The sequence below is a fragment of the Oncorhynchus mykiss genome, chromosome 8 (assembly GCF_013265735.2).
Source record: "Oncorhynchus mykiss isolate Arlee chromosome 8, USDA_OmykA_1.1, whole genome shotgun sequence".
Classification (NCBI taxonomy): Eukaryota; Metazoa; Chordata; class Actinopteri; order Salmoniformes; family Salmonidae; genus Oncorhynchus; species Oncorhynchus mykiss.
The window spans coordinates 69134441-69249429 of record NC_048572.1 but is presented as its reverse complement, the minus strand read 5'-3'; the positions used below and the strand labels follow the sequence as shown (position 1 = coordinate 69249429).

The window sequence follows — 114989 nt, the reverse complement described above, 5'->3', positions numbered from 1 at the left end:
TCCAAAAATACCCCTTCCCATTTCCCATTCATTAAGAAGTAATTCCCTTTTCTTCATGGCTTCTCTCTGCTTCATTTCTTTACCAACAATTAAGGGCTAAATTACATCCTCCTTATGTCCACCATATTGAATCTTCTACTGTAATGTTGATTATCATTGATGATGATGATGACTATCATCAGAACCTTTCTCCTACTCTTCTTACCGCTTTATTTCAGTTGAATGTGAATGTTTTCAGTTGTACAACTGACTTGGTATCTCCCTTTCCCTTTCCTTTCCTTTTCTTTCCATTTATTTTGTTCATATTATTTATCTTCTATAAACAGTATGTCTATTGTCAGGTAGATGTGAGGGAAAATGCTATGTGGTTTTTCACATCCTAAAAAGAAGCCATTAAATAGAAGATAAGATTCTCCTTGCTTCAATATAATGTGATACAGTGGTTTTAAAGCCTCAATTGAGCAAGCCTGCTGGAGTGTGAGTGGTTTTATTGGCAGTGACTGGATGCAGGAGAGTGGGATGAGGGAGGACTGAGGGAGGGATGAGATGGTAGATGTGTAGAGGTCCCTGTCTGACCCAGGCAGCTGCAGGTTTATAGAGCCATCATCATTGATATCAGTTCTGCAAGTATCCTTGTGTCTATTTGAATGAAAAGGAAATTGACCAGGAGACAGGGTGTGTGTGTGTGTGTTTGTGTTTGTGTGTGTGTGTGTGTGTGTATGTATGTATGTGTGTGTGTGTGTGTGTGTGTGTGTGTGTGTGTGTGTGTGTGTGTGTGTGTGTGTGTGTGTGTGTGTGTGTGTGTGTGTGTGTGTGTGTGTGTGTGTGTGTGTGTGTGTGTGTAAGCGGGTTTCTCTTTATGCAAACTGATAGGACTGTCAGAGCTATCCAGGTCAGCAAAAACACACCATGAATTTGACCCATTCAAAGAGCATGGTAGCTTAGTGAAGACAGATATTATTTCAATTACCTACAAAACAAGGTGCCACTTTGTGTAAAAAGAAAATCACATTTCAACATTGCTGTGAAATATTCTAACAGACAAGCAGAAGTTGATGTACAGTACCAGTCAAAAGTTTGGACACACCTACTCATTCAAGGGTTTTCCTTTATTTTTTTATATTTTCTACATTGTAGAATAGTAGTGATGACATGAAAACTATGAAATAACACATATGGAGTCATGTAGTAACCATAAAAGCGTTAAACAAATCAAAATATATTTTATGTTTTATATTCTTCAAAGTAGTCACCCTTTGCCTTAATGACATCTTTGCACACTTTTGGCATTCTCTTAACCAGCTTGAGAGAATGCTTTTCCAAAAGTCTTGAAGGAGTTCCCACAAATGCTGAGCACTTGTTGCCTGCTTTTCCTTCACTCTGCGGTCCAACTCATCCCAAACCATCTCAATTGGGTTGAGGTCGGGTGATTGTGAAGGCCAGATCATCTGATGCAGCACCCCATCACCATCCTTCTTGTTCAAATATCCCTTACACAGCCTGGAGGTTTTGGGTCAATGTCCTGTAGAAAAACAAATGATAGTCTCACTTAGTGCAAACCAGATGGGATGGCGTATCGCTGCAGAATGCTGTGGTAGCCATGCTGGTTAAGTGTGCCTTGAATTCTAAATAAATCACTGACAGTGTCACCAGCAAAGTACCCCCACACCATCACACCTCCTCCTCCATGCTTCACAGTGGGATCCACACTTGCAAAGATCATCCGTTCACATACTCTGCTTCTCACAAAGACATGGCGGTTGGAACCAAAAATCTCAAATGTGGACTCATCAGACCAAAGGACAGATTTCCAATGGTCCATTGCTCGTGTTTCTCTGTCCAGGCAATTCTATTATTCTTATTGGTGTCGTTTAGTTGTGTTTCTTTGCAGCAATCGACCATGAAGTCCTGATTCACTCAGTCTCCGTGGGAACAGTTGATGTTGAGATGTGTCTGTTACTTGAACTCTGTAAAGCATTTATTTGGGCTGCAATTTCTGAGGCTGGTAACTCTAATGAATTTAACCTCTGCAGCAGAAGTAATTCTGGATCTTCCTTTTCTGTGGCGGTCCTCATGAGAGCCAGTTTTATCACAGCGCTTGATGGTTTTTGCGACTGCCTTTGAAGAAACTTTACTAGTATGGACTTGGTATTTTACCAAATAGGGCTATCTTCTGTGTACCACCCCTACCTTGTCACAACACAACTGACTGGCTCAAACGCATTAAGAAGAAAATACATTCCACAAATGAACTTTTAACAAGATACACCTGTCAATTGAAATGCATTCCAGGTGGCTACCTCATGAAGCTGATTGAGAGAATGCCAAGAGTGTGCATAGATGTCATCAAGGCAAAGGGTGACTACTTTGAAGAATATAAAACATAAAATACATTTTGACTTGTTTAACACTTTTTTTGGTTACTACATGATTCCATATGTGTTATTTCATAGTTTTGATGTCTTCACTATTATTCTACAATGTAGAAAATAGTTAAAAATAAAGAAAAACCCTGGAATGAGTAGGTGTGTCCAAACTTTTGACTGGCACTGTAGGTACTTTCTATTCATAGTAACCGTCAATCAGCTTCACAACTATGCAGGGGAGGCTGAGGCTGGTCTCTATCTCTTCATCTCTTTCTCTCTCTCTATTTCTCTCTCTCATACACACACAGGTGGGAATAAATAAGGGAATAGAATACCAAGCAAAACCCAACGTTCAGGCTCTTGCTCATTGGACCTCAGGCTAAGTCTGTGTTTATGCTAGCTGTCAACAAGTGATCATCAGTGATTATAGCAGAGTTGCATGCAAGTCCCACTGCCCATTGTCCAGGCGTTAGTGCAAATTATTTTTGTCATCTTAGTGATAGTGAATGGCCCATAAGAACAAAGAGAGAGCACAATATTTCACAATGGCAGAGGATTAAGCAACATGATTCAGAGAGAAACGACAAAGAGCAGTAAAAGCCAGACTCAGAGATTGAAACAGAACTGTCATTATATCAGAGACAGAGTATCAAAATAGCCTATAGCCTAGGAAACTTCAAAAATATTACATTTCCATAATATCTCAAATCAATTGAAACCTAAAAGGAAAACATAAGTCAAATGTGTTGCCAAACCATCATGAATTTACATTTCAGATGCTCCAAACGTGTTTGAAATGTAATATTGAATGAATGAATTTCCTGTCATTAATTAACGGTGTGTGACTGCTAAACAGTGATATCTACAGTATCTGTGATAACACTAATACAATACAACAAACACTTTAAGTGCCATCGGAACAGGGTTACAGTTCACATGTTTTAATTGCAATCCAATATTCAACGCAGTACGATAGAAGTGAGGCTTTTCTTTTGTCAGGCAAGGGATTCGATATGCTTGTGATGACGAGAACAAAATGTCAATGCGGAATTAGAACTAAAGTACAGAATTATAATTAACCAACCCCACATACGGGTGACACAAATCCCAGGCACCAGAGATAAAAGAAGCCTTGTTACTTCAGTAGTATACATCATGAACACAACACAGTTCTCTACTTTAACCCCTTCTAATAGCTTGGCATCTGTTGACTCATCCAGTTCCTCTGTTCAAGCAGTTGACTGACGTATTTTTTTCTATCTTTATTTAACTAGGCAAGTCAGTTAAGAACTAATTCTGATTTTCAATGACAGCCTAGGAACAATGGGTTAACTGCCTGTTCAGGGGTAGAATTTGTACCTGGTCAGCTTGGGGATTTGAACTTGCAACCTTTTGGTTCACTAGTCCAACGCTCTAACCACTAGGCTACCCTGCCGCTCCTAGGGTGGAGACCAATGTGAACTATCTGAGAGTAGTAGTGCTGCTGACCTAGGATCAGTTTTAACTTTAGGATAATATTGAACAAGAGCACATGAACAGGGCGGACCTGATCCTAAATCAGCACTCTTACTCTGAGATGCTTTATAATTATGGTAGTACCAGTCACACTGCCAACTCTAATATCCATAAATCAATTCACATTACAGTGAGTCCATACATCTTTAGTATATGGGCATGCTTGTTTATTTCTATTTCTATTGATTTCTAGATTAATTAGGCTACCAAGCAGGAAATCAGTGTGTAAACAAAGTGACTCGCTAAAAAGCTTAGGCTGCCTAAAAATAGCAGCAGTTTTTCTTTCTAGAGTAATATTTGTTCTTCCTAACAAACTGTGTATTAGTTATTGCCTAGAGGATTTCAGTCCAAAAATCCAATCTGGAGAAACAGCCAGAAACAGAACTGGGATTATTAATCTGGGCCTATTCTACATCAGCGTGTGCATTCCAGACCCCAAAGCAGGAGGCTATTTCCTATTGCTAGAGGATAACATATTATTTTATGGAGTGGGTACTTTACCTGTGAGGACTTGTATGAGGACTTTACCTGTGAGGACTTGTATGAGGACTTTACCTGTGAGGACTTGTATGAGGACTTTACCTGTGAGGACTTGTATGAGGACTTTACCTGTGAGGATTTGTATGAGTACTTTACCTGTGAGGACTTGTATGAGGACTTTACCTGTGAGGACTTGTATGAGGACTTTACCGGTGAGGACTTGTATGAGGACTTTACCTGTGAGGACTTGTATGAGGACTTTACCTGTGAGGACTTGTATGAGGACTTTACCTGTGAGGACTTGTATGAGGACTTTACCTGTGAGGACTTGTATGATGACTTTACCGGTGAGGACTTGTATGAGGACTTTACCTGTGAGGACTTGTATGAGGACTTTACCTGTGAGGACTTGTATGAGGACTTTACCTGTGAGGACTTGTATGAGGACTTTACCTGTGAGGACTTGTATGAGGACTTCTATGCGCTAATGAAGTGCTAATGATCAAAACCCAGTAGACCTAAAAGGCTCCAAAACGAATTCCCTCTGCCATACATTGTGTGTATGTGTGCATGTGTGTGTGTGTGTACTCTAGCTTAGGTTGGATCAATAGACAGGAGAATCCTCTTAATGCTGCTGATAGGTCAAGTAATCTAGGAGAGGCCAGTCACTGTGTGTGTGCTTGCCCATGTGCCCTGTCTCCTCCCTCCAGGGCTTTGCTCCACGTGCCCGATGCTGAACTGAAATACAGTGCAAGGTTGGTCTTACCCTGAACATGGGAGGCCACACACACACCCCCTCGCAGAGTCACACAGAGGCACACATAGAGAAAGAGGGGGAGAGAGAGAGAGAGAGAGAGGAACAGATAGAGGAAGAGGAAAAATGAGGAATAGAAAATACCTATAAATTGGTGTCTGATGGCAATAATAGAGGTAACACCTATGAGTCAGATATGGTTTATTTCTAGTGTAGATATATTGGGGACCTTGACTAGGGAGACCGAGAGAAGATTGTGCAGGAAGTTATGTGATCTAAGTGGATGAGGGTCAATAGTCATAAAGACTGGTTGTCATAGGGTCAGGTAAACAAATGTGACGTTCAGAACAACAACAAAAACAAGACAAATAAGACAACAACAAAAACAAGACACAGGTTTGTCAAGGTATGTGGAAAATGAGAAGAGCAATGTACACTGAACAAAAATATAAACGCAACATGTAAAGTGTTGGTCCCATATTTCATGAGTTGAAATAAAAGATCCCAGAAATCTTCCATACACACAAAAAGCTTATTTCTCTAAAATGTTGTGAACAAATTTATTTATATTCCAGTTATTTAAAAAAATAAAAATGTAAATTAATTTTACCCCCTTTTTCTCCCCAATTTCGTGGTATCCAATTGTTAGTAGCTACTATCTTGTCTCATCGCTACAACTCCCGTACAGGCTCGGGAGAGACGAAGGTCGAAAGTCATGCGTCCTCCGATACACAACCCAACCAAGCCGTACTGCTTCTTAACACAGCGCGCATCCAACCCGGAAGCCAGCCGCACCAATGTGTCGGAGGAAACACCGTGCACCTGGCAACCTTGGTTAGCGCACACTGCGCCCGGACCGCCACAGGAGTCGCTGATGTGCGATGAGACAAGGATATCCCTACCGGCCAAACCCTCCCTAACCCGGATGACGCTAGGCCAATTTTGTGTCGCCCCACTGACCTCCCGGGCGTGGCAGGTTACGACAGAGCCTGGGCACGAACCCAGAGTCTCTGGTCGCCCTTAACCACTGCACCACCCGGGAGGCCCAAGATAAGCCAAGATAATCCATCCACCTGAGAAATGTGGCATATGAAGAAGCTGATTAAACAGCACGATCATTACACAGGTGCACTTTGTGCTGGGGGACAATAAAAGGCCAGCCTAAATTGTGCAGTTTTGTCACACTGCACAATGCTACATATGTCTCAAGTTTTGAATGAGCGTGCAATTAGCATGTTGACATGCTGCATACCTCCAATGTCATTTTAGAGAATTTGGCAGGACATCCAACCGGCCTCACAACCATGCCAGCCCAAGACCTCCACTTCCGGCTTCTTTACATGCGGGATCGTCTGAGACCAGGCACCTGGATGAAACTGAGGTATTTCTGTCTGTAATAAAGCCCTTTTGTGTGGAAAAACTAATTTTGATTGGCTGGGCCTGGCTCCCAACTGGGTGGGCCTACGCCCTCCCAGGTCCACCCATGGCTGCGCCCCTGCCCAGTTGTGTGAAATCCATAGATTAGGGCCTAATTCACTGAATTTGAACTGTAACTCAGTAAAATCGTTGAAATTGTTGCATGTTGTGTCAATATTTTTGTTCAGTATATAAACATAATGTAAAACATTATTATAATGTACGAGATTAACATAATGTAACATATTAACATAATGTAACAAATTAACATGCATTTTTTTGCTTTCAATAAAACCTGGTAGCACTTAATGCATCATGATAATACCTGGATATAATTCCAATGTACAGATTAAAATGGAAGAAAATAGAACAGAGCCTGTTCAAGTCCTATACAACTCATCCATTCTATCAATTGAAGAAGAATGGCGCCGGAGGAGACGCCTGCCGTTTTACGGGCTCCTAACCAATTCTGCTATTTTCTGTGTTTTTTAACGTTGTTTGTAACTTATTTTGTAGATAATGTTTCTGCCACCGTCTCTTATGGGCAAAAATTGCTTCTGGACATCAGAACAGCGATTACTTAGCTCGAACTGTACGAAGATTTTTTCTTTAACGAGCCGTGGCTCTACAGGTTCCTAGTCCTTGGGACCGTCCTTCTGGCTGGTGTCCTGCGGCTGGAGCCGCACGTCAGGGAGGGGGTACTGTCACGTCTACTCCTGCTCCTCATCTCTGGTGCTCGTTGTCGCCAGTTTACTCATCATTACTCACACCTGCCACCGTCGTTACACGCACCTGCGCTTCATGTGACTCACCTGGACTCCATCACCTTCCTGATTACCTCCCCTATATCTGTCACTCCGAATGGTTAATTTCCCAGGCGTTATTGATTCTGTTTCTGTGCTTCATGTCTGTACGCAACTTGTGTTACATTTATTACTAAATTCACTCCCTGTACTTGCTTTCCGACTACCAGCGTACACTAAGCGGGTAACCCGCCTCTACCATCCATCCTAACAGCCATACGCAAACAATAAGGCAGCAATAATCATCCAGAGGCAGCGTTCCTAGTGACCAGGAACTTTAATGCAGTGAAACTTAAATGCATTTTTCTTCATTTCTATCAGCATGTTACATGTGCAACTAGAGGGGAAAAAACTCAAGGCCACCTTTACTCCACACACAGAGACACATACAAAGCTCTCTCTCACCCTCCATTTGGCAAATCTGACCATAATTCTATCAACCTGATTCCTGCTTAGAAGGAAAAACTAAAGCAGGAAATATCAGTGACTCGCTCAATACGGAAGTGGTGAGATGACACAGATGCTAAGCTACAGGACTCTCTTCTCGCACAGACCGGAATATGTTCCGGGACTCGGTCCGATGGCATTGAGGAGTATACCACATCAGTCACCGGCTTCATCAAAAAGTGCATTGATGACGTTGTCCCTACAATGACCGTACGTACATACCCCAACCAGAAGCCTTTGATTACAGGCAACATCCGCACTGAGCTAAAAGGTAGAGCTGCCAATTTCAAGGAGCGGTACTCTAACCCGACGCTTATAAGAAATCCCGCTATGCCCTCAGATGAACCATCAAAGAGGGAAAGCGTAAATACAGGACTAAGACACAACACTGGCTCTGACGTTCGTTGGATGTGGCAGAGCTTGCAAACTATTACAGATGACAAAGGGAAGCCCAGCTGCAAGCTGCCCAGTGACACAAGCCAAACAGACGAGCTAAATGACTTCTATGCGCGCTTAGAGGCAAGCAACAATGAAGCATGCATGAGAGCACAACTAGTTTCGGATGACTGTGTGATCACGCTCCTGGTAACCAATGTGAGTAAGACAGGTCAACATTCACTGGTAACATACAATATCTGCCCCATTGTCTTAAAGGACCCATTAAAGGACTATGCCAGTTCTGGACTTACACATCTAGTTTTTTTGGATCTATGTCAAGTAATATAAGGGGAAAAAATGGCACAGCAGCCATTTTGGGAGGGGGTGTGGATGACCACACACCATAGCAGTCATCTTTGTCAAGTAATATATGTCAAGTAATGCAAGGGGGAAAAAAGGGCACAGCAGCCATTTTGGGAGGGGGTGTGGATGACGGATGACCAGGACTTGTACTCTGACTGGCAAGTCTCTTCTCTGACATTTTCAACCTGTCCCTGTCCCTGAGTCTGTAATACCTGCATGTTTCAAGCAGACCACCATAGTCCCTGTGCCCAAGAATACCAAGGTAACCTGCCTAAATGACTACTGACCAAGAGCACTCACGTCTGTAGCCATGAAGTGCTTTGAAAGGCTGGTCATGGCTCACATCAACATCATCATCCCAGAAACCCTAGATCCACTCCAATTTGCATACCGCCCCAACAGATCCACAGATTATGCAATCTCTGTTGCATTCACTACTGCCCTTTCCCACCTGGACAAAATGAACACCTACGTGAGAATGCTGTTCCTTGACTACAGCTCAGTGTTCAACGCCATAGTGCTCTCAAAGCTCATCACTAAGGTAAGGACCCTGGTACTAAACACCTCCCTCTGCAACTGGATCGTGGACTTCCTGACAGACCTCCCCCAGGTGGTAAGCGTAGGAAACAACACATTTGCCACGCTGATCCTTAGCACAGGGGCCCTTCAGTGGTGCGTGCTCAGTCCCCTCCTGTACTCCTTGTTCACCCATGACTGTGTGGCCAAGCAAGACTCCAACACCCTCATTAAGTTTGCAGACGACAACGGTTGGAGACCTGATCACCGACAACGATGAGACAGCCTATAGGGAGCAGGTCAGAGAACTGGCAGTGTGGTGCCAGGACAACAACCTCCCCCTCAACGTGATCAAGACGAAGAAGTTGATCATGGACTACAGGAAAAGGAGGGCCGAGCACACACCCATTCTCATCGACAGGACTGTAGTGGAGCTAGTTCAGAGCTTCAAGTTCCTTGGTGTCCACATCACCAACAAACTATCATGGTCCAAACACACCAAGACAGTCGTGAAGAGGGCACGACAACACCTATTCCCCCTCAGGGGTCCTCAGATCCTCAAAAAGTTCTACAGCTGCACCATCGAGAGCATCCTGGTTGCGTCACTGCCTGCTATGGCAACTGCTCGGCCTCCGACCGCAAGGCACTACAGAGGGTAGTGCGTACGGCCCAGTACATCACTGGAGCCAAGCTTCCTGCCATCCAGGCCCTCTATACCAGGCAGTGTCAGATGAAGGCCCAAAAAATTGCCTAAGACTCCAGCCACCCTAGTCATAGACTGTTTTCTCTGCTACTGGATGACAAGCGGTACCAGAGTGCAAAGTCTAGGTCCAAGAGACTTCTTAACAGCTTCTATCCACAAATCATTAGACTGCTGGACAGCTAGTCAAATGGCTACCCAGACTATTTGCATTGACCCCCCCCCCTCCTTTTTTCTTATGCCGCTGCTACCCCCTGTATATAGCCTCGTTATTGTTGCTCTTTTATTTATTACTTTAGTTTATTTAGTAAATATTTTTCTTAACTCTTATTTTTTTAAACTACATTGTTGGTTGTAAGGGCTTGTAAGTAAGCATTTCATGGTAAGGACTACACTTGTTGTATTCGGAGCATGTGACAAATAAAATTTGATTTGAATCAATTGACATGTCGGTTTCTTTCATGTCGGTTTCTTTCATGTCCTATGCTCTGCTTTTATCCTGTGAGTGTCCAGACTGGGTTCTGAGGCAGGCCAGGGTTTGTGGCCATGATCAATAATTAGGTGGCCGCTAGCCTTGATCCTAATTATCCTAGCTTTGGAGGAGATTAGCCTGCACCTGAGCCCCATTCTCAGCCTGTCTTAAAAACAACTCCCTCCCAATCAGCCTAGCCTCACTACCCAGAACCTCTAGCCTCTGCCCAATAAAGGGAAATACAGGTGGGTACAAGACACCTTAGTTTATCAGTTTACTCACCAGATCTCTCTCTCTTGCTCTCTTGCTCTGTTTTTCTCTTTCTCACTCCCCCTTCTCTTCCATAGTGACTTTGTGGATTAGTAATGAACCTGTGTTATTGTTGCCCAATAACATAAACAGAGGCAGTTCATAGAAGGGCTAGAGAAGGGAGATGGAGAAGATTACTATGAGCAGCAGCACGTGTGTGTGTGTGTGTGTGTGTGTGTGTGTGTGTGTGTGTGTGTGTGTGTGTGTGTGTGTGTGTGTGTGTGTGTGTGTGTGTGTGTGTGTGTGTGTGTGTGTGTGTGTGTGTGCGTGTGTGCGTGCGTGCGTGCGTGCGTGCGTGCGTGTGTGTGTGTGTGTGTGTGTGGTTGTGTGTGTGTGGTTGTGTGCGTGCGTGTGAGCCTAACCTAGAGTGGGGGATGTTTTTAGAGTGTAACAGGCAGCTCAGACAACCGGTTGTTCTAAAAATAAACATTTCTAAGGAGTTCCTCATGTATGTCTCTATCCAGGGGCCAATCTCAACTGCTTAACTGATACCAGAAGCAGCCATTTAAATCGTCTGTTAACGCACCACAACACAATTAGTTAATTTTCACTGGCATCTGTTTGTTCTCTTCGTCATCATCCATTTTTACATCCATCTATAGAATGCATGGGGATTGAAGTTCAGAGTATTTTTTTAATTTTTATTGAGGTTGAAAATTGAAAATCCATGAAAGCCATTGATGCAATATTCATCATGTGTATACCAGATATTTAAACAGCAGATTAATCAGATACTGTTCATCCAACTTAGACTGTCTGCCTGTCTGTATGTCTGTCTGTCTTCCTGTCCATCTGTCTGTGTCAGTAATAATGAAACTATTACATGAGGATGTACAGTAGCTACTACCGAGCAGCAATATGTTCAAGACATGTAAGACAGAATGTCAGGCTCATAATAATTTGTGGTCTACATCCTGAGTCCCACATCTTTGTACTTCTTTAGGCCAGCGAGGTGTTGAAATGTCACTGATGAAAAGCAGTGCCAAGCCCAAGCCCTTTGGGGAAGGAGCCCAGAGGCTGTCTGAGGTCTGTGCAGTTGACAGATGCACACTCTGGCTCTGTCCCAAATGACACCCTATTCTCTATGTAGTGCACTACTGTTGACCATATCTCTGGTCAAAAGTAGCGTACCATAGGGAATTTGGTGCAATTTGGGGCACATCCTTGGCCTCTCATTGTCATGCTGAGGAGTTGGTGATCCCTAGATGTGAACCAGAAATAGGTCATCATATGGTGTGTGATTGTTGGAATAACGGTTGTGATTTACTGTATACTTGGGTTGGGGTCAATGCCATTTCAGTACAGTCAGTTAAGGAACTGAATTGAAATTCCAATGTTACACAAACCCTAACAAATTTTCTTGTCTCTTTTCTTCCTTCCACCACAACATCAACATCCTGTGCATCGTCTCTCTGTTTGCATGTTATGGCATAATCACTTATTCAGAGTGAGTTTCATCATTCGAAGCCAACGATGCAGACAACTGAAGAGAGTGTCTGTCTGGGTGAAATAGTTGAGTGTTCTGCTTTACATAGGTAGGCCATCTTTGAGCTATTGCACGCCAACCTCCCCCTGGCACAGATGGGTCATGGCGTGTGTGTGTGTGTGTGTGTGTGTGTGTGTGTGTGTGTGTGTGTGTGTGTGTGTGTGTGTGTGTGTGTGTGGCTGTCATTTTGCCTCTGATGGATGACTAATCTTCTCCTGGTAATGACTGAGGAGGAGCTACCTTCTGAATGCCAAGCAGCTGGATAGGAGGAGATGGAGCGAGAGGGGGAGGGGGGGAGAGAGTGACAGTTGGGGAGAGAAGGAGAGGGTGAGTGAGAGGAGAGTAAGAGGGAGAGAAAGAGGGAGAGAGAGAAAGAGTGGAGGGAGATGGAGAGGAGGGAGACAGAGAGTGGCTACAACACCATGAAGCCCCAAAGAATTTTAAAGATGAGACACGTGTTTCTGAATTCCCTAGCTGTGTCTGATTCAGACTGATAGTATCTAGATCTCCTGTGTAATAACCTGTGTACAACATGAGCTTTCGTGTTACATTGCTTTGACCATGAAATACAATAAAACACATACAAGAGTGCAAAATGAAGAGGGGGCTGCTTGAAGGAAATTCTTCTCTTCACTCAGCTAGCTCAATGCAGTAACCGGATATTGTAATCATAATTATATTGTATTCACACCCTCACTAAGACATACATAATATATACAGTACCCATCAAAAGTTTGGACACACCGACTCATTCAAGGGTTTTTCTTTATTTTTACTATTTTCTACATTGTAAAATAATAGTGAAGACATCAAAACTATTAAATTACACATATGGAATCATGTAGTAACCAAAAAAGTGTTATAAAAAACGAGATGTAATATTTTTGATTCTTCAAGGTAGTCACTATTTGCCTTGATGACAGCTTTGCACACTCCTGGCATTCTCTCAACCAAATTTGTGAGGAAGTCACCTGGAATGCATTTCAATTAACAGCTGTGCCTTGTTAAAAGTTAATTTGTGGAATTTCTTTCCTTCTTAATGCATTTGAGCAAATCAGTTGTGTTTTGACAAGGTAGGGGTGGTATACAGAAGATAGCCCTATTTGGTATAAGACCAAGTCCATATTATGACAAGAACAGCTCAAATAAGAAAAGAGAAACGACAGTCCATCATTACTTTAACCTCTCTGCGCACGGAACAACGCAAGCGGGCTGAAATTCCACAACATACGGTGATCGCTACATAAATAGTCATATTAAACATTCATGAAAATACAAGTGTCTCACATGTATCGAATGCCTAGAATCTTACTAATCCAACTGCGCTGTCAGATTTAAAAAAGGATTTACTGCGAAAGAATACGATGCGATTATCTGAGCATAGAGCCCCATAAAAACCAACAATTTTAACCAGCACAGGCGTAACATCACAAACTGCAATAAAATAAATTGTTTATCTTTGACGATCTTCGTCTGTTTGCAATTCCAATGCTCATTGTTACACAATGAATGATCTTTTGTTTGATAAAATCAGTTTTTATAGCCTAACACGAAACATTTTGTGAACCCGCTTGTGTCGTGAATTCCGTCTCATTCCATTTTCGACGACACATTCCAGGTAAACAACCCACACAGAACGTGACTTTTCCAGTCATGTTTGGTTTCACTGCAATCAACTGGTTTGTTTGTAACACAATAAAACATGATGGGCCATTTCGCGGGACATATTGACTGAAAGAAACCGATTTGAAGACAACAAGTCATGACATCATTGTGCACCAATGATTAGCCCGCTGTTTCGTTGATTGACTGTCTTTTAGCCCAATGACCACTGATCGTCTTGAAATCTAGCTGGGTAGATAGCCAATGAGCTGAGCTAAACGGCAATAGGTCATGTTTATGTGTTGCAAGACCAACCCATGTAGTAAGCTCCAGCGTAACGAGAGTCATTCGCTATTGAAGTTTCATACTGGAAGGAGAAACACATATTACGCACTGCATTGTTTGGTAAACGCACAGATTCAGCTGTTTATATATCAATCATTATGGCGACTAAGTCAGGGAAAGGTAAATCTAAGTCTAGATATACAGATGTACACACAATTTTAGAATAAATTGATTGGGAAAGTGAGACAGAGATTGTTGTAGGACGATTCATTTAGCAATTCTGGAGGAATATTTTTGAACCGGAGAGGACATCGTTTTGGACTGGTAAGTTCTTATCATGCTAATGCCCTTGTTTGAAATTAATAATATAAAATATTATTTGTGATTTTTTATTTATTTTAGAAGCAATATATAAACATGTAATGTCATGAAATGTGAGATGCGTGTGTCTGCCGCCCCACCCCAACCCACATGAAATAGCCTATTTGAGGCTGTTGAGGAGAGGGCAGGCCCACAACAATGGCCAAAGTGAAATGGAGACAGTAGATACAGCTGGTCTGTTGTAATATAAGAAAGACAGTAGATCTAGCTGAAATGTCATAATATAAAAGAGACAGTAGATCTAGCAGGTCATAATAATATATTCAACCTTATATTCCCTGTACTCTAACCTCTATCTGTTTATTATACCTGTTGATACAGGGCTCATATGTGAAACTATTCTAACTGATTTTCTAACAAATTTTCTTTCACAGTGACACTGACTCCGAATGGCAGCCCCCTGGGCCAAGGTTTCCATCCCCCACTGAAGCTGGTTCATCCAGCTCCTGCCACAAGTGGTGTTCATCTGCCCAAATGTATTTCTGCAGGCATGGATGTGCCTCAGGGCCAAAAGGGCACAGCATGGAGGCGTCGCTGTGTTCTTTGCAAAATTAAGTCCCCCATCACCTGCGCCACATGCTTGGTGACCCTCTGCTTTACAGCAGAAAGAGACTGCTATGGCACCTGGCATCAACAGCACAATATTGTGTAGAGCTTTGGCAAAGTGGGTGGGGTTATATCCTTTCTGTTTGGCCCTGTCCGGGCGTCTCATCGGATGGGGCCACAGTGTCTCCTGACCCCTCCTGTCTCAGCATCCAGTATTTATGCTGCAGTAGTTTGTGTCGGGGGGCTAGGGTCAGTTTGTTATATCTGGAGTACTTCTTCTGTCTTATCCGGTGTCCTGTGTGAATTTAAGTATGCTCTCTCTAATTCTCTCTTTCTCTCTCTCGGAGGACGAGAGCCCTAGGACCATGCGTCAGGACTACCTGGCATGATGACTCCTTGCTGTCCCCAGTCCACCTGGCCTTGCTACTGTTCCAGTTTCAACTGTTCTGCCTTCGGCTATGGAATCCTAAACTGTTCATTTTTCCTCTTGAGGTGCTGTCCTGTTGCACCCTCTACAACCACTGTGATCTTCACCTGGCACAGCCAGAAGAGGACTGACCACCCCTCATAGCCTGGTTCCTCTCTAGGTTAGGATAATATTGTAGTTTACCAGAGAGAGAAGAGGGGAACTGTGGGTTCGTTCTAAAGTGAGCTCTGCAATACTGGGTCTTTTTTTGTTCAAGACAGGAGAGCGATGAAGACGGAGAATGACAAAGCGATATTTAGGATTTATCCTTCTCTCATGCTTTTTTCTTTTTTTTTGGTGTTCATTCTGCCTCTCCAGATCTCACAAGCTGCTCTCCTACACATGACAACTTCACTTTAAACTTTAAAAAGATGACTTAGACATGAAAAATGCTCTCCTTCCTCCGTTCTTACTCATGCACATAAACAAACGCACGCACGCATGCAGACACACAGAACACACACACAAACACACACACACACGCAATACGCACAAGGATTCACACATCCATGAGTACTGTGATGATTCCTGAAATCTTCCAAACAACTCTCTTCACCTGGCAGAGGTGATATATCTGTCTATATAAAAATACACAGGTGGCCTCCCTTGTGCATTGCTATTTTTACAGCTGCTCACAGATATGCGAATGTGCTACTGTTTCTCTAATTGGGGAATGGGCAAAGTCTATTAATGGATCAAAATGGATATTATTTTATAGTGCAATATATAACAGTTATATAGCAATTATGTTATTTATATGCCTGTTAGCTGATACATGTTATACACAGACATTAATTGTGTTCTGTGCATAGGCCCCGAAGTGCCATACCTGTTTTCATTTGTATATATGAAACCCAGTAGTCTACTTTAGTTTGTGCGAATTAATATTTCTAAGAAATAATCTACATACTTCTCTGACTTAAAACTACAGTAAATAGGCTACAGTACAGTTCACTAAGCCCAGAGAAAGATAGTTATTTGCTCTGTGTGGGGACTGTAGTGCCAGCTACCTCTCAAATCTCAGTTTTGTGTTGGAGATCTGTTGAGTTACTAATACGTGTCTTATCTCCACTTCATAATGCGCAGGCGTGATCCAATCTAAGCCTAGCGAAAAGCTGTCAGATTCAGAACTCGACCGTCGTGTGCTCGAGTCTGTTTCCACACTGTATTCCTCGCAGGAGTGAAACAAAAGCCGCCGAGAGCCTACTTTTTGGAGTCTTCCTGAAGGGGAGAAAATGATTGCACGTTTCCTTGGTGACTGATCTCCACGAACAACAGATTTCAACCTGTGGATACTGCGTGGCGTGCGCCAGTTTCCAGCCATAGGGATTCGGGACGCTCTCCCCTCTAGCCGGCTGCGTGCTTGATTGTTTCCCGGCGTCGGTCTGTGGCGCGCTGTGTGGTCCAGTGTCTCGTTTATGAATGGCCCTGACATGGAGGAAATTCCGTTTCAGAAAGTCAAAACCCGGCGGAAGAAAAGCCACTGTCCACCCGGCGTCCCTCTGACTACCATTGCATGCGAAGACGAGTTCGACTGTAAGGAGCTGGAGTCTCTGTTCCAGAACTACAACCTAAAGCTGGAGCAGACGTCCACTCTCAAAGCCCTGGCGGTGCTCATCATCATGGCATCGACGCTGGCGGTGGTGGAGTTGCTTTCCGGGCCCAATCTGACCATCCCCAAGGGGTCCCATCCTGTCCACTGTATCGTCTTCGTATCCCTCTTCATTGTCACCAACGTCAAATACCTACAGGTTACCCAGCTCCAGCAGATCGTCAACCTGACCTTGCTCTTCGCCTTCACCTTCTCGTTCCTCTGCTGTCCCTTCTCTCTCGGAGCCGTGGGGCTGGAGCCCCCGACCAACCCGGAGCAGGGCATGTGGCAGCTCATGCTGGTTACATTCGTCGCCTACTCACTCTTGCCCGTGCGGACTCTGTTAGCAGTAGTGTTTGGAATAATGATTGCCATCTCTCATGTAATTGTGACAGCGACCTCGGTGACAGTCAAGACGCAGAAATTATGGAGAACGGTAAGTGGGTGCATACTAATTTGTATGTGTGTATACATAGTTAACCACCAGACTGTTCAAGGCATGGGTAACGGCTTTTATGAAGAACCGATTAGGGATAACATCCGCGAGAGGAAGCAATGAGTAGGCCTATGTCAATATGAAGTTCAGCACCGTCAAACTGGACAGCGACCGGCAGTTTTTCATACGTATGCATTTCAGTCATTTAGCAGACACTCTTATCCAGAGCGATTTACAGTAGTGAGTGCATACATTTTCATACTGGTCCCCCGTGGGAGTCGAACACACAACCCTGGCGTTGCCATGCTCTAACAAATGAGCCACACCGTACTACAATGTCTCGCTTGTGGAAGACCTACAAAGTTAAATTCTTAAATTAAATATGTTTTAGGTTTCTATATGTAATGGTTTAGATTTATGTAGAATAGAAACAATTGTGAACTCAAGCCATGCATTTCTTTTTTATAACGAGAGCGTGCTGGATGTAGGCCTACAGTAGGCTGGTAGAAATTGCACGACTCTACAGTAGCTTGTAGAAAGTGCAAGGCTGTGCGAGATGATGAACGGAGAGGTGCTCAGTAGCTCAATCTAAACTCGGACTTCAATGACGTGAGGCGAATTTTGATAACCACTACAGACAGTAGAGCAGAGGGGGTATCTCACGAAGCAGGTTTGAGGAGATAACTTTGGTCAACACTTGAGTTCAGTTCGGGATAAATGGCCATACGAAAGTGTGTCACCTTTTTACAGGTACATTTCTATGGCAAGGAGTCCTTCAAAACTAACCTGCTCCAGGGCAGGCCAACTCATCACTATCTTCACTTATCATGAATGAAATGACAGCCACGAGTTGAGGACCAATGAAATCAGATTCCCTCCCTCTTGCAAAGATTGCGTCATCACCCCCTTCATTTGAGAGATGACTGATTACATCTTTTATTAATTAACGTTTGTTTGTGTGTTAAAAAAAGAGTAATGTTAAAATATATCACATTATGTGGAAAGCCGTTTTAACATATATTTATATATATTTTATATTAATAATTCATATTTTTTTATATAAATAATTAATTTGTTGATATCAATAATCATATAATAATGACCTTCATAGGGGCTGAATTCCATTTGCATGCTCCTACATACAGTCGCTTGTCAAAGTCCACACACCCCTTGCAGTCTTCACATTTTGCTGCTATGAAAATGAATCAAAAAATGGATTACATTTTATTATTTTCCTATAGATCTACACAACGTACTGCTCTTTTTAAAATTGTAGAACCTTTTTTCAAAACAATTTTAAAAAGTAAGAAATGAAAATGTGTTGATTGCATGTATTGATTGAGTGTGTCTTCACACCCCAGAGGTAATACTTGGTGGAAGAACTTTTGGCCGCCATCACAGCTGGGAATCATTTGGAATAAGATTCTACTAACCTTACACAACTCTAAGGGCAAAATATCCATTGTTTTTGCCAAAATTACTCAAGCTCAGTATATTTGTTTGGGAATAATTGCCAGACAACAATATTCAATTCTTGTCTCTGATTTTCAAGCAGATTTAGAGCAGGACTGAGACTACTAGACCATTCAGGAACACTCAGCACATCTTGGAAAGCCGTTCTGCTGTATCTTTCAAATTATAATTTTTTTAATTGTTTCGCTGAAAATAAAACTATGGCAGTGTTAGGTTTTCAGAAGACTATGGCAGATTTTCCTCTTCATGTTTTACCTGCCCTTTGCTCCTTTCAAATTCATTTTGATCCTAACATACAGTACTCCCAGCCCCTGCCGGTAACAAGCATATTCATCTCATTCAAAATCATTCACACCTGTAATAGCTGCCAATGGTGCTTCCACCAAGTTCTCCAATACGCTTCATGCTGTGTAGGGGACTACGCCTGCAGGCATCCCAACAACTACATAGTTCAGTTCTTGGACGACACTGCTGTCCTCAGGCTCTTAAACAAAGTCTTTGACACCACTGGCCACAGGGCAGAGATTGAAGGATTCGTCAGCTGGTGTGATGAACATCACCTACAACTGAATGTGAAAAAAACAGAGGAGATGATCCTTGACCCTAAGTCCATTGGGGACCACAGCCCCATAGTGGTAAACAGAGAGCACATTGAGCAGGTGAACTCATAGTACCTGGGAGTCCACATTGACAGTGGGCTGTGCTGGTGCATCCGTGTGGAGAGTGTTCTCAAGCGTCCAACAGCACTTGCATTTGTCGACACAGGGTCTATTGTGTCAACCAGAAGATCATGCTCCTCTTTTATAGATCCACAATTGAGTCAATCCTACTCTATGGCATTGTTACGTGATTTGGTAACCTGACAGTGCAGCTCAAAGCCCACATTTTGAGACTGACCAAGACAGCAAGGAAGATTGTAGGCATGACACTTCCCTCCTCTCTCCAGGACATTTTTTGATGAGACCATCACCAGACTGGCCAGAAAGGTAATGTGGGACCCCACTTACGCACTGAACACAGTTCCAGCTGATGCCATCGAGGAGGCGTTACAGGGTGCCTGTATGCCGGCTAAACAGATATAAACATTAGTTTGTACCCCTGTCAATAAAACTGCTTAACAGCAGGGCAGACATAGAGACTGTATCCTGACCTGTAGGCATTCATCATGTGTTATCACGCTTGCTAAATAAATGCCGGTGGAAAGTGGAGAGCGAGCCTTCAGCTTTGTGTGTTGTGCCCGGCACGTGTGACCTTTCTGTGAATCTGATTGGTCAAGACACGCACAGAGCCTGCAGCAGCACTCCGATGTGAAGGACAGAGAAATTGTGCACGAGTTGACAAATCATGAGGCAAATCAGTAAGCACTTTGCTACTCTTTTTAACACTTTGCGTCGATAGATTTTATTAAAATGAATCAAAAATGGTGTGCCATAGTTAATACTTGGTGGAAACATCATTAGTGATTCATTTTGAATAAGACTAATATTATAGCATCATGTTATGGGTATGCTTGTTTCCGGCAGGGGCTGGAGAGTATGTTAGCATCAAAATACATTTGACAGATGAAAAGTTAGAGGAAATCCTGCAATAGTCTGCTGAAAACCTAACCTTGCCATAGTTTTATTTTTCAGCAGAACAGTTACACAAATGCTAATGCCAAAGATCAACACAATGGCTTTCTAAGAGGTGTTGAGTGTTCCTGAATGGTTTAGTAGTCTCTCAGTGAATCCCAACCAAATTTACTGAGCTTGAGTCATTTTGACAAAAATAATGGATATGATTCCCTAAGAGTTGTGCAAGGTTAGTATAATCTTATTCCAAATTAATCACAGCTGTAATGGCTGCCAAAGGTGCTTCCACCAAGTATTACCTAATGGGCTGTGAAGACATACTCAATCAATACATTGAAAACATATTTTATCATGAATTTGGAAAATTTTCCAAAAATGTTCTTACAATTTTTAAAAAGAGGAGTAATTTGTGTAGATCTACAGGAAAATGATCAAATGTAATCTCTTTTTAGATATGATTTTAAAAGGCAGCAAAATGTGAAGACAGCAAGGGGTGTGTAGACTTTCACTAGCAACAGTATGTAGGAGCATGCAAATGCAATCCCGCTCTCATGAATGTCATTATCATATAATTATTGATATACATATATAATATAATCATCAATAAAAAAACATGAATTATTGATATCAAGAATTCTAATGATCGATAAAAAAATCTATCAATCAATGAATATATGTCAAAACTGCTTTCCATCGGCACAAATAACAATGTGCCACTGACTCGCCCCCATGGATTGATGTTTCAACATTGTCTCAATGAAGCGTTTGGCGTTCGACTAGCCATGTGCGACATGCATACTCAGTTTCAAGCCTGAGAGTGGTAGCGGCCGGCGAATGAGCAGTATCAACTAGAGCCTATAGAGCTGTGTCTGTCTCACACCATTGACTTCAAAATAGCCTGTGTGACTGATATGACTTGGGTCTATGGTATGAATTTCAATATCACACAAGATGTGGGAATAGGGATCATCTATGAAAACACACTCCCGTTCAAATGTACAATTCCCCATTTATATATTGTAACTGCCTATGTCAAATATGAAAACACAGTGCACATTATCTGAAAATGGAAAGCCTCTTCACTTATTATACTTGTTCTGAAGCACATCCAAGATTTACTGGAATCTCACCTTTGAGATCAAGTGATCAGCCGCCATGTCTGATAGAAAATCAAGCTAATATGAGAGTGTATGTCTAATAATATGACCCAACCTCACATCATCCTACACCGCCAACACAGAGTGAAACAAAACAAACAGGACCACACAGAGAGAGCAGACAGACAGTGTTCAGACAGGGTTCACATATGCCTCTGTTTCATAGGGAATATCTGGTCCACTTAGGCCTCAGAGGATGAGGATAAAACATCCTTGATGCAGAACCAAAGTAGGTCAAGGTTGAGGATCTGAACCAGATACCAGACAACCAGACAGTTAAATAAAGGGCATTGCAAAGCTAGATACGTTATTTCAGAACAGAAATAACTAAAATGTCTTGACAATCTCAACACGTTCTCTCCCTCCCTCTCTACCTCTCTCTCTTTCTCTACCTCTCTTTCTACCTCTCTCTCTACCTCTCTCTCTCTCTCTCTCTCTCTCTCTCTCTCTCTCTCTCTCTCTCTATGGATAGGTTGAGCTCTATCAAATCAGCTCTAGTTCTTCTCCTTACAGGTTAAGGTTGTGTGTGTTTTTTGTTTTTTAGCATGTGGCCTATAATATCTCACGCCTGTAGCCTATACTGTATGTGGGCCAGGAAGACAGTGTGTGAAGGACAGTGCTAGCAGAAGCAGAGTGCAGCCTGGGGAGGGAAAGCTAATCCCTTAATCCTGAAGATGAGCTCAGCGGTGTAACCGTACAGGACCTATAGACCACCTTCTCTTCAGAGCCTCAGCGTGTCTATGTGTGGTGTAAACAAGCCAACAATAGCCATGCCTTGCCTCAGTCAGAGAGAGAAGGACTTGAGCTCGACTCTTTCTTTCCCCTCTCCTGATTAGTCCCTGCAGCCGTTATTTGGCTGACTTCTGTTATAAGAGTCCACCAACACATTCACGGATATTCGAGGGTCGTCGTCTGTATGGCAGTCTTGTGAGACCATGGATTTCTTGTGCCTTGGGGGTCAGGTCAGATCCCTGTTTATAACAGTTGGTAGTCAGGTTGACAGTATCAAGCTTGCCCTCATCAAATACAATCACAAACCCCACAGTACAGTACTGTGTAACTAATTATCCCATTGGCTGCTGTTGCCTGTATTGTGTTTTCTAAATGCTTGTTCTTGCCACCAGTCATCATACTCTGTCAATGACCTATATTACAGTAGACTTTGTAAACACCAGTGGCCAATCCCCAATCAGGGTCTGTGGAATAAATTATTCCATGTTGAGTATTGCTCCAGGTGAGGAAGGCTGGCTGAGGTTATTCTGAGTTTTAATGGACTAGTGTGTGTGTGTGTGTGTATTTGTGTATGTGTGCTTCTGTGTACAGGCCTTGTTTTGTTGTTGTAAAGGTCACACTGTGCCAGGACCAGTCATGCCCAGCCACATGGAAAACACTCACTGTTCCAGCCTCTGTTGTTCTGTTGTTCCGTTGTTCTCTCCTACATGTCCTATGCTCGGCTGGAAGCACAGCTGACACACACACACACACACACACACACACACACACACACACACACACACACAATGACCCATCTGTGCCAAGGAGAGTTTGGCGTGTGATAGCTGGAAGATGGCCTACCTATATGAAGCAGAACACTCAACTATTTCACCCAGACAGACACTCTCTTTAGTTGTCTGCGTCGCTGGCTTCCAATGATGTAACTCATCATACACATACACACACTGATTTATTGATTGTTTCCAAATGAGTAATGACACAAGACAAAGCAAATACGTTATATTTGGCTTCAAAATAATGTTTGTGAATGTACAGTACAGCTGTTCTCTCTTCCTATATCTATACAGTGCATCAGTCTGTCAGCGTGCTATGGGTTTAGGCCAGATGGTTTCTGATACCTCAGCTTCACCTGGCCCTTCATGCGTTAAAGGGGCAATCTGCAGTTCAAACAATAACAAAGCGGACAACCCACCACTGAGGGATAGGACTGGGAAATTGTACCTCTCTACAATTCATTGACAGAGCTATTGATACATTGATACATGGACTGACCATCCATGATAGCTTTAGTCATGTTTTGAGGCTATACAGTGCTTGTTTTCAATTACATGGTTTTCAAACAAAAGAGGTCAAACAAGTTTATATTTGGGGTTCAGATGGGATAAGACAATTTAACAAAAAAAAATTACGTTCTTTAAAAATCTATGGATATACAGTATATGTGAATTTAAAAGTCCAAAAATGGATGTAGCAATCACAGATTTCCCCTTTAAAGATATAACGCAGGTAACTGAATGAACCACCGACATAAAGTGTCTTAATAGGGCGTTTGACCACCACGAGCCGCCAGAACAGCTTCAATGCTCCTTGGCATAGATTCTACAAGTGTCTGGAACTCTATGGGAGGGATGTGACACCATTCTGCCACGAGAAATTCCATCATTTGGTGTTTTGTTGATGGTGGTGGAAAACGTTGTGTCAGGCTTCGCTCCAGAATCTCCCATAAATGTTCAATTGGGTTGAGATCTGGTGACTGAGACTGCTCATGCTCATGCTCATCAAAACGTTCAGTGACCACTCGTGCCCTGTGGATGGGGGAATTGTCATTGTATGGGGGCATAGCCATGTTAGCTAGCTACCTGTCAATGTATGGTTTCCCTTTCACCATACTGTATGTACTTTACACAATTATCAGATAGTCAATACATGTGTTTGCTATTTAAGACAGTCTTGCCTTGAGAATGTAGTCCTGTGTAGTTCAGTTGGTGAGAGCATGGCACTAGCAACTCTAAGGTCACACATTAAATCTCTGCAGGGATCCTATGTCACTTTGGATAAAAGCATATGCTAAGTGGCATAATGTTGTGTTGTTTGTTGTTTGTGCTTGTAGCTGGTGGCCAACACAGTGCTGTTTACCAGTGTGAACCTGTCTGGATTGTTTGTGCGCATCCTGACTGAGCGAGCCCAAAGGAAGGCTTTCCTACAGGCACGCAACTGCATCGAGGAGAGGCTACGCATGGAGGACGAGAATGAGAAACAGGTACAAACATACACACACACATTAACAGAAGGCATAAGGTTAAAATCACATGTATGATGTCTCATTTATGCATGGCTCCTTTCATCCCCCCATTTTCTTTTTTTTATCACACTTGGTGACTCATTCACACACCTTTTCAATTCTGTTTGATACACCACCTTTTTGTCTCTCACTTTTCTTATCTGCACCAACACTCTCTTCTCTCCTATTCTCAAGTCTGATACAGTATAACTCTCTGTCCTTCTTCTCTCTCTCTCTCTCTCTCTCTCTCGCTCTCTCTCTCTCTCTCTCTTGTTCTCTCTCTATCTCTCTCTCTCTCATTCTCTCTCTCTCTCTCTCTCGTTCTCTCTCCCACACACACACACAGGAGCGCCTTCTGATGAGTTTGTTGCCAAGGAACGTGGCAATGGAGATGAAAGAAGATTTCCTGAAGCCTCCTGAAAGGATCTTCCACAAGATCTACATCCAACGCCATGACAACGTCAGGTAGGACACCCACCCAATCTCCAAACTCCCAACCCAGCGTCAGGGTGATAAACTTGGCATTGGTACATTTAAAACAACTCAAAACTCCCCACACATATTGCCTACACCCTCTTTGACTCATTTAGCCATAAATTAACAGACTGAGACATTTTCTCCTCTTAGTCATTTTCAGCTAAAAGCAGAAGCATAAATACTGTCTGGTTGTGTTATAATATTTCCCCAAAAGGAAACCAAACATGCCCTGTGGATGTAGCTAAACTCAGAGATGGAGAGAGAGTAACACAATCTAACATTACGGCAGAGTGCTTTGTCCCAGAAAGACCCTGCATCCAAATCCATCCTTACTGAAGAATTGCGATTGATTGTAATATTCATTCCTTGCTGTGTTTTGTTTATCACTGTGAAATGTACCCACTATCCAACTCAAGGTCACTTGCATAACATTATATTGCGTTTCTAAATAGAGTAGTTCCATCATCCATTCAGTGCCTTGCTTAAGGCTACACTGTCCCTCACAGGATTAGAACCGGCAAGTTTTGGTTCCGTGGGCAAAAATCGAAACAGTTTTTCAACAATAATAAACTAACGACGTGAGTTGTAGTGAACGCTCCCCCAACCTCAACTCACGCCAAGGTCAGGATGCCGCCATGTTTTGGCCAGACCGAGGGCACTATGCCATGGCCCATGGGTGAACATGACAACTTCTGGGAGCGTCACATCTTATTGGGTCCCTGGGGAAGGGAAACATGGCCTGTGGAGTCATAGTTCCTCTAGGTTCCAGTGAAAGGTGGATTAAGCAACGCTCAGTGAGCAGTAGACTCCTCCGGCTCTTAAGCAATATCCTGCCTTGGCCGCCAAACTAAGCCCCCTACTGGCTGAGCTCAAATTCTCACGTTCTGTGTCCTCTACAATAGAGCTTTATTCTCCAGTTATATGTCCATCATATTACCTGCTCACGCTGTCTCCTCTAGATTAGAGCTTTAAACTCCAGTTAAAATAGCCTTATACCACTAGCAATCCACTATACCATTACCAGTGGATTTATAGACACATGTATGAGTTGGGATGCTGTTGCGTTTGCTGGAGGGTTTGCTATTGTAGTGGTTAAGTTGGCATTGAGCAGAGCTTCTTGTGAGCAGACAGAGAGGAATTGTGTCTCAGTCAGTGGTGGGTGTCAGTTTTGCCCAATGGCATTAGCTTGCACAGAATGTTACCGGCCGATACACTGTGGTTTCGCTGGAGGGGGACTAGCGATTTATTTAGTGGGTTCACTGAGTGCTTCTTCATGGACTTCAGTATCTTTTCCACTTCCAGAGTATTTCCCTCCCTCCCTCATCCCTCTGTATTCCCTCCCTCCCTCCCTCCCTCCCTCCCTCCCTCCCTCCCTCCCTCCCTCCCTCCCTCCCTCCCTCCCTCCCTCTGTATTCACTCCCTCCCTCCCTCATCCCTCTGTATTCACTCCCTCCCTCCCTCCCTCTGTATTCACTCCCTCCCTCATCCCGCTGTATTCACTCCCTCCCTCCCTCCCTCATCCCTCTGTATTCCCTCCCTCCCTCCCTCCCTCCCTCCCTCCCTCCCTCCCTCCCTCCCTCCCTCCCTCCCTCCCTCCCTCCCTCCCTCCCTCCCACCCTCCCTCCCTCCCTCCCTCCCTCATCCCTCCTTCCCTCCCTCCCTCCCTCCCTCCCTCCCTCCCTCCCTCCCTCCCTCCCTCCCTCCCTCCCTCCCTCCCTCCCTCCCTCCCCAGTAAACAAACAGCCAGTGATCAATTAGAGGTTTGTGGGTGGATCTGCTTTCATATGATTAACCAGCTTTGATGTCTAAGTAATTTGTTTACACCTTCCCCCCCTGTCCCCGTCCTCTCTCTCCATCTCTCTCTCTATCCCCCCGCCCCCTCTCTCCATCTCACTATCCCCCCACCCCCTCTCTCCATCTCTCTCTCTATCCCCCCGGCCCCTCTCTCCATCTCACTATCCCCCCGCCCCCTCTCTCCATCTCTCTCTCTATCCCCCCGCTCCCTCTCTCCATCTCACTATCCCCCCGCCCCCTCTCTCCATCTCTCTCTCTATCCCCCCGCCCCCTCTCTCCATCTCTCTCTCTATCCCCCCGCCCCCTCTCTCCATCTCTCTATCCCCCCTCCCCCTCTCTCCATCTCACTATCCCCCCGCCCCCTCTCTCCATCTCACTATCCCCCCACCCCCTCTCTCCATCTCTCTATCCCCCCGCCCCCTCTCTCCATCTCTCTCTCCCCTCATCCTCTCTCCATCTCACTCTCCCCCCACCCCGTCTATCCATCTCACTCTCCCGCGCCCCTTCTCTTCATCTCTCTCTTGCTCTCTGCCCATTCTTTCCATCTCTCTCTCCCCCACCCCCTATCTCCATCTCTCTCCCCGAGCCCCCTATCTCCATCTCTCTCCCCGAGCCCCCTCTCTCCATCTCTCTCCCCGAGCCCCCTCTCTCCATCTCTCTCTCCCTGAGCCCCCTCTCTCCATCTCTCTCTCCCTGAGCCCCCTCTCTCCATCTCTCTCCCCGAGACCCTTCTCTCCATCTCTCTCTCCCCGAGCCCCCTCTCTCCCTGAGCCCCCTCTCTCCCCAAGCCCCCTCACTCCATCTCTTTCCCCGAGCCCCCTCTCTCCATGTCTTTCTCCCCGAGCCCCCTCTCTCCATCTCTCTCCCCGAGCCCCCTCTCTCCATCTCTCTCTCTCCTCCCTCTCTCTTCCTTTATGTTGTCAGAGGGGCGTTGGGGCATTGAGGTGTTCGGTGGGAAGTTTGCTTAGCCTCGGCATTAAGCCTCTGCAGTGGAGACTAAACTGTATTGCATAAAACAGTGTGTGTGTGGTGGTTAAGCATGGACACATCTCAATGGAGTGCTTCTGATTGCACTACGCCTCTCACTGCACCAAAGGGCTTTACTGTAGGCCTTATTCACATGCAGTTAGTGCCCACTGACGATCCATTATAAGAGATCCAAGCATATTGCAGGGGGTGGATGATGGGATTTGGGTGGGCAGTAACTGCAAAGTAAACAATATTACAACAGTTTAGTCAATACTTTATTATTATCTTCCACAACAGTGGGCGTTATTTGATTTCAAATAAATCAGATCATTAACCCTCATACTACCAACATATTTTACATACTGTGCATAGATTACCAACGGGGGTCATTTTGACCCCCAAGTAGAAACTTTTGGAAAAACCAACAATCATAGCAAAATATAAACTGAATGATTATAAAAACATCATTAGATATGTAAATAATGTTATCTGATGAAAATAAATCTAAACAGACTGTTATTTTTTCTAAATTACAATTCATTCATATATTCTGTTAAACAGAAATGTAAAGATTTCCTTTAAATAATGTGCTACTTTGTAACGATTCTCTTCTTGTGAAGTAGAGGCGGACCAAAGCGCAGCGTGGTGGTTGTTCATTGTATTTATTGACGACACTATACATGAACAAACTAACGGAAAAAAACAAGAAACGTGAGAACTCAAAACAGCCCTGTCTGGTACAAAAACAGGAACAATCACCCACAAACACACAGTGAAACCCAGGCTACCTAAATATGGTTCCCAATCAGAGACAATGACGAACACCTGCCTCTGATTGAGAACCATATCAGGCCGAACATAGAACTAGACCAAAACATAGAAAAACAAACATAGACTGCCCACCCAACTCACGCCCTGACCATACTAAATAAATACAAAAACAAAGGAAATAGAGGTCAGAACGTGACAGTACCCCCCCCCAAAGGTGCGGACTCCGGCCGCAAAACCTTGACCTATAGGGGAGGGTCTGGGTGGGCGTCTGTCCGCGGTGGCGGCTCTGGCGCGGGACGCGGACCCCACTTCGCCATTGTCTCAGTCCGCCTTATTGTCCGCCTCCGTGGCTTACTCACCATGCCCACCCCTCTCAATGACCCCACTGGACAGAGGGGCTGCTTGGGACAGAGGGGCAGCTTCTCGGGACAGAGGGACAGCTGCTCGGGACAGAGGGACAGCTGCTCGGGACAGAGGGACAGCTGCTCGGGACAGAGGGACAGCTGCTCCGGGCGGAGGGGCTCTAGCGGCCCCTGGCTGACTGGCGGCACTGGCGGCCCCTGGCTGACTGGCGGCCCCTGGCTGACTGGCGGCACTGGCGGCCCCTGGTTGACTGGCGGCGCTGGCGCTGGGCTGACTGGCGGCACTGGCGGCCCCTGGTTGACTGGCGGCACTGGCGGCCCCTGGCTGACTGGCGGCCCCTGGCTGACTGGCGGCACTGGCGGCCCCTGGCTGACGGGCGGCACTGGCGGCTCCTGGCAGACGGGCGGCGCTGGGCAGACGGGCGGCGCTGGGCAGACGGGCGGCGCTGGCGGCGCTGGGCAGACGGGCGGCGCTGGCGGCGCTGGGCAGACGGGCGGCGCTGGCGGCGCTGGGCAGACGGGCGGCGCTGGCGGCGCTGGGCAGACGGGCGGCGCTGGCGGCGCTGGGCAGACGGGCGGCGCTGGCGGCGCTGGGCAGACGGGCGGCGCTGGGCAGACGGGAAGCTCCGATGGCGCCGGGCAGACGCGAAGCTCCGACAGAGGCGCCGGGCAGACGGGAAGCTCCGGCAGAGGCGCCGGACAGGCGGGAGGCTCCGGCAGAGGCGCCGGACAGGCGGGAGGCTCCGGCAGAGGCGCCGGACAGGCGGGAGGCTCCGGCAGAGGCGCCGGACAGGCGGGAGGCTCCGGCAGAGGCGCCGGACAGGCGGGAGGCTCCGGCAGAGGCGCCGGACAGGCGGGAGGCTCCGGCAGAGGCGCCGGACAGGCGGGAGGCTCCGGCAGAGGCGCCGGACAGGCGGGAGGCTCCGGCAGAGGCGCCGGACAGGCGGGAGGCTCCGGCAGAGGCGCCGGACAGGCGGGAGGCTCCGGCAGAGGCGCCGGACAGGCGGGAGGCTCCGGCAGAGGCGCCGGACAGGCGGGAGGCTCCGGCAGAGGCGCCGGACAGGCGGGAGGCTCCGGCAGAGGCGCCGGACAGGCGGGAGGCTCCGGCAGCGCTGGAGAGGAGGAAGGCTCTGGACGGATGGGCCGGAGAGACAGCCTGGTACGGGGAGCTGCCACCGGAGGGCTGGGGTGTGGAGGTGGTGACGGATAGACCGGGCCGTGCAGGCGCACTGGAGCTCTTGAGCACCGAGCCTGCCCAACCTTACCCGGTTGAATGGTCCCGGTCGCCCTGCCAGTGCGGCGAGGTGGAATAGCCCGCACTGGGCTATGCAGGCGAACCGGGGACACCGTGCGCAAGGCTGGTGCCATGTAAGCCGGCCCAAGGAGACGCACTGGAGACCAGATGCGTAGAGCCGGCTTCATGGCACTTGGCTCGATGCCCACTCTAGCCCGGCCGATACGCGGAGCTGGAATGTACCGCACCGGGCTGTGCACCCGCACTGGGGACACCGTGCGCTCCACAGCATAACACGGTGCCTGCCCGGTCTCTCTAGCCCCCCGGTAACCACAGGAAGTTGGCTCAGGTCTCCTACCTGGCGTAGCCATACTCCCTGTTAGCCCCCCCCCAAGAAATTTTTGGGGCTGACTCCCGGGCTTCCATCCACGACGCCGCGCTGCCTCCTCGTACCAGCGCCTCTCCGCTTTCGCCGCCTCCCGTTCTTCCTTGGGGCGGCGATATTCTCCTGGCTGAGCCCAAGGTCCTTTACCGTCTAATTCGTCCTCCCATGTCCATACCTCCTCGCGCTGCTCCTGCTGCTGCTTTCTCCTTTGCCCATTACCACACCGCTTGGTCCTGTTGTGGTGGGTGATTCTGTAACGATTCTCTTCTTGTGAAGTAGAGGCGGACCAAAGCGCAGCGTGGTGGTTGTTCATTGTATTTATTGACGACACTATACATGAACAAACTAACGGAAAAAAACAAGAAACGTGAGAACTCAAAACAGCCCTGTCTGGTACAAAAACAGGAACAATCACCCACAAACACACAGTGAAACCCAGGCTACCTAAATATGGTTCCCAATCAGAGACAATGACGAACACCTGCCTCTGATTGAGAACCATATCAGGCCGAACATAGAACTAGACCAAAACATAGAAAAACAAACATAGACTGCCCACCCAACTCACGCCCTGACCATACTAAATAAATACAAAAACAAAGGAAATAGAGGTCAGAACGTGACATACTTACTATCCACATAAGTACTAAAAAGACGATTTACCATAATTTAATTGTAAAAAATAAATAAAATCTAAATACATATTTTGACAAAATCGACTGCCATTTTAAGGGGCAGTACACCAACATTTAAAATATACTTAATTCTATTGACAAAAAGTGATTCATCCATTGATCCTTAGAGTTTTAATATTTACTTACCTCACAGCCAGCATTAGCATTGCTGCTAGTGAAACAAGTTGCATATATTGAATATTGGATATTTTAGGAACTCTGGTATTTATATAACATTTCCCGTAGAACAACTATTTTTCAAAGAATATACACCAATACAGCACTATGTGTACATTTGGAGGGTGGCTGGTTTCTGTATAACAGTTCTAAGAATGCGTTGCCAAAATTAAAGGCAACTCCGCCACTGTTCAACCTCAAATATGAATTATCTCCAGCACCAAACCAAAGACTACATAATGTGAAAATGGCGCGTTTCTATGATCTGTGGTAAAAACATAAAAAGTGCTTCTCTGTGCCATCACAGGGTAGGATTAAAAGTAAGAAAAACAATCATTTTCAAAACCTGCAATGTGTTTCTATCAAGAGGGAGGGTATCTTCTTTGCTTTAATTACAGTATTTTTTTTCTATAAAACGTAGAAATGTGCCATTTTCACATATGTAAACACTTGCTTGGTGCTGGAGATAATTAATATGAGGTTGAAAAGTGGCAGAGTTGCCCTTTACTAAGTAAAACCACAATATGTTAAAGAACATAACCACACATGAAATGCCAGCCATAGTGTAAGTCTTCTTGATATGGGCATCTGCTTTGTAAACTAGATCATGTAATACTGTACAGTCTAATTTCATAGATGCTTTCAAATGCGATTGTATTTATTCATCTCTCAATTTACAGCACATTAATCTGTGTGTGTCTGTTTCTGTTGCACTGAGGAGAGGGAGAAAATAAGGGAGAGAATTATGCACTGGTGTGTGCAGAATTATACTGGGAAAGAAAGAGAGGAAAGTAGAGATGCAAAGAAAATTAGGAAAGCAATGCATCAGACCTGTTTGCCTGTTTGCGAACTAACAATGTGACAACAGCAAAAAAAATATCTCAGTAGCATTATCCAGTCAGCAAAGAATGCCATCTGCCTCATCCTACCAAAAGAGGCTTGCTTTATCCTTGTAGCCTACAAACCAACCGTCTGTCTCTTTCGTAATTCGCAAGTAGCTGAATGTTTCAACCAGAGAAAGAATCTCAGTAAGCGAAACGGCGCCCCTCTGTTTCAGTATCTGTAGTCCATGTATCTGATCCTGTCTGGCCAACGAAGGAATGACATTTAGTATGAGCCCGTAGCATTAACCCCCTAAAGTAGATGCCCGGGCCCCCGAGGATATCTAGTTAGCATAATACAAAAATACAATACAATAGGCGAAAGCATTCCACTGCATTCACCGATGTCGCACTTCCGCATCTGCAGTGAAAGGTGACAGAGCTAGAGCGGTGTTTGTCACACCATGAGATATCCTGAAAATCAGTCTTCTCACAGAATCGCCTGTAGCATTAGAACGGTTTGGCCTGCTTTAGGACGCCCACAGGCCTCACAAGACTCGCCTGAAGGCCCTTTTTTGGAACTATCTGTTTTACCATGTAGTGAATCTGTTATTCAATGCTTTTGTATGGGCTAATAGCAGTAAGGCCAAAACAATTGTTTTATCAATATGTACCTAACTAAGTTAGATGTAGTATAGGCTAATGTTAACTAGCTGTCTCATCATTGCCAATGAAAGGAAGTAAAGCAAGCAAGTATTTTAGCAAGGTGGTCTAGGACAACAAATACTAAAAGCGTGCACTACTCTGTGACAGGAGTCATAGACGTTTTGGCAACATGAAAGAGAGGTTGGCATAGCATTGCTCTACAAGTTGGGTGAGTAATCATGTTTTTTCTACTTGCGCACATGTGTGTATACACACACAGATCTATACACAGAAATCAGCACCATGGACAGCCATATGATATTTAGCTTAAGTTAATTACACTAAATCGTTTTTTTTGGTATATTTAAGTTGTCACTGTAGCAGAGGTGATTTGATGATGTTGAAATGTTGAAGTTGAAATGGTGCTGGAATAGTGGAGGCAGCTCCTGGATTCTTTGTGACTTGCGGTAACTCTCCGTGGTTCTAAATACATAGTAGTTTAGCAGTTTAAAAATGTCTAACACATTGACCATGCTGTAGGTCATGTAACTGTGTTTGTTTTGTGGACTTCACCGGATAGATGTTTCTCTCTGGTTTTGCGATGAATCAAATCAAATCAAATTTGATTTGTTACTTGCGCCGAATACAACAGGTGTAGTAGACCTTACAGTGAAATGCTGAATACAACAGGTGTAGTAGACCTTACAGTGAAATGCTTACTTACAAGCCCTTAAACAACAATGCAGTTTCACCAAACATAAGTATTTAAAAAGTATTTACTAAATAAACTGAAGTAAAATTAAATCATAAACTAAATAAATGTACAAATAAAATTCAAATTCAAATATAACTAATAAACAATACAAATAAACAAAAGGAAAATATATATATATATAATAACAAATAAAAAAATGTGATATTGAATTTACTCTGCCACTGTGTGACTGTTGTCACCATGTTGTCAAGGTGGTGTAAGAACTAATGAGTTATAAAGAAAACAATGCAATTATCAGAACACAGGTTGAAACATGGCTTGTTTCCTGGATTATCTTCCCCATTGAGTTTACCCATGCACCACTACTGCAACATGCCCAAGCCTGCTGACAGTCTGCTATTGTTGCGTAATCCCAGACAGGCAGACAGACAGACAGGTTGTGTCACAGTCGTCTCCTGAATCCCACCTGACACATTATTGTCACACCTGACAGGTCTAGTGTTCCTAGAGCAGGGCCCTCTGGGGGCTTTATGCCTGTTGATGATGTGTCGTGTGTGTGTGTGTGTGTGTGTGTGGTGTGTGTGTGTGTGTGTGTGTGTGTGTGTGTGTGTCACGGCACCACATGCCACCTGTCCTCTCACACAGGGATTTAACAGCATTATCCAGCCAGGGACCCTCTGCTCAAGGTGGCATTGATCAGTCGCTGCGCCCAACACACGCCACCTCCTCAAGCAGAATGTTTCTGTCCTTCTCTTTACAAGAGCCTTCATGTCAACAACTACTTTACGCACGCACGCACGCACACACACACACACACACACACACACTCCACCCCCGAGGGACCTCTAGGCTTGACCCCCTCTGGGTCGCTGTGTGGGTCTAGGTCTAGCTAGCGCCTGACTGCTTCAGAGGGACTTGGTGACATTACAATAAAACGCAATCTTTATTGGTCCATTAGACACTTGATAAAACAGAAATGTGTTAGTTTTTGCTGTCACAGCAGTTCCTAACCTCGCCACACATTAGTATAATAGGGAGAGAGAAGAGATGGTCCCTGGAATGAGATGAGATGAGATCTGGGTGCGGGACATGATGGAAGTCAACTATGGGAAGGTCAACTATGTCTGCCTGGCCTGGTGATGGGGCACTGGAGGAGGACAATATTCAACATTTGGCTAATAACATCGACTCACATAAATGGCCCTAATAGGATGATTTGTTTGATTCAGAAAACGTTCATGTCCTTAAGAGGCAATTCATTATGTGTCTGGGGTGGGTTTTGGGGTGGGAGCTGGGGGTTGGTGCTATTTAGGTTTGGGGCTGTGAGATAGGACTGGAGCTGCATTAAAATGGCTGTTTAACCACAGCTCATGTTTCACCACGAGCACAATGTTTCAAGTTCTCTCTCCAAATGTTTGCTGCTCGTAGATGGCTTCCAATTAAAACAATCACAGTAAATTGAATCCATTGCAGTTCATTACATTGACATCTGGGATATGACAAACTGGCATTTAGCAGCTCACAGATCGTCACGCCGGAGGGACACGGTGTGTGTGTGTATGTGTGTGTGTATGTGTGTGTGTGCGTGCTCTGTCACACTGTGAAAAGTACATCCCAAAGAAAGACAGCAGGGCACTTCGACCACAAGAGCCTTAAACACAGACATGCAAAGTAGTATGGTCAACCTTCATCTGTAGATGAAGACAAATGATCCCCTTACCACACCTCCCCTGCTCCCCCAGCAGTTAGGACAATTCCATACAAGATAACTAAGCTTCTCAGGTCTGAACAGATACATATGCATGTTGTTAGGTCCCCTTAAGGACCTGTTACACCATGTAACTAGGGGCTAGAGTTTTCCCCAGTCAAGACAAACTTTGGGCCCTATATGAGTTGTGTCTGCTTATAATATCTACTCATCTAGTTAGTTTGTCTAAGGGTTGAGATGTATTTATATTTCTGTCTAGTTCCTAACAGGGCATGGCTCTGCTTTGATTCCTATGAGAATCTAGGGAAGAATTATCCATGTTTCTATTCTGAGTTCATCTGCTTGACTTCACTGCCAGTCAGTCAATGGAACAGAACAGGGATCATCTCATTGGCTGTCACGGTTCGTTAATCACAACGTTTGATTGATTGGAGGAAAACACATTATGAATAGAGACAATGCTCACTCACTTCCACTTTGGCATGGCTTTCTAAATGTAATTTAACAAATCCAATGAGACAGTCTGACTTAGCATGGGGTGGCAGGTAGCCTAGTGGTTAGAGTGTTGGGCCAGTAACCGAAAGGTTGCTGGATAGAATCCCCGAGCTGACAAGGTAAAAATCTGTCGTTCTGCTCCTGAACAAGGCAGTTTAACCCACTGTTTCCCGTTAGGCCGTCGTTGAAAATAAGAATTTGTTCTTAAATGACTTGCCTCGTTAAATGAATGTTAAATAAAAAATAGCTTGATGTAACTATTTCTCCTTCTTTCTCCCAGTATCCTGTTTGCTGATATCGTGGGGTTCACCAGTCTGGCGTCCCAGTGTACAGCCCAGGAACTGGTCAAACTACTCAACGAGCTCTTTGGGAAGTTTGATGAGCTGGCCACAGTGAGTCTACAGTTTTCCTGTCCTGCCTCTCTCTGGCGTTCTACTGTTGGACACATATGGAACTTACTATCATTCTCACTCTGTTCCATAGAATGGCTCCTAGACATGCTGGCATGGTCAAGGTGTTGTTCAGTTGCTATACAGTCACGTGGTCCATCCTTATCTACATAATACCCTAGTGCCTATTGTTGAAGTGCTAACACCAAGTCATGTACTGTGGTCATTTGGAATTTGACACATGGATTTCAGTAATTTGCTGCTTTATCATTGGGGAAGATGTTGAAGGTTTATTCATGAGTTATCACAGAAGAACTTGTAGCTAGCTTACAGTTTTGCCAGCTAGCTCTACCTTACTGAAAGCTAAACAGCTTGCTTGGTTTGTTTAATTACCCTCAAGTTGTAGACATGCTGCCCCAAAAGTAAGAGGGAATGTTAGCAGAAATCAATTCGTAGATCAGCATGTTGTGCCGCGATCGCTATGTTGTGACATTGGGACAGCTAACGCAGCAGCAGCTGACTCAGGAGGCTACTACGAAGACTCGCAGCAGAACAGGCCGCTGCTTCATGAAAACAGATGAAAAGTCATAATAATGCTAGCTACTAAAGTGGCTAGCTAGCTAGCTTTTGGTGGAAGCATTCGGCATTGTGTGTGCAGCACAGCTCGTTGGTTAGCAGCATCCCATTCGTTCTATATGAAGTGTGACTGGCTCAGCTAGCAAGCTAATGTTGGACAGATTTACGCTAGCGTTCATGAACATTGTCAATCTTCAGAAAATACTGCTTGTTGAAAGACAAAACTCCTTTGCTAGATAATAAATGGTGTGACTAAGATTTTCTCTCCAAAACTAGGTTGAAAATAACAAAGGTTAAGACTAGAGGATTCTAATATCCCATAAGGTTTTGCATAAATGAGGAAGAATTCTAAACAGTTGAACCAAATATGCTAGTTAGCTACAGCGCATGGAATCATAACTTGTACTAACCTGGGTATCTTCAACCTAAACCAAAAAACGTAAACATTATAGAGATGTATTGTTTTAGATGGACTGTTTTGAGGCAGAAATGGGGTTCAGTCATATTTTCAACATTTGTGACAGCATGTTGTGTCCGAAACTATTTTTAATCTATATCTTCACCCTTTGCGAGATATGAGACTGATCAATGCAGGCGGAATTGATGCACTATCTGACGTAAGACAATGCCTTCAACCTACAATTTTCTAATGTTTTCAGTTTGTGTTAGACCAGGGGACTGTCCTTTTGCTCCTTGGTCTGTGTAGGCTTCGGTCAGGTTTTGACCCACAGCCATATGGATAGTGTCTGTCTTCATTTAAGGATGTGGGATACAGTCGACTGCCTCTCGCAGCCATCATTACAGCTTAGTAGGATGTCATCAGGAACATCAGGGCCCCATATGATTTTTAATATGATTATACGCACTCTCATCTGAGAAAGAGATGACAGGACTCTTAATCCATCCCAGATTTACCCCTGACTAAAGCTCCTATGTCTCCTCTGTGATAGTCTGAATGAACTGAGTAAAGGGGAGGGGAAAGTGGACTAATAGTGGACTAAGTTACTGTATATCTGTCCCAATCTTTCCATCCAGTGGCAAAATACAAATATTTGCATGGTCCATCTGTCAATATAAAGTATTCCATTCTTAGCAACTCTCTTGCTATGTTGGTGCATTTACACTTTAGTACTTCACCTTGTTTTGGCCTATTTAGATTTTTCAATTATCATTGATATTCTTACAATCAGGGAAAATGCAAATGTGGAATCAATTCTAAGATTCAGCTCTCACAACAGGCATCGTTACTGTAGTAGCCTCAACCCATCCCTTCTCTTCTACAGGGAATTCCAGACCTTGATATTAGGCTGACACATGTATTTGTTGTGTTAGAGTTAGAGGGTTCAGACCCCCACCCTTTCACACTCACCCAGCAGATAATTTTCTCACATCTCTCTGTAATCTGGCCCCCATTACTTACACTGTGCACATGCCTGTGCAATCCCTTAATCCACTGGGTTACAACCAAACATTTTTTTATTTTATAGAACAAAAGTCTGTTTGTTTACATGCATTAAACAGAATCAGACAAGACAACTGTAGTTTTTCTAAAAGGGATGAATGGCAGTCAAGACAGTAAAAGGGAATTCCTAGAAGTCATTGTGACATTGGTTATTTTGTCATTATTCCATATTTGATTAGATATATTACAATGCCTTATTTTACAGTACTGTATGTCTTACCAGTTATTCAGAAGAAGGTCATGACCAGCCTGTAGGTACAGTACATTGTAAATAAATACAGACATGTGCGACCACATTTCAAATCGAGCTTTAAGCTATTTCTCATAAACTATTGTGTATTGCGTTGCAGCTATCACATTTTAACACTTCCATCTCCCCAGTGGCTGTGTCACACTGACAGTTGTCCCCCGACATAAACTCCCTCACCTGAGGTTCCACCCTGTGTCCTGACCCATAGCCCCAGTCACTGTGATCCAGGCTGGCAATAAGTGGCAGTGCAAGTTACTCATCCTGCCTTGCCACAGCACACACACATACCCACTCACACACACACGCTGTCTCTCCCTATTCCAGACGATGAGCGGGCGATTCCACATGTCCACCAGGCAGCGTCTCAGTGCGCCAGTCCTGCCCGTCCCCACACCATCCCTACACCACCTGTCCAACCGTTGGACTTGTTGGCTATCCGCCGTGGTAGTGGGCCAGGAACGCAGCGTTCTCTCCAAATGTCCTGCCTTAAGCAACTCCTCCTCTCTTCTCTTTCTCTCCTACCGCGCGTCTGTCTTTCTTTTACTCCCCTCCCCTCCCTTGTGCTCGCCTCTCCTTCTCCCTAACTTCTCACACTTCTTTTTCTCCCACCCGCATTCTATCTATCCCCTCTATTCTATCCCCCCCTCCCCTCTCTCTCCCTGAGACATGCACAATGCAAATGAGTAATAACTTAGTGTTATTTGACTTCAGGCTTGTAAAATATTTAACCTGCGCTGTGCTTGATCCCACTTCCCTTGCGGTCTCAGTCTCTTTGTAACCTGTGCTGTAAACAGACTGAATTACGCTGGATTCTGTCAGAGCTTCTCCTTCACTGCCCTCCCTGCGCCTTAAGGTGAACTGCTGTTGCTCTGTGATTGTGTCAAAATATAAGTTTAAAAAAATACCATTACTCTTAATTTGTTTAACCCATTCTGTCTTAAACAATGGGGTACTCCTTTATTTGAAGGGCACCTAACCTAAATGATGACTTCATAACACATTTGTAACCCATTGGGCCTTTTGTTTTTCCTTAATCATGTGACCTGATTAGGAACAACTCCAGGCCCTATCATAGCCCGTAACCTGGAGTTTTTTTTGTGATCAGGTCTCCTGGTGTAGGACAAATACAATTAGCTTGTGATGAAGAAACACATTCCACTTTTTCATCCGTCCCCCTCCTGCTCTAGCACTGTTTAAACACTGTTTCTCTCTGTTTAGTTTTTCATCCGTCCCCCTCCTGCTCTAGCACTGTTTAAACACTGTTTCTCTCTGTTTAGTTTTTCATCCGTCCCCCTCCTGCTCTAGCACTGTTTAAACACTGTTTCTCTCTGTTTAGTTTTTCATCCGTCCCCCTCCTGCTCTAGCACTGTTTAAACACTGTTTCTCTCTGTTTAGTTTTTCTCCGTCAAGACAGAACCTGAAACAACAGTCTCTGTGCAGAAAGAGACATACTCAGGGCTGATTAATACAGCAATATTATGCAATTCATTTGAATGGTTCTGGCTTGTGTGTGTGTGTGTGTGTGTGTGTGTGTGTGTGTGTGTGTGTGTGTGTGTGTGTGTGTGTGTGTGTGTGTGTGTGTGTGTGTGTGTGTGTGTGTATGCTTGTGTGTGCGTGCGTATGTGAGCTTGTGTGCATGTGTGTGTTTTCCTGTCTGTTTTTATTCCCCCCCTCTCTTCTCTCCCTTTCTCTCTTCCTCTCTCTTCCTCTCTTCTCTTAACGCCTCTTTGCATCTGAGCACTTAGATCGGCTCACAGCAGCTTGATTCCCTGAATGGTGTCTTTCTTCCCCATGCTGTTCCTCTCTCCCTCTGTTCCCTCCGCTTATTGGTGGACTTCCATTTTTTGTTGGACGCTTTGATATTTCTTCCTCTGACCTTTTGGATTATTTCAACAAGTCAGAGCTCCTTTTTGGTTCACACACACACACACACACACACACACACACACACACACACACACACACACACACACACACACACACACACACACACACACACACACACACACACACACACACACACACACACACACACACACACACACACACGCGCGCGCGCGCACACGCACACGCACACCACACACACATTATCATCATTGTGTAAATGAGTGGAGTGTCAGAGAAGCCATTGGACACAGCTGAGCACAGCAGTCCCATGTCACATAGCGTCCTTAGGGAAGGGACTGGCCTACAAGTAACTGACAAAATAAAGGAAACACTTGAGTAAATGAGGGGTACAAAGTATACTGAATGCAGGGGCTTCCACACACATGTGGTTCCGGAGTTAATTAAGCAATTCAAATCTCAGTGACTTTGAAAGAGTTGCCGGAAAAGAGAATACTTTTTAAAAATGTTTTATTTATTTCAACTTTATTTAACCAGGTAGGCCAGTTGAGAACACGTTCTCATTTACAACTGCAACCTGGCCAAGATAAAGCAAAGCAATGCTACAAAAACACATGGGATAAACAAACGTACAGTCAATAACACAATAGAAAAATCTGTATACAGTGTGTGCAAATTAAGTAAGGAGGTAAGGCAATAAATACTCCAATAGGGGCGAAGTAATTACAATTTAGCAATTTACACTGGAGTGATATGTGCAGATGAGGATGTGCAAGTAGAAATACTGGTGTGCAAAAGAGCAGAAAAACAAATATGGGGATGAGGTAGATAATTGGTTGGATGGGATATTTACAGATGGGTTGTGGACAGCTGCAGCGACCGGTAAGCTACTCTGACAGCTGATGCTTAAAATTAATATAAACAATCACAAACAATCAGGTGAGCAACCAGGGTGAAACCAGAAACCAGAAATATACCAGCTGGAACGCGTGCTACGGGTGGGTGTTGCTATGGTGACCAGTGAGCTGAGATAAGGCGGAGCTAAGAGAAGATATAAGTCTCCAACTTCAGTGATTTTTGAAATTCATTCCAGTCATTGGCAGCATAGAACTGGAAGGAAAGGCGACCAAAGGAGGTGCTGGCTTTGGGGATGACCAGTGAGATATACCTGCTGGAGCCCGTGCTACGGGTGAGTGTTGCTATGGTGACCAGTGAGCTGAGATAATGCGGAGCTAAGATAAGGCGGCGCGAGATTAGGCGGAGCGTTTAAAGAGTGTTTAAAGTGTGTGTGTGTATGTGTCATCGCATCTCAACCCAGTTGAACACTTATGGGAGATTCTGGAGCGACTCCTGAGACAACGTTTTCCACCACCATCAACAAAACACCAAATTATGGAATTTCTCGTGGCAGAATGGTGTCACATCCCTCCCATAGAGTTCCAGACACTTGTAGAATCTATGCCAAGGAGCATTGAAGCTGTTCTGATGGCTCTGGCGGCTCGCGGTGGTCCAATGTCCTGTTAAGGCGCTTTATGTTGGTTTCCTTCATTTTGTCAGTTACCTGTATGTTGTCATTGACACAATGACACAGATCAATATAACACAATATTGATGGGCTAGGGCCATGGCCAGGCCGTCTTGTCTTGATAACATTCTCTACTACGCCCTGTCATCTTGAAGAGGGAGGGGACATGTAACAGTTAGGATCTGGATGTAAACATGAACCCCATTAACCCCTAAACACCAACAAGAGTCTATATACATGTGTGTGTTCTAAAGTGTGTGTCTGTATATCTGTCCCCTTCTCTTCTTCTCCCCATATGTCTGTCTGTCTGTCTGTCTGTCTGTCTGTCTGTCTGTCTGTCTGTCTGTCTGACTGTCTCTCTCTCTCTCTCGCTCTCTCTCTCTCTCCGATTTCAAGTTGTGGAACAATGGGTAACGCTGCTTCGAGGGTGGCTGTTGTCGATGTGTTCCTGGTTCGAGCCCAGGTAGGGGCGAGGAGAGGGACGGAAGCTATACTGTTACACTGGCAATACTAAAGTGCCTATAAGAACATCCAATAGTCAAAGGTACATGAAATACAAATGGTATAGAGAGAAATAGTCCTATAATTCCTATAATAACTACAACCTAAAACGTCTTACCTGGGAATATTGAAGACTCATGTTAAAAGGAACCACCAGCTTTCATATGTTCTCATGTTCTGAGCATGGAACTTAAACGTTAGCTTTCTTACATGGCACATATTGCACTTTTACTTTCTTCTCCAACACTTTGTTGTTGCATTATTTAAACCAAATTGAACATGTTTAATTATTTACTTGAGGCTAAATTGATTTTATTGATGTATTATATTAAGTTAAAATAAGTGTTCATTCAGTATTGTTGTAACTATCATTATTACAAATACATTTTTAAAGAATTGGCTTTTTTTGGTCCTCCAATAATCGGTATTGGTATCGGCGTTGAAAAATCATAATCGGTCGACCTCTACTCTGTACATTATGGCTGTATAGATTTCTCATGGGTGGCATGGTCACGTGACAAGGCCAGAGTAATCCTGCATGGCTCGGGTTTGAATCAGCCTCCTAAGCCCTAGCTCACTAGGTAGATCAGATGAGCTAACACAGGGACAGGAGAAGAGAAGCAGCACAGCACAGAGAGAGGACTGAGAGGAGAGGAGGGGCCTTTCTAAGCACCAGGGCTTTTCTGTCCACAGCTCCAGCCTCTATTTACCCACTAAAGCCTATCTATAGCCAGGCTCTATATATCCCACCACCTGTTATACCCTCACTGTCTTGGCCCTAAGATATCCCCCGACCATGGACGTTATACCCTGGTTTCACCCTAGTTTCAATCTGGTTTCACCCCTGGTTGCTCACGTAATTGTTTGTGATTGTTTATATTAAAAATATGTAGTTTAGGTGTGTTCCCATGTGGGTACATATAGTGGTGTAGGTTTAGGAATCTTTACTAGCAGATTGTTTGCACCTCTCTTTTGGATGGGATGCTCATTTTGCATCTAGCTATATCTGTCTTCCCTATATCTGTCTTCCCAACTACTGAGGTCATGTAGGTTTATGGATATTTCCTGGTAGGTGGCTTAGCCTATTAGTGCAGTAGCTACACTACATGACCAAAGGTATGTGGACACCTGCTCGTCCAACATCTCATTCCAATGTCATGGGGGAATGCGGGGATGTGCTTCCAGGCACAAGAGCATTAGTGAGAACGGGCACTGATGTTGGGCGATTAGGACATGCTCGCAGTCAGCGTTCCAATTCATCTCAAAGGTGTTCGATAGGGTTGAGGTCAGGGCTCTGTGCAGGCCAGTCAAGCTCTTTCACACCGATCTTGACAAACCATTTCTGTATGGACCTCGCTTTGTGCACGGGCGCATTGTCATGATGAAACAGGAAAGGTCCTACCCCAAACTGCTGCCACAAAGTTGGAAGCACAGAATCGTCTAGAATGTCATTGTATGCTGTCGCGTTAAAATGTCCCTTCACTGGAACTAAGGGGCCTAGCCAAATCATGAAAAACAGCCCCAGACCATTTTTCTTCCTCCACCAAACCTTACAGTTGGCACTATGCATTGGGGAAGGTAGCATTTTCCTGGCATATGCCCAACCCAGATTCAGCCATTGGACTGCCAGGTGGTGAAGTGTGATTCATCACCCCAGAGAACATGTTTCCATTGCTCCAGTCCTATTTCGGTAAGCTTTACACCACTCCAGGCGACGCTTGTCATTGCGCATGGTGATCTTAGGCTTGTGTGTGGCTGCTCGTCCATGGAAATCCATTTCATGAAGCTCCGGACAAAAAGTTATTGGGCTGACGTTGTTTCCAGAGGCAGTTAGGAACTCACTGGTGAGTGTTGCAACCAAGGAGACGTTTTTATGCGTTACTCGCTTCAGCACTCGGCAGTGCCTTTCTGTGAGCTTATGTGGCCTACCACTTCGCGGCTGAGCCGTTGTTGCACCTAGACGTTTCCACTTCACTATAACAACACTTACAGTTGACTGGGGCAGCTCTAGCAGGGCAGAAATTTGATGAAATGACCTGTTGGAAAGGTTGCATGCTATAACGGTGCCACGTTGAAAGTCGCTGGGCACTTCAGTAAGGTCATTCTACTGCCAGTGTTTGTCTATGATTGCATCGCTGTGTGCTTGATTTTATACACCTGTCACCAACCGGTGTGGCTGAAATAGACAAATACACTTATTTGAAGGGGTGCCCACATACTTTTGTTTGTATAGTGTAGCTCTTATGTTGTACAGTAGGAGGATGTTCTCTTTAACACTCTCTGGTCTCTCTGGTCTCTCTCTTTCCAACGACAAATATGTTCTGGCTCTTACCCAACCCATCGGTTTCTGGACCAATCAGACAGCCCCGAATGTGTTTGCATTCGCTGAAGAGACAGGGAGGTACTGAAATCCAGACTCATTGCGCAGAAGAAACTAATGTCCGTGGGTGTGGCATAGTGTTTAGCCGGAGCAAGGAGTCTGGGTAGCCTGGCAACCATTGAGTGTTAAACTAAGAGAAAATTAATTCTCTCTTCTTTTCTTTTCTTTTTAAGGCTAAGTCCCAAATGGCACCCTAATCCCTATGTAATGCACTTTGTAGGGAATAGGGTGCCAATTGGGATGTAGACGGAGACTTACCTGTTAGTGAACAGTTGGCACGCAGGTCCTTAACGCAGGTGGCTTAACTCTGTGGCTTGCTCCTTTGGCACAGTGTAATTGCCTAAGCTGTCTATTTGAATTGTGTGTGTAGGGGCCCGATGGAACAGAGGAAGTGAAGTGGAGTCTCAGAAGTTCTAATGAAAATGTATAACCTCTGTTGTTTCTGCAGTCACACAGCTGTAAAGACCTAGTGAAATAGCTAGAGGCCTCAAATAGAGCCCAATACACTTGCTCTCCTCTGAAGTTTCAGAGGTTTCAGTACATGTTCCAAACTATTTTTGTGTCTATTTGATTTAGGTTACACTGTTCATTCTACCTAGTTGGGTCTGGGTAGTAAGCTGAGATTAGTTTTAGGCTTTGGAGGGTTGATGGTGTACGTTTTTGTATTTGTTCTTTCTATTGTTCGATTCTTTAATCAATACTACTGTCTTCTCAGAAGTGAGGCTATGTGTCTCCCATCTCATTGTTTATGATTAGATAGCTAAGACCTAGTTTTGCCTTGACAGGTTATGTGGTCAAGAGACCACTGTAGTCCCTGTGCCCAAGAACGACAAAGTAACCTGTCTAAATGACTATCACCTATTGCAACTCGCATACCGCCCCAACAGATCCACAGATGACGCTCTCTATTGCACTCCACACTGGCCTCTCCCACCGGGATATGAGGAACACACGTTGTCAGAGGAAGGCCGAAAAACTGCCGAAGACCCCAGCCACCCAAAGCCAAGGACTGTTCACTCTGTTACTTCACAGCAAGCGGTACCAGAGCACCAAGTCTTGGACCAAAAGGCTCCTTAACAGTTAACCCAATGAGTCCCACCGTATTGCTGGTGCATTTTGTACTTCTAACCCCTTTCAAACATGTTGTGTTTGAGCTACAGACTTCTGTTGTAGCTCAAACACACAATTTGTCTAGTTCTTCTGCATCCATAGATACCAACCATTAGTATCTTTGATTAACGGGGGCCGAGCTAGAGCTGTGTTTGTCAGGCACGGGCGGATCCCGAAGGAGAAAAATATGTTTTTCTCTAAGGTGCTCACAACAGTTGTTAGAAGGTAAGGGCTTCTTCTAAATAGAAGATTATTGGTAATCCCAGGACATAGTGTCTATAATTCTGTAATAAGCTCACATAGTTGTTGTCAAACTCCAAACTCCACACAGTTAACGCTGACTAGTTGGATATTCATTTCCCAGTGAGCAAAACGTTTCTCTAATTACAGAGTTCATATAAATTCCTTTTGATCAGGTTTTTGCTATGACTTACCTTTTTTAAATTTACATTTTTCAATAAAACTCATGAATGGAACTGTTTTTGTCAAATTATTTTGTGTTATACTGGTTGTCCTGAAAAGAAAATGGTAAAACACTTAATTGTGAGTTGAAATATAAGTCAGATAAATGAAAAGCTGATTTTTGCTAGGATCTCGTGACTGATAATGTCTACCCGGACTATTTGCATTGACCCTTTTTTGCACCGACTCTATGCACACTCACTGAACTCTACCCACACACACACACACACACACACACACACACACACACACACACACACACACACTACCTATGCTCATACACACAAAACACACATACACATACACATACATATTGACGCCACACATATTCACATTTATACACTCTTCACATACGCTGCTGCTACTCTGTTTATTATCTATCCTGATTGCCTAGTCACTTTTACCCTTACCTACACATGTACATATTACCTCAACTACCTCGTACCCCTGCACATTGACTGGGTACCCCTGGTATATAGCCTCGTTATTGTTGTCGATTATGCTACTATTTTCTATTTTTATTTGCTAATTGACTTACTTTTTAAGTGCACTATTGGGGAAGGGCTTGTAGTAAGCATTTCACGGTCAAGTCTACACCGGTTGTGTTCGGTGCATGTGACAAATATAATGTGATTTGATTTATGATGAATTATGATTTTGTCCGTTAGACGAATCAGAGTTTTTCCACATTATTTTCATCATTCATTATTGCTGCTAAGCTCATATCAAAACAGAGAATTTCCTTTTTTTATGTTTATCTTTTAAGACAGTATCTGACTTGAAAGAAATATGCCTCAGTGCCACTCAGCGATAACAAACCGTGTGTAACCTGTAGGTACAATTATGGAAAGTAAAACCATATTTTACGCAGCTAACAAGCTCTCTCAATTCAATTAAATTCAAGGGGCTTTCTCTCTCTCTCTCTCTGTCTCTCTGTCTCTCTGTCTCTCTGTCTCTCTGTCTGTCTGTCTGTCTGTCTGTCTGTCTGTCTGTCTGTCTGTCTGTCTGTCTGTCTGTCTGTCTGTCTGTCTGTCTGTCTGTCTGTCTGTCTGCCTGTCTGTCTGTCTGTCTGTCTGTCTGTCTCACTCTCTCTCCCTCATTGAACACAAATAGACTTGAATGTTAGAAATAGAGCTTCCATCTCCACGTTCTTCTTCTGAGTTTTTTTTGTTCACATGCTCTGCTCAGCCCACGATCACATCCCTTCCATGGAAAAACAATGGGAGCTGGGATATTGTATTGCCCCATAGCAGCCCAGCCCCCACCCCTAGTTCAGCTAGCTCACAGTGATGTCTGTGGCTCACAGATCCTTAATGATGGGTTAGACTTCCACCGCACCTTTCATCCCAGAACAGAGCACAGCTTCACATCATGCCAGGCAGCCAGGCAGCCAGGCAGGCAGCCAGGCGGTGTGACTCACCAACAAACGTCTACAACACTGATCATATGATATGATGGAGTGGGGACTCTTGTGGTTCTGCGCTTAGAAGCATTTCCTTACTTAAGTTGGAATTGCACTGTACAGTACATCTTGCAATAAACTGTATGTTCACGTTAGTGTGTACTTCACACACAGTAGCCTACATTATACTACATTGATGATACTAGTTGGAGTGGGGACTGTTTTTATCTGTTTTCATTTAATGACATTTTATATCAAATCAAATCAAATGTTATTTGTCACATGCGCCGAATACAACAGGCATTACACCTTACAGTGAAATGCTTTCTTACAAGCCCTTAACCAACAATGCAATTTTAAGAAACTACCTAAAAAAAAGTAAGAAATATATAAGAATTGTGTGCTGTGCAGAACATGATGCAATATACTGTATGTTCACATTAGTGTGTACATCACGCACAGTAGCCTACCGAATGTGCAGTACCCCTATAAATGAAGTACAACTTCTAAAGGCTTTATATAGCATACATAAAGGATTCATAAGCACTACATAAATGCTTCACAAATCATCTATAAACATATGGGATACTCTACAAAGGGTGTATAAAGCGCGCCCTGAAATCAAATTGTATTTATATACCACGTTGATACAACACATGCATTTCAAGGTTCCAATTCAGATTTTCATACAGTATGTTAACATACAGCATGTTCCCTGAATGGCTTGCAGTGGTTCTTAATCCTGGTCCTGGGGACACAAATGGGTGCACTACACACCTGATGATGAGTTGATCATTTGAATTAGCTGTGTAGTGCTTGGGAAAAAACAAAACGTGCACCCCTTTGGGTCCCCAGGACCAGGATTAAGAACCACTGGCTTAGGGGAATGGGTATTAGATAGGGAGGGGTTGAATATGAGATAGAGGGCACCAGGCAATCTAACATCGTAGGTCTGGCATACTGCTCTGAACATTAGAAAGCTTATGTGTATACACAGTGGCCAGTTTATTAGGTACACCCACATAGTACCGGATCGGACCCCCCTTTGCCTCCAGAACCGCCTGAATTCTTTGGGGCATGGAAACGTTGCTGAATTGGTTTCAATTGAGCAACCAGTACACCACTGCCAGTAGCCTGTACCGTTGACACCAGGCAGGATGGGGCCATGGACTCATGCTGCCTACGCCACATCCTGACTCTGCCATCTGCATGACACAACAGGAACCGGGATTTGTCGGACCAGGCAATGTTTTTCCACTCCTCAGTTGTCCAGTGTTGGTGATCGTATGCACACTGGAGCCGCTTCTGGTTTTTAGCTGATAGGAGTGGAACCCGGAGTTGTCGTCTGCTGCAATAGCCCATCCGTGACAAGGATCGACGAGTTGTGCGTTCAGAGATGTTGTTCTGCACACCACTGGAGCTCTCCGTTATTTGCCTGTTTGTGGCCTGCCTGTTAGCTTACACGATTCTTGCAATTCTCCTTCAACCTCTCATCAAAGAGCTGTTTTCTCCAAAGGACGTCCGCTGGCTGGATGTTTCTTGTTTGTCGCACCATTCTCGGGAAAAGCTAGACACTGTCGTGTGTGAAAAGCCCAGGAAGCTGGCCGACTCTGAGATACTGGAACCGGCGTGCCTGGCACTGACAATCATACCACGCTCAAAGTTGCTTAAGTCACTCGTTTTGCCCATTACAACATTCAATCGAACAGTAACTGAATGCCTCTATGCCTGTCTGCCTGCTTTATATAGCCCTCTTTCTCTACTCTCTCTCTCTCTTGCTCTCTCTCTCTCTCTACCCCGTCTCTGTCTCTGATTGACAGGAGAACCACTGTAGGCGTATAAAGATCCTGGGAGACTGTTACTACTGTGTGTCAGGTCTGACACAGCCCAAGACTGACCACGCTCACTGCTGCGTGGAGATGGGCCTGGACATGATCGACACCATCACGTGAGTCTATAGGTTTCTGGTAAACACTCACTCAGTCATTGCTAGCACCTTGGAGCGTAGCGCTGCGGCATTTGTCTCTCCATGACGTCCTGTTCTTGGCCAGGTCCCGGGCTGATGTGATGTGATGTCCCAGGTTGTACGGGTCGTCCATGGTTACCACGTCACCTGTCTGCTAAATGAACTAGTGTAGCACACAGCCATTTGGCATAGCCAGATCAGGACCTAACATAAGGACAACTCAGAGAATGCTATTCTGTTCTTCTGAAATTGTCACGCCCTGACCTTAGTTCCTTTTTTATGTCTCCATTTTAGTTTGGTCAGGGCGTGAGTTGGGGTGGGCATTCTGTGTTGTTCTATGTTTTTTTGTTTTGTGTTGCTGCACCTTACAGGACTGTTTCGTTTTCGTTTCACTCTCTTTGTTATTTTGTTTAGTGTTTCTGTTCTAATAAAATAACATGAACACTTACCACGCTGCGCATTGGTCCGATCCTTCATACTCCTCGTCAGAAGAGGAGGAAAACCGTTACTGAAATAGACTTCATTTTCTTCATATCATGCCTCTTTAGACCTGTCTAAAATAAATAATGGAGCTATTGTGAAGGTGTAGGCTGTATTACATGGGTTTATTAGACTTTAAAAATGTAGCTGTTCAAGAGGTCTGCATCAGTGTCTTGTAGGCTGTGTGTGGAAGCCTGGGGGATGTGTTTACATAATTAACGGTCAATTACCATGAGACCAACATTTTGTGACTGCCACAGCCCTAGATACAGACACATTGAGTTGTGATGGACAACATATCACATAGCTCTGTATGGCTCTATGGAATGAGCCTGCTGCATGGCTTTCAGCCATTATATTGATTCATTTGGTTTGACCAAGGATAAAGGCCCAACTGAAGACTGGGGATATTTTTGCTATTCTCTATTCTTCTCATCTAAACCACAGTGGTTCAAGTGAGTCCAGGCTGAAGGATTCCTTAGTGGGATTGTCAATGGCTGCTATGAATACATGCCAAGACTGCAGATAGAGTTGAGAGTGGAATCTCATTTGAGGGCGCGGGAATGGAAATGTATTTGGATGCTTCCTTATGAAGCGTGAAAGTGTTTGTCTCATTTGCATGTCCTGCACAATTTGGAGAAAGAAGAAAGAGCTCAACACTTCAAAAAGCTTTATCCCATCCCGTATTAAATGCACGGCCATGGACTTGGTCTTATATGGCTCTATGTGCACAAGGCCACACCGGATGTCAGTATTCATAAACAGACAATATAGGACCATACACAGACACATAGAGCTACAGTGCACAAGGAAAACACATGCCTTTCTATGTTAACGGTAGATTCATATGCATATTCATTTATATTCCTATTGGTGGACTAGTATAGCATTTTGCCCTGTTTATTTTAGTCTAAAGATTGCTCTTAAATCTCACCCTGCTCCTTCCATACGGGTGGAATTTTCCTTTGTCTGCACTCTTACATTATTAAAAAAAAATAGTTTAGAATCCGGAGTAGCAACCATTTTGTCCTTCTGGCTTATCTCCCCAGAACATGTACTTTTTCCTCGAGAGAGAGAGAGAGAGAGAGAGAGAGAGAGAGAGAGAGAGAGAGAGAGAGAGAGATAGAGAGAGAGAGATTAGAACTCAGAACTCAGCTGTCTGGCCTTTCTATATTATTAGGTGAAGAGGAGCAGCACCATTTATCATGGAAGAATAACATTTGTGGAATTTATGACATTGCCTGCTAAGGCAATACATTATTTGTATACAGGAATGCTGTAGTACACACAAACATCTACTCGTATGCACACACTCACACACACATGAATGCAGGCACACTTAGGGACTTGGCACTTGGCTGGCAGGCAGGTACACACGTACGTACGCACACACACACATATACACACAATCACACACACATACACACAGTATCAATGTTTTAATATTGTAATTACTCTCCTCGTGCACCTGCAGGTCGGTAGCGGAGGCCACCGAGGTGAATCTGAACATGCGTGTGGGTCTCCACACGGGCCGGGTGCTGTGTGGGGTCCTGGGACTGAGGAAGTGGCAGTATGACGTGTGGTCCAACGATGTCACACTGGCCAACGTGATGGAGGCAGGGGGACTGCCTGGGTTAGTACCTGTTACCACCATGCCAAAATCTACTGTCCCAACATCACACACAACAACTTCACACACAACACAGACTGTGAGCAGCACCTCTGGAGCAATTAGGGGTTAAGTACCTTGCTCTAAAGCACAATGACAGTAGGTAGCACCACATGAGGCTGACTGTTTGTGTTTCTCCTTCTCCACCAGGAAGGTCCACATCACCAAGGCGACCCTGGACTCCCTGAATGGAGACTATGAGGTTGAACCAGGCAACGGTCATGAGAGAAATGCCTTCCTCCTCAAACACCAGATCGAGACCTTCTTCATTGTGCCAACTCACCGACGGAAGGTGTGTTTGTGTCTGCGTACGTGTGTGTGCTTGTGTGTCTGGGTGCGTGCGTGTGTGTGTGTGTGTGTGTGTGTGTGTGTGTGTGTGTGTGTGTGTGTGTGTGTGTGTACAGTATGTGAGATCTCCTGCATGGGAGTGTATATGTGTGTGTAGGATTAGAGGTGTTTGTATGTGTGTGTGAGGATGAGTGTTTATGTGTGTTTACATTATGAAGCAAAGTAGAAATAGACACATTTTAGGACACAGATCTCATTTGGTCTTATAGTAGTTAACTTAGGTTCAGTGATGACATCTGTGGAACATGAAGTAAGTCTACTCGCAGTTGTCTAGCCATTAGGATTCCTGGTTTTTACCCAGGCAGCCCGGGTTCAACTCCCGGTATGGGAACTCGCATTTTGGGCAGCAGGTAGCCTAGCGGTTAGAGCATTGGGCCAGTAACCGAAAGGTCGATAGTTGTAATCCCTGAGCCGACAAGGTGAAACATCTGTCGATTTGCCCTTGAGCAAGGCACTTAACCCTAATTGCTCTAAGGTCGTCACTGATAATGACTGACCCTGGCCGTGACCACACTGTCTGAGGGGGAGTTGGGATATGCAAAAAAATATATTTATAATTCACACGTACGTATCAATTGTACATTTGTGAAATAGGACAAATATAAGCAACCACCAAATTATTACTAAATTATTATATTAGCATTCTTAGTTGGACTAGGAAACACAGTATGGGACATAACCTTGGGCATACTTGAACATGCTTGGATATACAGTACTCGACATAACATTGGAAATACTTGGAAATATATACATGAACTGCACATAACCTTGGCATACTGCACATGGACAGATGCAGTAAGACTGCCAGAAGTTAGGATAGATAGTCAATTTTACATCCAGATTTAAAAAGACTTAACCTCTCATTAGCCTGCATTTTCATCTTAATAGGTCTGGAAAGACAGTACTTTAGTGCTGTATTAGAGTAGGCCTACATGTTCCATATGCTGTGTGTATACTAGAAAGTGTTTGGTACGTTTTCATTGAGTTGTCACTCCCTCACGTTGGTAGGGTTGTTCAGATGAGATGGGTTCCCTTACAGTCTCGCTGATGTTCTGTAAGTGCTGTTATTGTGTAGTGGAAACTTCTAGGAGCAACAACGGCTCAGCCACGAAGTGGTAGGCCACACAAGCTCACAGAACGGGACCGCCGAGTGCTGAAGTGCGTAAAGATGGTCTGTTCTCGGTGGCAACACTCACTACGGAGTTCCAAACTGCCTCTGTAAGCAACGTCAGCACAAGACTGTTCGTCGGGATCTATCTAGCTCCTCTCCTGCTATCTCCTTCTCCTACCCTACCCTCGTCTTGCAGACTTTATTAGGTCTGGAGAGAGGATCTGACTTCCGGATGTCTGACGCCTGTGTATTTATTATATGCTGCTTGGCTATTCCAATGGTACACTGTAAAGAAATGAACAATGCACAGTCTGGTGTGGTGCTGAGACTGCTGACTAGCGGAAGATAAATGAAACAGTCAAGGCTCTTCAGCCGAAGCGTTGGCTAATAAATCTACAAGGAAGGAGAGATGAGTGCACAACTTTTCTTTAGCAATTGTGCACTGTTATCCACCAGGTTTCACATGATGTAAAAGTGTATGTATGTGGATCCTTACATTAACCTTTACAGCAGTGTCACCGTGTTTCAGAGGGCCGTTCAACCACCCTGTCTTTCTCTACTCTCCTCCTCTGTGAGTGGTGGGACCCTTGACTAAGGTTGTGGCCCAAATGACTCTCCATGAAGTCCACCACGTTTCAACAAGTGCACTAAATAGGAAATAGGGTGCCTTTTAAGACACAGATTTGGTTAATCCTCTTAATAGACGCACCGACAACTCTACTTCATCTAAGAGAGAAAAGAGACGACACAGTTGTGTGTTTGTGTTTGTGTTCTGTAATCTGGGTTGAAACCATATCTACTGAAGTGTATCTCCTGTATCATAGTGTGTATCTTAACACCTGCTCTCACTGCTTGTTTGTTGACAGATATTCCCAGGATTGATTCTTTCGGATATAAAACCTGCCAAAAAGATGAAGTTTAAGACGGTGTGCTACTTGCTGGTGCAGCTCATGCACTGTAGGAAGATGTTCAAGGCCGAGATACCTTTCTCAAACGCCATGAACTGTGAGGATGGTGACAAGGTAAGGGCTTTCTGTGTTTGTGTTATGTAAGGGAGTGTAGAGACAGAGAAGTTGTATGTGTGTGTATACATTAAATGTGTTTTTGTGTGTACATGAGTGTGTATTGTGTTAGGGAATGTAGAAACAGGGAGAGGCGTTGTATGCGCATGTGTGTGTTGACATAGCACACACGTGTGTGTGTGCGTGCAAGTGTGTGCGAGCGTGCATGTGTGTGTGGGGGGAATGTGTGTGTGTCCTCGATGAGGAGTCCCAGCCACCTAGACTTAGTTGACCTTCATCAGCTTACTTTCAAATCCTGTGGTAATCTGGCTAAGTGTCAGTGTGTTTACTTGACCTGCTATTCTTGTGAAGAAATCCTGAGGTCTGGCTACAGTTCAACTCTGGCTCAGGGTATTTAAATGCAGATGCTCAGGGTATTTAAATGCAGATGGTCAGGGTATTTAAATGCAGATGCTCAGGGTATTTAAATGCAGATGCTCAGGGTATTTAAATGTAGATGAACAGGGTATTTAAATGCAGATGGCCAGGGTATTTAAATGCAGATGGTCTGGGTATTTAAATGCAGATGGCCAGGGTATTTAAATGCAGATGGCCAGGGTATTTAAATGCAGATGGCCAGGGTATTTAAATGCAGATGGTCAGGGTATTTAAATGCAGATGGTCAGGGTATTTAAATGCAGATGGCCAGGGTATTTTAATGCAGATGGTCAGGGTTTTTAAATGCAGATGCTCAGGGTATTTAAATGCAGATGCTCAAGGTATTGAAATGCAGATACTCAAGGTATTGAAATGCAGATAATCAGGGTATTGAAATGCAGATAATCAGGGTATTGAAATGCAGATGCTCAGGGTATTTAAATGCAGATGCTCAGGTCTGTGTGGGTGTGTGTGGAAAAAGGAGGAGAACCAAATTAATATTGCACTTTCAGATAAAAGCATAAAACTTGGTACACTCACCTACCTCTATGTGGTTACACTTATGTAATATGTCATAGAGCTGTGACTATGTAAAGTTCATGTGATCATCTCTAACAGTTTGAAACTGTTTCCATTTACTTCGTGATAACCCTGGATGAAAACATGTAGACATAGACAAGACAATACACAGGAGAGGAAAATGACAAAGTGTAAATATACTTGACACAGAATGAAAGATTAGGATTCAGGCCACACACAAACTCTCTCTCCAGGTTGTTGGAAATGACACAGACTTGGGGAGAGAAATAGAGAGAGAGAGAGATAGAGGGTGACAGGAGAGGAGGAAGGAGAGAAACGATGAGTACGCTCAGAGCAGGCGTGGGTGTATGATGTGATGACTGTCCTATGCTCCCCAGACCATCTCCAAACGATTGGGTCATATGTAGAAGTTCACATCCTCTGGGGAATATATTACAGTGGGAGATAGAGAGAGGAAGATAGAGAGACAAATAGAGAGAGAGAGAGACAAAGCAAGAGAAAGAGTGGGAGATAGAGGAAGAACCTGAAGAGAGAGACTAGAGAGAGAGAAAGACGGCTTTTAACATAGACATATACATACTAATTAGCATAATTAATGCACACACACCTCCGAAACAACCAACAAAAAGCGAGAGGTGTTAAAGGATGAAGGATGATGAGGATGAAGTCAATGGGGTGTGTGTTAACCTTCTGCAACATTCGTCATTCACTCTGTCACCCCCCTGCCACTCTCTCCAACCTCTCCTTGCCTACCCACTGGCTCTCACACTGTGATACTGTGGTACAGCTCAATGGCTTTCTGCCTTCATCCAGGAAGACTCACTCAGGCGACGTCCCAAATGGCACCCTATTCCCTATATAGTGCACTATGAAGGGAATAGGGTGCCATCTGGGATGTATCCTCCTTCTCTGGTGTTAAATCACTGCTTCTGCTCTGCTGCCCCACATAATAATGATATTTACTTCCTATGGACACTTAAGAAAAAGGGTGTTTAATTGGGTCAGAGAATAAATGTTAGCTGTAGAGGGAATAATGAATGTTAGCTGTAGAGGGAATAATGAATGTTAACTGTAGAGGAAACAATGACTGTTAACTGTAGAGGGAACAATGACTGTTAACTGAACTGTAGAGGGAACAATGAATGTTAACTGTAGAGGGAACAATGAATGTTAACTGAACTGTAGAGGGAACACCGAATGTTAACTGAACTGTAGAGGGAACAATGAATGTAAACTGAAGAGGGAACAATGAATGTTAACTGAACTGTAGAGGGAATAATTAATGTTAACTGTAGAGGGAACAATGAATGTTAACTGAACTGGAGAGGGAACAATGAATGTTAACTGTAGAGGGAACAACGAGTGTTATCTGAACTTTAGAGGGAACAATGACTGTTAACTGAACTGTAGAGGGAACAATGAATGTTAACTGAACTGTAGAGTGAACACTGAATGTTAACTGAACTGTAGAGGGAACAATGAATGTAAACTGAACTGTAGAGGGAACAATGAATGTAAACTGAAGAGGGAACAATGAATGTTAGCTGTAGAGAGAACTATTACTGTTAACTGAACTGTAGAGGGAACAATGACTGTTAACCTGTTATGGCTACAATCCTGATACCGGGATCGATATGACAACTACCAGTGAAAATAGAGGGCGCCAAATTCAAACCACAGAAATCTCATAATTACAATTCCTAAAACATACATGTGTTTCATATCATTTTAAAGCTATTCTTGTTGTTAATCCCACCAAAGTGTCCGATTTCAAATAAGCTTTTCAGCGAAAGCACTACAAACGATTATGTTTGGTCTCCACATAACCACAATAAGCACAGCCATTTTCCAGCAAAATATAGCATTCACAGAAACCAGAAATAAAGATAAAATTAATCACTAACCTTGAATTATCTTCATCAGATGACACTCATAGGACTTCATGTTACACAATACATGCATGTTTTGTTTGATAAAGTTCATATTTATTTCGAAAAATCTGAGTTTACATTGGCGCGTTAGATTCACTCGTTCCAAAAACATCAAGTGATTTTGCATAGCCACATCATTCAACTGTCACGCGGGACTAGGTGGGTGAAGGAATCAGGCGCAGAGAGTTCCAGTTGTGAAAAGTGCTCTTTAATACGGCACACAAAAATGAGAAGCCCAACAACACAGGGCGCGGACAACAAAGTGACTACCCAAAAACACAGGGTGCCAAGTTCTGAAAATATATCCAACTCTACCTAAAACGCACACACGTAACATAAAGACAATCCTGCACAAAACAAGGGCGGGTACACGTACTTAAAATAGGGAAGCTCATTAAATCATACAACAGAACACAGGTGAAACTAATAAGACAAAACAAACAGACAAACGAAAAAGGGATCGGTGGCGGCTAGTAGGAAGGTGACGATGACCGCCGAGCACCATGCAATAATCTGAGACGGCGCTCAAAAGTAAAAACACCACAGCCGCAAAGATGGCGTCAACATAAACAAAAAATGACATGATAAATATTCCCTTACCTTTGATGATATACATCAGAAAGCACTACAGGCATTCCAGGTCCACAATAAATGTTTGTTTTGTTCCGAAAATGTCCATTATTTATGTCCAAATACCTACAATGAATGTTAACTGAACTGTAGAGGGAACAATGCATGTTAAATGTAGAGGGAACAATGAATGTTAACTGAACTGTAGATGGAACAATGAATGTTAACTGTAGAGGGAACAATGAATGTTAACTGTAGAGGGAACAATGAATGTTAACTGAACTGCAGATGGAACAATGAATGTTAACTGTAGAGGGAACAATGAATGTTAACTGAACTGTAGAGGGAACAATGAATGTTAACTGAACTGTAGAGGGAACAATGGATTTTTGTTTGTTGTGTGAAGTTAAGCATTTATTAAGTTGATGTCAGTTATTGACAAATGTGAAGTCAAGTCAACCACAATGATTGACTTTGTTTCATTGCCCTTTTTGAATACAATTAGAACAAATCTCTTCTTACTCCATGGTCAATATTGTTGTTGAATGGTTTGTGATATACCTGCTAAATAGGGTTGTCACAATACCAGTAACGCGATACTCAAACGTATCGTGGCAAGGAAACAAAACAATGAGGTAGATTTCATTTCTTCAGTAAAATAGCCCTAATGTTTGAAACAAACGTTATTATGTTGTCCTCCAGAGTCTTTTTTCTTTAAAAACACCTACATCACAGAATATTTGACTTAAAGTAGGTTTTTAAGGTCCAAAGACCTTCAGCTTTGTGTTTTATTTTTTGACATGGAAAATCAAATATTGCGATATTGCGATACTGGTATCGTCACAACCCTACCTACATGCAGTTAGATATAAACTTTCTCTACCCCGCAGTGATCCTCAACAATAGACAGTAAAAGCCCCGTAGTATTTTTCCTCCAAGCTCCATTGTTTTGAACAGCTGGTATCAAACCCTCTGAACGTAGTTAAGTCAGGACTCCGTTTCCCACAATGCTGTGCCACAGCGGAGGGCCCTGCGGACGGCTCCAGATAAACTGCGGAACCGGACTTCGGTGTCAGCTAACGTGAGCCAGGCCAGCCCGGGCACACGGGTCAACCGCTACATTGGTCGTCTGATCGAGGCGAGGCAGACAGAGTCGGACACAGCTGACCTCAACTTCCTTACACTCATGTACAAGTGCTCTGAGCGCGAGCAGAGGGTGAGTTACTGTACTGCACTTACAACACACATGTACACACACACACAACTGCACACTCTGCAACATAAGGAATAAAATGACTTTTGAATCGGACTCTTTCATAGACATTGCATCCATGTCTGCATAATTCATTGTTTTGCATATATCTGAGCCATCCTTCTCTCTGGTTTCTCTGACAGTACCACCAGCTACATGATGAGTACTTCTCCAGCGCTGTTGTCCTCTCTCTAATCCTAGCTGCCTTGTTCGGCCTTGTCTACTTTCTCATCATCCCACAGTATGTATTAGATTATTAGAGGATATCATCCTACCACAGTATGTATTAGATTATTAGAGGATATCATCCTACCACAGTATGTATTAGATTATTAGAGGATATCATCCTACCACAGTGTGTATTAGATTATTAGAGGATATCATCCTACCACAGTATGTATTAGATTATTAGAGGATATCATCCTACCACAGTATGTATTAGATTATTAGAGGATATCATCCTACCACAGTATGTATTAGATTATTAGAGGATATCATCCTACCACAATATGTATTAGATTATTAGAGGTGTCATCCTACTCCTCTATTCTCTCAGTATGCATTACATTTTTAGAGGATATCTGACAGCATCTCATTCTGTAGCTCTCTCTCTCTCTCTCTCTCTTTCACTCTCTCCCTCGATCTCTCTCTTTCATTTTACTATATGATGTCTGACAGCAACACACTCTCTCTGTAGCTCTCTCTGTAGCTCTCCCTGTAGCTCTCTCCGTAGCTCTCTCTGTAGCTCTCCGTAACTCTCTCTGTAGCTCTCTGTTGCTCTCTCTGTAGCTCTCTCTGTAGCTCTCCCTGTAGCTCTCTCCGTAGCTCTCCCTGTAGCTCTCTGTAGCTCTCTCTGTTGCTCTCTCTGCAGCTCTCTCTGTAGCTCTCTCTCTGTGTCTCTCTCTCTGTATCGCTCTGCAGCTTTGCAGCTCTCTGTATCGTTCTCTGTATCTCTCTGTATCTTTCTCTGTATCTCTCTCTGTAGCTCTCTCTGTATATCTCTTTGCAGCTCCCTCTGCAGCTTTCTCTTTCCCACTTTCATTTTATTGTATGATTTATTTATTTTTGTGACCAAATGTTTATTTATTTTGCCTTTTTTTATGGGCGGGTGGGGAGTGGGTATTACTGGTACAATATAGAAATTCATATAATTTTATATTCAGTTCATATTCACCTGTGGGCTGCTACTCAAGAAGAGAAAACTGTTTTTAAAAGGTACATAAATACAAAGTATTGATCATTATGACCATATTACAGAGTTAACTAATAATAATAATACATTTAGTATGTAAAGGAAAATAAACAAAAAGAAGTGAGCCTCCACACCTAACCTCCCGTCCCCCAACCCCACCCCTTCCCACCCCTCTAGCAACTAGAGTTGCTTGCCATTCACCCCCCCCCCCCCCCCCCCCCCCCGCAGAACACACTATATCTTTCTCTTCTCTTTGGTTCTGCTGCCTTTTCAGTTGACTTCCACAGGCTCTGTCCACTAACTCTCCCCCTTCTTCTTCTCCTCTCTCTCTCTCCCCTCTTTCTTCCACTCTATTCCTCCTCTCTCCTGCTTCTGTCACCAGGGGAACAGTGGTTCTGGTCCTACTGGTCACCTGCATCTGTTTCCTAGTAGTTTGTATCATGTACCTGCATGTCACTAAATTACAGGTAAATGCCTGCTTGATGCCTTGGTCACCATCTGATTTAACATGTCGTTCTTTTACTTATTCACTCACTCACTTTTTTGACTGGCTCATTAGCTGTAAGTAGTTTTCCTTTGGCAGGTCAATTGGCCACGAGAAACTCTTGGCTCAAGCTATAAATAATTTGTCATATGTTAGTGCTGGTAAATTTAATTTAGCAAATATAAAACATTTCAGCTTAAATAGGCAAATATTCAATTATATTTTCATAAGTAGTCTATAATGGGAATCTGGTGTATGTATATTGATGTCAATGGCCTTCAGAAAACTTTGCAAATCACACTCAGTTTTCCTTCAAACTCAATGCTAAGTCTATTAATTTCAGCTTTCGTTGAGGTTGACAGTTTTACTTTTTCCGACTTTCCCAATCCCCTCAGCTAATATTATACAAATGTAATGTATTTTCAAATTCAAATTCTTACCAGTCTCCCTCCCCTTTCCTCCTTAATCTCTTTCTCTCTCTGTGTCTATTCCCTCTCTCTCCTTAATCTCTCTCTCTCTCTCTCTCTCTCTCTCTCTCTCTCTCTCTCTCTCTCTCTCTCTCTCTCTCTCTCTCTCTCTCTCTCTCTCTCTCTCTCTCTCTCTCTCTCTCTCTCTCTCTCTCTCTCAATATCTCTCTCTCAATCTCTCTCTCTCAGTGTTTTCCAGGGTGCCTCACTATTCAGATCCGTACTGTTCTGTGTGTTCTCATAGTGCTCTTAATCTATGCTGTAGCCCAGGCCTGTGTGGTAAGTAGGGTTAACAACATGGCACTAAACCACCTAGACTCATTATATTCATTGCAGTACTCTTGAACACATGAATGTAAATGTCATGTCAATCAAATATGCAAAGAACCAACCTTTGAATTACTGCTCGAGAGGTATTAACATTTGCCACCTCTCCTCTCCTCTCCTCTCCTCTCCTCTCCTCTCCTCTCCTCTCCTCTCCTCTCCTCTCCTCTCCTCTCCTCTCCTCTCCTCTCCTCTCCTCTCTTCTCTTCTCTTCTCTTCTCTTCTCTTCTCTTCTCTTCTCTTCTCTTCTCTTCTCTTCTCTTCTCCTCTCTTCTCCTCTCCTCCCCTCCCCTCTCCTCTCCTCTCCTCTCCTCTCCTCTCCTCTCCTCTCCTCTCCTATGTTTTTCTCCCAGGTGGGCTGCATGCCGTGGCTGTGGGGTAGTCCTCACCACTCCAACAGCTCCATTGTCAACATGGATACAGCAGGCCCGCTACGCAGCTTCAACCGTACTTTGATGGAGCTGCCATGTGACGGTGCCCGCTACGCTTTCTTGTCATGCGTTGTGGGCACGCTGACACTGGCGCTCTTCCTGCGCGTATCCTGGATGCCAAAGATGGCACTGTTGCTCCTCCTGGGGGTGCTGTATGTCACTGTGCTGGAGCTCAGCGGATTCAGACGCACCGCGAGGTAAGAGAGAAGACAGAACATACACACACACTGTCAGGTGAAAGAGAGGAGACACACATTTACTAGGGATGTGTATCTTTCCCTTTCAAGATGAATCGATACGTATCTAGATTACATGGGCTCTGATACGATACAGGAACAATGCATTTTAGTTTGAAATGCGATGCGATTCGGTTTGATTCAAGAACGATTCGGTGCAATTCGGTTTGATTCAAGAACGATTCGGTGCAATTCGGTTTGATTCAAGAACGATTCGATGCAATTTGTTGTTGCATAAACACATTCATTTTCCATTCTCCATATAAAAATCATCATATAAACAGATTTTTTTTAAAGCAAAACTACAAAGACGATTGCTGATGGTGAACCCGAACAATCAAAATAAAATCAATTAGCCTCGTTCAGCAGGTGGGATATAGCCACATGAGAGTTGGGTCTCCATTAGTTTCCTTTTATTCTGGTAAAACACCATTTTCAACAGTGAACAGATAACCATAACCTATCAAATGACACAGGTTGTCACATAACTAATAAAGCCTAGTACCACACATGCCATTTTAGCATTTGAATGCTGAAGGTGCCGCTCAGATTTGCTAAATCAGAAACAGGCCGCCTTCCTCCTGGCGATGGTCAGTGCGCGAAGCTGGCACGGTGTACAGTTTGACCAGGCTACTGATATTCCATAGGGTTGTTCTCGGCATTCGAAATGACATGTAGATCAATGACTGTCAACACAGTCAACATAACACACTGAAGAAGAGGACACATCAGTGGTCACAAAATATGAGGTCTTTTCGGAAGGTAAAAAGAAACTAATTAAAGAATGGGATTCCCCGATTCATAACATTTGAATCGTTTTTCTGACTGATGCATACCACATTTGGATTGGTTTGGGATCCATACTAAACATAACATTTGACTGACATCAAAGTTGGTTCTCACAAAGTGGGGGTTCTTTCCACATCCCCCTTGTGAAGTTGTACTGCCCACTGTATTTATCTGGTCACCCACTCCCCCTTTTATTACTGATGTGGGACCGTCCTACAGTATCATGTTGCTGACGTCTCAGTTGGTCTATCCACAGCTCCCCACTTCCCCTATTAATTTATGATGTGGTACAGTCTAACTGTGTACCTACTTATATTGCTGACTTCTCTGTTGGTTTGTCCCACAGTGGGGGGTCTAATCTCCAGATCCGGGGATATGAGCCCATCCTATCCCTGCTGCTGTTCACCAGTGCCCTGGCCCTCCACTCCAGACAACTGGACCTCAAACTACGACTGGATTTTCTTTGGGCCACACAGGTGTGTGTTTGTGTGTGTGTCACTGTGTGTAACAGCCAGTGCCAGGCTATTGGCTGTTAAAGCTGCGGGCAGAGTGGTGGTGTCTGATATTGGAATGTTAGTTACGATAGGACAACGATAGGTCTCTAGTAGGGGCTGGCTTTAGGTTGGGACTATAGAGATCCTATTACATTGCTATATAATATTCTAATTCTTAATTCTATGGTTTGGAACTTATAGCTATTGATTCTACCTAGTGCTCCTTGTCCATAACGTTGGCTGTTACCACCTCAGTCCTGGAGTACATTTAGAGCTTTTACTGACACCTTATGGTAAGAACCTTGAACTGCAGGCTTGATTTGTACTGTGGGGTGAATGTAATGTTCCAGTTTTATTCAAATTAGTATATGGTATTTGTTCGTGCGTGGGTGTGTGTGTGCATTGTCAGGCAGAGGAGGAGAGGGATGGCATGGAGAAGGTCAAGCTGGACAACAGGCGGATTCTTTTCAACCTGCTTCCTGCTCACGTGGCTCAACACTTCCTCCTGTCCAACCCCAGAAACATGGTGAGTCCTATGGACGGACGGACGGACAGGCGGCTAGACGGACAGACAGAGGCAGGCAGACAGACAGAGGCAGGCAGACAGACAGAGGCAGGCAGACAGACAGAGGCAGGCAGGCAGACAGACAGAGGCAGGCAGACAGACAGACAGCATTGATGTTTCATAAAGGATAGAACATTTTGAACTTTTTGGCCTAGATGCCAAGCGTCTGGAGGAAACCTGGCACCATCCCTACGGTGAAGCATGTTGGTGGCAGCATCATGATGTGTGGATGTTTTTCAGCAGCAGGGATTGGGAGACTAGTCAGGATTGAGCGAAAGATGAAAGGAGCAAAGTACAGAGAGATAAAACCTGCTCCAGAGCGCTCAGGAACATAGACTGGGGCAAAGGTTTACCTTCCAACAGGACAACGACCCTAAGCACACAGACAAGACAACACAATAGTGTCTTCATAACAAGTCTCTGAATGTCTGTAATCGGTGCCAAAGGTGCTTCAACAAAGTACTGAGTAAAGGGTCTGAATACTTATGTAAATTTAATATTTCAGTTTTTTATTTGTAATACATTTGCAAACATTTCTAAAAACCTGTTTTTGCTTTGTCATTATAGGGTATTTTGTGTAGATTGATGAGGGGAAAAAATTATTGAATCAATTTTAGAATAAGGCTGTAACGTAACAAAATGTGGAAAAAAGTAAAGGTGTCTGAATACTTTCCGAATGCACTATATGTATGGCCTAAGGGTGATTATCTGTTCTCCTATAGGATCTGTATTACCAGTCCTATGCCCAAGTCGGAGTGCTGTTTGCTTCCATCCCCAACTTCAATGACTTCTACATTGAGCTGGATGGGAACAACATGGGAGTAGAGTGTCTGAGACTACTCAATGAAATCATCGCTGATTTTGACGAGGTGAGGCCCTTTCGGCTGCTACTTAACTGGGAGAATGTGTTCTATTCTTCTGTGTATGGCTGTGAATCTTGTTTCTTTTTCCTCAGCTCATGGATAAAGATTGCTATAAGGACATTGAGAAGATCAAAACCATTGGCAGCACGTATATGGCAGCTGTGGGTCTAGTCCCCACCATCGGAACAAAGGTGTGTTGTGTGTGTGTGTGTGTATGCTTGCACATGTTTGATAAATAAATAAAACATATGAATATAACAAGGACAATGAATGAATGATTATGACATACAGTATATATATTCTTACTTCCTTTCTACAGGACAAAAGATCTGTCTATGATCACCTGAGCACAGTTGCAGACTATGCTATTGAGATGTTTGATGTGCTGGATGAAATCAACTACCAGTCATACAACGACTTTGTCTTGAGAGTGGGTATCAATGTGGGTCCGGTGGTGGCGGGGGTGATCGGGGCCAGGAGACCTCAGTATGATATCTGGGGGAACACAGTGAACGTGGCCAGTCGCATGGACAGCACCGGAGTCCCTGGCAAGATACAGGTACCGTATTAAATTAGGAGTTATGTTTGAGGCTTGAGGATTGGCCCGGAGTAGATTGGTGTTGGTGAGTAAATCTATCTGTATGACAGTGGTTTAACCTCTCTCTCTCTCTCTCTCCCTCCCTGTCTCTCTTTCTCTTGCGCTCCCTCCTTTTCTCCCCCAGGTAACAGAGGATGTGTACCGTATCCTGGGGGATAACTACGACCTGGTGTGCCGGGGGAAGGTTAGCGTGAAGGGTAAGGGTGAGATGCTCACCTATTTCCTGGAGGGCAAGGTCCACAGCGCGGGCTGCGCCACCACCTCCTCCGTGGTGCGCTCTGCCAGCCTGAACCGCCGTGCCCACTCCTGCGGCAAGGCCAGCGTTCCCACCAAACTGGGCAGTGTCAACTCTGTCGCCAGCTTCACAGTTCGCGCCAGCATGGTTAGCCTCGGTGGCACGGGTAACAGCAGCTCTAGCCCCAGTGTCAATGTCAGTATCCACCCCATGCCATGCTTGCCCTCACCCTGTGTGCCCACACTGGGAGAGGAGGATGAAGAAGAGGAGACAGATGTAGATGTGGGAGGAGTGGTGGTGGAACGGGTGAAAGAATTGGCTGTGTAGGGAGGTGGAAAGAAGAAGTGCCGCACTGTTGTAAACTTGAGTTCCAGACCTCCCCGTCCTGGGCTATCACATCCGTCAGGAGTCACTGGGGGTACCACTAAAGATTGAACCAGGGTCTCCTGTGGGTAAATGGTACACTGGGATACTGGGACAGCCCACTGCACAATGGCGGGATGCTCCTCGAGGAGTTACCTGTCTCTGAGGATGGTCAGTGCTTCTTCACCTGCATTGCTTGCTGTTTGGGGTTTTAGGCTGGGTTTCTGTACAGCACTTTGAGATATCAGCTGATGTACGAAGGGCTATATAAAATAAATTTGATTGATTGATTGACAACTGGACAATCACGCCTAGGATGGCTGCACGATAAAATCACGCAGACTTGATTGAGTTTGTTGTTACATAAATAGTGACTTGCCACTGTTTGCAACCAAACACAATCAACTGAAGATTTCCGGCTACCAGCATTGGAACATCAGGCTCCTGGTGACATGACCAGAAGTATGAGTGAGTGTGGCAGCCAGGTGATAGTGTGTTGTCCCTCTGTGTGTGTACACTCCCAACAGGGGGACATGCACAAAACACAGCCCAGTATTATCAACCTAAAAAGACAGAACTTTTTATGTCTTCTTCTCTGATTATGCCAAGGATTCATTCCATCCTTCAAGGTGTAGTAGGCTAGTTTTCGTGTACTGTAAATACGGTATGCATGCATGTGTGTATTCATACACAAGTATTTATATGTGTGTATGCATGTGGGTGTTCGACCTTAAATCTTAAATGAAATAGCACAAATACACATTTTTATACATTCAAAAAGTCTCAAAAGGCTTTTGACACAACGTCTTTAGTAGTGCATGACCTGTTAGTGCTGGTCTGGACTAGTCTGGTTTCCTGTCGAGTGTAAACCAAAGCAATGAGCTCCTCTAACATCCTGTTGTTTAGTACTTCGTCCTTCACAAAAGGAGCACTACTGCCGTCTAGGTTTCTGGCTTTTTAGAGCAAGTCATGGTCAGGGGGGGGTCAAACACTCAATAGTCAAGATATATGGTTTACTGCATATGACATATTTTAAGTCTCATGGATCCAAACAAATAATCATGGCTGTTTGGTAAGACTGTTTAGAACCAGAATGGTCTGGTTTTACATAAGGGTAAGTCACTTAGTGTTACATTTCTAATGTAGGGAACCAGGTGCAACACACACACAGTCAGACATAGCTTTGTTTGCATCCATGAACTTGTCGAGTTGTGTATTGATCAAGGCTTGTTATTCGTCCATTGCTCTGCCCTGATAGGGATTATGTGTGGGGGTGTGTGTCCTGTGTCGGCTATACACGCAGCAGGCTGTAGCCAAGGCTTTGAAGGGACAGGGAGGTCGGTAAAATAGGCATTGGGTAAGGTGCGTTGGCTTTGACCCACAGTGCGATGCCCTCATCCTTGAGTCCCCGATGTAGGCTATAGAACTTTAGTTAATGCCAAACCTGGAACAGTCTCTCTTACGCACAACCACCAACACATACGTATGTATGCTCGCTCCTTCACACATTCTTTGTGACACACACACACACACACGCACACACGCACACACGTACACACGTACACATGTACACACGTACACATACACACACACACACACACACACACACACAGAGAAAACAGTATTCTGCAAATACGTACAGACTTAGCAACATCTGTGGCAGCTGTAGAATCACAGTGTTTCCAACTCCCATGCTGTAGACTATGACCATTAGTTAGAGAGATGAAGACTTTCCCTTGATCTGCAAAAATGTAAATACATCAAGTTTCAAGTATTTTGCCTTACTTCTATAAATGCTTACAGTGATTGAAAAATGCCTTTTTAGCGCATCACTTTGACACGCAGAACTTTGTAAATAAATGACTACTACAGCTGTAAACAACGTTGTATCTTGTACAGTGTAAAGTTGGGTTATCTCAGATTTTGTAATAAACACACTTTATTGATGTACAAAATACATTTACTTTGTTGATGTGCATGTGTGTGGTGTAGGAAATAGGCCAAGATTCAGCAATTCTGCCTTTCCGAGATGTCAAGCCATGTCCTTGATGAGCTCACCCCTTGATAGGCATGTTGTTTGTCCCTCAACGAAATCCTCAAATCACCTTTCAAATCAGGACCGCCATGGTCCAAGTGGATGTAGATTACACTATATATACAAAAGTATGTGGACACCCTTTCAAATTAGTGGATTCGGCTATTTCAGCCACACCCATTGCTGACAGGTGTATAAAATTGAGAACACATACATGCAATCTCCATAGACAAACATTGGAAGTCCTTACAGTATTCTCCCTGTACACCAAGTTCGAACCTTAGGATAAATAAAGGGGGCATATAAGCAGACAATGAAAGCTCTTACAATATTCGATGATTACGTTTCTCTAAAACAGGCTATAGGCTACATGTGCACAATCAGGTCAGAACAGTAGGCTAAGTTATGAGGGGGAAAGAGACCAAATTATTAGGGTGAGACACATGGGCTACGAACAACTTACTACACAACATACACCTAGTATTACTATCTTAGCTACAGTATACATATCTCCCTGGCATATTACATAATTTATGCAGCAGCATACAATACATTTTTGGACGCACCTTGACCAGGAAGGTGGTGAGGCAGCCCTTCGTGGGCAAATTTGTCATCAAACTATGTCATCAAAGTCTGGCATTCTCTGGATTTATGGTGCTTTCAAAACAACTGGGAACTCGGAAGGTCGAATCATGATGTTCGTGATATTTAGGTCGGAGCTCTAGAAAGAGGCCCGAGTTCCCAACTTGGAATTCCGTGTTGGATGACCGTTCAAAATGTATTTTCCCAGTCGGAGCTCGTATTTTTCCAAGTTCCCAGTTGTATTGAACTCGCTGAAGTCTGAGATTTCTGAGTTTCCAGTTGTTTTGAATGCGGCAGAAGTCATGCTTGATTGACAGCATGGCCAATTTATTCAACTTTTTCTGTCCCATGGTGTTGAATGTTTATCCTTTAAAGTTTGGAAACGAGACCCTTAAACCCAGACTTGGACTACACACCCACTCCACTGAATAGCGGGCTAGTGATTGCTTTGCAACCACTAAATCCTTTCAAACCACTCATTGTTGATTTTGCGATTTCCAACTTGTTGTAGTATGTTTATGTCCAATGGCCAATGAGCACCGATACATTTTATCTATAATTTATTTTCATATGACAAGGATTGAAAAGGATTTGCCAGTAGATTGTCGACTTGATTCATGACGATGACTGGTTTTCTAGCTTGCTAGCTAATATTTTGAAAGTATGATGTTGACATGATATCAGCGATCAAGGCAAGACCCAGGTGCAGACTGTTGAAGTAACACTGTTTATTGTAGCAACAGGGGCAGGCAAAGACAGGTCGAGGCAGACAGGGGTTGAAAATACAGGGTAGGGCTAAGGTACAGGACGGCAGGCGACTCAGGGTCAGGACAGGCAAGGGTCAAAACCAGGAGGACTAGTAAAGAGAGTCTGGGAAACAATAGGAGCTGACAGGAAAAACACTGGTAATCTTGAATGAACAAGACAAACTGGCAACAGACAGAACACAGGTATAAATATACAGGGGATAATAGGGACACCTGGAGGTGGGTGGAGACTAGCACAAGGACAGGTGAAACAGATCAGGGCGTTACACATGATCAGTCCAATCAAAGCTATAGTAGATATAACGTGATTTTATGTAATTTTATCTGTAGCCAATGACCTTGAGCCTTCTTGGATGGGCACTTCTAATGTAACACTATGGCAACACTTGAATTTTCAAGCTTTTCCCGTGGATTTTGCATTGAAGTAGTGTCCCCATGAGTGACCGAACACTGAGCCAATCACAGTGCAACTAGAGAACATTACCAACCCCTACGCTCCGTATATTCCGCTGGCTGCCCCACCACCACAGAAAGCACTGAGCTAGACTGAAACATTTGCATTTTGGAGTTGCCTTAGTCAAGAAAGTAAAAAGAGACCATGTTAGTATGCAGCTTTATTAATTCAAAGATTGTATGCAAACTGATATGTGACACGTATTAATGCCAAAATAACATGTAAAACAGGCAACAACAAAAAAATATATATAAATGATATATATATATATAAATGATATATATATATATATATATATATATATATATACACAGTATCAGTCAAAAGTTTGGACACACCTACTCATCTACACTGTAGAATAATAGTGAAGACATCAAAACTATGTTATAACACATATGGAATCATCAGGTATCCAAAAAGGTGTTAAACAAATCAAAATATATTTGAGATTTGAGATTCTTCAAAGTAGCTACCATTTGCCTTGATGACAGCTCTGTACACTCTTGGCCTTCTCTCAACCACCTTCATGAGTTAGTCACCTGGAATGCATTTCAATTAACAGGTGTGCCTTGGTAAAAGTTCATTTGTGGAATTTCTTTCCTCCTTAATTCTTGACTCTACCCATCCCTTTAGCGGGATAATTGTCATCAACAACCGCTGAATTGCATAGCGCCACATTCAAATAATATTACTAAAAATATTTATATTCATGAAATCACAAGTGCAATATAGCAAAACACAGCTTAGCATTTTGTTAATCCACCTGTCGTGTCAAATTTTGAAAATAAGCTTTACAGCGAAAGCAATCCAAGTGTTTGTGTAAGTTTATTGATCGCTCAACAAAACATTATGAACACCTAGCATCAAAGTAGCTTGGTCACGAAAATCAGAAAAGCAATCACATTAATCGTTTACCTTCGATGATCTTCAGATGTTTTCACTCACGAGACTCCCAATTACACAATAAATGTTCCTTTTGTTCCATAAAGATGATTTTTATATCCAAAATACCTCCGTTTGTTTGGCGCGTTATGTTCAGAAATCCACAGGAAAGAGCGGTCACGACAACACAGACGAAAATTCCAAATAGTATCCGTAATGTCCACAGAAACATGTCAAATGTTTTTTATAATCAATCCTCAGGTTGTTTTTAAAATATATAATCGATAATATATCAACCGCAACTGTCTTTTTCAGTAGGAGAGGGAAAGGCAATGGCTGCCCAAGCTCTGTTGCGCATACAAAATGCTGCTGGCACCCAGCCATACAATGACACGATGTAATCTTTCTCGCTCATTTTTCAAAATAAAAGCCTGAAACTATGTCTAAAGACTGTTGACACCTTGAGGAAGCGATAGGAAAAGGAAGCTGGTTAATATCCCTTTAAATGGAGCAAAGGCAGGCTATGGAACAAGGAGATTTCAAAATAGAAGCCACTTCCTGGTTTGATTTTCCTCAGGGTTTCGCCTGCAAAATCAGTTCTGTTATACTCACAGACAATATTTTGACGGTTTTGGAAACTTTAGTGTGTTTTCTATCCTAATCTGTCAATTATATGCCTGTTCTAGCATATGGGCCTGAGAAATAGTCTGTTTACATTGGCAACGTTATTTTTCCAAACATAAAAATAGTGCCCCCCTAGCTGAAAGAGGTTAATGCGTTTGAGTCAATCAGTTGTGTTGTGACAAGGTAGAGCATACAGCATATAGTAACGTTCTAGACGATTCTTTGCTTCCAACTTTGTGGCAAAGGTTTGGGGATGGCCCTTTCCTTTTTCAGCATGACAATGACATAGGAAGGTCCATACAGAAACGGTTTGTCGAAATCGGAAGAACTTGGTTGGCCTGCACAGAGCCCTGACCTCAACCCTATCGAACCCCCTCGGGATGAATTGGAATGACGACTGCGAGCCAGGCCTAATCGCCCAACATCCGTGCCTGACCTCACTAATGCTCTTGTGGCTGAATGGAAGCTAGTCCCAGCAATGTTCCAACATCTAGTGGAAAGGCTTCCCAGAAGAGTGGAGGCTGTTATAGCAGCAAATGGGGGACCAACTCCATATTAATGCTCATGATTTTGTAATGAGATTTTCGATGAGCAGGTGTCCACATACTTTTGGTCATGTAATGTATGTTCTGTCTATGAATCAGCCACTAAAAGAAAAAAACGAACTATCCTACCAAATTGCCCTCACCATATAACTGGTCCAATGCACATCACCCCACATCTTGTCAGTGTCTGAGATTGACTCAAAGCCTATATGTTCAATGTGTTTTTCCAGCTCCATTCCTTAACCATTGAATCAACACGGTTCTTACAATAACAACTTCTCTGCTATGCTTCAGCTGCCCAAAGTCACTGACAATGGCAAGTTTACTAAGTCTGTCTGTATTACTTTCCACAGATAAACCTAGGAATGTCACTTTTTCCCAAATGTTGAGTGTGAGCCAATGTTTTTAAATGTTTTCCCAGTGTTGATGTGCGGTTTTTCAGGGGCTCACTCAGTGTAACGGATAAGTCAATATAGAGCCTGGCTTGCTCAACACTCCTGGTTCACCAGTCTGTTGTGGTGTTCTAGTAAGGAATCAAGGACACAGTTAACACAATTCCCTTCATGAGCTACACATTTAAAAAAATCAATTGTATTGCTACTCATATCAAAACAAGTAATCTACAGTAAATCATAAAAATATCGAAATGAGATGTCCTCTCCTGGTTTATTGCACAATAGTCTGTTGCATTGAAGGGTAACTAGTCCTGTAGACTAACAGTGAAATGCTTACTTACGGGCCTTTCCCAAGAAGGCAAAAATATATATATAATAATTAGAAATATAATAACACAAGGAATAAATACAGAATGAGTAAAGATAACTTGGCTACGTACACGAGGTACCAGTACCAAGTTGAAGTGCAGGAGTATGACGTAACTGAGGTAGGTATGTAGCTACATATACTGTAGGTAGGGGTAAAGTGACTAGGCAACAGGATAGATAATAAGATAGTAAGCCGTATCAAATCAAACTTTATTTGTCACATGCACCGAATACAACAATTGTAGACCTTACCGTGAAATGCTTACTTTACAAGCCCTTAACCGACAGTGCAGTTCTAGAAGAGTTAAGAAAATATTTACCAAACAAACTAAAGTAAAAAAATACCGGTACCGAGTCAGCGTGTGGAGGTACAGGTTTGTTGAGGTCATTTGTACATGGTGTGAATGTTGGTGTGAAGTGACTATGCATAGATAATAAACAGTGAGTAGCAGCAGTGTTCAAAACAAATGGGGGGGAGATGTCAATGTAAATAGTCCGGTGGCCAACAGTGTATGTGATGAGTCAAAAGAGTAAAATAAGGGTCAATGCAGATAGTGAAATAATGAACCAAATAGCTACCCAGACTATTTAATCTATTGGCTTGGGGGTAGGAGCTGTTCAAGATCCTGATTGTTCCAGAATTGGTGCATCGTCACCGCTTGCTGTGCGGTAGCAGAGAGAACAGTCTATGACTTGGGTGGCTGGAGTTTTTGACAATTATTAGGGCTTTCCTCTGACACCGCCTGGTATATAGGTCCTGGATGGCAGGGAGCTCAGCCCCAGTGATGTACAGGGTCCTACACACTACCATCTGTAGCGCCTTGCGGTCGGATGCCGAGCAGTTGCCATACCAAGCGGTGATGCAGCCAGTCAAGATGCTCTCAATAGTGCATTTGTATAACTTTTTGAGAATCTGAGGGACCATGTCAAATATTTTTAGCCTCGGGAGGGGGAAAAGGCATTGTCGTGCCTTCCTCATGACTGTGTTGACGTGTGTGGACCATGTTAATTCCTTACACACAGAGGAACTCATAGCTCACGACCCGCTCCACTACAGTCCCGTCAATGTGGATTGGGTCATGCTCGGCCCTCCATTTCCTGTAGTTCACGATCAGCTCCTTTGTCATGTTGACGTTGAGGTAGATCTTCTTGTCGTGGTACCAAACTACCAGGTCACTGACCTCCTCCCTATAGGCTGTCTCATAGTTGTTGGTGATCAGGTCTACCTACCACCGTCGTGTTGTGGCATTGGAGTTGTGCACGGTCACACAGTAGTGAGTGAACAGGGAGTACATGAGGGGACTGAGCACGCACCCTTGAGCACGCATCCATGTTGAGGGTGAGTGTGGTGGATGTGTTGTTGCCTACCCTCCCCACCTGGGGGCAGCCCGTCAGGAAGTCCAGGATCCAGTTGCAGAGGGAGGTGATGAGTCCCAGGGACCTGAGCTTAGTGATGAGCTTGGAGGACATTATCGTGTTGAACATTGAGCTGTAGTGAATGAACAGAATTCTCATATACAGTGCCTTGCAAAGTATTCATCCCCCTTGGCGAAAATAAAAAAATAAGCAAACACGTTTGGTGTTCGCCAAAAGGCATGTGGGAGACTCCCCAAACATATGGAAGAAGATAATCTGGTCAGATGAGACTAAATTTGAGCTTTTTGGCCATCAAGGAAAACGCTATGTCTTGAATTGAATCATCATTCCTTCAGAATTGAAGGAATGATGGATTGCGCTAAATAGAGGGAAATTCTTGCGGGAAACCTGTTTCAGTCTTCCAGAGGTTTGAGACTGGGACGGAGGTTCACCTTCCAGCAGGACAATGACCTTAAGTATACTGCTAAAGCAATACTCAAGTGGTTTAAGGTGAAACATTTAAATGTCTTGGAATGGTCTAGTCAAAGCCCAGACCTCAATCTAATTGAGGATCTGTAGTATGACTTAAAGATTGCTGTAGACCAGCGGAACCCATCCAACTTGAAGGAGCTAGAGGAGTTTTGCCTTGAAGAATGGGCAAAGAGTGGCTTGATGTGCCAAGCTTATAGAGACATACCCCAAGAGACTTGCAGCTGTAATTGCTGCAAAAGGTGGCTCTACAAAGTATTGAAGTATTCTTGTTTGTTTCACAATAAAAAATATTTTACATCTTCAAAGTGGTAGGTAGGCATGTGGTGTAAATCAAATGGTACAAACACCCCTAAAATCAATTTTAATTCCAGGTTGTAAGGCAACAAAATAGGAAAAATGCCAAAAGGGTGAATACTTTTACAAGCCACTGTAGGTGTTACTCTTGTTCAGGTGGGAGAGGGCAATGTAGAGTGCAAAAGTATCTGGATTGGTGTCCTGCTCCTTGAAAACGGCAGCTCTAGCCTTTAGCTCAGTGCGGATGTTGCCTGTATTCCATAGCTTCTGGTTGGGATATGTATATAGGGTCACTTTGGTAACTTATTAATTAACTTATTTTTAAAGCCTGACACTGACTGATGTGGTAAATTCCTCAGTGTTATTGGATGAATCCCGGAACATATTCCAGTCAGTGCTAGCGAAACGGTCCTGTAGTTTACCATCTGCTTCATCAGATCACTTCCGTATTGAGCGCGTCACTAGAAATTCCTGTTTGAGTTTTTGCTTGTAAGCAGAAAACAGGAGGATAGGGTTATGGTCAGATTTGTCAAAGGAAAGGCGAGGGAGATTGTTGTATGCTTTTATATGTGCGGAGTGAAGGTGATCAAGAGTTTTGTTGTCTCTACAGTAGTTTCACAGGTGACATGCTGGTAATTCCAGTTTCCCTGTATTAAAATCACCTTCCACGAAAAGTGCCGACTCTGGGTGTGCATTTTCGTGTTTGCTTATGGCCCTACACAGCTCGCAGACTGCAATTTTAGTGCCAGCATCAGTTTGTGTTAGTAAATAGACGGCTACGGAAATATAGATGAAAACTCTCTTGGTAAATAGTATGGTCTGCAGCTTATCATGAGGCATTCTAACTCAGGCGGACAAAAACTCAAGACTTACTTAATAACATTAAACACTAGCTGTTAACTAAGAAACACACTCCTCCCCCCTTCGCCTTACCCAAGACTGCCGTCCATACTAGACGATGCATGGAGAAACCAGCGAGATGTATATTATCCATGTCCGTGTTCAACCACGTCTCCAAGAAACATAGAATATTACAGTTCTTCAGATCCCATTGATCCGATAGTCTGGAGCAGAGCTCGTCCAGTTGGTTCTTTAGTGATTGTATGTTTACCAATAGAACGGAGGGTAGATGTGGTTTATGTTCTCGCCAACGTAGTCTCGTCAGGATGCCAGCTCGTTTGCTTCTCATGCTCCGTCGCTTCCTCGTTCGAGTCCCGCGGATTAAGACCTGTTCCAGAGTTTGCGGAACATCTAGAGCTGCCATCTCGTTTAAGTAGAAATTGTCATCCAAATTGAGGTTAGTGATCACTGTTCTGATGTCCAGAAGCTGTTTTTGGTCATGATGGCAGAGACATTATGTACAAAAAAAAGTTCAGATCAGCTTAAAAAACATAAAGTAGCAGAATTGGTCAGGAGCCCGTAAAACTGCTGCTATCCACTGTACATAATGTCTCCACCATCATTTCCGATGACCAAAAACAGCTTCTGGACATCAGAACATTATATTGGAAGTTGATAATGCTAACTACCTCAGTAGTAAATCCAGTTGTATATCTGCTGATTTTGCCCCATGAATCACAAATTAGAAACAATGACTACAGACGTAATTGGGTAGCACGGACAGAGTGGACATTGAACATGCTAACAAAAAAGACTATCGTAGGTTCATCAAGATAATGAGATTGCAATATTTGATGGTTGAATTATTTTTCCGTTGAGCCAATTTAGTCAAACTGAGAACATTTTGGACCGACCGGCTCAATTCGGTCTTATGTAGCAAAATTTGAAATTATGTTTTTTACACTGGATAAAAGTAGAGACTCAGAGCTAGAACATGATATTCAAGGGCCACTTTGAGAAAATGTCCCTTGAATGTTTTGGTACACCTACTGTAGAGCTCTTCTTTGTTTACACCAATTCAGCATCTTTCACATCCTCTTAAGCCTTAGCCTCTTAAAGGATTCACATGTGAGGCCATGTGCTAAACAGAGTGAGTACGTTAGTGTACTAAACAACCAAAGATTTCAAACCAAAGGCTGGTTTATACTATGTACATATATCGACGTGCCTGTAGACAGTTGACACAGTGACATCATGAACATTCTATTGTCGTTCGACATCAAACTTGTCATTGTCGTTATAAATAAGTATAAACACCAAAACAAAATGTATGACATCAGCAGCCTGGTGGTCCAAAATAGCACAACTGTTGCATTGTAACACCAATAAACCCATCCGTTTAAAAATGTATTTATTGTATGTCAAACTAGCAAACCAGGCATCTTAAAGGAACTTTCTAAACAACGTTTTGGTTTGTTTCTAGCTTGTTAGCTAGTTAGCTAACATTAAGTTAGCTGGCTAGCAAGTTCAAATAATGACCATATCATAGCTGACTACGTCTCAACAGGAAAATAAACTCACAACGAGATCATTATTTACAAGTTAATGGCGAGCTAATTGCAGAAAATAGCTTACGGTTGTGAGTGTGACGAAATAACAGCAGGGCATTCTACCAGAGAATTTTAGAACTTGAACACGGTCTCATTGGCCTGACATTATATTCTAATTTGACTTTGGTGCAGGTCAAGTTGTTCTTCACATGACTGTCTCTGGTAAACACACACTATACAAAATAAAATGTATGTTTATTCATAACTTACACAGAATACAGAAGGTGTAAATGGTGAAATGGTTACTTGCATTGTAGAGTTTTTTTTTAGACATGTAGCTAGATAGCTCTTAACAATGAACCATATTCCTATATCATAACGTTACAGCTATGCATGAATCTGCAGGTAGCTAAAGATAACTAAATAGGTTCAATGTAAGCTAGCTAGCTAACACAACGCTTTAACTTGCAATAAAAATGACTTTCTGACAAAATTAGAAACATAATATCTGAAAATGTTGCTAGCTAGACTTTCTTTCCCGTATACATGGATGAACGCTTATCCCTCTCTGTCACGGATGCCATGGTTGCCCTTAGTTTGAAGATGTCATCCGAAGACAGGTGTTTTATACAACAGCCTTCTGTGTGTTCTCTTTTCGACTCTCTCCGCATATTTGCAATCAAACATCCAAATGTCCTCTATGTCCTTAGCTATAATATTCTGCTTAAACCGGGCATTCCACTGATTTCAAATCTTGGTCAACTTCTTCCGTCACAACAACTCTGTTGATCGCCGTTTCAGAAGAATACAATGTCTGGTTTAACCTGTCTACGATACTGGTTCCCAATTGGGGATCAACCCTCCCACGTTCAGCTGAAACGGTGGCGCATGGAACGCAAAAATATTCTTAAAAATATTTAACCTCCACACATTAACAAGTCCAATAGCTCAAATGAAAGATAAACACCTTGTTCATCTAGCCAGCAAGTCAGATTTCTAAAATGTTTTACGGCGAAAACATAGCACATATATATGTAAAACCACCACCAGACACAGCTCATTTGAATAGCCAAAACATGCAATCAACAAACGCAGGATTAAAAAATAAATCGCTCACTAACCTTTTGAAAATCTTCATCAGATGACAGTAATATGACATGTTACACAGTACATATTTTTTTTTTTCAATAATATGCCATTTATATCCATAAATGTCCATTTACAGTGAGTTCACGTTCAGAAATTACTCAAAAATGCCCGCAGGAAATCTATGTAGCGCGGCAAGATAACGTAAATAGACATCATAAACTTTGACTAAATATACATGTTCTACATATAGTTAGAAAGATACACTGCTTCTTTATGCAACCGCTGTGTTAGATTTATTTTTAACGTTACAGAAATCGCACACTATTCCATATGCTGAGACAGCGCTCAGTTCCAAGCTACATTTCTACGTAATGTTGGAGTCAACAGAAACACAGATTTAAGCATAAATATTCCCTTACCTTCGATGGTCTTCGTTCAGAATGTTCTGGAAGGCTTCATACTTACCCAATACATCGTTTGGTTTCAAGTCTTGCGTCTTTGTATTAGCTACTGCTAATAACATCAGCTCTGAAATGCACCCAAAACGTCCTCTGGTCCGGAAAAGTTGCGCATCAAAACTTCAAAATTACACATTATATGTCGACTAAACAGGTCAAACTAAGTGCAGAAGCAAGCTTTATGATGTTTTAGACACGCAAAACAAACTTCAATTCAATCGGCCATCGTCTGCCCTTCTCCTGAGTGCTGGAACAAAGGAATGGCTGGGACCAATTCGCGCCCATACGCACAGCCTATTCTCTCGTGGCACGCACTAATTTCACTCCCATAGGGTCAATTCTCGCGCGATTTGAACGATTCAAAGCTCTACTGAAAGAGGACATCTAGCGGAAGAGATGGAAAGTGCCTACAGAATCATAACTGGTTGGGAAGGGTGGGGGCCATGACGTCAAAGTTGCTCCAACTTTCATGGCCACAAAAACGAGTTTGGAAGAATGCCTGCCCTGTGAGTTCTGCTATACTTACAGACATAATTCCAACGGTTTTAGAATCTTTAGAGTGTTTTCTATCCAATAAAAATTTTTATTTGCATATATTAGCAATTTTTGACAGATTTTTTTTCCAGTTTACATGGGGTACCCAATCTCTCCAAAGGGGGCGTATGTCTGCCATATCCTTAACAGGTTTTAATGAACATGTTTTTATTTAAATCACGTCTGATTCATTTTCAGAGTCAGAGAGAGTCAGTATGGTACAATCATCCTCAAAACGTTTGCAGTTCTTTGTGATACAGTTGAAGTCTACGGTTTACATAAACTTAGGTTGGAGTCATTAAAACTCGTTTTTGAACCACTCCACAAATTTTTTGTTAACAAACTATAGTTTTGGCAAGTCGGATAGGACATCTACTTTGTGCATGACACAAGTAACAGATTATTTCACTTACAATTCACTGTATCACAATTCCGGTGGGTCAGAAGTTTACATACACTAAGTTTACTGTGCCTTTAAACATCTTGGAACGTTCCAGAAGGTGATGTCATGGCTTTAGAAGCTTCTGATAGGCTAATTGACATCATTTGAGTCAATTGGAGGTGTACCTGTGGATGTACTTCAAGGCCTACCTTCAAACTCAGTGCCTCTTTGCTTGACCTCATGGGAAAATGAAATGAAATCAGCCAAAAAATTACAGACCTCTGTCACGTTCTGACCTTTATTTCCATTGTTTTGTCTTTATTTAGTATGTTCAGGGTGTGAGTTGGGGTGGGCAGTCTATGTGTGTTTTTCTATGTTGGGGTATTGAGAATCATACTTAGCTAGCCTGAGTTTCACTTTTGAGTTGTGGGTGTTTGTTTGCCGTGTGTGTGTTTGTTGCCACACGGTACTGTTTCGGTTTCGTTCACGTTCATGTTTATTTTTTTGTATTTTCATAGTGTTCAGTTTATATCCTAAAATTAAACGTTATGGACACTTACCACACTGCGCATTGGTCCTCCAATCCTTCCTCAGAAGAGGAGGAGGAATGCCATTACAACCTCCACAAGTCTGGTTTACCTTGAGGGCAATTTCCAAATGCCTGAAGGTACCACGTTCATCTGTACAAACAATAGAACGCAAGTATAAACACCATGGGACCACGCAGCCATCATACCTCTCAGGAAGGAGATCTCTCCTAGAGATTAATGTACTTTGGTGCGAAAAGTGCAAATCAATCCCAGAACAATAGCAAAGGACCCTGTGAAGATGCTGGAGGAAACAGGTACAAAAGTATCTATATCTACATTAAAACAAGTCCTATATCGACATAACCTGAAAGGCCACTCAGCAAGGAAGAAGCCACTGCTCCAAAACCGCCATAAAAAGCCAGACTACAGTTTGCAACTGCACATGGGGACAAAGATCGTACTTTTTAGAGAAATGTCCTCTGGTCTGATGAAACAAAAATAGAACTGTTTGGCCATAATGACCATTGTTATGTTTGGAGGAAAAAGGGGGAGGCTTGCAAGCTGAGGAACACCATCCCAACTGTGAAGCACGGGGGTGGCAGCATCATGTTGTGGGGGTGCTTTGCAGCAGGAGGGACTGGAGCACTTCACAAAATAGATGGCTTCATGAGGCAAGAAAATTGTGTGGATATATTGAATCAACATCTCAAGACATCAATCAGAAAGTTAAAGCTTGGTCGTAATTGGGTCTTCCAAATGGACAATGACCCCAAGAATACTTCCAAAGTTGTGGCAAAATGGCTTAAGGACAACAAAGTCAAGGTATTGGAGTGGCCATCACAAAGCCCTGACCTCAATCTTATAGAATATTTTCTGGCAGAACTGAAAAAGCGTGTGCGAGCAAGGAGGCCTACAAACTTGACTCAGTTACACCAGTTATGTCAGGAGGAATGGTCCAGAATTCACCCAAGTTATTATGGGATGATTGTGTAAGACTACCCCTGAATTTTTTGGACCCAAGTTAAACAATTTAAAGGCAATGCTACCAAATACTAATTGAGTGTATGTAAACTTCTGACCCACTGGGAATGTGATGAAAGAAATAAAAGCTGAAATAAATCATTCTCTCTACTATTATTCTGACATTTCACTTTCTTAAAATAAATTGGTGATCCTAACTGACCTAAGACAGGGGATTTTTACTAGGAGTGAATGTCAGGAATTGTGAAAAACTGAGATTAAATGTATTTCGCTAAGGTGTATGTAAACTTCCGACTTCAACTGTATCTTTTAAAAAGCCACATTAGAAAGGATTACCTACACATACTGATCAGCTCATGTTATAGACAGAAGCATGCTAAAACATGACAGACCAATCCGAACTCATCTCTCAGCTTTTCCAGCCCATATCTTAGCCAATCATGGCTAGCGGAAGGTTCCTGACTTTTTCCGAGGCTTCTAATTTAAGAATTGTATTCATATTTACAGATGCTATACAAGTTTGTTATTAAGGCACATGAAAAGTCACATGTTCCTTGATTAAAAAAAATGTTTACGTTCACCTCCTGTGAAGTAGTGACGTGTGACATACGCCTGGTTTCCTGAAACAAGTCACATTTTATGACTGAGAATGTTTTTGTCATCTCCTACGTCTTTGATTTGGGCAAACACTGTCTCTGCCAAACCAGGATTGGTGTCACTGTTTGTACTGCCATAACCTGTCAGGCACGGTTTTCTGTAGTTTAGGCCAAGGACTTGCCTCGTAAAACTGACTGACTGCTGCCCTCTCATTATTGTTTTGCTTCACTTGCTCCCGAGTGGCGCAGCGGTCTAAGGCACTGCATCTCAGTGCTAGAGGTGTCACTACAGACCCTGGTTTGATTCCAGGCTGTATCACAACCGGACGTGATTGGGAGTCCCATAGGATTGAGCACAGCGTTGTCCGGGATAGGGTTTGGCCAGGGGTTGGCCGTCATTGTAAATAAGAATTTGTTCTCAACTGACTTGCCTAGTTAAATAAAGGTTAAATAATTAACTACACTACACTACTTAATACGTCTAGCAAAACAGAATGTGAGCTCGTGAGATCAGGATGGTGCATCAGGTTGAAAGAGTAAAAACACTGCACTCAAATGAACCCACAGTGTGACACAAAAAAAGTTGTATTTTCCCATGCCTACATATTTGCAAAATGTGTCAATTGACCTCCCAGGCTTCAATTAAAGAACAATCAAGACAATTACAAACTGGTGTGTAACCAGACTGCATATAAACAGTTCTTGATATTCACTTCAAATGAGAATTTAACCCTCAGGGAAAACAACAATTTCCTACGCTATTCCTTAGCTAATTGATGTTATGAAGAATCAACAGCAATATGTAAGTTTAAATGTGTATATCTTTTGTCTCCATCCAAATATGTCTCTGGAAAAACTAGAGTTTGAATAGAAAGTATGCTAATTAAAATGGAAGGTGCTGCTGTGTGCTATTGAAATGATCTGAGATTTTGCTAGCTTCCGAGTATTCACAGATAATACAAGAGTTCTATATGAAGTTGGAAGTTTACTTACACCTTAGCCAAATACATTTAAACTCCGGTTTTCACAATTCCTTACATTTAATCCTAGTAAAAATCCCCTGTTTTAGGTCAGTTAGGATTACCACCTTATTTTAAGAATGTGAAATGTCAGAATAATAGTAGTGATTTATTTAAGCTTTTTTTTCTTTCATCACATTTCCAGTGGGTCAGAAGTTACCATACACTCAATTAGTATTTGGTAGCATTGCCTTTAAATTGTTAAACTTGGATCAAACATTTTGGGTAGCCTTCCACAAGCTCCCCACAATAAATTTGGTGAATTTTGGCCAATTCCTCCTGACAGAGCTGGTGTAACTGAGTCATGTTTGTAGGCCTCCTTGCTCGCACACGCTTTTTCAGTTCTGCCAACAAATGTTCTATGTGATTGAGGTCAGGGCTTTGTGATGGCCGCTCCATTACCTTGACTTTGTTGGCCTTAACTTCTTGACGCTACCCAACCCTGTCGTGGGATCATTTGTCAGCAACCGCTGAATAGCATAGCGCAACAGTCAAATAATATTACAACAAAAATATTCATATTCATGAAATCACAAGTGCAATATTGCAAAACACAGTTTAGCCTTTTGTTAATCCACCTGTCGTCTCAGATTTTGAAATTATGCTTTACAGCGAAAGAAATCCAAGTGTTTGTAAATTTATCGATAGCATAGCATTATGTACACTTAGCATCAGGAAGCTTGGTCACGAAAAGCAATCAAATGAACCGTTTACCTTTGATCTTTGGATGTTTTCACTCACGAGACTCCCAGTTACACAACAAATGTTCCTTTTGTTCCATAAAGATTATTTGTATACCCCAAATACCGACGTTTGTTTGTCGCGTTATGTTCAGAAATCCACAGGAAAGAGCGGTCACGACAACGCAGACAGAAATTCCAAATAGTCTTCATAATGTCCACAGAAACATGTCAAATGTTTTTTATAATCATTCCTCAGGTAGTTTTTAAAATATATATTCGATAATATATCAACCGAGTGTGTAGGTTTTTCAATAACAGCGGGAGGAACAATGGCGGCTTTACTCTGTAGTGCAAAAACTCACTCTGAGAGTCCCCACCTATCCACTTAAGCAATGTGATCTTTCACGCTAATTTTTCAAAATGAAAGCCCGAAACTGTCTAAAGACTGACACCTTAGAGAACCCAGAGAAAAATGAATCTGGTTGATATCCCTTTAAATGGAGGATAGGCATGCATAGGAACAGAAGGGTTTCAAAATAAGAGGCACTTCCTGATTGGATTTTCTTCAGGGTCTCGCCTGCAATATCAGTTCTGTTATACTCACAGACAATATTTTGACAGTTTTGGAAACTTTAGAGTGTTTTCTATCCTAATCTGTCAATTATATGCATATTCTAGCATCTGGTCCTGAGAAATAGGCTGTTTACTTTGGGAACGTTATTTTTCCAAACATAAAAATTGTGCCCTCTAGCTTCAAGAGGTAAAGTATTCTTGGGGTCATTGTCCGTTTGGGACCAAGCTTTAACTTCCTGACTGGTGTCTTGATTTTTCTTCCATATATCCACAATTTTCCTGCCTCATGATGCCATCTATTTTGTGAAGTGCTCCAGTCCCTCCTGCAGCAAAGCACCCCCACAACATGATCCTGCCACCCCGTCCTTCACAGTTGGGATGGTGTTCTTCAACTTGCAAGCCTCCCCCTTTTTCTCCGAACATAACGATGGTCATTATGGGGAAACAGTTCTATTTTTGCTTCATCAGAACAGAGGACATTTCTCCAGAAAGTACCATCTTTGTCCCCATGTGCAGTTGTAAACCGTAGTCTAGCTTTTTTATGGCGGTTTTGGAGCAATGGCTTCTTCCTTGCTGAGTGGCCTTTCAGGTTATGTCGATATGGGACTCGTTTTACTGTGGACATACAAACTTTTGTACCTGTTTCTAAACAAGGTCCTTTGCTATTGTTCTGGGATTGATTTGCACTTTTCACACCAAAGTACGTTCATCTCTGGGGGAGAGAACGCGTCTCCTTCATGAGCGGTATGATGGCTGCGGGGTCACATGGTGTTTATACTTGCGTACTATTGTTTGTACAGATGACCGTGGTACCCTCAGGCGTTTGGAAATTGCTCCCAAGGATGAACCAGACTTGCGGTCTACAATTTATTTTCTGAGGTCTTGACTGATTTCTTTTGATTTCCCCATGATGTCAAGCAAAGAGGCACTGAGTTTGAAGGTAGGCCTTGAAGTACATCCACAGGTACACCTCCAATTGACTCAAATTATGTCAATTAGCCTCTCTGAAGCCTCTCTAAAGCCATGACATCACCTTCTGGAACGTTCCAAGCTGTTTAAAGGCACAGTCAACTTAGTGTATGTAAACTTCTGAGCCACTGGAATTGTGATACAGTGAAATAATCTGTCTGCAAACAATAGTTTGAGAAATTACTTGTGCCATGCACAAAGTAGATGTCCTAACCAACTTCCCAAAACTATAGTTTGTTAACAAGACATTTGTGGAGTGGTAGAAAAACAAGTTTAAATGATTCCAACCTAAGTGTATGTAAACTTCTGTCTTCAACTCTATTCTATCTAACCCTGTAAAGTGAATCAGATTCACATGATACACAGTGCCTTGCATAAGTATTCTTCCCCCTTGGTGTTTTTCTTATTTTGTTGCATTACAATCTGTAATTTAAATTGATTTTTATTTGGATTTCATGTAATGGACATAGACAAAATAGTTCAAATTAACAAAGTGAAATGATAATGACTTGTTTCAAAAAATGGAAAAGTGGTTTGTGCATATGTATTCACCCCCCTTTGCTATGAAGCTACTAGATAAGATCTGGTGCAACCAATTACCTTCAAAAGTCACATAATTAGTTAGTTTGCACACAGGTGGACTTAATTTAACTGTCACATGATCTCAATATATATATACACCTGTTCTGAAAGGTCCCAGAGTCTGCAACACCACTAAGCAAGTGGCACCATGAAGACCAAGGATCTCTCCAAACAGGTCAGGGACACAGTTGTGGAGAAGTACAGATCAGGTTTGGGTTATAAAAAAATATAAGAAGGATGGATTTAAATCCATTATTTAAAAAAATGGAAAGAATATGACACTACAACAAACCTGCCAAGAGAGGGCTGCCCACCAAAACTCAGACCAGGCAATGGGGGCAACAAAGACACCAAAGATAACCCTGAAGGAGCTGCAAAGCTCCAATGTTTTTCATTGGCAGGGACTGGAAACTGGTCAAAATTGAAGGAATGAAGGATGGTACTAAATTGAGGGAAACCTGTTTCAGTCTTCCAGAGATTTGATGCTTGGATGGAGGTTCACATACCAGCAGCACTATTACCCTGAGCATACTGCTAAAGCAACACTTGAGTGGTTTAAGGGGAAACATTTAAAAGTCTTGGAATGGTCTAGTCAAAGCCCAGACCTCAATCCAATTGAGAATCTGTGGTATGACTTAAAGATTGCTGTACACCAGCGGAACCCATCCAACATGAAGGCGCTGGAGCAGTTTGCCTTGAAGAATGGGCAAAAATCCCAGTGGCTAGATGTGCCAAGCTGATAGACATACCCCAAGAGACTTGCAGCTGTAATTGCTGCAAAAGGTGGCTCTACAAAGTATTGACTTTGGTGGGGTGAATGATTATGCATCCTCAAGTTTGTTTTATTGTCTTATTTCTTGTTTGTTTCAAAATAAACAAATATTTTACATCTTCAAAGTTGTAGGCATGTTGTGTAAATCAAATTATCCAAACACCCCCAAAAATCTATTTTAATTCCAGGGTCTAAGGCAACAAAATAGGAGGGGTTGAATACTTTTGCAAGCCACTGTATTTACTAAAACTAACGATACAGCAGCTAGAACCTATCCAGGAAGAGGAGGAGGATGAGGAAGAGAAAAAAGAGCAGATGGTGGATGATCAGGAGAAAGAAGAGGAAGAGCCTCCACTGAAGGTGTGGAGGCCAAGCCGGCAGTCTCGTTCTCTGGACCAGAGTAGTGCTGCACAGGTGGAGATCTACCATCTCTCTCTACCATATCCAAATATCACCCAGGCCACAAGTGACCTTGGGGAGGAGATCACCCCACCAGGGTTCACACTCCCTAGGAAACGCAGAGCAAAGGCTGATGGGGAAGTGGATGGCGTTCATCCGGAAGTAGAGGTAACCCAATTGGGCACAGACGTCAATTCAACGCCTATTCCATTTTTGTTCAACGTAATTACATTGAAATTATGTGGAAACAACGTTGATTTAACCAGTATGTGCCCAGTGGGAAGTAGCCTGTTCTCCCAACTCATCTTCTCACTTTATATTTTTGTTGATGTTTAATGCAAGTATTTACATTTCAGCCCCAGCTAACCATCAACAGAAGAGTGAAACAAACATCTCATACAAGGAGACTCTCCTGGTCATCGTCAGATGAAGAGCTACCAACACCACAACAGAAGAGGAGATGGAAGGACGAGCTACCACCACCACAGAAGAAGAGAGGGCCTAGGGGACGGAGAAAGGTGCCAACTGTAGTGAGTATCAATAATAAGCCTTTAGTAATGATGGTCTGGACAAACAAAATACATGTACATTACCAGTCAAAAGTTTGGACACACCTACTCATTCAAGAGCTTTCCTTTTTTCATTTTTGTTTTTTATTTTTAAAAAATTTACATTGTAGAATAATTGTGAAGACATCAAAACTATGTAAAAACACATGTACAAACAACATACAACATATGGAGTCATATAGTAACCAAAAAAGTGTTTCAAAGATATTTCATATTTTAGATTCTTCAAAGTAGCCACCCTTTTCCTTTAACAACTTTGCACACTCTTGGCATTCTCTCAATCAGCTTCATGAGGTAGTCACCTGGAATGCATTTCAATTAACAGGTGTGCATTGTTAAACGTTAATTTGTGGAATTTCTTTCCTCAATGTGTTTGAGTCAATCAGTTGTGTTGTCACAAGGTAGGGGTGGTATACAGAAGATAGCCCTATTTGGTAAAATACCATATTATGGCAAGAACAGATCAAATAAGTATAAGCAAAGAGAAACGACAGTCCATCATTACTTTAAGACAAGAAGGTCAGTCAGTCCTGTCATGACATTGGCCTGGAGGTAGGTTTATGACAGGCATAAATACCTCTTCCCCCCTTTTTCCTCTCTACCCTACTGATGTGAAATTTGAAAACCCCTTGGTTAAAATAGAGATTCTGGGAACATCAGAAGGTGGGGGGGAAATGAACTATATTCTGGTAATCCGACCAATTGAACATATGCGGTGGTACTTAATGAATATGATGTCAGTTCAGTTGTCATCTGGGACATTATCATCAATGATAGGATGACATAAACTCTACAGTGGAAAGTCTGCACATTGTAGTTATCGGAGTCACATGGAATTGTTGTTCAATTTAAATGTTTGAATATAAAATTATGGGTGAAAAGATTAAATGTAATTTTAGCTTCCAAATGAGAGATTTGGGTTTTCATAAGGTTAGGGCTCTGCTCAATCAGTGGCCTGCCCCTGTGAAGAGACATGGGCTATAAAACTTTCCAGACACACCCTTCTCGCTCCACTATATAAAGCCTTGACGAAAATGTAACCTTCTGTTCCGAGGATGTGAGGACGACGGTCCGATGTCAGAATGGTTCAGATAGTAACTACAGAACGAAGCCAACATCAGCATGAGCTTTGGTTGCGAATGGTATGAACTTTGAACTCTTATTCATTACAGAAGTGATACCTCCTAGCCGTTGAGTTAGCAACAGCAGCTGCAAACGAGGGTTAGGAAGGAACAGACAGAGTACCCGTCTAGCACACAACGACGTTACTACAATGTATCCAATTGACCACCAGAGACATTCTTCAAAGGACTCGGTTTGGAAACACGGACTTCCATCTACCACCAACCTACCAAAGCGCAGCTCAGAGTAAATATTTATTGCATTTTCCTTTTCCAAATGGGCGGTAATTTAGAATGCATAAAATACTGTGTTTACAATAGCACAGCTTCTTCCTTTGGTCCTCAGTCTTCCCGCTCTTTCACTCAAACCCAGCCCTTTTCTTTTGTGTAACCAGCTGTCATATCTGTTCCGCCCGCTAGGGACGTTTTCCTTTGACGTCATTTGCAATCAAGGTATGATTAATTCTGTGTATATGTAATTCTGTGTGATTAGTTAGGTATTTAGTAAATAAATAATGAAACCCAATTTTTGTATTGCTGATTCAACTTGTTGGCCAGGGTTCGTGAAGATAACCAAGAATTTACAACTTTCAGGTGAGACTGAATTAAGGTGAAAATTAATATTGACTGCTATTGATGTAAAATATTACTAGATCTTTAAGAGTTTATTCGGAAGTTAACAGCTCCAGAAATATTATTTTGTGGTGCCCCGACTCTCTAGTTAATTACATTTACATGATTAGCTAAATTTGGTAATATTAATTACCGAGAAATTATTTTATAGAATAGCATGTCATATCACTTAATCCGGCATAGCCAAAGACACGACAATCCTGAACAGTTCAAGAACATTGAATGTTTCAAGTGCAGTCACAAAAACCATCAAGCGCTATGATGAAACTGGCTCTGTATAGGACAGCCACAGGAAAGGAAGACCTAGAGTTACCTCTGCTGCAGAGGATACGTTCATTAGTTACCAGCCTCAGAAATTCAGAAATTGCAGCCCAAATAAATACTTCAGAGTTCAAGTAATAGACACATCTCAACATGAACTGTTCAGAGGAGACTGTGTGAATCAGGCCTACATGGTTGAATTTCTGCAGAGAAACCACTAGTTAAGGACACCAATAATAAGAGACGTGCTTGGGCCAAGAGGCATGAGCAATGGACATTAGACCAGTGGAAATCCACCGTGACGCATGGAGGAGGAGGTGTGATGGTGTGGGGGTGATTTACTTAGAATTCAAGGCCCACTTAACCAGCATGGCTACCACAGCATTCTGCAGCAATACGCCATCCCATCTGGTTTGCACTTAGCAGTCCTTATGAAGGTGGTTGAGAGAATGCCAAGAGTGCGCAATGCTGTCATTAAGGCAAAGGGTGGCTATATTTTGATTTGTATAACACTATTTTCGGTTACTATATGATACCATATGTGTTATTTTGTAGTGTTGATGTCTTCACTATTAGAGAAAATAGTACAAATAAAGAAAAACCGTTGAATGACTGTTTCCAAACTTTTGACTGGTACTGTACATCAAAAGTACATTCAATTATAATGATCAAACACACATTTTGATAATTTTGTCCATGATACTCACTTCACTATATCCCTATAGGAGGATATTTTCCCACAATGGCTGGTGAATTTGATGCACAACATTGAGGAGGCTACAACACATGAGCTGGTTGTTGAGTAGGCTTGCAACATGACTAAATGGCATCCAATAAATCATTGCAAGATGATACATACTGTGTGTCATTAAAGCAATACAATGCAAGAGAAATACATGTGTCTGATTCAAGAACATGAATAAAGGTTATCTGGACGTTATCCAGGGTACACCTCCAATGTACCAATTGTGTTTACCAAGGCCAGCATTTCATCAGACTGGGAAAATAACAGGGTCGTTCCATAAAATGAGTCCCTTTTGGGTAGTGTAACTCTGTAAAAACTATTCCGATAGGCTCTTACTATCAATAAGTGCAAAATAAAGTAACAGGGTTGATGATTTCATCTCAAATCAGCCATAATTTCCCTTATGAAAGGATGGATGGAAACTTGTGTGTGTGTGTGCATCAGTGAGCGGCAATTTAATGCAAGCTTCAAAAAAATGTTTTATTGTTAAAATAATTCTAGCCTGTCTATCTATGGGTAGACTTAGCGGAGTTGGAAAAAAACCCTGAAAACAGAATGTAGGAACTCCGCTCAGGCATTTTCTTTTACGTCTGATACTTTAGGTTAATCTATGGGTAACAGGGTGTACGTGTTAGAAGTCACAGAGGGACATGCCAATATACAGAATTATGGCACTTTAGCAAGTCTGATTTATTGAATTTTACATGTGGTCTATATCAAAGGGCACTTAATTTAATATAACATGCTTGTTAAATGCAATATTGAACTTGTTTCGTGGAATGACCCAACAACCTTCCAGTATCCACATATGACAAGGTAGTTTCAGTTGGTGTCTCGAGACACTGACTAATAGTCCAGTCATTGCACAAAGTCACCATGCTTCATCATGCGATGAAAAACATGAGGTATCATAGAGGCACAGAGAAACAGTGTGTCAAGGTATGGGGGAGGGGTGTAGAGGTGTTCAGTGTTAACCGTAGATAAAGTGTGGTTAACTAATACTACACCAGGAAGTGACCAATTAAAAAAGACATTCTCCAGACAAACATGTCATGGTTGCATGGTTATGTAACTGATGGGATGATCATGTGTATGTGCCCTGCAGATGACCCCTAGTCCACCACATGGGCTGAACAACACATATGGTTTATGAAAGTAGAGTAGAATCAAATTATATCCAGTTCATGACTGACCTATAACTTCTGACCCTTAGGTAAGTCATGTACCAAAGGATGAATCTCAATGCACAACTTAACATCAATCCATTATTAGTTTGTCCCCCACATCATACAGTATGTACAGTATGAACGATCGAGGGGTCAAAACCAAAAAAACAACGAATTGATTTTGCAATGTTTTCCAACATCACCTTGTACAATCACTCCTCGTCCCAGAGTAAATATTGATGACAGGGCAGGCAGGCAGCTTCAGTGAACCCCAGTTCAGATCTACACACTCTACCAGAGGTCAACCCACCCAATACAGCTAATGCTGGTCCTGCGCTGTCTAGCCAAAATGTTTAATATCTGGAGTCACTGGTTCAAACATTAACCTCCCTGAGGGTCAGAGCTCTGTATAAATACTGCAACTCCTTTGTTCTGAGAATTCAGTTCAGAAAGAAAGAAGGAAACCTATAGATGCCTATCTACAGTATATTGTGCTTCTCATAAGTACTTGAGGACTAAGCAAAAACTACACTTGAAGATTAAAGACCGCACTTGAAGAAAATTCACATCTACACCTGACTGTAGATTTTAGTGGCTTTCTACACCTGAAGATTCGAGATGCTTGGATTATATAAGAAGTTGACCCTGCTGGCGGCGATGTCATTGTCCCTCCTGACCACTCTGGCCCAGTCTTCCCCTGTGGTGGGCCCGGAGCCTATTCGCTGTGCCCCCTGTACCCAGGAGAAGCTGGATGAATGCCCGGCCATCTCCCCAGACTGTAAGCAGGTTCTCAGGGAGCCAGGCTGTGGCTGCTGCATGGCATGTGCCCTGGAGAAGGGGGCCTCCTGTGGGGTATACACGGCCCACTGTGCTCAGGGGTTAAAATGCAGCCCAAGAGCTGGGGATCCTAGACCCCTCCACTCCCTCACCAGAGGACAGGCCATCTGCACTGAGGACCAGGGACAAGGTAGACTCTGCTTTTTGTCCTTTTTGTTTTTCATTCATTGATTCCTTCCTTCAGCTATTACTTATTTATAAAGATGTTGGACAATCTACAAATTAAACCTTTTTTGACAACATAATCAAAAGGATAGAATCTAAACTTATGTAAAACATGGTGTACCTACCCACTAATTTCTCTCTCTAATCCACAGAGAAAGTAGAAGGGGTGCCAGACCACAGCTCCCTAGCCTACTTCCTGGGACTCAACACCCCCTTTGACACCAAAAATGAGGGTGCTCAGGAGAGCATCAAGGCCAAGGTCAACACCATCCGCAAGAAACTGGAGGAACAGGTATGCACAGTGTTCAATCTGAAGCAGGGTTTTTGGTTTTAGAAGTGGGCAACACACTTTGGTTTTAGAAGTGGGGGGGGGGGGGGGACATAGCCCCCAAAATCTGGGGGAGGACCCCCTGACTCTCCACCAGGCTATCTAAAGCTAATTTCCTGCAATTTTACACAATCCAGTCTATAACAAAAAGTAAGCAAACATGCCCACAGTCATCAAGCTAGGTAAGAGATCCTTAATAAATATGTTTATGTGGTTAATAAGACTGAACTTGATCAAAGGTAATTCAATAATACATGTTTATGTGGTTAATAAGACAGAACTAGATCAAAGGTAATTCAATAATAAATATTGTGTTGCACCTTTAACCAGTAGCCTAACAAATGAACAACTCTTGAAAAAATACTTTGATTGTCTTTATTAAGACATCCTCGGTATCAAATTTCAGCCAGACCGACCAGACAGACCGAGCTGCCACCCCAACCAATCTAGTCAATAACTCAACTCTTTTCCCAACACAATTTCCTTCTCAGGTCACACTTTTAATTTAGTTTAATTCCCAAAAAGAAAGGTTTGGAAACAAAAAATGAAGCAAAAAAAAACCTGACATACACCTCAAATATACATTAACACACAGAAACAGCAAATCCTCCATATAATTAATCTCCTAGGACTAATAATACTGTAGAGCTCTTTTTATTTGCACACTATATAGCTGGGTTGCCCTGTCCTGTCCCTAGGGGACCATCACCCTGCAGCGCCCCAACCCAACGCACCCCACTCAGCTTTAGGATCTTAGGAATGTTTCACTAATTGGTTTTGGTAGTATTAGGAGTGACAACGTGACAACCCACAGGACGACAGACCCCAGGGCTAGGACTGAGCAGCCCAGCAGCTAGGGAATAAATAGGTATCTCCCCTGAGGTGGGTATCTTTTCAACACAGACTCCTTTAGTTGTACTGTATTCCATATAAGGCATCCAGTCCTTATGAAAGTTGCCCATCATGCCCTTAATCTTGTAATAAATCAAATCTAGTGATACATAACTTGACATTGTAGGAGGATAACCGACCTTCCAATTAATGTCAATTCATTTCTTAGCCAGTATAAATGCTTGGATACACAGTTTTTCAGAAAAGTCTCCGGTATCAACAGTGAGACGGGAGAATCTGTAGACATGCTGAGACAAAAGAACATACTCTTCACCAGAATTCAGCCATGCAGCCTTCACAAGTCCATAAAATATGCAAATATGTGTGTTTTAAACCCCCAGGAGAGGAATGCCATTTCTGAGTGCATCTAATTCAGTTTCACTGGCATATAGTACGTTCTATGGATGGTCTTAAACTGCAGTAATTCATGTCTGAGATGATATGAACATGACTAGGCATTCTAACACATCTGTATCCATTCATCATCATCAATAGCTTCTACCAGATCCTCCTCGCATTTTAGTTTGACATGTTTTGTGTCATCAGGAAAAGCCTCTATCAACCCTTGAAACAGTTTGAAAATCAACTTTGGAGGTTTGTCAGACTGCCTTAAAATAGCATCTGGCTTGTCCAGTGTTTGCTGCACAGAGAGAATGAGTTGTTGTATATGCAAAAATTAACCTCACCTCTGTCACAGACGTGTCTTCCCTGGCTGCCTGACCCTGCTGAGACCCCTGTCACCATCTGATCCTCTTAAAATGAGGCATGACAAATAATTACCTTAGTGTACGTTTATTCATTATATTATCCAAGAGTAGAATCAATGGTTCAATAGTTGAAATGACCATTATTCCCAGAACCCAGACTGTAACTTTAATCTTCAGCTGCTGTCATATAGCTACAGTAGGTCTACCCATCAATTCAAGATGGAACTTTGTATCATTCACTGATATTATTAACATACTGCAAAATTCACTTGAGCTCCATAGACTGGTCTTCCCTGGCTGTCTGGCCCTGCTGGGAGCACTGTCACCATCTGATCCTGCTAAGACATGATGAGCATAGTGTTGTGTATTGACTGCACTAGAGGGCTACTGTACATTCCCATGGGATTCCTGCGGGACCTGCAGTTCCTGACTGTGATCATTGCAGTGCTGTCAGCATTTTTCAAGCTGTGAGTGGGAGTGGGGTTCAGAATTATTATTTTTTAGTTCTCACAGATTATTTGGACACGGTCCTATTTCTGCTTTGCATGCGTTAGCCTACCTGTTGTATTAAAAGCATATATTTTTTCGCATTATTCACACAGAATTTGCTGCTTCAACTTCAGTAGTCTAACCCTCCTAGTTGGGCGTGAGAGTTCAAGTGCACCTAGTATGTGTGGTCTCATTGAAATAGAGTAGGTTGCCTACATAGGCGGTTAATCCCATGGCAGTGAATAATTATAGTTAAGTATATTTCATAGACTGTAGTTTACTACAGTGTCTGTAAATAAATATTGATAATGGCAAGAAGTGGAGGGCGTTCAAAAAACGTGTCAAAAGTACAATCAAAAAATGTAATCATTATTAAAAAGGAAAAGGCATAACGGGCACATAGGCTAAGTCGTGAGCTAGCGTTGAACCTTTTCATTTTCAATAAGTATTTATTACCCATTTATTTGCCTCTGCCTGCAAATGGTCCTCCTAAAGGGTAGGCTGTGTCCTATAGGCCAATGCCAAATTTTAGCAAGTGCCACTCATCATTTTTGCTGCTTCCAGTTCAGTAGCCACACCTGCGAAATCAGGTGCGCTTGTAGTCTCAATTAAATAGAGTAGGCCGTAGCCTATGCATGGGCATGGGGGCAGTTAAATTGACTTCCTAAATAGACCTATGATTAGGCTATAGTTTACTACATTGCCTAGAAATAGCCATAAATATTGATCACCCAACTCTGCTCTCTTCAAACTACATCTAGCAAATTGGCTGACATGGCCCTTATATTGTAGTGCTAGGCTATGTGAGAATCTCGGGTAATTTAACCTATTTCTTAAGTTATTTTTGTGCATTTGGTATTGCCTATAGGTTGCAGAATTGCTGGGACCATGGCTGGCAAGTGAGCTGCATCACATACACCTAAAAGAAAATGGCTGGACTGTGGTTGGGTTTGGGACCAGTTCTTTCAGTAGCGGGTGGGAGTCGGACAGAAAGCAAGCAGGTGTGGAAGTGGGATGAAGAAATCAGTCCTGTGCAGACCTCTACTGTGCACCTTGACAGTGAAGCATGTAACGTTAGAGCCATTTATTACTATGCCAGTGTGAAAAGTAGGGAATTAGCTAGGGAAACTAACATTACATTGCCATACTGACTATTTTTATTCACATTGCACTGAAAAAAACGTCAGAATATCAATATTCAATCGTTTGGCCGATGGTTTTGCGTTTGATTGAGGTAAAAAGAATAGCTAACTTTCGACAACTTTTGGAAGCTCTCTCTAACGGTACATCAACTGCCGATAGCTAGCCAAGTTAAATTACTTCTGAAACGGGACAAAACAAAGGCTGCAAAACATTTTCATACAAACAACAGCTGTTACATAATAATAATATCCACCTCATATCGCTGTCTGACAGAACTGGAGGCTAGAGCTGACCTGGCTGTGGTAGCTAGCATAGCTTATTCATTCATCTCAGTCGAGAGGGGATAAAACATTAGCTATTGTTGCATGTCAGTTACAATACTAGCTCAGCACTGCAAATAAACACTAGTAAAAAAAATATGTTAAGTTAAACAACAGTTACCTTACCTAAATAGTAACCAGTTTCTGCTCTGCTTGCTTTTACAACTCGGTGAAAGAGTGCAACAACATACACACTGAACTATACTCAACTCTCTCAAGCTGGTCCAGCCAGCCTTCCAGCAGCTTTGCTTTCACACAGCCTGTCAGCCCGCTCTGTGGTGTCCACGAGGTCCTAAATCCAGCAGGCTGTACACTCCAAACAGCCTACCCAACTGCTCGAAGGCGTCCGCATGGTCCTAAAGCACACTGTTGCCGCTTTTTGTATCACATTGCAATGATAAATCTGGGGGTGACAAAAATGTGTGGGAGGGAGTGGACATAACCCACCCAGTGAAAGTCACGTCCCTGATCTGACTTACTGTCAAAGTTCGGTAGGTCTTCAGACTGTAATGGTGGAACAACTTACATATGTATCAAGCTTCTGCTCTAGAATCAGCATGTAATCTTATTCATTGTGATCTAAAAGGCTAAACTCCCTTACAAAAAAGATTGGAGTATTGAAACAGCAGTAAAAGTGCAGCAACTGCAGTCGACTGTGGTATTTTGGATGCAGTAATTGTAGAATAACTGCAGTGTACTGCAATTGAACTGCAGTTAGACTGCACTGTTACTGTAGTAAAAAAAAAACACTGGTATATTGAACACAGTATTTGCAGAATACTGCAGTTATACTGCACTCTGACTGCAATCTGTTTTCGTAAGGGCTGATCCTAAATCAGGTGGTTTATATGGCCCCGGACTTACTTTCTTCTTCTTCAGATGTAGCTTAGTGGAGAGAACCTAATTTAGAGTTCAAGACAATTTAGCTCCTAGCCACCAGAGGAAGCTGTTGCCCTTTTAACAAAAACCACCCAGACTCAGTGAGAAAATGTTACTCCCTTGAGATGAAATTTGCTTAGCATTTTAACACATGACAATTGAATGTTCTTAGTCAGATATAACAACTTAGTGTTGGACCAAAAAGCTCCTTAACAGCTTCTACCCCCAAGCCATAAGACTGCTGAACAATTAATCAAATGGCCACCAGACTATTACATTGACCCCCCCCCCCCCCCCCCCCCATGTGTTTTTACACTGCTGCTGCTCTGTTTATTATCTAAGCATAGTCACTTCACCTCTACCTACATGTGCAAATTACCTCGACTAACCTGTACCCCCTCACACTGACTCGGTACCGGTATCCCCTGTATATAGCCTCGTTATTGTTACTATATTGTTTTACTTTTTATTATTTGTTACTTTGGTTTATTTGTTAAATAGTTTCTGAACTCTTTCTTGAACTGCATTGTTGGTTAAGGGCTTGTAAGTAAGCATTTCATGGGGAAGGTATAAATACACCTGTTGTATTCGGTGCATGTGACAAATAAAGTTTGATTTGATTTCATAACATATTCTATGTCCATCTTGCTGTGTTTATTATACAGTATGTTTTGTATCAGATGTTGACTGTTCTCTTTGTCTTGTCCCCAGGGTCCCTGCCACATTGAGCTGCATGCAGCTCTGGACAAGATAACCAGCTCTCAGCAGGAACTAGGAGAGAAGTTCACCAACTTCTACCTACCCAACTGTGACAAACATGGCTTCTACAAGGCCAAGCAGGTAAGGCATAGCACCTGAGCTGTAGGTTTGTTTAGCAATAGCATTAGCTCATTAGTGGTAGATAGTGTGATCTGACCAGGAAAACATTTATCAATGCAGTGAAGTTGATCCATGTCATTGAATATATTGCCCCCTCTTCTGTTGTGTTCTAGTGTGAGTCGTCTCTGGTGGGACCCCATGCCAGGTGTTGGTGTGTGTCCTCCTGGAATGGGAAGAAGATTCTGGGGTCCAATTATCTACCCGGCTTAGAGTGCCAGCTGGAGCTCTAAATCATGGACACTCTGACCCACATTCACAGGCACATGCATGCACATGTATTGACACATATACAGTCTTTTTTACTCCGCTTAAACACACATGTAGGTGCCCTCAAACCTACACACATCCACATCATATATACTGACTGTCTTTTACTAACACGTATAAATACACACTCATTCAAATAAGCACACTTTTTTTTTTAATGTAATTACTCTTAATTTATTTACGTGACGTATCACACCTTATTTATTCAAAACGCGTATGTGCTTACAAGTATGGACCATTTGTCATTTTTAGATTGTTTATGTTTCCTATTTTCTGATTGTAAATAGGGCAACAGTGTATGCATTTGTGTTTCTGACTAAATAACTCCATCTCTGAAGACCACAGGTCTCCAGCTCTGCCAAACCCAGTTCAGGGTCTTCAGAATCTGTTTTTGATTCATTCAACCAGGTGGACCCGTGCACAGTAAATGAAACAACACAGCCATTCATTCATTCAACATGTTGACAGTTTCGGAAGGTATTCTCATTGACATTTCCTCAATGGGTATTGGGGAAATGCTTAAAGTTCCACAAGTATGCATCTGGTGGCTAAGGCACAAACATATCACTGCTCATCCAAGCCCCTGTTTGGTTTTGGGGGAGTTTCTGTCTTCATCTACCTCTACTGGTCTCTGCAGGTCTTCTGGTTTAGCAGATGTTTTTTTTTGGGACAGTTTTTTTTCTCCCAACTCTCTGCACGTACACCACCCTCTTCATGTGAGGTCATTGTTTCATTTGTCTGAAAGGAAGTTCTCTTTTGTTTGATGTAAGGTCTGTATTTATTATATGTCAAACTATTCCTGACAGCAAGTCAGAAATATGTGATGAGATATGCTGCTATGACTTTTTGTTTGGTTTGTTACAAATCATTTATGGCCTATGTTAGTTACTCTGTTGTAATTTTGTGCTTTCAATAAACACGTTAACCTCAATGTTTGTGTTTAGAGCATGTTTCTGTAGCATAGAACATATAAAGGACGCGGCAAGTTTGGAGAGAGTTGAATGAAGACACCAGTAACTTCATTAAATGAAGTATGTATTTCTGAGGAAACGTGTAACAGAGGTTCTTGTATATCCCCTGGCTTTATTAACCCAGAGGTTGTGGGAACACTTGGTTCTCAACTAATTCTGAGAAAAGACTCCTGGGTAAGGTATAGAATGGTACCCTATTCCCTGTAGTGCGCTACTATTAGACCTGGTCAAAAGTAGTGCACTACATAGGGAACAGGGTACCATTTTGGGGACAACCCTGGTGGGAATTAAAAACATTTCCAGGGTTACTTCTGCAGCAAGCCTCAACAGAACCTCCAGTGGCAATAGTTATGAGGGATACCAAGTTATAATTGCGAACAAAAAGTATTCTGAATCTCAGCATCATCAATAAGGATCATGGACATTTAAAAATCTTCAGCATATTCAGACAACACACTTACAAAAGTAAATCGCATAGCAATGGAAGCTGGTGTCAACTTTACTGCATTTATTTGTTATAAATACACTTTTTTGATACAAGGATAGAGAATATTGACCTTTAACCAAGGCACAGCTAAAAGGTGAAAAGGAATCTCTGAAAACAGAAAAACGTGCCAAGTGTCACGTCTGGAGGGAAACTGGCACCATCTCTACGGTGAAGAATGGTGGTGGCAGCATCATGTTGTAGGGATATTTTTCAGCGTCAGGGACTGGGAGAAACTAGTCAGGAATGAGGGAAAGACAAACGGAGCAAAGCACAGAGATCCTTGATGAAAACCTGCTCCAGAGTGCTCAGGACCTCAGACTGGGGTAAATGTTCACCTTCCAACAGGACAATGACCCTAAACACACAGCCAATACAACGCAGGAGTGGCTTCGGGATAAGTCACTGAATGTCCTTGAGTGGCCCACCCAGAGCCCGGACTTGAACCCGATTGAACATCTCCGGAGAGACCTGAAAATAGCTGTGCAGCGACACTCCCCATCCAATCTGACAGAGCTTGAGAGGATCTGGAAAGAAGAATGGGAGAAACTCTCCAAATACAGGTGTGCCAAGCTTGTAGCGTCATACCCAAGAAGACTAACGAGGCTGTAATTGCTGCCAAAGGTGCTTCAACAAAGTACTGAGTGAAGGGTCTGAATACTTACGTAAGTGTCATATTTCAGTTTTTTACTTTTAATAAATTAGCAAAAATGTGTAAAAAAAATGTTTTTGCTTTATCATTATGGGGTATTGTGTGTAGATTGATGATGGGAAAAAAACAATTTAATCAATTTTAGAATAAGACTGTAACGTAACAAAATGTGGAAAAAGTCAAGTGGTCTGAACATTTTCAGAATGCACTGTATGTTCCACTGGTAGAAGTATAGGGAATGTACTTACATGAAGATGTATATGAGTTGCATAGGGAAGATGAGAACAGTATCCAGCTCTATAGTCAACTCCCTTAAATGGTCCTGAGGAAAGGGCAGTGATGCTGCAGTGAGATACAGGTTGGACTAAAAGCTGATGTATGTGTCCTCTGGCACAAAGTGGGAAGGCGTTTTATGACACTGTACTGTGTCACTGGGTGGTCACACACCAGCGGTTACACAGATAGACACACTTGTATTTCACTCACACACACACACACACACACACACACACACACACACACACACACACAAATACATACAGTAACATATCAAACATACAGAATTACTGTATATAAGTCTCTGTCATCAAGTCTGTAATCATCAAGGCTAGGCCTCTGCAATGGAATTAATTATCTAATTTGTCCTTAGAAGTACTGCCCTCTGTCTATGGAGAATCCATCCACACACTGCTTACAGGAGCAGCACATAGCATTGGAGAGTGTGTGTTGGACACAAGGAGTGTGATTGGATGAGTCCTCTTCTCAAGCCACTCCTCCTGCCCTGCCTTCCATCCTCCTGCCCTGCCTTCCTGTTGGCCGAAGTATCATCAATGCCAGCCAACACGTCCAGGCCCAGCCATTTTGGACCCTTTTGGATCCCAATATCCTCATAGTTTTTCTGTGTGTTCATGGCTCCCTTTTCTTTCTCTCCGCCTCTCTCTCTCTCTCTCTGGTTCCTTCTTGCTGCTCAGGTCTTATTGGCTCTCAGAGTTGTAGCACTGGGTGTCTCCTCTCTCCTTCCCGTTGAAACTTGGCAATGGCTGCCCATACTTGTCGACACACCAGCAAAACCCTCGCTTTCTGCCCTTGGATGGACGGCACTGTGTGTGTGAGGGAGAGAGAGAAAGGGAGAGAAAGAAACAGAGAGAGTTACAGAGAGAGGGAGAGGGTAACAGCGAAAGAGTTACAGAGAGAGAATTACAGAGAGAGAGAGTTACAGAGAGAGAATTACAGAGAGAGAGAGAGTTACAGCAAGAGAGAGAGTTACAGAGAGAGAATTACAGAGAGAGAGAGAGATACAGCAAGAGCGTTACAGAGAGAGTTACAGAGAGAGAGAGGGAGAGAGTAACAGCATGAGAGTTACAGAGAGAGAGAGAGTTACAGAGAGAGAGAGAGTTACAGAGAGAGTGAGTTACAGAGAGAGTTACAGAGAGAGAGAGAGAGGGAGCGAAAGGGTTACAGAGATAAAGTTAGAGAGAGTTACAGCAAGATAGTTACAGAGAGAGAGAGAGAGAGAGAGTTACAGAGAGAAAGTTACAGAGAGAGAGAGTTACAGAGAGAGAGAGAGTTAGAGAGAGAGTTACAGAGAGAGAGAGTTACAGAGAGTTACACAGAGAGAGAGAGAATTAGAGAGAGAGAGAGTTACAGAGAGAGCGAGAGTTACAGAGAGATAGTTACAGAGAGCGAGAGTTACAGAGCGAGAGAGTTACAGAGAGCGAGAGTTACAGAGAGAGAGAGTTACAGAGAGAGTTACAGAGAGAGAGAGAGTTACAGAGAGAGAGAGAGTTAGAGAGAGAGTTACAGAGAGAGAGAGAGAGTTACAGAGAGATAGTTACAGAGAGAGATAGTTACAGAGAGCGAGAGTTACAGAGAGCGAGAGTTACAGAGAGTTACAGAGAGAGAGAGTTAGAGAGAGAGAGAGCTACAGAGAGAGAGAGCTACAGAGAGAGAGATAGTTACAGAGAGAAAGTTAGGGAGAAAGTTACAGGGAGAAAGTTACAGAGAGAGAGTTACAGAGAGATAGAGAGAGTTACAGAGATATATAGAGAGAGAGTTACAGAGAGAGAGAGAGAGATAGAGAGAGAGTTACAGAGAGAGAGAGAGAGCTAGAGAGAGTTACAGAGAGAGAGAGAGAGAGCTAGAGAGAGTTACAGAGAGAGAGAGAGAGTTACAGAGAGAAAGTTACAGAGAGAGAGAGAGTTACAGAGAGAGAGAGAGAGTTACAGAGAGAGAGAGTTACAGAGAGAGAGAGAGAGTTACAGAGAGAGAGAGTTACAGAGAGAGAGAGAGAGTTACAGAGAGAGAGAGTTACAGAGAGCGAGAGTTACAGAGAGAAAGTTACAGAGAGAGAGAGAAAGAGCTACAGAGAGAGAGAGCTACAGAGAGAGAGCTACAGAGAGAGAGAGATACAGAGAGAGAGCTACAGAGAGAGAGAGCTACAGAGAGAGTTACACACAGAGAGAGAGAGAGAGAGAGAGAGAGAGAGAGAGAGAGAGTTAGTTACAGAGAGAAAGTTAGGGATAAAGTTACAGGGAGAAAGTTACAGAGAGAGAGAGAGAGTTACAGAGAGATAGAGATAGTTACAGAGAGAAAGTTAGAGAGAAAGTTACAGAGAGAGAGAGTTACAGAGAGAGAGAGTTACAGAGAGAGAGAGTTACAGAGAGAGAGAGTTACGGAGAGAGAGAGTTACGGAGAGAGTTACAAAGAGAGAGAGAGTTACAGTGAGAAAGTTACAGAGAGAGAGAGAGAGTTACAGAGAGAGAGAGAGTTACAGAGAGAGAGAGAGAGAGAGAGTTACAGAGAGAGAGAGTTATAGAGAGAGAGATAGTTATAGAGAGAGAGAGTTACACAGAGAGAGAGTTACACAGAGAGAGAGAGAGAGTTACAGAGAGAGAGAGAGAGTTACAGAGAGAGAGAGTTACGGAGAGAGAGGGAGAGAGAGAGTTACAGAGAGCGAGAGTTACAGAGAGAGAGAGCTACAGAGAGAGATAGTTATAGAGAGAAAGTTACAGAGAGAGAGTTACAGAGAGAGAGTTACAGACAGAGAGTTACACAGAGAGAGAGCTACAAAGAGAGAGAGCTACAGAGAGAGAGCTACAGAGAGAGAGAGCTACAGAGAGAGAGAGAGCTACAGAGAGAGAGATAGTTATAGAAGAAAGTTACAGAGAGAAAGTTACAGAGAGAGAGTTACAGAGAGAGAGTTACAGAGAGAGAGAGAGAGTTAGAGAGAGAGTTACAGAGAGAGAGAGAGAGAGTTACTGAGAGAGAGAGTTACAGAGAGAGAGTTACAGAGAGAGAGTTACAGAAAGAGAGTTAGAGAGAGAGAGTTAGAGAGAGAGAGAGAGTTAGAGAGAGAGAGTTACAGAGAGAGAGAGAGAGTTACCGAGAGAGAGAGTTTCAGAGAGAGAGATAGTTACAGAGAGAGAGAGAGAGTTAAGAGAGAGAGAGAGGAAGTTACAGAGAGAGAGAGCTACAGAGAGAGAGCTACAGAGAGAGAGAGAGATACAGAGAGAGAGCTACAGAGAGAGAGAGAGCTACAGAGAGAGTTACACAGAGAGAGAGAGAGAGTTAGTTACAGAGAGAAAGTTAGGGAGAAAGTTACAGGGAGAAAGTTACAGAGAGAGAGAGATAGTTACAGAGAGAAAGTTAGAGAGAAAGTTACAGAGAGAGAGGGCTACAGAGGGAGAGAGTTACAGAGAGAGAGAGAGTTACAGAGAGAGATAGTTAGAGAGAAAGTTATAGAGAAAGTTACAGAGAGAGAGAGAGAGTTACAGAGAGAGAGAGTTACAGAGAGAAAGTTAGAGAGAAAGTTACAGAGAGAGAGAGTTACAGAGAGAGAGAGTTACGAAGAGAGAGAGTTTCAGAGAGAGAGAGAGTTACAGTGAGAAAGTTACAGCGAGAGAGAGAGAGTTACAGAGAGAGAGAGAGAGTTACAGAGAGAGAGAGTTACAGAGAGAGAGATAGTTACAGAGAGAGAGAGTTACACAGAGAGAGAGTTACACAGAGAGAGAGAGAGTTACAGAGAGAGAGAGAGAGTTACAGAGAGAGAGAGAGAGAGTTACAGAGAGAGAGAGTTACGGAGAGAGAGGGAGAGAGAGAGTTAGAGAGAGCGAGAGTTACAGAGAGTTACAGAGAGAGAGAGTTACAGAGAGAGAGAGCTACAGAGAGAGATAGCTATAGAGAGAAAGTTACAGAGAGAGAGAGTTACAGAGAGAGAGTTACAGACAGAGAGTTACACAGAGAGAGAGCTACAGAGAGAGAGAGCTACAGAGAGAGAGAGCTACAGAGAGAGAGAGATCTACAGAGAGAGAGATAGTTATAGAGAGAAAGTTACTGAGAGAAAGTTACAGAGAGAGAGTTACAGAGAGAGAGTTACAGAGAGAGGGTTACAGAGAGAGAGTTACAGAAAGAGAGTTAGAGAGAGAGTTACAGAGAGAGAGAGAGTTACAGAGAGAGAGAGAGTTAGAGAGAGTTACAGAGAGAGAGAGAGAGTTACTGAGAGAGAGAGTTACAGAGAGAGATAGTTACAGAGAGAGAGAGAGAGAGTTAAGAGAGAGAGAGGAAGTTACACAAAGAGAGAGAGTTACAGAGAGAGAGGGAGAGAGTTACAGAGAGAGAGGGAGAGAGTTACAGAGAGAGAGGGAGAGAGTTACAGAGAGAGAGGGAGAGAGTTACAGAGAGAGAGAGAGAGAGAGAGTTACAGAGAGAGAGAGAGAGTTACACAGAGAGAGAGAGAGTTACAGAGCGAGAGAGAGAGTTACAGAGAGAGAGAGGGAGTTACAGAGAGAAAGTTAGAGAGAGAGTTACAGAGAGAGAGAGAGTTACAGAGAGAGAGAGAGTTACAGAGAGAGAGAGTTACAGAGAGAGAGAGAGTTACAGAGAGAGAGAGAGTTACAGAGAGAAAGTTAGAGAGAGTTACAGAGAGAGAGAGAGAGTTACAGAGGGAGAGATAGTTACAGAGAGGGAGAGATAGTTACAGAGAGGGAGAGATAGTTACAGAGAGAGAGAGAGAGAGTTACAGAGGGAGAGAGAGAGAGAGAGAGAGAGAGAATTACAGAGAGAGAGTTAGAGCGAGAGAGTTAAAGGGAGAGAGAGAGAGAGTTACAGAGGGAGAGAGAGAGTTAGAGAGAGAGAGAGTTACATAGGGAGAGAGAGAGAGTTACAGAGAGAGAGTTAGAGGGAGAGAGAGAGTTAGAGGGAGAGAGAGAGTTACAGAGGGAGAGAGAGAGAGTTACAGAGAGAGTTACAGAGAGAGAGTTACAGAGAGTTACAGAGGGAGAGAGAGAGAGAGTTACAGTGAGAAAGTTAGCGCGAAAGAGAGAGAGAGAGAGAGAGAGAGAGGGAGAGTTACAGAGAGAGAAGGAGAGAGACACTTACATGGAGAGAAAGTACAATAATAAGATTTAGGCTTGTACTGTACATAATTACCAATACTCATCTAGCACAATGGCCATCTGAAATGACTTGAGGAAGTGGGACATGAAATGGTTAAGGACTTTAACGTCCATTTTGTGCTGAGGACCTGAGGAGACTTGGCCATGGGACGCATGCTGGTGGTATTTTCAGCTGCTTTTACGGTCTACCTCCAGTTCCAGACACATATAGAGAGCTTTAAGATAAACAGAAACCTGGTCAAATATTTGCTTAGGCCCGTTTGTGAACAACTGAGACCCAATATCTATTTTCAGTGAGCCGGTGGCCAGTACAAATCATCTGTTGCTGATTATACCCCAAAGCTCCAAATTATGGGTACTACAAATGACTTACAGAGTCTCCGGAGCAACCCAAGGGCTGTTATTTTACTGCCAATTTGACTAAAGGTCAGCGTCCTCTCTAGTAAAACATGCAGGCATTAATTTGAAGGGCAAAGAAAGGCGAACAAATGGCGTTGCTCTCTGAAAGAGTTCATCAGAATGGAAGTCAGTCCTTTCTCTGCTCGATATTACGTCTCTAGGTGTCTGACCCCAGAGACCATAGGATAGGCTCAACCCTGTAGAAGCGACCCTGTACAGTAGAATTTGTGTATTGGACTGTCCAGTCAAAATATGACTATCGTGTCTACTGCATCTTAACTCTCTAATATTGGCACCCAATTATCATGTTATTTCCCTTCTCCGAACAAATTATGTTTTGTTATAATTTAATCTATATGACCAATCAAGTAGTATACTTGTATTAAAGTACACATGCTGAGAGGTTAAGTCACATTTTCAGGAAAAAAAATCATTCAAAAGTTGGAACGTTGGAGTCAAAGAATGACTCAACTAAATAGTAGCTTGGGAATCTAATAAAAGTAATAAAAAGAAGACAAGACCTGGAAAAATGCATTTAAAGGCTGCATTAAAAGCTCTTCTAAATGCACCTCTCATGCATAATCACTTTACCATTTCCACCAACTCCACATGCTTTACTTCATCCTCCAAACTATGTATACATTTATAGTTAATAAGACATGTTGGGTCTGAGACTCATGGGAACCGCAGAAGTAAACTCCCAGACATGTCTGCCATTCCCTCCCTGCCTGCCATCCCTGAGAAGACACAAACATACATTTCATATAAACAAAGACAATGAGCCTGGTGTTCTGGTTGTTTCTGGTTATGAGATGATTGCGGGTCAAACAGAGGCACGTCCATTAGTCAGGAGACTCTGTGCTGTGGCATGTAATAGAAATGTTGCTTTGTTTTTGGTGGGTGCCGTGATGGCGCTGGTGGACTAAGTGCCTCCATATGAACGCGTCAGGGACACTCATTTATTATAAACCTATTGTGGGCGGACCAGGACCACGCAAATGTTTGAAATGGCTGAAGCTTCTATTTTCGGCACCGCTTTTTCAAAAGTCTGGCAATTATGGGGAGCGAGCAGCGGGTGCCGGCGGCCACCTTGACGTCTGTCTCCCTGGGAGGGTTCACGCGAAATGGCCGCCGTTTGAGCCGCGCTGGGTGCTTGCTGGGGTCTGTGGTTCCATGTCTCCAGAGCCAACCCCAAATGGTGTGGCTGAGAAGTGACGAGGCTCTAATAACCAGTGAAGCAGATCTGGAGGAATGGATCTGCTCTAGATATGAATCTAGTATGCATGATGAGACACTGACATTACGATCTTCATTGATGAAGAAAGGGTAAGTGGGAAGATGATGGTAGTTACAATGTTCAAATGGGGGTGACTTTCCTGGCCTCTATAACACTGTTCAATAGGTAGGTCTGGTATCTGGGCTCGTATTCCTCGGTGGAAGCATGGCTTTGACACATTCGGGTAATGCCAAGGAGCCTGGGGGACTGACTCATAAAATGGCATCTTCATCCCTACGGTGTGTTTGTAGGATTTCCTTACCTGTTTCTTTTTGTAGAAGCCCTTATTGTCACAGTTTGGGATGTGGAAGCCTCTGGGGTTGAGGATGTCTGTGATCTTCAGTCCTTTGAGGACACTCTCCATCTCTCTAAGACAGGGACCCTAAACACACACATACTATAATGACCCATCTTACTTCTTCCAATCCAAAGCACTCTGTCTATTACCTACAGCTCAAATAATGTATTTATCCCATTGGAACAGTGAAACTAACAGAAGCCACAAAAGTGTGCTTACTTGGTACAGTGTAATTCAATCTCTAGGAACAATGGCGCCGGAGAAGAAGCCTAACGTTTTACGTTTCCCCAACCGATTGTGTTATTTTGTTCCTTTATTTGCATTGTTTGTAACTTATTTTTTTACTTACTTTGTACATAATGTTGCCGCTTCTGTCTCTTATGACCGAAAATAACTTCTGAACATCAGGACTGAGATCACTCACCATGGAATGACAGAATCCTTTTTCCCCTTAACGAGTCTGACGAGCCCGACGCGAACAATATACTGCTTTCTCGGGAACAGGCCCAGATCCCCGTGATTTGCGTGAAGAAAAAGTGGCCAGAGGGCGGGCTGCCTTCTGAGAATTCGTAGGTGATCGAATTAACCCCCACTTCCTTCCATTCTGCTAGCAAACATGCAATCTTTGGAGAATAAAATCGATGACCTACGCGGAAGATTAAACTACCAAACGAACATTCAAAACTGTAATATCTAATGCTTTACGGAGTTGTGGCTCAACTAAGACACTATCAACATACAGCCTGCTGGTTATACGCTGTCCCAGCAGGATAGAACAGCAGCGTCTGGTTAGACAAGGGGCGGCAGATTGTGTATTTTTGTAAATAACAGCTGATGCACGATATCTAAGTCTCGAGCCATTGCTCGCCTGAGGTAGCTGTAGATCAAACTATCTACCTAGACAGTTTTCATCTGTATTTTTCGTAGCTGTTTACATACCACCACAGATTGAGGCTGGCACTAAGACAGCATTGAATGAGCTGTATTACGCCATAAGCAAACAAGAAAACGCTGACCCTGAGGCGGCGCTCCTAGTAGTCAGAAACTTTAATGCAGGGAAAGTTAAATCCAAATTTCTATCAGTATGTTAAACGTGCAACCAAAGAGAAAAAAAACTCTTGACCCCCTTTACTCAACACACAGAGACGCATACAAAGCTCTCCCGCGCCCTCCATTTGGCAAATCTGCCCATAATTCTATTCGCCTGATTCCTGCTTACAAGTACAAATTAAATCAGGAAGCACCAGTGACTAGATCCATAAAAAAGTGGTCAGATGAAGCAGATGCTAAGCTACAGGACTGCTTTGCTAGCACAGACTGGAATATGTTCCGGGATTCCTCCGATGGCATTGAGGAGTACACCACATTAGTCATTGGCTTCTTCAAGAAGTGCATCGATGACATCGTCCCCACAGTGACCGTATGTACATACCCCAACCAGAATCCATGGGTTACAGGCAACATCCACACTGAGCTAAAGGCAAGAGCTGCTGCTTTCAAGGAGCGAGACTCTAACCCGGAAGCTTATAAGAAATCCTGCTATGCCCTCCGACGAACCATCAAACAGGCAAAGCGTCAATACAGGACTAAGATCGAATCGTACTACAACGGCTCTGACGCTCGTCGGATGTGGCAGGGCTTGCAAACCATTACAGACTACAAAGGGAAGCACATCCGAGAGCTGCCCAGTGACACAAGCCTACCAGACGAGCTAAACTACTTCTATGCTGGTGCTCTCATGCACTGAAACATGCATGAGAGCACCAGCTGTTCCGGAAGACTGTGTGATCCCATTCTCCGCAGCCGATGTAAGTAGACCTTTAAACAGTTCAACATTTACAAGGCTGCAGGACCAGACGGATTACCAGGATGTGTACTGCAAGCATGCACTGACCAACTGGCAAGTGTCTTCACTGACTTTTTCAACCTCTCCCTGTCTGAGTCTGTAATACCAACATGTTTTAAGCAGACCACCATAGTCCATGTTCCCAAGAATACTAAGGTAACCTGACTAAATGACGACCGAACTGTAACACTCACGTAATGTAGCCATGAAGTGCTTTGAAAGGCTGGTCATGGCTCACATCAACACCATTATCCCAGAAACCCACTCCAATTTGTATACCGCCCCAACAGATTATGCAATATTTATTGCACTCCACACTGCCCTTTCCCGCTTGGACAAAAGGAACTATTAACTACTAACTAATCTATGTGAGAATGCTTTTCATTGACTACAGCTCAGCGTTCAACACCATTGTGTCCACAAAGCTCATCAATAAGCTAAGGACCCTGGGACTAAACACCTCCCTCTGCAACTGAATCCTGTATTTCCAGACGGGCCTCCCCCAGGTGGTAAGGGTAGGTACAGTAACAACACATCCGCAACGCTGATCCTCAACAAAGGGGCCTCTCAAGGGTGCATGCTCAGTCCCTTCCTGTACACTCTGTTCACTTATGACTGCACGGCCAGGCAAGACTCCAACACCATCCTTAAGTTTGCCGATGACTCAACAGTGGTAGGCCTGATCACCGACAATGACGAGACAGCCTAGAGGGAGGAGGTCAGAAACCTGACCGTGTGGTGCCAGGACAACTTCTCCCTCAACATGATTAAGACAAAGGAGATGATTGTGGACTACAGGAAAAAAAAGGCCTGAGCACGCCCCCATTCTCGTCGACGGGGCTGCAGTGGAGCAGGTTGAGAGCTTCAAGTTCCTTGGTGTCCACATCACCAACAAACTAACATGGTCCAAGCACACCAAGACAGTAGTGAAGAGGGCACAACAAAACCTATTCCCCCTCAGGAGACTGAAAAGATCTGGCATGGATCCTCAAAAGTTTATACAGCTGGGGCCTCCCGGGTGGCGCAGTGGTTAAGGGCGCTGTACTGCAGCGCCAGCTGTGCCATCAGAGTTCCTGGGTTCGCGCCCAGGCTCTGTCGTAACCGGCCGCGACCAGGAGGTCCGTGGGGCGACGCACAATTGGCCTAGCGTCGCCCGGGTTAGGGAGGGCTTGGTCGGTAGGGGTGTCCTTGTCTCATCGCGCACCAGCGACTCCTGTGGCGGGCTGGGCGCAGTGTGCGCTAACCAAGGTGCACGGTGTTTCCTCCGGCGCATTGGTGCGGCTGGCTTCCGGGTTGGATGCGTGCTGTGTTAAGAAGCAGTGCGGCTTGGTTGGGTTGTGTATCGGAGGACGCATGACTTTCAACCTTCGTCTCTCCCGAGCCCGTACGGGAGTTGTAGCGATGAGACAAGATAGTAGCTACTACAACAATTGGATAACACGAAATTGGGGAGAAAAAGGGGTAAAATAAAAAATAAAAATAAAAAATAAAAAAAAGTTTATACAGCTGCACCATCGAGAGTGGTTGCATCACTGCCCAGTATGGCAACTGCTCAGCCTCCGAGCGCAAGGCACTACAGAGGATAGTGCAAGCTTCCTGGCATTCAGGACCTCTATACCAGGCGGTATCAGAGGAAGGCCCTAAAAATTGTCAAAGACTACATCCACCCTAGTCATAGACTCTTCTCTCTGCTACCGCACAGAAAGCGGTCCAAGTCTAGGTCCAAGAGGCTTCTAAACAGCTTCTACCCCCACATCTAATCAAATGTCTACCCAGACTATCTGCATTGCCCCCCTCCCTGTTGTTATCATAGTCACTTTATTAATAACTCTACCTACATCTACATGTTACCTCAACTAACCGGTGCCCCCAGATATTGACTCTGTACCCTGAATATATAGTCTCGCTATTGTTATTTTACAGCTGCTCTTGTTACTTTTATTTCTTATTCTTGTCCGTATTTTTTTAACTGTATTGTTGGTTAGGGGCTCGTAAATAAGCATTTTACTGTAAGGTAGTATTGTTGTAGTACTGTTGTATGTGACTAATACAATTTTATTTGATTTGACTTAGACACGGATGCTATCATTAGCATTAGGCTACACCAAGCTCCACATGTAGCCTAACGCACAACCGCACTACCCTTCAGTAGTACCCAAACCATGTTGGTACTAGGGATAAGAAGAAAGATAGGCAACTAATAGGAAATGAATTCACCTTGTGAGGGCTTACACTTTGCTGAAAGCTGCTTAGAAACTAGCTAACACTTTACACAAAGGGATAGGCCAGGGGATCGACAGGCCTTATCCTCAAGTCCAGCTCCAGTCTCTGATCAAAGCAAATCAAGGCAGAGTTAATTCCTTGTGCTGTACTCTTTTCTCTGCCACCAGGCTAAAGACAGGATGAAAAATTGAAAGAGGAGGGAGGAGGGCGAGTCCAAACAGGCACACGCAAAGGGCCAATCCATCATCAACTTGCTCTGAGACTCGGCGCTCCCCTCCAGACCGCCACCGCTCCCCTCCGCTCCCCCAGTAGGCATGCGGACGCCTTGCTGCGAAACAACAGGTTACCCACAGAGGCAGAGCTACTGTACCCAATCACCACCATGCCAATCTCCCGCCACCACGCCACCGCCAGCCGTCAGTACCCATACTCTGAACATTTCATCACCCTCAGACGGACGGAGAAAAACACCAAAACACAGAGAAAACGGGGAGGAGAGAGAGAGAGAGGAGGAGAAGGGAGGAGAAAAACACCAAAACCTAGAGCGAAGAAGGAGGAAGAGGAGAACATTTTCTGAAAGACTGTTCCTAGAGAAAGCAAAGTGGACCTGGTACTCACATACTCTGGCTCCTGCTTGGATTCCAGGGAGAAGTTCTGTTGGTCTGTGCTGTGAGCTCCAGGGAGTTCCTCCATTTTGTAGCTCCGGGCCCTCTTCAGCTGCTCCCTGTGGATGACCACTGCCTTGACAGGGTGGAGGAGAGAGGTGTGGTGGGGGAGTCTGGGGGGGCCTACAGGAGGTCTGCTGGTGCTGAAAAGGGCTTGGGGGGCTTGGATCACTGGGGCGGTGGTGTTTTGCTCCTCCTCCTGAGTACCACCCACATTCTCTGCCAAAAATTATTTTGGAGGAATTATTTTCATTCCCAAAATTACATAAAATTACATTATATGGATAATATTAAGTATACTAATACTAATGGGTTTATGTTTGGATCACGTGAATCATGTGAATGGTCTATCTGTGCTGGTTCAGGTGTTGTTTTTGTCACTCCCTTGAAGTTCATCCAAGCTAATAATAGTTTCACATTAATTACTGATTTAGAGAGGAGGGTAGAGAGATCAGATGACATTTAACATTAAAAAATGACAAAATGTAAATTCGTTTTGATTTACAATTGTAAACCACACTATAGTTTGAAATAAATATTGACATCTGTCAAATAATTCCAGACTCATTCCATCAATAATCTTCATGAAACCCTTGTATCACAGAACCCCACAGTCACAGTTAGAAAATTGATGAAAGAATCATAGAGAGGAATACAGCAAAATTACAGGCTCAAACATCGATGTCAACCATGTCATGAGTTAAAACCATTCTATCAATAATCACAATTGTAAAAGACACCATTCTTGCTGTCGAATTCACCATAATAAAAACATACAGTATAACAGTGTCCATCCAATTGCGTCAATATTGGATATATTACGCATAGGCTGGCTTCATCTAACCGGATAGCTCAAGGTGATAAATTATACTTTAGGCTACCTTGAATCCAGATGTTTGATGATAAGCAAAGTTATCTGTATTTTTACAGGCGACATTATTATAACAATATAATAATTATAACAATATAATAATCCGTTGGTAAACCATGCGTAAAAACCTTTCCAAACTGCGTCATCATCTTGGCATTTACCTTGTATCTCATTGACGGCAGGTAAAGCGGCGGTGGATCTTTTAATGGTTGCAATCGCACACTGTCCTCGTCCTTCCAGCAGAGCTTGGAGAGGTTTCGTCTCGCCGGGCTGCTGCTGGCATGCCATCCCGGAGCCACATCTCCCGGTGTACACCCCGCACGGCTGTCCAAATGCCAGCGCGCAAGTCATGCAGCACCCGCAGCCAGTTTCGCGAACTCTCTCGGTGCAGTCCTTGGGCAACGGCTTGCAGAGGAGCCGGGCTCCAGCATCACAAGGTTCACACCGGATAACCGGCCCTACCGCGGCTGATCTCCGCGTAATCAATGCCAGAACAACTGTCATCCAAAGTGTGCGATAACAGGTCTCCATTGTAATGATTTGGGGTAGGTCGTGGTGCGTATTGTCCTAAATTTAACTCTGCAGTTGATGCGTACCTAATTCACATGAAAGCACTTTAGACAAAACGTCTCAATATATAGAGCCATCCACTGAAATGTCACACCCCCTCAAATGAGTTGCCTGTGTGTGGGATTGCTTTAAAGGGGGAATCAGCAGTTGCTACATACATGTTTGCACATACATTAATATGTACCCAATAATATAACTTTTAAATGCCTCACGAGCTTAGTTCAACCCCATCAGTATGTACGCTTTTTTATTCCAATGTTTGTAAACAAAGTAAATGTAAACAAGCACTATATAGACTCAAAACATGGTTAAAACTATAATGTTGATATCATTAATAGTCAGTCCTTGGATCCATAGATCTGTCTGAATTTGAGAGTGGTTATATTTCTCCAACCCCATCCCCGTCCACTGTTTGTATTGCTAATTGCCTGCCGCCTAACTTCCTCGCTGATATTTTCTGAGAAAACTTACTTAGACGTTTCGATGAAAAAAAGTAGCTTAATAAATAAAACATATGTTTTGGTGTGCAAATAAGTAATCAATAAACTATCCAAATAAGCAACAATCCATCGGATCAAACTTTACTTATTTATAAATCATTTAAAGGCTCATTCTGAAACGGATTGTTGTGGATTTTCTCTTTAGGTATGCCAGCACAATAACTAGCTTCATTTTAGTTGTATGACTTCTCTACAGACTTAATATTGGATGAACATAAAAAATGAATAAAGACTACCTTTGACGTTATTCTGAGGGCTCTGATGTCAGTCAGGGTATTTTCTGTGAACTTGACAGAGTACCAGTTTTAACAGGAATAGAACACCTTATGTCCATGAAATTGACGGAACAACAAGTGCCTGAAAGAGAAATAAAAAGTGGCCAAATCAACATCAGTGTAAGAGGCTTAAGGGAAAGGTAGGACACTTTACACAGAAATGTGTGTGTGCACACATGCAGGTGCATGTATAGTATGTGTGTGTGTGTGTGTGTGTGTGCATGCGCATTTGCACTGGTTTTCACAGCACTAGGTTCCATCACTCAATGTGGAGAAAGATCCGTTCACAAACCCCCTTACAATCTCCTTACTCCTGATTGAGTGCTTAGGCCAAACCATGCCAATAGATGGCAAATTCCATTGTTTGCTACAGGATTACTTGACTTGATAATGAGTCAGCTTTCTTTGG

The 114989-nt window shown here is 43.2% G+C and overlaps 3 protein-coding genes across 3 annotated transcripts; 2 read left to right on the top strand and 1 right to left on the bottom strand.

Moving 5' to 3' along the window:
* Positions 1–16435: 16435 nt before the first annotated feature.
* LOC110530970 (adenylate cyclase type 1) lies at positions 16436–66263 on the top strand. The gene is made up of 19 exons (XM_036986062.1): positions 16436–17312; positions 24359–24508; positions 24876–24994; positions 36037–36148; positions 49479–49606; positions 51579–51737; positions 51924–52065; positions 54099–54254; positions 58734–58928; positions 59108–59205; positions 60539–60623; positions 61297–61386; positions 61785–62059; positions 63234–63363; positions 63791–63907; positions 64669–64815; positions 64902–65000; positions 65129–65368; positions 65532–66263. The coding sequence occupies exons 1-19, from the start codon at positions 16704–16706 to the stop codon at positions 65967–65969; spliced, it is 3489 nt and encodes a 1162-aa protein (XP_036841957.1). The 5' UTR covers positions 16436–16703; the 3' UTR covers positions 65970–66263.
* A 25607-nt stretch (positions 66264–91870) lies between these two features.
* On the top strand, positions 91871–98120 carry igfbp1 (insulin-like growth factor binding protein 1). The gene is made up of 4 exons (NM_001124561.1): positions 91871–92219; positions 92407–92546; positions 97723–97851; positions 98004–98120. The coding sequence occupies exons 1-4, from the start codon at positions 91871–91873 to the stop codon at positions 98118–98120; spliced, it is 735 nt and encodes a 244-aa protein (NP_001118033.1).
* A 2633-nt stretch (positions 98121–100753) lies between these two features.
* LOC110530431 (insulin-like growth factor-binding protein 3) lies at positions 100754–113859 on the bottom strand. Its single transcript, XM_036986061.1, has 4 exons — positions 113397–113859; positions 112318–112583; positions 107595–107714; positions 100754–101364 (listed from the first exon to the last, which is right to left on the bottom strand). The coding sequence occupies exons 1-4, from the start codon at positions 113764–113766 to the stop codon at positions 101239–101241; spliced, it is 882 nt and encodes a 293-aa protein (XP_036841956.1). The 5' UTR covers positions 113767–113859; the 3' UTR covers positions 100754–101238.
* Between the last annotated feature and the right edge of the window lie 1130 nt (positions 113860–114989).

Excerpts from the sequence above, each read along its gene's own strand:
- LOC110530970 (XM_036986062.1), top strand. The coding sequence starts at position 16,704 with ATGAATGGCCCTGACATGGAGGAAATTCCGTTTCAGAAAGTCAAAACC. Across the intron at positions 64,816-64,901 it reads TCATCGCTGATTTTGACGAG|CTCATGGATAAAGATTGCTA; the intron begins GTGAGGCCCTTT and ends CTTTTTCCTCAG. Across the intron at positions 65,001-65,128 it reads TCCCCACCATCGGAACAAAG|GACAAAAGATCTGTCTATGA; the intron begins GTGTGTTGTGTG and ends TCCTTTCTACAG.
- igfbp1 (NM_001124561.1), top strand. The coding sequence starts at position 91,871 with ATGCTTGGATTATATAAGAAGTTGACCCTGCTGGCGGCGATGTCATTG. Across the intron at positions 92,220-92,406 it reads CACTGAGGACCAGGGACAAG|AGAAAGTAGAAGGGGTGCCA; the intron begins GTAGACTCTGCT and ends TCTAATCCACAG. Across the intron at positions 92,547-97,722 it reads GCAAGAAACTGGAGGAACAG|GGTCCCTGCCACATTGAGCT; the intron begins GTATGCACAGTG and ends TCTTGTCCCCAG.
- LOC110530431 (XM_036986061.1), bottom strand. The coding sequence starts at position 113,766 with ATGGAGACCTGTTATCGCACACTTTGGATGACAGTTGTTCTGGCATTG. Across the intron at positions 112,584-113,396 it reads TGCCGTCAATGAGATACAAG|AGAATGTGGGTGGTACTCAG; the intron begins GTAAATGCCAAG and ends AATTTTTGGCAG. Across the intron at positions 107,715-112,317 it reads CCAAGCAGGAGCCAGAGTAT|GGTCCCTGTCTTAGAGAGAT; the intron begins GTGAGTACCAGG and ends GTGTGTGTTTAG.